At 33.5% G+C, this 144179-nt stretch overlaps 2 protein-coding genes across 6 annotated transcripts; both read left to right on the plus strand.

Annotated features, from left to right (window-relative positions):
• Window positions 1-17501: 17501 nt before the first annotated feature.
• LOC124162289 (zinc finger protein 143-like) lies at window positions 17502-33344 on the plus strand. 4 transcript variants are annotated; one of them, XM_046538774.1, is made up of 11 exons: window positions 17502-17580; window positions 18072-18178; window positions 18251-18556; window positions 18828-18989; window positions 19660-19961; window positions 20856-21060; window positions 24776-24984; window positions 28101-28208; window positions 28526-28771; window positions 30576-30737; window positions 32759-33344. In XM_046538774.1, the coding sequence occupies exons 2-11, from the start codon at window positions 18097-18099 to the stop codon at window positions 32834-32836; spliced, it is 1860 nt and encodes a 619-aa protein (XP_046394730.1). In that variant the 5' UTR covers window positions 17502-17580; window positions 18072-18096; the 3' UTR covers window positions 32837-33344. The 4 variants fall into 4 exon arrangements, with proteins under 4 accessions (XP_046394730.1, XP_046394731.1, XP_046394732.1 ...); XM_046538775.1 differs by having other exon boundaries at window positions 17570-17591; XM_046538776.1 differs by lacking the exon at window positions 17502-17580 and adding an exon at window positions 17585-17603.
• A 2088-nt stretch (window positions 33345-35432) lies between these two features.
• On the plus strand, window positions 35433-86029 carry LOC124162375. 2 transcript variants are annotated; one of them, XM_046538888.1, is made up of 14 exons: window positions 35433-35614; window positions 36344-36489; window positions 40221-40292; window positions 41898-42104; window positions 44230-44502; window positions 44617-44748; window positions 46793-46986; window positions 66910-67660; window positions 67797-67907; window positions 72149-72282; window positions 73823-73997; window positions 85209-85315; window positions 85428-85551; window positions 85655-86029. In XM_046538888.1, exons 2-14 carry the CDS (start codon window positions 36373-36375, stop codon window positions 85718-85720), a joined length of 2463 nt encoding a protein of 820 aa, XP_046394844.1. In that variant the 5' UTR covers window positions 35433-35614; window positions 36344-36372; the 3' UTR covers window positions 85721-86029. The 2 variants fall into 2 exon arrangements, with proteins under 2 accessions (XP_046394844.1, XP_046394845.1); XM_046538889.1 differs by lacking the exon at window positions 44230-44502.
• The last annotated feature ends 58150 nt before the right edge of the window (window positions 86030-144179 follow it).

Here is a 144179-nt window from a genome sequence, read left to right on the forward strand (position 1 = left end):
TTATCGCCCCTCTTTTGTTTCACACAATTCACGAGCTCACCATTTCCCTTGCCCGCCCCCTGAAATCCCATTCATCCTTGTCCATTTATTTCCTCCTTCCCGCAAGAACAGAAAAGAACACCTACGAGTGTATCTTCCGCTTTTTCGAGTTTTTTCTGGTGCTTCGAAATCACTCGATCCGATGTACGGCGTGCGTTCAGATTATAACGGGGATCTTAGTTTTTTTATGTTTATATATGTTCGTCTGCATTAATGTTGTCGCCTTCAGAATAGTCCCCATAAGATATTATGTACTTTTGCCAGGGCTTCTTTTAATCCTCGAAACTCTTCTCAAACTCGATCTTTTGAATAACTTAAGCTCTGTCAGCAATTTCTTTCGATATCATCGATGCTTGTGAAACGACGCGTATTTTCTAAAAATAAGGAGAACCTTTAAAGGGCCCTCGAGACGGCACTTGAACGTTCTCTTTATTTTTAGAAATAGGAGAAATTCACACATAACCATGTCTGGCGAATATAATGAGTAGGCTAGGCAGTAGCGGATACAGAAAGAACTCGAGGGCGAGGGGCGCAAAATATATCTTAAATTACCTTTACTTTTATCCTAATAAAAAATAATGTCACATGCAGAGTTTTAGAAAATGTCAGTTAAAGTTATGGCACACATATACAAGACAATGCCATCTTCTGACACAAAAAAGTTATAATTGTGGTTCTGCAATGTTTGGCAAATACGGGCGGGCCCGCAAAGGGGGGGCGCTACCCCTGCGCCCACCCCCCATCTGTATCCGCCACTGAGGCTAGAGCATCGTTGCAGTGTTGTTTTCGGCCAAAAATTCACGAACAAGCATTGAAGTGTGAGCTCATGAAAACACGTCTAACATTCCATCATTCCTTACCTCTTTATTCCGCAAATTTGCTATGGCTGGGCGTTTGTTTTTTTTCAAAACAATTCTGGGTAATTGCGAAGACTAAGTAAGAGAAAAGGGCTACTTTTCCCTCGGAGTGCGATTCTAGTACCTACATCGAGATCTTCATCAGATAGCCTTAGTCAACGAGCTAGAGTGTGTGCCATTGGTTTTTGGTTTGCCCAGTTATCTCTAGCATATGCCTCGACGAGCCAAGAAACGACTTTTTCACAAAAAATCAAGATATTTTCTGCCTATAGGTACCGGACATGTATAAAAATGTTCCTACTTAGGACCCGAGAGATGATTTATTGCCGTTGGCATAGCTACAAAGTGCGAAGTTTGGACACTCGCGGTCAGGATAGTGGGGTTAATAATAATATTAAATTTTATTGTCCGAGGACCTTTTTCCGTGGAACATAATACATTATACACAATAAGTCTCGGCAGTGAAAAACAAAAGAAAAAGTGATAATACAATTTTGCAAAATTAATAATATCTGATATTACAATAAATTAATTACAATAATATTTTCAAGTAAATAAAGATGCATTTTCATTTTGAATAGATTTTAAGTGTAACAGTCATTAGTATTTCATTCCATATTCTTATCGCAGAGTTTAAGGTTGAAAATTGGTACATCGTAGTTCGCCAATGTGGAATTTTAAATCGCCTTCTTGCTCTTGCCATTATATAAACTTCACTCTGGTGACTTATAATCATTTTATAAAGATAATCAGGTTTTTTCATGACAAGATTTTATATACATACACAGATAGCAGGACTTTAGTTTTCTGTTGGGGTTTCTACCACTGCAACTTAGTGTAGTAAGGAGTGACATGATCCTGGATGTTTATGTCATAAAGTTTTTTATCATGTTTGAATACCCAATATCAACACCTTCAACTTCTATTATCGGTATTCTGCCATATTTGAGCTTCCTAAAGGGTTTGGGGTAATGTGTGGAATAGGGACAGTTGCGGTCAAGGCAGCTTTGGGCACTGTGGGGAAAACGGAACTACTTACATGCTGAGGCAGGTAAAATGTGCGAAGCCCATTGCCCTTTGCATATAAGCAGCAGCGGATCTATGGGAGGATAAGGGGGCTATATCCCCCTCATAACACTCTTTGGTATCCAATTTACACTAGATAGAATGGTGATTTTTTTCCGACCCCCACTAATGCTGGAATTTTGACCCCCACTTAGCCCACCCCTTGTCCCTATCCTGGATCTGCCACTGCATATACGTAGGTGATTTATTGCATTACGGAGACTTGTTATGCGTTATATTTCATATGTAATGGACTTTCAAAAAAAATAAACATGTATATATTTTATAAATTTCCTCGTATATCAATGGCCTCGCCAAAGGAGTTTCAGAGGTTGTGCCGGTGAGCCCAAGACTCACCTCAACCAGCAAGTTAACAAAAGCATTTAAAATTGGCTCATATGTTTGCGTTGTCAGTTTAATGTGATGTTTGCGTGCAAAGTAAACTTAAAAATAATAAATTTTAGCACAATGCTGAAAAAAAATCGAACAACAAGTTCATAAATGCAAAGATATTATTTATGCATTTTCTCTAGTTTCGATTATTTTATTGAAACTTCATTTTTTTAATACATTTGGATTTACTGATGTGAATTTCGAATATATTTTATCCTCTTTTTCCTTTTTCGAGTTTTGTTACACATTTTTATATATTAAATTACTAAATAATTACATTACTAAATAATAACCTTTGATCAAAAGATGGTAAAGGCATACCTGCGAAAGACACATAGAAGAGGAACTGGTTTAGGCAGTGTAAAATTGTTTTCCAAGTGTCTGTAAGAAATGTGTTAATGAATTCCCTTCAGTCTGGACGTTTATTTAGTTTGAAGAATTAGCAGTTAACGTATAGTAAATCATTTCTTCTCTGTGACATTGCGTAAAGGGAAAAGATGGGATGAGATGTCCGAGAATCACGAAATTAGCTCTCGATTCTCATAGGTGGAAGATGAAGGAATCGAAGGAGAAGGTTAATGGTTGTTAAGGTAATAAAGGACACTCTGAGATAGTGATGGCGGAAAACGATGTTGTGAAATATTTAAACAATTTATTGAAATGCAGTTGCGGTTTCGAGAACGCTTTTTTGCATTAATAGGTCGACAAATCCGCTTAACGAAGGATAGAAGACATATTGCATTCAGATATTATTTATATTTGTGTGAAAAAGAAACTTAAAACTAATAATTGTAGCACTATTGAGGAAAAATCGAACAACTTGGTCATTATTGCAAAGATATTATTCTTATAATATCTTCCTATTTTCAATGATTTTTTAACCAATCTGGTTACTTTTTTTTATTTTTAAAAAATACATTTGAATTCGATGATGCGAATTGCTAATATCTCTTGGTCCTTCTTATTCCTCAGGCACGGAAGGAGCCGTGTTTTAAACTTTAAAACATTATTTTCCACCCATCTTCCGGTCCCCATGAAGGGATCTCATCACTGCCATACTATAATGACGTATTCCTTGATAAAAAGTGACGTTCATCATCATAAGTCAACAATTCTCCATTCTCCAGCTCTCCATTCCGCACTCCTTTTAGCGCTAGCACACGCTATAAATTACGCTTATATCCGTTTCATATTATTGTAAGGGCACGGGCCCGCAACGCGGGTCGCACGCTTTAAAGTGTTGTTCTTGCCCTTGGTGTTGGGAAGCGAATAATCACACCCAAGTATTTATTGTGTTTACCTTAATGGAAGATGCAGACTTCGCCCTCGAAACGTCGCGACGCGTCGGTGCTGAAAAACCCTTGGACCCGGATAGAAACCAGATAACTCTTTGTCCAGTCTATTCGTCGGGAAAACCTGAGATCCTTCATTATTTACCAAAAGTTTAGTTCCATCTAAAATCCCAATAAAAAGACACAAAATAATAATGAACTTGTGCATCTAGAATAGCCGAAATTTACGGTATTACCAATGTCTCGGGAAGGAGAGGAGCTGCTGGTGATGGCACGGGTGTATAGCGAGGCACTTCGGGCCATACGGCCCGCGCTTCGACTCCACCTGACGGCTACATTGCTGACTGACCACTTACAAGAGTCCAGTGACGGAGAATGAGTTATTAAGTGCCCATTGCGTCTCAACCGTGCCATTATATAGGGAAGTGGAACCAGGTTGATTTCTTCAAAGAGGAAGGGGAAAAGGCAGGTTAGGCGTTCTCGGAAGTGAAAAGGTACAAATCCCGAGGCATAGTTTGACATAGCTGGCTCATCTGAGACGTCACACAACAACACATTTATGCATATTTTGGAAATGGAGATCTTTCATTTCCGGATCACTACAGTATTTTTCTCTTTTTCATATTCTAGAAAATGTCCTATTTTACTAATTCGGGGCCGTCCCTTTCCCTTCTTCCCTTCCAAGTGTCCTTCTAAAAACAGAAATCTTTTTTTACACAAAATTCCACTTATTCTTGTTTATCTTGTTTGACATTTCACTAATAGTGTATATTGTGTATTTTTTTATTGCAAACGTTTATTTACCGTCGTATTTAAATATGTTTTCATTGACGCTTACGAAGGGTTAGGTGGAAGAGGAGATTTACTTGTTTCAACTTCGCCCGAATAAAGGCATCTATTATTATTACTGTTGTTATTCTACGATTGTCTTCAACCAGTGGCGCCGACTCCATGAGGCCTGAGGGGGCCCGAGCCCCCTCAAAAATTCTTTATGGGTGCGAGGAAAAAATATTTCAGGCTTGTGGATTTTCCTCGGAGTGTCCAGATATCGAGATTCGAGTTATCAGGGTTCTAATGTTGATCATTTGACTCTTGTAAAATTCTTCAAAAACTTAAAACTCACTACTTATAAAATTTCCCGGGGTAGGATCCCCGGTTTGGGCCCCCCAATATTTTTAGTAAGTCGGCATCCCTGTCTTCAACAGTCAATCATGTCTCATAACGTGGTCAACTCAGTTGTCCCGTCTTCTTAATTATGTTTTTAGAAGTCTTCTCTTTTCTCCAGCTCTTCGAAGCACTTCATTTGACGCAGAATTTACGTGGGACACTTAATGGAAGGAAAATTTCATGTAAGTAGACTCCCAGTGAAAGACCAAGGCAAAAGTACATAGGGTAAATTAACCCTTTCACTGCTGTGAACGTACCTACGTAGTACGTTCGCACGGCAGACTGCTGTGGACGTACTTCTTTTTCTTCCACCCTGCCATGCACTTTCGCAAAAGCGCTTCGAAGGGTCCCTAATCCAGGACCCTATCCTCGACGACCTCACCCACGCAGGACCGTCTCATCGACCCTACCAAAAAGTGACTGCAATTTGAAAATCAATCAATGAATCCGATCATCAAAAAATGATTGTTTTATCGCACTCCTGCCAATCAAGCAATCAAGTACGTTTTTGAACTGTGTTTCTGCGATGAAAAATAACGATTTTGTTAACTTTGCTAAAATGGCCATTTTCCGGTGGTCCACAGCCACATTTTTATCAAAGTTAGCGAAATCGTTATTTTTCATCGCAGAAACACGGTTCAAAGACGTACTTGATTGCTTGATTGGCGGGAGTGCGATGAAAATTTACATTTTTTGATGATCGCATTGATTGATTGATTGATTTTCAAATGCAGCCAGAGCGGTCACTTTACGGCATGGAGGCCCCCCGCTGGTAGGGTCCACGAGAAGGTCCTGAGAGGGTGAGCTCCTCGAGGAAAGGGTACAGGATTAGCGACCCTTTGAAGGGTGTACCACGCCCATCCTGGAAGTGCCTGTTTCACGGGACCACGAAACGCATTTTAACCTTTTCGCCGCATGTGAGGAGAAGGTTTTCGGAGATTGAACAGCAGCGAAAGGCACGGCGAGTAACAGCCTCAGGGAGGTAAAAGAACCAGCTTAGGATGGGGAGATATGGAGAAATAGGAAGGAACTGCATTATACCAATCTTAGGATTGCAATACTATGAGGTAGACGCACCACACAGTGAGTGATAATCGAAAAAATCTGGCCCTAAATTCCACAGCCTTATTTAAGGGTAAATGATTGCACTTTTTCACTCAAGATGCATCCTTCATATACCAGGATGCTTATTGAGAGTGATACAGAAAATAGGGTAAAAAAGGCTTGCAATAAAAGCTGATATTAAACAAAAATATGCTTGTCACGTACGTCCCAGGGGAAAGCTAATTTTTTTGCGCCGGAATATTCGTAAAGATACTCGTACAATTTCTCATTTTAATCCAAGCAGAGAAGTTGATAAAAAAGAAAAAAATGACTGAAAAATAGTTCCAAAATTACTATGTGCCCTTGAAAAATTATTTTCTACTCATTTTATCGTCTTCATAAAGAAGTAAATAGTTGCATAAAGATTTGAAATTTTGAGGATTTCATATTGAGTCAAAATCCTTACAGCATGAAGTTTCTATAATCTTTATTTTGGTGCTCTGGTATTTGATAACCAGTTTTTCGCGCCACCCTCTATGAAACCTTGTAAAATATTTATTAATACTTATCTTTTTTAATGTATCTCGTTTATTTCTCAATTAAACAAAATTGTTTTATTCGTTAGCTCCACTGCCGTGCAAAATGCGTGGGTAACAGCGCTTCCTGTCTTGCAACTAATTACCTCCCTGTCTTTCCCCCAAACAGTTTCCTAGCTTCGCCCTCGTCATTCATCAATCATAAGATCTCCCCAAAGTCATTTCCACTCGAAGGTCCGCGATGACGCCAGACCTGGAGGTGCAGTACTTGGAGGTGCAGTCACTTTCAGAAGTTTTAGGACAGAGTTTGTGGTGCCACTTCCGCCTCTCAAGAAAATTTATTTCCCCTTATTCCATTTTCACTCCTTGGTTACTCACCGCAAATATTTCATTTTTGCGTGGACATGAAAGAGATCATGGGGAAAAGATACTTTATGTTACAAATATCACATTATTTTCCGATTCATGTTGGATTTAACGATTACTCAATTTGCATTTACTGCGTACTCGCCCCGGTTTTCACTGTTGATCTGTATTTTTCTTATTTTAAATCAGCCTCTGTAAAGATCTGAGGTGATCTGGCAGGCAGCGCGTGTTGCCTGATAGGTTATGGAATAGAGATGGGATCCCCAACGAAAGATATGTCGATATAAATGTTTTTCTACTCATTCCATCGTTTTTTGTATTTATTTATCGCTTTCTACTCGCCGGAAAATTCGCTGAAATTGATTTATATACTTTTCTGAATCGTAACAAGTCATATAAAAGTTAAGAATTGGGCAAGGGTTGACGTAACGTTTTCATTTACATTACTCATTTGTCCCGGTACTTCCGAGGAAGAATATCGCTTTAGCGATCTGCATGAAATTTTAGGCTGTGACTGCCGGTCCTACTAGAAATGCAATATCATAGGACAACTGATGAGCCTTCGCAAAAATTGGGGAGGTAGGTCACTTTATCATAATAGGTAATTATTGCCCATCAATGAATGTTTTTTACGCAATAAAATGGAAGAAATGGTAAAAAGGAGGTGATAAATCTTTAAAATAATGAAAAATCGAGTTGAGTTTGATTTTACACATATAATTTTTATAAAAATTCAACCGCACGTCTGACTTACATCAAGTAAAATTTTTAACCCGGAATCTCTGACGAAATCTTTCAAATTACGTTATTTTTAAATTCACATTTACTCAAAAAAATCCATCCTTACCTTTTTTAATTAATTATAGGTATCAGAGTATAGATACTGCGAAAACTTCGTATCCGAATCATAGAGGGCCTTCTACTAAATGTCTGGAAGCAAAATAACCAAATACTCAAGAAAATACTGGAAAAATATACTTATCCACATTGCGATAAATGTGGATTTAAAAAAGCGTCGTTAGCCATGCGTAACATGATTTTATTTTTTTTTAACCTCTTCACCTCGGTATTTTTTTAAAAAGGTAGCCTGAGTATTCATGTTTTGGGATTAGTGGAATATTTTGCGTATTCTTGAGCAATGTTAGGGCAGCACTCTTTGAATGGACCGCGGGGGTCTTTCGAGTTGGACGATAGTAGTTTTAGCTTTGTCCGCATCGTTACTTACAGCAGCACGTGCCGGCATTAGCATCTCGCCCAGCTGGAGAGGGATCTTCAAATCTGCCGTCCGCTGCACATACAACATCCGCCATTATTCTCCTTACTGTCTTCACTTAGAAAGGAATGGTAGGAGATAAAAACTCTAAATATGTCTTGCACTTCAATTTTAAAACCAATTAGTGAAGCAAGGAGTACATATGAAAAAGCATTAAAAAATCTAGTTCAAAATCGGTCGCTAAAGAACTGCTACCCTCTTACCCAGGTGAGCAGAAGCGAAATTGTTGGTACCAGACGCCAGGTCACCTCTTCTTGCAAGATCCAAACATGATGAGTGGAATTTTTCCTTATTGAAATAAATACTTGCAATTTTCCACGATTACAAAATTCATTCTGACCTAGGTTTTGATGTTACTACTGTTGGGGTTTCATTCTTGTTTCGGCTATCATCCAGCAAGGTTGGCAGGCGTGAGAAGGCGCCGCTCATTTTGTTTGTGTGTATTAGTCATGCAGTCACCTTGAGTGATGTAACATGTGTCGCTTATAAAAGTTATTCGCTCCAGCTTATTGTGCATTTTTATTGCCCACATCAAATTACACTGCCAATCAGCCCACAAATACATCTTGAAGATGCTGTAGTGACATGAATACTTAAGGTCGGAATAAATTTTGTAATCACTGAAAATTGCATTTATTTCACTGTTATCTGCATAAATATAAGGTTTAAATATATGCTTATAAAGGCATAAATATATGCTTAGGTATAAGTGGTCTTACACCATGGGCATAGGTGCTGAGGGAATTGGGCAGGTAGTCCTGCCACCCCAAATGAGAGAGGACCCCCCCTAAGGGAGACTATTCCAACACAGGTGACAAGGGAAGGGGAATTTTTAGCCAAAAATCCTAATAAACCCAGGCTATGACTGAGGCATTTGTGAAGTACCCAAAAATTAGTCACTGTAGGAGAGAAAGGGTCAATTCAGTGCGTTAGGACTTTTTTGTTTGGGTTCCAGATATTAATGTACAAGTTACTTGTAGTTAAGTATTGCATTCCCAAATGGATGGGCCAAATGATGATAACTGTAGCCTTATACCCTTTGTAAACAACTTTCTTCTTTCCTATTCCTAGTGTTACAAGGACATTTTTGTTAGTCAAAGCTGCACTGAGGGTTCCCACCATCCTTCTTAGTGGCATTTTTCACATTCTTTCAAGAGGGTTAGGGTCCAGCTGAGGAAGTTATCTCTTCACGAAGGGTCAGATGCCCACCCTTTGAGTTTCAGAAAAACATGTATAAGGGCATTTGCCTCTCAAGACTGATGCATGTGCTTGCAAACTCATCAGCTCCTAGGGAAAATGCTCTCTGAGCTGGTGACTGTTGCCGGCCCTGCCCCCCTCAAAAACCATATGTAAGCCCTGGTCAGTGCCAGGGCAAGGGAGTCACTGAGAATCAGGGGTACAGCTAGGAATTAAGGCTGGGGGGGGTTTAGGTGCAACTAATACCGGGGTGTGTGGGGGTATGGAACACCCACCAGGATAAGTGGTAGGTGCTATATTAACAAATTACAGAATTTTAAGATAGATGGTTCAAAATGGTGAGTTTTATGGCTTTCTGTGGGATATTTTATTAATCCTTACACTATTCTATTAGTAATATCAATCCAATTGAGTAAATTGGATTAAAATAAAAAAATTCTCCGAGCTCTCGGGGGAGGGGGGGGGGGGGTTTATCCCCCAAAACCCCACTGCTGAGAATAACTGTTGCAGTGCAGTGGAGTTGTGGCATCTGTGAGAATGTCTAGGCTCGAGGTTCTCTGTAGGTCAAGTGGGGTTCCCTGATAGGCACCCATCTGGACTGTGGTCATGGCTGGTCTTGGCTGGGAAGCAGCACTTTGAGCATCACCTTCACAAACGGTGTGTTGCTGAGTAGATTGGTCGTAATCTGTCTGGTCCTCGCAATCAGACAACTTTGCCCTGATGGGCCGTGAGCATGACAGGTGCGTAGCTGGTAGGCTAAAAATACTTCCATTGTGCAGTCATACCATCCTTGTGACCTCAGCCTGGCTTCAACCGTATGTAACATTAAAGAATGAATTGTAATAAACGTATGGGAAAAGGGACAGTGCTCTAGATCCGAGTGCTCCCCCTATGTTGCAGCTGCGAATGAGAGAGGACCCCCCCTAAGGGAGACCATTCCAACACAGGTGACAAGGGAAGGGGAATTTTTAGCCAAAAATCCTAATAAACCCAGGCTATGACTGAGGCATTTGTGAAGTACCCAAAAATTAGTCACTGTAGGAGAGAAAGGGTCAATTCAGTGCGTTAGGACTTTTTTGTTTGGGTTCCAAGACTGCTTATGTGCCCCCAGAGCACCCTCTTTCTCTCTTACTTCGGCCTCTTACATGAAGAAAATGTCCTAGCAAAAGTACAATTTGAAAAAAATAATAAATGCATATTTCATGCTATTTCCTTGATATTCTATCTGCCATGAAAAATCAACAAACTTGTCACAAGTTTAAGCTTTTTTCCAAATTCTTATCTCGGATATATAGGGTTAAACATTTTATGTTCAATTTTTAGGGTTTCAAGGCTACTCTTGGACCCCTTGGAGACTTCGTGTTTAGGTGTCACGGTACTCTCGGCAAACACTCCTGTGCACAGTAGCACACCATCTTTAGATTGTACTGCTGATAGATTCATATGGCCACCTATCCATATGTAATACCAAGCTCCTTGGTATAAATCTTCATAAGAAAGAATTTGCAAGTACATATAAGGAATCATACCACAGGCCCTTGATTTTCTGGTCAAGGGTCCAAAATTCTGAATCTTGAATTTCTCATGATAATATTGAGGTTTATGGCATCTTGTGTTGTGCCCTTGCTAACTATCAAGGATTTTCTGATATGGAATGATACTGAATGGATGGTAAAACATGAGAGATAGCAGTGCTTAAAACCATGCCAGACCACTGAAGCAGTGCTTGGCAGAACATGCACCTGCACCATGCACCATTGCTCACAATTGCAAACTATCGTATTAAGAAAAATTCACCAAGACCAGGAAACTTAAACCTTAAACCACAACTTTCCACAACTATTAGGTGGTTAACCTCTCAGTTATACTGCATCTGCATATAGAAAAGTGGCTTTTAGATATTTTTTGATTATCTTGAAATATTGTGTGTCAAGCTAATGAAATAAAAACTTTCATCGTTGTGTCACCGTAATGATTATCATCTCTCCTATTTTTCCAGGAATTAAGGGGAAGACAGTCACTCTCCACAATCTACCACTATCTGGTGGTACCTTTTGCATCATTTGGCAGTGAACCGGCTTACACCCAGATATACTCTGTGGTGCAAATTGACCACTTTGACTGAAAATTGAGTTTGACGTAATATGAAGCAAAACATTATGATTTAATAATAATATGCATCCTTGATTGAGAGCAATTGGAAGATTCACAAAACCATTCTTCACAGGAGAGACAGCATCAGTGTCATACCATGGACCAGTTGTTGGTGATAGCCTCACTGTGGCACAAAGGTCTGCATCTAAGTCAGCTCCTAAACCTCAACAAACAATTCATGATTCACTTCATTGTCCAACGTGAGTTTGACGAATTTATTCTCATCGAAATATAGAGTAATTAAAATTCCATGATATCATCGTACTTTTGAAGTAGGGGAGAGTGGGGCAAAACCGACCTGCTAAGCTTTTTCATGATAAATTTGGCTTTCTGGTACAAATATTTACACAAAATTAGCGTAATTGCAATGTTTACTATTTAAAGAAATAAAATACTGATGCATTATTCTTTACTGATACAGGTTAAATTTATATGAATTTTTTTTCCAATACGGACAAAATGATGGTTTTGCCCCTCTTGTGGGGCAAAACCGACACCCATATGTTTTACATTAAAAAAAGTTTATAATGCTATGTTTGGGTATTTATATCACAAAACTCACTGTTTTTACAATGTACAGCAATATTTATTAATTCAAAACAAGAAATTAGCACTGTGTGAGTTTAGATTTATATTTTAGGAACAAAAGTCACACATGAAATTGTCATCTTCTTCTTCACAATTAGCGCACGCCTCATGAGCCCATCCTTTACAGTTCAAACACTGGTTGGTTTTCATTTTCTTCGACTTCACTTTGTATATTTGGGGGGCTGTGGCTTGGAAAGCAAGCTTTCTTTTAGGATTTTTATTTTTATCATTCTTCGCCACTGTTCCTTTGTTTTTAGCTTTCATTCTTTCTTTTTTAATATTCTTTTCCTCCTTTTTTCTCGTCTTCCTCCAGTTCTACTTTATAACGTGACGATATAAGTATGGCTGTCTTTCCAGGTTTTCTTCCTCCTTTCTTTTTAACTCTTTGCTTTTCTTGTGGAGGTGGCATGAGTAGTTTGGGTGAAATGTAATATCGCAGTTTAAAAACTCAATTTAATGCGGGCAAAGCCGCAACGGGTACAGCTAGTACTTAATAAATTGGGTTCTATTATTTTATTAGGTATAGTGAAGCGCAGCTGATAAGTTGAAATATCGTGGGGCAAAACCGACCCCGGTCGGTTCTGCCCCACTTTCTGTTGGCAGTTTTGCCCCTAGGTACACAGTAAAACAAATATGGATATTTGAGGTTATCCAAAATCATTAGCTAAGCTACTCGCACGTTAAAATATAAGTAAACACAGTAAATAAACACATGTACTCACCTTCGGTAAACCAGATTGTGGTTACACTTCTCAAATCAAAATAAATATGCCATTAAAGTTGTAAAAGAAACTGTGGTTAAAACTTCAGAACTCTACATAACCCCAACATTGTCAAGCATGCCAACGAAACCTAGCTCGATCTGCTCGAAATGGCGGCCTCTTCAACTAGTTCATAGTTTTGCCGCTGGAAATAATCACCTACAAGTAAATATTAAAGGGGTCGGTTTGACCCGCCAGGTCGGTTTTGCCCCACTCTCCCCTACTCTCATTCTCACATGACTCCAATACAAAGTAATGAGAGAAAGAAATTCAGAAACAATAATGCTTCTTTAAGGAGGTTTAGGATAGTTCTGTAATTAACCTCACTTCAATAATGTAGACAGAAATAATTTCGACCACATCTATTATGATGGCAAACAATACAGATGTGTACTATCGTCTCTCTTGTACAGAAGCCCTTCTCCGTTGCCTCTCTCTGAGCATCTCCTTCTCACAGTGCCTTCCTGGCGCTAGCCTCTGCAGGGCAACGACCTCAGCCAGGTGACTGTCCTTCATGGTGGCACTCAAAACTAAGAGCTCTGCCACACTCCTAATTTAACATTATGTCCATCCTCTGGAAATTCTCCCAGCTTTAGTTCCCCTGAGCAATTACCTACCAATCCATGCGGCCACTCAAGCCACAAAAGGTTTTTGGCTTTGCCAACAGTTGCTCGCCCATGCGTGTACCCAGCGAGGTGCAGGGGGGGGAAGCTGTCCCCCCCTAGAAGCAAAAATCGCAAAAGTGTTTGAGCAAAATCAGTACTGAATTGAAACGAAAGCATTCAACAAATTTTCTTTAAACCCAGGAAAAATGATATTTATTATAAGACATGTAACTAAAATAAAACTATTTTTTCAGGGAAATAATCTCATAAACTAACGTCACCACTTGGTATGGTGTTGTATTTGGAGGAGGCGACCGACAGCTGAGGTCATGTATGGAAGGAAGGGTGGAGAGAAACCAAGCATCGGAATTAGTCTGCTCTTAACGAAAGGCGCCAAGGGGACCACAGCTTAACGTCCCATCCGATGGATGGAGTGTTGCACTTGAAATGTCCTCCACACAACACTCAAGCAGGGATCGGGCAGTCTCTGAAAATTCTCTGCCACTGCCGGGATATGAACCCGAGCCCACTGGGTGGGAAGCCAACACTCTAGCCACCACACCAAACCAATCCCACATCACCACTTGGTTTGCCCCCCCCCCTAGACCATGGCTTGCCTCCCACTAGCTATGATCCTGGGCATGCCCTTGCCATGCATCTTGGTCCTGCTTTAGCTCCCGTGTTAAGCTGAGCTTCCTCTTACCATTCCTCTCATTTGAAAAACATCCTAGTTTCACCAGTCCTATATAATGGCATGGTGGAGATGCTTAGTCACTCTCAGTCTAGTCACTGGTCATCAGTCATCACTTGACAATGGTCACTTGTCAGTAGTCAGTCACAATCTAGCCATCAGTGGGAGTCAAAGCGCTGGCCGAATGGCCCATGCTACCAAAGCGTCTGCCACCCATTTCATCACCGGCAGCTCTTCTCCTTCCCAGCACAAAGGTAATATCTTAAATTTTGATTATTCTAGATGAACAAGTCCATTATTAGTTGAAATTTATTCATGTTATTCATTATTTGGGAAATTAAAGAAAATAAAATTTACTGAAATCTTCCAATATTTTTGATTGATTATTCCCTTCCCGACACCATGGGCAAAACCTAAACGTGCAACCTGTATCGTAACTATGGTTTGGTACGGGTCGAGGCGTTACACATATGCTTACATTTGGTTTTCTCTTCACTGATTCACAGTCTCACTTTTTCTGCCTGTTTAATTATTAGTCCTGCCATGTATGTATTTCAAACCATGATAATCTTCAGATGTATCTATACAGGGGCGCAGCTAGGAATTAAGGCTGGGGGGGGGGGTTTAGATGCAACTAACACCGGGGTGTGTGTGGTATGGTATACCCACCAGGATAAGTGGAGGTGCGAGATTAATAAATTGCAGAATTTTAAATATAAAAGGTTCAAATGGAGAGTTTTACGGCTTTCCGAGGGATATTTTGTTCATCCTTATGCGATTCTATTAGTAACATCAATCAAATTAAGTAAAATGGGTTAAACTTAAAAATTTCTCTGAGCTCTGGGGGGGTTTTATCCCCCTCACTGCACCACTGTATCTATAAGCTATTTATCATCAGCCAAAGCAAGCTTTCTTGAAGTCACTTGCATTAAGCATGTAACTTTTGTTGATGCCCAGTATTTTGCAAAGGTTTGCTTTAAAATAAATAGCTGGTCTGCTGTCAATCTTAGCTTCCTAAAACCTGCCTGTGGGTCTCCAATAACTTTATTAGAGTATTGTATTATTCTACTGTACAATATTTTTCAAAGTATCTCATAGGTTGTATTTATTAGCGATCCCTCAATAGTTATTACAACCTAGTTTATCTCCTTTTTTGTGAATTAGAATTATCACTGTGGTTTTCCAGTCTTTTGGTATTAATTCTTCACTCTTCCAAATAACTTGTATCCATTTGTGTATTTTGAGAGGAGATCCTGTCCCCCTTCCTTCAAAAACTCTTCTGATAGGCCATCCTCTCCTTGATCTTTGTTGTTTTTTGAAGGGTTTTAATTCTTCTTCACTCAAGGAATGCACTGCCACTTCTGGTCAGGAGCATAGCCAGGATTGTGAAATGGTGGGGGTTTATCGGCGATTTTTTTTGGGGGTGTATGTACACCCCAGGGCAAAGTGGGGAAATTTTGGGATTTTCGATGCTGAAAATGTTAAAGAGTCAAAAACAGAAATTTTGTAATATTATTATCACTCTATTTGCTGAGGCCATCTTACTCGTTTTTAGTACCTCTTTTAAATGCTCAAGGGGGTTGTAACCAGGAAAACACCCCCCCTCCTGTGACTATGCCACTGCCTCTTTGATACAAACTCTCTTGCACAAAGTCTATTGCACAGTGTATAGTGCTGCCTGTTTTCTGGATTGTTAGCCAAGAGAAGTGATTATGCTTGGCTTGACACCTCTTTTGCTCTAGTTTTTGACCATCTTCAGAAAACCATGGTTTTGTTTTTTCAGACATCCTCTTTATTCCCACTACATTTTCAGCTGCATCCTGAACAGAATTTTGGATTTTGTTCCATAAGTTTTTAAGTGTTTCCTCTTCATTCTCATTTTCCTGGCTGTATCGATAGAATTTGAAATATTTTAGTTAAATTTTTAAATTAGAACTTATGTCTTGATTCACTAGATTCTTTATATGTATTTATTGTTGGTGTTAAATGCTGTGGTTTTCTCCTCTCTTCGCACGGTCTTAGGAAATGGTCAGTTTCAGGGGGCGGATCCAGAATTTTTTCTGGGGGGGGGGGGGGGGGACCAAGGGTCTGACAGGTAATCTCATATTTCAGATTAAAAACAAAATACATACAACTATTACAGTAGAAATATTATCTTTATTTTGATATGAAAGTTATTAATATTAAATTAAATGATTGAGGCTCTGTAATACACAAACTAAAACGAAAGTAATGATAACCATACTAAAAATCTTATTCATTTTTTTAAGCGTTTGGGGGGATAATATGGGCCCGTTGCCCCCCCCCTCTTAATCTGCCTATGGTCAGTTCCACATTCTGCCCATCATAATTACAACATCCAAAATGCAGTTCTTGAACGATTAGTTTCCCTTACAGCTTTGGAATCAGTTTCAGGGGTAAAATTTTAACAAGTCATGGTTCTTATTTCCTCAATGGTATTCTATTTTAATATTGAGTAGAACTTAGTTTATCTATTCTGATGGATGCAAAATCCCTATGCTGGATAAAGAAAAAAGATGGATAGTCCATTAATGGATTTTAATTTCTATTTCATGATTCTTTTGCATACATCGCTCCCATTCCATTGACAACATAAGTTGTTTTAAGGCGATCGCCTTCGAAGAAGTAAAAGCACAGGAGAATATAGGATGGATGAAAAGGGGAATGTTTCAGAGGACTGGCTGCCACCAGTAATATTTATCACAGATCACTGAAAGATGTAAAACTTGTGACAGTTTTGTGGGGGTTTAAAAAAATACCTCTGGAATCCTCGTCAGCAGATGGGTATTCATCCACCCATAGCTAAAAACCGAGGGTGAGGTTAAGGCTCTCCCCAGCCTTTTCAAGAGCGTGAAAATTCCATACATATTCCATACATACTGAGTAGAAGCGGGCAATTCCTTTCCTTGGATTACCTAATATTTACTGTTGCACACCATCAAGGGCTCCTAGAGATAAGGCTCTCCTCAGCCTGAGTCGCAGGGGCGTGGGAATCTGTAAACAAGGTGGAGGCAGTTTCTCTCCCAGAGGATTTTTGAAACAGGTGCCCACAGGTTTCACTCAGCGGTTTCCAACCTGAGACCCTTCGGTCAGTAGTCCTCCCTCGACCCATGGCTATAGAATTTAATTTTACAAGTTGCTTCCACGGTCGCCACCCTCTCACCCCTACTCTCGGGACCAACAACGCAAAATTTAAGGTAATAAAGAAGGTTATGTCCCCACGTCCATAAAAATAACACTATATCCGCAATGATTACCTCTTGGTGAACTCGGACTTACAGTTGTTATTCTAAGATATTCGATTATTATACGAAATATTATCCGCTTTTCAACCGCCGAGTAAGTCTATTTACCACAATTTCGGCTTCAAGAGAAATTTATAATGAACACCACAATTCCTTCTTCTGAGCATAGTATTAATTTCCTCCTTCAGATGTCAGTAAATAGTTTTTCCCTGAAACTGCCATCTGAAGGCAAGGGCTGATACGACGTCACATCTCCTTCCGCCATTTTGGACCAGCGCGTTGAATGGTGGGTGAAGTGTGAGTTCATGGGTAATTTCCCAAGATTCTTATGGAGCATATGCTTGTTGATGGGAAGGATAGATCTTCTGCTAACGGCATTGCTGAAAAATTCTTTTAATTTCCTTGCATTTAGATATTTCGTTTATTGTATTGGGAGTTGTGTGAAAACGATAACTTGAATGTCAATGTGCTTCAGTGCCAATTGAGAATATCTGTCGTTTTCTCTCATAGTTTATACAAATACTATTTCAGAATGTTTCAGTCTTTGTATAAGGACAGTTTTCCATTTAAATTCATTTTATCTTTCCCATTAATTTGGATGTGTACATCCTTAGAAACGTACGAATCTATGGCCTTTGTGAAATTCAATATGATTTTTAACTTCGGATGATGGGTATGATGAAGTAGTTTTAATTTGTAGAGGAAGGCCTTTGGAGCTATTCTGGTTTGGTTGTCGAAGTTTAATTTGTGTTTTAATTGGTGATGTTTGACTTTTAGGTTGAAAACTTAGATGCATTGAGTAATGGCCAGTTCTGACGAACACGAAGGCAATGTCGACGGTCAACTTATCTTAACTCCAATGAAGGATGATGGCTCCACGACATGTAAGTGTTTAGACCTTGTTGAGGTCGTGTTCATCGTTAAGGCATTTTGGCTCAATAAGGTCTGAATTGTAGGTATCCGACTTGAAAATGGAAGTCTACTTGAGGCCCAGCTGAGAAATCTTGGTGTCATCTCCATTGATCAAAGTGGTGAGAGTGCTCAAACTTTGGTGAAAGAAGAAGACACTTCTGAGTTAGTGACGAAAGATGGTAGATTGTGTGTGGTAAAAGGAGGTGAAACGTACAAAGTTAATTCCTCTGGAGAACTTATACTTAATGGAGAAGCAGAATCTCTCGACGATGGCACCACCACTTTGACTGCTGTGACGTTACCAGATGGAACTCAAGCTTTCGTTGCTCAAGGCATTGGAGAAGACGATGGTTAGCTCTTTTCCTTTGTCATTGCCTATCAAATAATGTGTAGTTCAAATTTCTTTGTTATTAATCAAGACATTTATTCTGAGTAAAATATACTCTCTCACATCCAATGAATCACATCTTCGATCTCATATGTTGAGATATAAAGGTGTTTTTGATTGAGCCTCGCAAAGTTATTGTGAAAAAAAAACATTTTTTTAAGTGTAAGGAATGGGTATAGTGACTAACTTTCTGATGTGTGAGTGGTGTATTGATTTACTGCTTTTACTTTTAGAAACTTACCAGTTAGAAGATGGGAGCACACTGCTTATCCAAGAAGCTTCCAAGTTTCTTGGAAGTGGTGGTCAAACCTTAGTACAATTGCCAGATGGATCCACTGCTATTGTTACTGACTCAATCGTTAAGGAAGAGCCTGAAAATGAGGACTCAAATTCAGGTATGTAAATTTTTGTTGAGTAATATCACCCAACGCTAGTCTTTATTTTAGATAAATTTTCTGTTTTATTCTCTTTTACCAATATGCCGATATTTTCAGTCTCTAATGAAAACATTTATGAAAATTTTAAGTGTTACTGCAAGCCTTTATATCCCCTTTTACTGTTGTTCCTTGATATCAGAGTCCCTTGTTGTGGCTTACCGTTTGTACATTAAAATTTTCATCTTTAAAGTCTTCTTTCACTCAAGACAAATTGTACCCATTTCATTCTACAATTTGTACACCTCTCTTTTCTTCTGAAATTTACACAGAATTTACAATTCCCTTTTCTATCAAGCCTCATTGACTTTCCTTGTTTCCTGCTATAACCAATGAGGGTGCCCATAAATTGTAGAGGAATATAGTTCGAGAAACAGAATAGTAGTGTGAAAGATAGCATCTTCTTTCTCGTGATTGGTTCAATTTCCTTTCCAGTTTGGATGACTTGCTTATAAATGGGCATTGTGTCAACATTTCATTGGTATCTGGTTTGCATGTGATGTGAAAATGAAACGAAAAAAAAAATGTTTGAAAGTATTTAGCATGCTAAAATCAGGGATATAAATATCAACGCAGAAATTGTGTGCTTGTCGCATATTATATGCATCTCTTTCTCTTGCTTTTATCATAGATGAGACAATGCAAACAGTACACCTTGTTGATGGAAGCACTGCATACCTTACTATGTCCGGCTCCCTTTTGGGTTCATTGGGATTGGATGGAATAGGACGTTCTAACTCGGAGGAAAACGGTGAGGGGCAAGAGACCATTGCAAAGGAAGATGTGGATACGGACATAGACGACGAAGATGATGAAGATGCATTGAAAATGCCCAGTGACTTAACATCTGCCTCCTCATCCAGTAGACCCAAATCGTTTTACTGTCAACACGAAGGATGCCAAAAGCTTTATACCACACCTCATCATCTTAAGGTCATTTTAATGCCAGAAAGCAATTAATTATTAATTGCTTTCCTCCTTTAAATATTTTTATGGTCATTTAATTTTTATGTCTCCTTTAAATATTTGATTGCATGTGAACAGGGGTTGAAAGCCAATTCAAACGGGGGTCATATGTTAGTCATGACAATGTAGGATTCTAATGGGTTGTTTTCTCTCTTAACAATTCAATAATGAAATGAATAATGCATATATTAAGCATTGCAATCTCTCCATAAGAATGTTTACTGTCTTGGGTGCTAAAATAATACTGTGGCTGAGTCCATTGTAGCAAGTTTGGACAATCCTCAGAAAATTGCTCAATATAAAAAACACTTGTTACAGCTAATGTCCGTTAAAAATTGCCTCATTCTTCAAACAGTCATTGTAGAAAGTGGTGTGAGTACCTCTATAACATGAAGTTATAATTCTGAGTTTTCATAAAATAAGGTCTGTATATGTATATGCTTGCTATTCTATGCTTTTTCTGTAAAAGTTATTTTTTTAATACCACTGTATTCTGTGATTTTGTCAAACATTTTTGAGATGGACTGTGAAGAGAGTCACTGAAATTTGCATGCACGAGTCTAGTGTAAACCTTTGTTGCCTTCAAATATTTTACCAAATATATTCAAAGATATTTCATTTTATGAGAAAATTTTGATTTTCGTGACAAACTGGAGTTAATCATGAGGAAATAGTTAAATGAAAGCGACAATTTAATTTGTAAAACTTTGAAGAATTTTTCACTGCTATTATATGCCTTTGGCCATTGACCCCATTTCTCTAAGGGTAGGCTTTGTGATGAAAAATGTGTATCCTTTGCCTTCATTATGCTGGTCATTAGCCATTTTTTCTTAGTGTGTTTGAAATTCGTATTTTTAACAGGTTCATGAAAGGTCTCACACGGGTGATCGTCCTTTTAAGTGCACGGGAATATCTGGTTGTGGCAAGGCCTTTGCCACTGGCTACGGCCTGAAAGCTCACATTCGAACCCACACCGGAGAGAAACCGTATAAATGCCCCGAAGAGGTCTGCGGAAAGAGCTTTAAGACGTCAGGAGACCTTCAGAAGCACGTTAGGACTCATACTGGTAAGTTTGTTAATCAAGTACTGGAGCCTAATGGACTCAAACATTTAATCCTGACCTTATCAAGAAGAGCTACAGGCACGAAATTTTTGTTTTAAGGTTACTCACCAAAAACCATCCTCAAAAAATTCAGGAAATTTTTACCTCTTTCTTACTTATAAAATTCTCTATCGAGGATTTTACAGTTTATTTATTTCTGCATAGACTCACAGTTATTGGTCTCTGGGTCAGAGAGTATAATAGTGTTTGGAAATGTTGTCAATTAAAGCAGACTCCTGATTATCCAGCTGCAAATTATCCGTGCATGTGTTCTTACTCCTTCGATGTTTTCCGCGAACTGTATAAAAAGATAAAATCAGAAGCAAAAGTATAAGGTTATTTGCGGTTTAATGCAACAATGCTACACTAGGCTTATTATTTCTGTTGGATTCCCCTTCGTAAAAAGGAATAGGGTGGTTTCCTATTATTTTTTTATTGCCTAAATCGAAAGATTATTACTCCTGGAGTACGTATTTCACGCTTTTAGATTTTTAAATGACAATATCTATTTTTCGCGATAGAATGAAAAGTGAAAATTTTTAAGCGCGGGAAAACACGACGCGTAAGTATGATTGCCGGGAAATCTCTCCGTGAGACGTATTTCTTGTTCCCGCTGCCGCCCTGTGAGGTGACCTTGAGGCGAGGCTTAGTGCTGATACGACTGAGGCTGCTAGCGGGTAGCTGAGTACCCTGCTGGCTGGTAGCGCTTGGCTTAAATAAGGATTATTAATACCTTATCACACGAGGAAAACTTTCCGACCTTAGCCAGTTTTAATAAGTGATTATTAATACACGTTTCCCTGAGCACTGCGCCTCATGCATGCATTGGTAACCTCAGACGATGTATAACTCCTATCTTTTCCTATAGAAACTAGGTCCCTGTGACGTCACGTGGAGTGGCATCGCATGGGCGCCATTCTGGCCCTTTTCAAATGAGGATAAAAATGGACCATAGCCATTTGTCTAAACCAGTAATTCTAAAATGAAATAATGTATATATTATGAATACACTAATGGTGGGTAACGAATCGCAATCAATGCCTTTCGTTTTCTTTGATGAAGGAAACTACCCTATTATTTTAGTGACTGGCTGACAAGGAATGTTTCAAGTTTAGTAGGACATCTGCTCAAACATTGCAGATAATAATCAGTAGTGGGAAAAAACTCTTCATTAATTTTAGGGGATTCTTCGATGGTTAATCGATCGTAAGAGAAATGTCGTCTACTATCCTTAACTGTATATTTCATATTGCAAATGCACAATTATTGCCTTAGCCTTGTATGCAATTGAATACGGCCCAAGTGAACCGGAGATTTCGTTGCACTCGGGCATTTTAACACCGAGACTAATCGTGGTCAAACTGGAAAAGAATAGATTAGTGGAAGTGAAGTCAGCGAGGGAAGTGAAAGGAGAGGTAGCATGAGTCATAGTCAGGCACTCGTCTACGTAGACAATTGCAGTAAGTCTTGGTTTCCTACAACGTCCTGTTCCGTGATGGCGTGATCAAGTACCCAATGCCTTCACGGGAGTTCCAATTTAGAAATAAGTCACCAAGGGAGAAACTCCCCTGCCTGCCGCTTGTTTTTGACCTAGGGTTTCAGATGACTGACTCATACGGAAAACAAAGGCCATTCAGTTCCCCTTGGACTTGCGACCGGTGAAGGGGTGGGGGGAAGATAAGAAGTTTGTGTAAGAGGCACTCCCTCATATTCGGCTGCAATTTCTGAGAAAAAAAGGTGCGCCTCCTACACGCGCTTATAGTGTAATTGCAAGGCTTACACAATGTTTTCTGTGATAGGATTAGTTTTACTGTGTGAATGAAGTTTTAAAATATCCTGTTGTGTACCCATACACCCATGTCTCGTATAGCGCAATTTCGATTAGCGCAATTTCGATATAGCGCAAATTCGTTCCTCGGGGAAACATTGCAACGCAGTGTAGCCTAATCAAAAATCTTAAACTCTCTCGTGATAAAACGTGAACTTGCGCTAAGTACACACGAAATTTCTATCAATTTACGCATATTAATATTATTTCTTGCCGCAAATCTTCTTTTTTGTTTATATATTAATCGAAATTCATAGCTGCGCAATTGCCAAAAGTATTACTCGTCATTGGGTCTAGATAGCCGGCCTACCGAAGATTTATCTCGTCTCCTTAACAGAATGATAATAAATAATTTAGATCGTTAATTAAGCGTGGGGCTAGTGGAAATGAGTTTTTTTTCAGCAATACGGTTTGAGACGTATTTTTGCCGTCGTAGGTTACCGGGCGATTGACTTCCAGGTAGAGTCTACGCTAAAGCCTTCAAGGTCATCGGTATTCACGGGGGAGAAATGGAGCGGTGACCGAGTTGCGCATGAATAGCATCAACACATTAAAGGGTCCGCTATAGAGTCTTAAACACAATGGCTTCGTTCCCTCCCCGCAGTCATAGCCCTTCTGCGTCTCAGGAATACAGTTCAGCAGAAGAAGGTGATTTAGATAGAGCCATACAGAGTAAAAACCAAGAGAATATGGCAAAAAATAGGAATGCGTGTAGAAAAATCAAGAATTTATCAAGAAAAACCATAACCTAGAAGAGGACTTGAGAGAGGTCATTTGTTTTGAAAATGGAGAGCGTCAAAGCGATATTGCGTGGAAGTTTAAACTCACGATGCCTTATTCTGAATAAAGACGAAGCTAAAATATCAGTGACCTCAGCCGCACCAACTTCAACCAAGCGGTCTACACATACGGAAAGTTCATGGTGAATCAGTACAAAAAGACGAGAGTGGTAATCGCTCCGAGACATTAAGTGAAAGCTCCGGTTGGTTCCAGAATTTAAACGGCAAGCAGGTATTTTCAGTGCGGCGATATCAGGAGAATCTGCAAGTGTTGATAGCGCAGCCACCACAACATTTTCTGATGAACTCCAAGCTGTTATTGAAAGTGGCTCCTTTCCCCCTCAACTAGTTTTTAGTGTTGATGAGACGATATTCTTTTGGAAAAGAATGCATTCTCGTTCATTTATTTTCAGGGAAGGAAAACCTGGGTCAGGTTTCAAGGCATTTAAAGACTGTTTCACGTAGCTGCTAATGACTCGGAGGACTTCAAATTAAAATGATTTATCATTCATAAACTCCGCTAGCTATGAAATGGCATTTAAAGTAGCATTTTCCTGTCATTTCGATGAGCGACAAAAGGGCCTGGGTGACACAATAGTTGTTTTTAGACTAGTTTGAAAAATCATCAACTGCCGGCAACGAATTACGATCCCCTGAGATAGCAGATGTTAGCCCACCCGCACGACAGGATGGAATTTCGAAAGCACGTAAGAATTTTTTTTAACGTGAATAAAAGTCTTTGAATGCGTGAATACTATCTTTAAAGATGTTTTAAACTATAAATATTTATAGAAATAATGTTTTCTAAGGCTTTTTATGGGAATATTGATGTTTTAGAGGGAATTCAATACCCAAGACCTATGCTACCAGGAACGCATCCCTATCTTCCCTATGTTAAAACGCTCTCGTATAACGCAAATTCGTATAGCGCAAAGACCCCAAGGAACGCATCCCTTGCGCTATACGAGACATGGGTGTATTTGTCTCTTGAAGAGAAATTATTAATCCATTTTCACTTTTTGTGCCTAAGATTATACCGCCATCATAACATTACAATGATTTCTTTTATCAGGTGAGCGTCCTTTCAAGTGCCCGATTGTAGGCTGTGGTAGATCCTTCACTACGTCAAATATTCGCAAAGTCCATGTACGAACGCATACCGGTGAGCGGCCTTATGTGTGTCCTGAACAAGGATGTGGCCGTGCGTTTGCATCTGCCACAAATTACAAGAACCACCTTAGAATACATACGGGAGAAAAACCATATGTCTGCACCATACAGGTGAGTGAAACTCATGGTATAGCCAAACCTTCATGTAGCAAAATTCAAGGGACTTAAAAAGTAGCAAATTTTTTTATTGTGAAATACATTAAGACAAAGCTTAGATGTTTTCACCAAATTTTATAGGATGTCGTAGCTTGTTATTTGGATTTGAATCTGACTGAATTCATTATCTTCGAATTGATTCTTCTAATTACCGTATATCTCCGAATATAGTCCCCCCTTTTCTTCCAAAAATGGCCGCGGAAAAGTAAGGGGGCGGACTAAACGAGTGTAATCCAGTTTAGCATACTAAAGGTGACCATAAAGTTATAAATAACGGCATAATGGCTAATGTTCTCGTAGTCTTTCTATTTGAGTATATTTATGAGGATTATAATCGGAAATATTAGTAAATACTGCCACGTTTTACCGGAAATTTAGACAATTTTTACCACAAATGTTGTAAAGATACGATTCTTCCGATTCAAATAGCACATCGAATATGCGTTTTCACGGAATCCATCGGGTAGCCGTTAATTTTTCTTGGAAAAGTATTGTTAGAATAATTCAATCGACACTGATCACTTAATGACGCAAAACAGTAAATAATTAAAATGAAAACTAAACACACACTATCATTACATCAATCGAACACTGGAATTGAATCAATAGTATATGTACCCTTCGCTCATTTAATAATTACACGATTTAAATAATTGCGAAAAATAAACAGATAAAGTGAACCTTTCGTGACGATTTAGCATTTCATTGCGTCCGTAGCTACTATACGTCCGTGCGGTTCGTGTTTACAACCACTGCCTTTACCGCCTTCACAGAACAAGAATGCGTAATAGGTGATGCATTTGTTTCTGAAAAGGTGCAATAATCAACGACTTTAAACCAGAAGCGCCGGCATTACTGCATTTGATCGAAATCCAGCGACTCAGCATCAAAAGTGTGATCAATTTATTGAGGAATATATTCAATTCGCCAGGGTAAGTAGGATCGATAAATTACGTCACATAACGTTTTTTATTTCCGCGATATTTTCTTTATTAAAAATAATTTTACGTTCAACAGTGAGGTGATGGATCAAGTAGAAAGATGAGGATCAATCCTGCGGCAGATTAGAGGCCATCAAAGACGGAGTTTCGATGCCAATTTAAAAATAGCCGTTGCAGAATACGCCGTAAATCATAGTATTCACAGCGCTTGCAAAGCGCTAATACATTGCGGAAGTCATTTCGGGGGTCTCAATGCGGCAGATTCAAAGAATTAGAGGAAAATATCGTCGAATTTGTGCGCAAATGCAGAGCAGAAACTCTTTGTGTAACTTATGCAATGCTTCGCAACGAGGCATTGAAAATTGATAACATATTTTTTCAGTGTTTATGTTTGGTGGAAAAAGTTTATTTCTTAATTTTATTACTTTGATATTTGTAAGTCCTGAAGTTTAATTATTTTGCTTAGCAGGCATTTGATGGCAATATTTTTATAATGTTTATAATTTATTTAACACAATTTTATTTAGATTTCCTAAATTCTTCAGGTCACTTGGATTTGTGATGACTTGATGGGTGTGTTACACTGGATCTAAGGAAGTTTCAGGGCCAAATAATGCAATACTGTTTATGGGATTTAAGTTAAAGCTTATATATTGTCATTGTTTGTAGTCATTTGGAAATCAAAAATATTAATAATTTGTGAATGTTTAAAAAATACAATAGCCTTGGATACTTAAAAAATTTTCTCATTTCTTCATTACATCTGGTTAAGGAACTATAAATTACTGATACATGCAATGGATCACAACATGTTTTAGGTATAGTTATTTTGTTGTGATGGAAAATATGCGAACAGATTTGTTCTTAATCTTCACAGAAAATAATAGTTTTTATCTACTCTAGAATCTTAACTTGCTAACCACAGAAAAATTGCCTTCCTTTGCATTTTAACATTTTTCTCAAAACTGAGGTCTCAAAATTAGGGGGGGGGGACTATATTCGGAGATATACGGTAACACTGATCATTCATAATATTGTCATGTTCTCATTGTCGTCTAGTACCACATAAATTTTGGGACTTCAACAATCTGAAGAGCTGGTTTGCGAAAACCACACATTCGTGGCTATGCGATTTGTGGGGGTGGGTGGGAAAATTTGCAAGGATGTGTCAAACCACTGACCGACATCAAAAACTAGATTATCAGACACCATGCCGCCATTAGTTGGGAGGTAGCTGCTGCATCATTATAGTGCGAGTATGCCCAGTCGCCATACGCCATGTTTGGAAGCCAGTGGCACAGAATGAAAGGAAGACAGCATCTTCTATTTTAATGTAACAATGTATGATGTTGTGCCACATCAAAAACTATGTCGAACTTGATAAATTTATGTGCAATTACTAAGTTTTTTACATTTATTGTGTGAAGTCGATTCCATGAAGTCACGCCAAGTACAACCGTGTTAACGCCGCTAAAAAGATCGCAAACTGGCAAAGAAAGCTCTCATTGAGTCCGGGAAGCACTATAAAATAACAGAATAACTGCATAAATAATAATATATTGTTTGTTTTAGGTAAATTATGAACATTGCAAGACATTTAAGTGAAAGTTTGGATTATCCGTTTTTCCATTATTCGTGCCGTCTCTCCCCATAATTAGCCCAGATAATCGGGAGTGTACTGTATTGGAAAAGTACAATTTTTTTTCTTTTCATTTGCTTAAGTGTCTTCATTGTTGAAAGGTCAAGTAATTAATTGTATAGTAATGCTAAAAAAGGAAAAAGATCACTATTTATTGGCCAGATGGGTTGAAGGACTAAGCCCCTTTTACAAGAATCTAATCCTAATAACATTCAAGTTTGCATCCTTTCATCCATATATTCAGAAGCTTTTGATTTAAACTGCTTCTGACACATTTTTGGTGGTTATTGTTAGTAAAATTGTGATACAACAACATTAGTTCTAGTTTGGTTAGTTCAGTTTTTTCAAGTTATTTGCCTGTTTTCAGATATTTTTAGAAAAATTGCTACTTACCTGTTTAATTGTGAACTGAAATTTGACATGTTCTATTGTGGCAGTGTAAAAATAAAATATGTTAATTTCTAGTTCTAAGTTTTATTTAATTTTTTCAGGGCTGTGGAAAGAGATTTACTGAGTACTCATCATTGTACAAGCATCATGTTGTTCATACACACCAGAAGCCTTATGTTTGTAATCTCTGTTCACGAAATTATCGACAGGTTAGTGGATGAAAGTTTGATTCTTAATACATTAGTCATTGTTGGCTTATGGTAGTTTCCAAGGGGTATTGTCATACTTCAGTGACTCTTACCTTGTTAGGGCATTTATCATACACAATTCAAATGATGTATCATACATATTTTGGAACTTCAGTCTAACTTAGACTGAGATGTTTCCTATTGCATAATAGATGAACATATTTTAGTGGCTTGATATTTTTGACCTTTCACCATTTATGAATCTTTTATTGACTATTTATGTATTTATTTCTGTGGTAGTTCACCACTTTCAACTCTAATTTAGTTTTCTTCTTCAGGCTTCAACACTTACGATGCACAAACGCACTGCCCATGGAGTTATCACTGATGGGACTGATCGGTATGGGTTCATAGACATAGATAATGAAAATGAAGGGGAAGATAATGGAAATATAGTTTTAGTTGACCCCTCCTCCGTCCAATTTTATGCTACGGCTTCTCATACAAATGCCAACGGTGAAACTACCGAAGGTGATCCACAGCGGAAAGTGAAGAAAGTGAAAGTGACTTCACTAATTCCTAATGTAAGTTTTTTGTGTTAATTTATTTTCCTTTTGGAATACTAATGGGCTTGTTCTGCAACTTTTTTATCGTTGAATGTTATAGTTTTGGAAAAATAGAATGTTGGAGACACATATTTTTCCTTTTTTCAATTTGTCGCCTTTTTCTCGAGCTATTCACGGTGAAAAATTAATAGGCTTAACCCTTTCACAGTTAAATTTGTCACTGAGTCATGTCTAGAGGCTCACCTCTTCTCTGCTGCCCCTTGTCTTGCATAAACATCTCATATTGTTCGTTTTTATCGTCACTCTGGCAAGCAATTCTTTCTGTCAAGTAATGGGTCTCTCCGAGCAAGTAATGAGCATGAACTCCAATGGTGTCGTTAACTCATGAAAAGTGGGGAGAAACTTTGCCTATCTTTCCCTTCCAATTTCTCAATTCTTATATTAAACTGTGATTTCGGATCCAAGTGAACGAGCCTCATGATGTTTATTGTACATCGTATGAAAATTTTCAAATAACCATCTTATGATATCAAAGTGCTATGTCATACCCATGGTCCTTATATACTGGTTGCTAATCTCCGGCTCAGGAGTGTTGAGTGAGATTCTGCTTTTATCCCTCAAACACAACTCTGGGCACAGTCGTGCTGCCACTAGGGAAAATATGGAACTAACTGCACTGTTGGCGGTGTTTCGAAAGCATATCGGGACGAGAAAGAGTATGATGTGGACGATTTATAAGAGGAACGATCAGATGAACTGAATAATTTAACCGTGGGAATGTGCTATGGGCTATAAATCACTAATTTTATAATTTTGGAGGGTAAATAAGACATAGTGAAGCCGAAGTAAAAGCGAATTTACTCTCCATTACGGTTTATCCTAACTCGCAGAATATTCTGATTAAATCCTTAGATCTAACACGGCGGAAGTTGGAAAAATATATAGGGACATGAAAAAGCATTCTCCGCTGTTAGTTCCATATTTCCCCTAGTGGCAGCGCGACAGAGTTGTGTTTGAGGGGTAAAAGCAGAATCTCAGGCAACACTCCCGAGCCAGAATATGTAAAAAAGTATGTAATATATTTTAAATTTCATGGAAAATTACTATCCTAACTGTAGATTCTAATTCATTGTGCAGAGATTAGACAGAATAGGTGAGAGAGATCAATATTTTCCTTGTCCATATCCTGATGGGTTTGGCAACTTCTAACTTTCACAGCACTCCACCAGTCACTGAGAAGTTGGCAAAAATAGAGAAATTGCCGGATTCTTAGAAGGGGAAGATCTTTCCTGCCCTTTCAGAGTCATCCCTGGTGATTATCTATCAATAGGGTTATTCAGATCTCATTGGGGACTGGATATAACTATGTAATTGTAAAGGAATTCCTGTGTAGTATGCCTAAACATCTTGACTATGTCATACTTTCTGTATTTGAAATGTTATTATTTATTTGAGGAAAGGTCATAAATATTGATTTTAATTAAATGGTAGCGGTCTCTTATTAATACTGATAAGGCTGACAGAATATCTAACCCACCCAATACCCACATTCACTAACTATGAAGACTCAAGTTGGATTGCTCCAAAAATGCTATTTTCATCGAGTGGCCAGGCACTGTCTAAAATCAAGCAATAGTGGCACCGCTTGATTTTTTGAACGATGGGAATGATAGTACATATATCTGTCACCAATGTAACGGGAAGTGTTATTGAGAACGTTTACTTTTTGTTGTATTTGTTGCGCCCTTTTTTTTGTTAACTGAGAACTAATAAATTATGTCTTGATTTATCTAAGTCTTCTCTGTCATTTAATTTCTTCCAGGTGATGGAGGTTCAAGAAAATGGTACCATAGTTGCCCTCCATCAAGGGCAAGGAGGAAGGCCTACCCAAGGGGGAAGTCAAACGCATAGTCTTGCTGTCACTGGTGATTCAAATGCCCAAATATTTGTTGTCGCTGACTCAGCTCAGTTGGCTGCTCTTCAGGTATGTGCAACTCATGCTTTATATTCCTGAGTTTATGATTACCATATTGATCTGTAAATAACTAAGAAATGTTAGATGCAGTGGAATTTCCATGTTCAAAGGTTTTTAGGAACCTAGAAAAATTTACCTTCTATTTTTATGGAAATAGAGAAAATTAAGCATATTGAAATGAAAGGTGGTTGGACAAGGGTTGATATTGTAGACCAAATAGAAATTGTGCGGAGTGTTACAAATATGCTGATGAATGAACAAGTGTTTATCACCCTCTCTCCTCTCCTTAAGATCTTCTTCCTGAAAACAAATGGTCAAATTCTTTCCTCACCCACTCCTTAACTGACTCCAACATACAGTGTGTTGTTTCATCCCACCCTCCCTCCGCAATGTAGTGACCATTTTCTTCTGCCTGCAACCCCTTCCTGGTCCCCCTGCTAATTCTCACTCCTTTCTCAGCTAACCTTTCGGGGACAACTCTCCCCCACCTTTTCTTTGCTTTGACACAAGGCTTCTCCTTTTCCCAGCCCTTTCTATTCTTCTCAACCCCCCTGGACCTCCCGATTCTGTGGTTCTTCCCCAGTGTCGTTATTCTACAATTTTGTGTAGAAACCCCTGGGTTTCCCATATCTCTATTAGTTATATGTCTTTCCACTGCACACTTGTTTCCAATCCTTCCCTCACTCTTCTCCCCTTCTCTTCCTCAAGGTATAAAAGTGATGTTCTTATGTACTGTCATTTCTTATACCATAGGATGGCTCTGTGAGCCAAAATGCATTGTACATACAAAGTAAACTACTGTGGAAAAATGCGACCACCTTTCATTTCAATTTGTCCAACTTCCAGTATATAATGCCTGATTCACAGTGCTCCCACTCAGTGGTAAATTTCGTCTACCGTGAAAAAAACTGGAAATAGCCGTGAATTTTGTCGTGAAACCTTAAAAATCTCTCCTATTTGATTGTAGAGCTATGATTGACGGATCAAAAGAAAAGTTGATATTTTGATAATGTTTCAAGGCCGAGTCACGTGCAGATGCTGTGCACGCATTTATCTGCACACGTGTGTTCTAAGCGCAAACATTGGTCTGTGAGCTGTGATGACAAAGCTTGTGATTGGAACACCGGTAAAGTGTTAATTAACCCTGGCGAAAAATTAGACACTTCTTCACTTCCCTGCCACCCTGCTCTCTCCGTTTTCTCACTCACAACCTCTAGGCATACCTGAATTTTGCTAACGATAGGTGATGTCACGAGAGATAGCACTTTCATTGCTGCATCTGCATTTATGGCATCTGTCGCAGTTGATAAATTTAGTTAATGTGTGGCTGGTGATTGTTACATGATCAATATTTGTGCCTAAAATGCCTTATCAACAGGCAGTGAATTTGACGACATTTAGACCGTGAAAAACTTGAAAAAACCATGAATTTAATAATTTAGTTGGAGTGGAAACCCTGGATTCAGTTGCACTTAAAATTAAGCATTTATGTTATAGGTTGACTTCAATAGAAGCTGCAAGAGGTGCCTGTTATTAAGTCACCTTCATCAGTGAAAAAATGTGCTTATAACTGCTTGTGTTGCTATAATGTCATTATCCATCATGAATGATTTATTTTTTCTTCTAAATATGGGTTATCTCAGATAACATAAAAAGTAATTGTTAATTTTTCACAGTACCCTAGCTTTGCTCTGACAAGAAAACTAATTTCAACATGTTTTGGTATATTTTGCGAGGTATTGAAAAGTCCTCTTTGGAAGAATTGGTGGAATGATGCACCATTGCGTTAACTCCTAAAAACTAGACTTTAAGTCAATATTCGATGATATTCTTTTCCATAAACTTATAGCAGTTGGTCAGAATTTATTTCAAAATTAAAAATCTTTCCAGCAGCTTGTGTTTCCTTTTATCTCAAAATACCTAATTATAGTGTTCATACTGCATTTATGTGGTGCGTGAGCAGGTTACTTTTTGGAGAGTCTTGTGTTATTGTGTGTATTTGTACTTATTGATAATTTGAACCATTTCAGCAACTTGGACTATCTGTTACTGATGGAGTCATTGGAGATAACAAGGAAGGTGATCCCCTATCTTTGGCTGATCTCTAAATGTCGTTGGACTGCAATGTATTTGTGATGCATTTCTTCCATGTTGTTCTTGTATTTTGCTCAATTTAGTCTTCTAAGCCCGGCATCATTTCAAAGACATGATTTTCCTTCGAGCCAAGTTAGTTTGTGCAATACAGGTGGACATGGCAAGTTGCCACCAATTTAACCAGCTAAACAGTATTTTGTCATTTTTTCTCTTCTGTTATTGTTACATTTTTGTACATAAAAATATTGAATCATTGTAAATTAATTGAATGCACTTAAATTATTTAGTTTTACATGTAAGGCTCTTGATTTTGACATGTGTTCTTAGATAATCTTGAAGGCTTTAAAAGTATTGATTGAAATAATCAAGGCTGGTTATACATTGTGATATGAATCTTTTCATTTCTTTACAGCATGAAAGGTTCATGCAAGTAAAGGATGAATTGTATTGTTACCATTACTGTAGTGGAATGGCTGTTTGTAAGAATAGGTGATTCTGATAAATAAAAAATTCCTTTATGAATTTTTTTTTTCATATCTTTACCTCTTTGAAACTGTAATCCAGTACCCATTTCCAAGATCCTCTCTAATGTTAGTTAGGTAATTAATTAGAAAATTGAAGCCTACTCAGGGTTTGAGTAATTTCATTGTTTTTAGGGGGGTTCATCACTCTGCCGTGCATTGGTGGTACAAATATATATCTCGGGGATAACGTGTCTTGAGGTCTGAATAAAGTAAACATGTGTGACAACATGATTTCCGTATGGAAAAAAAAGTTTGCAGCTCCTGGATGTGTATGTTCGATATTTCTAGTGCAGCTGCCAAATAGTTCCTCCTATGTAAATGAGCAAACTATTGTTGGAATTTTTACATAAACAATAGTAAAATAAAGCATATTTTATCAAATTTTCACATCAGGTTCAGACCAGAAGTGGCACTCATTTACTCATCCACTCAACAGATTTAGGTGAGCTAACCATTGCCCAACTACTTACATTTCTAAAAGTAGAATATTCAAATGTATCTTACTAATTTATCACTTACAGTTCGGATCAGAAGTGACATATATCTATACTCAAACACTGCTGGATTGAAGTGAGCAAATGATCCTACGACTTGTTACTGAGCGCATTTGTGATCACTCGGATGTGCCTGCATACTTATGATATCATGCCTCACGAGATGTCCCAAAGAAGACAATCATCGTGGGATAAGTAAACACTAAGAATTGAAAAGGAAGACCGAGAATAAGATATGTGGAACAAGTGAAGAAGGATGTGAATGAGAAGAAATACAAAGGCATGAAAAGATAGGCTGACGTGAGAATCGAGTGGAGAGATGCATCAAACTTACCTTAGGATCCAAGATGATGATGATGTGTCTCCCAGATATTTGACGCTGTGTCGGCATGAATGAAAAATCTAAATTGGGAATACTTTGGAGTCCATGCATAATATCTTACCAGCACTTGCTGCGACAAAAAGCTGCTAACGTCTTCACAGCTCTGTGTTTTCAAACATTACCTTGGTTCTCGTATGCAATATATATTTACTATTTACCATTACTTGACCTCCATGAAAGTATTAGGTCTTCATTGGCGAGGTTTCCTTCTTCCTCACCAGAACTTATTGCCAAAAATGAACAAACGCAGCATAGACAATAAGTACGTAGGATACTTTAGGGAATGAGGAATATTGCTACACACCCAGAATCCTATTCATCACATCTTCAACGTTCATTAATCTCGGAAATGGTTTTATCTGGGCTCAAAGCTAAGTAAAAGTAAAGGTGTCACGCCTGAATGAAGAGTAACATTTCTTTCTGTGATTTCATGGAAATCCAGTGAAGCTCCCACTGGAAAACATTATGTATTAGCATTATTTTGTCGCTATTTCCTGGGGCGTGGGATGACCTTACATGGGTCAAGATAATGCACGTCTAATATAATGCGTTTAAGGTGTCTATAGTGGTCATATAGGGAATAATAATAGTAAATCATCGCCTCTCCGGAAAAAAGGACGTTATCATGCGAACGTACTACGGAAAGATTCAATTTTTTCTGACATTTACTGAATGAGGTTGTAAATACACCCTCCTCAACCTCCTTGATAAATAATAATCCAGGCACTACACTGAGGAGGTCCAATTCCTCGAATTTAACGCTGATTTCTGTCGCCATTTCGGTCGCATTTTAATTGGTTTTCAAAAATGTCCGCCAAGCGGTGATGAGTGCAATGCGATCGATCCCCTTATGAGTGCAATGCGATATTTAGGAGTAATATGTTTGTAATACTGAAGAATAGCGTTGAACTTTAATAAAGAATTTTACAAATCATCGTGTGCATAAATTTCGGGTAAAACCACTAATTATAACTTATTTTCCCAAAATTTTCGGATCACTATGTTTATTAGCGACGCGAGTGGCAGCTTTTGTAAACCCATTTTAATGCGCGGTGGTTGACAAAGTTTAGAGGATGATTCGAACATCCTGTTTTGTAATCTCCATGGTAATGCAGCTTGCGGCAAGCGAGGGTGTCTTTTTTTAGTTACGAACCAGGCCACCAGGTGAAACAATGGACGCATGTCATTGGTTGAAGCAGTTTCAGTTAGGATTTAAATGTTTCAGTGGGACGAGTGGGACACAGTGGGATGCTGTCATGGTTCACGTCGGGGGTTGTGACAATTATAAAGTGTGTTAGGGCGTTTATCAAAGTGAAGTTACGGTTTTCTCCTTTGTAGGAGGGTAGTGTACATTTTTCGTTGGATATTCCTTCTGGAGTGTCGCATTATCAGGTTCGTGGTATTTTATTTAAAATCTTGTTAACGCGTTTATGAACTCCTTTTGGTTTATTATTGAACAAGTGTCGACTATAAATTAGTGAAAAAAAGGGTCCTGATTTTGGCAGTGTGTTTGTTTGTTATGTTGTGTATTTATGTATGGAAAATGTTTCACTGTAGCCCCATCCAAGGGTAACGATGGAGGCTGATGATAAGTTGCGATTGCAGGAATTAAAACGGTGTGACGTTTTAGTGTATGGTGCTTATTTTTTACTGATACTTATAACAGGCCCTGGGGCGAATGTCTGGGGTGCTAGAATCTATTCCTAATACCTTTTGCGACCGGCCTTTTGTGCTCGGAATGTTTCGAGCGGCGTCGCGGAAAGTGGTGAGACTTAACGACATTAGGGATGTAGGATGGGGAGAGAGAGACGGGCATTACCCTGTTTTCTCCAACTCTGATAATGAATGGAAACGAAAGTGTCTCAAACTCCCTTCTCACCTCCCACCACGTGGTTTATTAAAGGCTGAGAACCCTTGGCCACCTCCTTTAGCGAAGGGATTAACTCCATCGATCTTAGATATAGATGCATATAAGTATATCATCAATAAGATCCATGATTAACCCCTTCCCATCGTTTTCACTTCTCAGACTCCTTATTTTATATTTTGCTAGATATTTGAATTAAATTCTAGCTGGATATTGGTTCAAAATCTGTAACAAGCCTTCATTTCCATGTTTAGGTGGAAACAGTGGCCCATCAGCAAATAGCATGGCTGCAGTTGGTGGGAAGAAGACCGTGTCAGAAGATGATGACGATTTTTATATTGCTCCTTTTATTGAGGAGCCCTATGATCCTAACAAAATACCTATGTACTGCAAACGCCTGGTAATGTATTGTTTTTCTGTATATTCATTGTATTACCTTACATTCATTAAACTTTTAAAGGCTATTTTCACGTAACTCTAGTTTTACAAAATCAAGTTAAAAGATTTTCACGGGTAAACATTTGTGTTATAATCATTCTACCACAGTGCTGTTTCATAAAAGTGGTGATTATATATGCATGTGAAAACCATAAATCGCATGATGGAGCCATCAAACTTGGAACTACTGTTGGTCACAATATTAAATTTTAGATGGTATACAAGTTTAGAAACTATAATTAGTTAAGAAACAATGTAGGAATGATTTGTTAAGGGTGTAGCAGGTTAAGTGCCCTTAGATATTTTGGAAAACAAAAACTATGCCCTCAAGGGGTGTAGAAAATTATGTGCTTCCCCAAAGTTTCAGGCCTCAACGAGTGAAATTTATTCCTAAATAATTGAAACACAGTTTTTCGTTTTTTAACCATATATCCCGTTTTTATTGTTGTAAAAGCGTTGTCTGGAATTTTAAATGTATATGCTATTAAGTTCTACCATCATAATTTTTTGACCGCTGAATATGTTTCAACCCCTACATATTATAACCCTCATGATTTTTTTCATATCTGTTCTAATTAATTGCCCATGACATTGTCACCTGAATTATTTTTGTCAGCGTGTCTATTGTTACCTAAAATTTTTAATTTGAAATTTTCAAATTTACGTAAAATTTTTATTTTCGGTCAAAATTTTAGAAAAATATCAGGATGATAAAACTTAATAGCTTTAACAATTAAAAATCAAGAAAACGTTTTTTACAACTTCAAAATATGTATCCTCACTTTCCACTTCTAGCAACTCAGGTACAAGATATAGTTTTACTATTGTTCCGTTGTACAGCGTCGTCTTTGTCAAACTCTTCAAAGTTATTCACAAACCTTATCAAACATTTCTTCCCAACACCTTGCATGCATTTTTCAGTCACTTCACGCCATGCACTGTCAATATTCTTGATGTGGTGAAGAATGTAGTAGCCTTAGCAAAGTTAGCGAAGAGTCATCATGCTGTCCTCCATTTCCGCTACCACCTTGCCAAAAGTAACGCCCAATTAATGCACCTGAAGCGCTGCTATGACCCCCTGATCCATAGGTTGCAGAATTGAAGTGGTGCATATAGGCACTTTGTTGGAAACGACTTTGACATCGGGATGCCGGTCATTGATATGTTGGGGATGTGCTGGAGCATTGTCAAGGAGAAGTAGAATCTTCAAAGGAACATTCTTTTCAATGTATTCTGCATTACTCTGGCAGCTGGAATAAATCTGGTCACAAACCAGTCTTCATATAAAGTCATCCACGCCTTAGTGTTTGCATGCTAGCGTGTATTTGTACACATTCTTTAAAATGCGTGGGTTGTGGGAGCGATAAATAAAAAAGTGTTTTAATTTATGCCCCTCCAAATTTCTGCCTACTAGCAACTTGACATAATCTTTAGGCCTTGGACTTGAACCTGGGCATGTTTGCGGCTTTTTTTTCCAGAACAGTTTCCGGATATTTTTTTTCCAGAACAACCCTGTCTCGTCAATGTTCGAAATTTGTTCTGGTCCATATTTGCCTTCCTTGATTATATCATCCAGCACATCCAAAAACTCTGCTGCCTCAGTATCCAAATTTGCTGCTCCACCATGAATACTTCTGTTGTGTAGGTTGAATCGACCTTAAAATTGATGGGAGCAACCTTTGCTTGTGCCTTTTCTCGGTTTCAGTCCCCTTTTCTCCCTCATCTGCTTTCTGCGTGGCACAAATGCCAAGTGCCTTGTTTTTCATGATATGGAAACTAATTGACATTTTCTTGCTTATTTGGTCGTCGAACCAAATTGCCAGCAGTTTCATCATTTCATGAATCAGGCACTGCCTGGTAATAACAACCTTATATCCCTCAGTAATTTTGTTGTCTCCTTCTCTTTATCTTTAAGTGTCATTGAAATGGTGGAATGGGAAACCTCCATGCTACTCGCGATTGCAGATAATTTCATTCCACCTTCGCTCTTCTGTACAATTTTCATCTTCTTATGGGACAAGTTATTTTTAAATAAAACCTACTAAGTTCTCGTGCATTCATACGGCATGAGAAAGTGTGATCTTGATGCTGAGATGAACTGTGGTGGAGGCTGCACCGCCAGCTGCCTCAGCTCAGCTTATTGTACTCAACATTCCACTGTACTGCCACTGCTCCAGCACGAAATTCATGGTTATTTGCAAAAATCCATCCTAACTTCGAGTTATCATTAAGCTGGTCGTCGTTAATTGTGTCATTTTACATTTTTCTTGGTTGATATAACTTTTTCAGTTACTAACACAACAAAATAGGGACACCTAATAGAAGTTTGACAAGTATAAAATTACATGCAGTATCCCAATTTAGTAAAATCCCAATTTGTTATTTAAGTTATCAAAATATCTATGAACTGGTTATGACCAATGACATTTCACCATGAATAGTTGGCATGGCCAGAAAGGGGGAAAAAGCTAAGAAGTATGACTTGCCATATAAGTCATGACGTCATCAACTTATCTATAAAAAGATTATCTTCTTACCTACAAATTTGTAGACTTTTTGCTGCATTCAGTTTGAGAAATTGGCGTTTGATCAAAAAATTGTAAAATTTAGGTATGTATCTTTATTTTCAATCTCAGCCACAATTGATGAAATGCAATTGGCAAACAAGCCCGTTGTTGGCTGTCAGGAAAATGTTTCAGAATGTACTGGAGAGAATTTGAACTACATTTGAAACGGGTACTTGGAGGTGGCATACTTACAGTGGTAACAGGCAAGTACATATTTTGGGAGGTTTAACCCTTCCACTCTCACAGAAATTCCATTTTCACACCCAGAAAATTCCAGCCCAACTCAAAAATGCTTCAGGTGCTCCTTTATTGAGCGTTCTATATAAAAAATTCTTTCGTCTTCATAGAAAACCAGATACTGTGGAGGAAATGCCATATCATCAGGAGTGATAAACATTTATATAACCTCCAGTATAAAAGTGGAACTAACTACAAATATTGTGAACAATATTTTTACATTCTATGAAACACGGCACCGATATATTGGCACCTTGAGTGCCCGAGGGTTTATTAACACCTAGACCATCCCTCCTTGCTACAGCCTTGCAGCCAGCCCCTAAGTGCTGTATTTGTCTGAATATAGTCCCCCCCTTTTTTTCCAAAAATGCCCGTAGTAAAAGTTAAGGGAGGACTATAATCAACCCCATTTTTTTCCCGAAACTCAAGCTTCAAAATTAGGGGGGACTATATTCGGAGGAATATGGTATGTATGTAAAGTGGAGGACCCATTCAGTCTCAAAATGATGGGTGCACTCAGTGGCTTAGACATAACTTAATCTTAATTAGTGCTGTTTACCAGCAGCTGTTTAAATCATTGTTCAATTAAAGTTTACTGGCTAGTTTATTTTCTTATTTTATATGTGTAACCAGAATATTGTATTTTTTATAAATTTGAAGTGCACTGGTTGAACCAATAGGGGAAAAATAAACTTCCATAGGATGATTACCATGGTTTTGTAGCACAGCCATCAAGTCACCCTGTGAAAGTTTTTTTTCCTGTTGGTTCAGTATGAATAATAGATTCCTCAAAGTTACACCAAATATCATCTTATTTGCATGATGTAAGCTTATATGCATTTTTATTAAATTTTTCATTTGCCATTTTATATTTTTTGGTGGGGTGAAGGTGTACGATAACGGAGAAGAATATAGTCTTGAGGAAATAAGAGCTCGGCGGTACCTGAGGGCCATTGAAAATGTGAGTAAGCTGCTGTAGTTGTACCCAGTTGCTGTCACATTTATTTCCCAAAAAAATTGCCAATGCCTTTTTTAGTCCTGTATTTCATCAAGTGTATGCGTAGAATATTTCTTAATTGATGTTCTCTGTGGCCCTTTCGTAGTTGTATTCCCATATACTCTTTCATATTAACTTTTGTATGATAAACATGGTAAGATCTTTACTTGTGTTTTAATCTTAATGAAACTTTTTATAATCAGGATGCATAGCAGTATTTGAGAATCCATCATATAGCATTAGCACATACTGTTGTAGGATAACTTACATTTACTGATCTGAAAGAGTGATTTAAGTAGTTCCAACGGGTGATTTTGACTGGTTTTGCTTTGACATAATGAAATTCAGTAGATACAGAAATTGAAAAATTGAACTCACCCCCATTAAGTAGCTGTCCTATTTACCTGAAGTGCCTATCTCATAAATACCTTTTGAGGACTATTGTTATGAAAGTCAAAGCTGAATGAGATTAAAGAAGGGAGACTTTTTAACGTGTTCTATATTCTTCAAATAATTTAAAAAATGTTTAATGGACGATTTACCAATTATTTCCATATCATCTGTTTGCATGTATTTAAGAAACATCTCTGTGTGACATCATGTTTAGTATTAGAAGGTGAATAAGTTCCAAAATATTTATCACTTTAATTGAAAATGCATATTTGAATTATATTGCAGTTCCTAAAAGTGGGAGAAGTCAGGTTCCAAAAGAAAAAAGAAACCTTTTAAAAGATTCTCTTTTCTTTTTAAGACTCAAATAGCATATAATTTTCCAAATCAGTCTTTGTATAGCTCTTTGGTCCCTCTATTAATGTTATCAAATAACAGGGCCAAACTGGGGTTGTGGTATGATGACCCAGATTAAATTCACATTTATGAATCTATTTCCACTCCAAATTTGTGAGTTATGAAATATGGACAACGTATTATCTGCTTGTGATGGTTCTATCTGACTTAGATAATGGAAATAAACTTAATTGTAGTATGTACCAGATATACTACTTTAATGCATGCCACTTGTTGATTTTATCATAATGAGTGTGTTGATGACAAATTCATCCAGGCTTTATTTAATATGAAACCTTGATTTTCAGCATCAGAATATTTTTCATTTGGCTATTTTATTTCATTTCAGTACTGATTCTGTATTGCTTCTGTTCTGATTCTGAATCATAGCTGGAAAATATTTTAAAGGAACTGATCCATCTCCATTTTACATTCACAATTACAATTATTAATAAAAATAAGCCTTGAAATGCTATAGAATTAACAAAAATGAAGTGGAAAATGATAAATTTGTTATCTCGAATCATCCCTCATTCATGCTCATACTTTTTTACATCATTAATATATAGGTACTTTTTAATTCAAGTCTTGAACACGCTAATATGTTAATATCAATCCAACAGGCTATGAAAGCCCACCTTGTTTCCCATCTACTAGGGTGTTCATTTCATCTGTACAGCCTGTGATTTATTTCAATTTGGCAAATTTCACTTTTCCTTTTAACTTTATGATTAAGGGCATTATTGGTCCCCGTTTTGTGACAAAGCTTTGTCTCTTCCCCAGGAGATGAAGCTTAAAGAAATCTGTAGTGATAAACAACCACTCACAGCAAAAGTCAGCAAGCTAGCAACTGATGAAATATCATTGGGAGCATGGCAGAAGGCTCCAGCTATACTGGAAGCTCTCAATGATAAAGAAAATTATCCAAATCGCGAAAAGCAAGCTAATGTGGATTTGAAGATTGTTGCTGCTACTCATTGTCATGTAGATGTAAGTTCTTGTTCTTTTTAAATCTTGATAATCTTGAAGTAAAATATTTTATCGGTATAAGTTATTATCCAATACATATTAGGATGAATTGAGAACTTTTCTCTGAATCAAGATGAGCCAGTCCCATGCACTTTGGATTTTTTTTAAATCTTGTAGGTAATATTCAATACATAGCATAGCATTGCATATTTAATGCATTTGTTTTCTCTTTATTATGAGGTTTGTGATGGCATCTGTTGCATTCCTTTTCTGTTTTTACATTTGACTGGTTGATAACTTTTTCCTCGTTTATTTACTATGCATCAAAAAAGTCCTCCAGCAAATAGAATGGCACTGCAAATACTATTGATGAAATTCCAGCTTCATCTCTAGTTATATGCATTTTATTCCTAGATATTACTGCACATAAATTTTACACGGTTAAGCTATGTTACACTTATGGATGTTATGTGGCAGACAGTGTTATAAATGAAAATCGTCTATCAATATACTCACCAATTCCCCTATTGAATCAAGCAATTTGTTTACCACTGAAATACTCGCTTCAGCTCCATGATGTCCTCTTCACTGTGTGTTTACAATGAGTTTGTTTGAGTGGCCCTTGTAACATGTTAAATCATTCACTTTTCAGTAAACAGATGGGGTAATGAGACCAAACTTGTGACATTACGTCGTAAATCTAGTTGATTTTTCACGTAGGCCCAGACAAGGGAAATACTCCAACCGTCGGTCACAAGCTGGATCAGGGAAAGACTCCACAAACAAGAAAAACAGCTCACAAGAAAAAGGTAGCCAAAAATAATTTACGAGTTATTACCGTTCGATATCTATTCAAAATAGAGTATTCAAAAATCAGAAGTATTACAGAAAACAATGATAGTAATTCATGATCCCAAAGGAAACATTACCAGCTAAATACCAGCAGAATAATTGCACTAAATTTGCCATGTCTCACTAGACATGTGTCCCCGACCAGGCCACGAGCAGAAGAGGGCTTGCCTGTTCAGGACAAGACAGGATTTGAGGGGAGGGATTCTTCCAGGGAGTGGAGGGGTAGCCAGGCGAATTCAACTACTGCGCCACTGATGCGTCACTGCCCCTGCAGAACGGCCGCTCCGCAAAACACCATTCCTTGGTTTTGAGTCAACAGCATACCACCCAGAATTTTCCCCTCAACTTCTGGGTTTGAGACATCAGTCGAATCAGTGGGATAATTCATTGGAACACATGGAGGGGGTGAGGTGTTGGAGGGAGAGAGAGTTGTGATAGGACAATGGTAAAACTTCTCACTCCAAAGTGCAATACTAAGGCCTTAGCACCGATTTCCCCTTGCTTGCCAAGGAGTAAGTATTCCTCCGCAGTAGTCCTATATAAGTCTTGCATTGCAGGTAGGTTGGTTCGGGGTTGTGTCGGGGCTGTTTCAGAGGCTGATTCCAGAGGCTGAGTTTCCAGAGGCAGGATTTTGCGAGACAGGGCATTTTGCTACAGGGCCGTTTTGCGTGAAAAGTCCTTGGCGGGAGAAGCTCTGCGGATAAGTTCGGAGGAAGTTCGAGGAATTTCTGGGGGGGGGGGACACTAAAAAAATGCCACAAACTTTTTGATGTTTTATTCAAATGTTAATTATCTTACTTTTCCTTGAGCAGTGAATATCATTGTTCTCAGTTAAGGACAATGGCAGATCTATTGGGGGGGGGGGGCTAAGGAGGCTATAGCAACATTGGGTATTACACTCACAGATGGAATGGTAATTTTGTTCGGACCCCTACTGGGAAGTTAACCCCAACTTAGCCCCCCCCCCCCCCTTGTCCATATCCAGGATTGGCTGCTGGATAAGGACATATGACATTATGATGTTTTAATTTCCATGTCCACGACTGTGGCCTTGTAGTGACTTGCAGTGGTAGAGCAATGCATAAATCGTTCACATGCATATACGGTGCTGCTCCATTCGTTGGGAAACTTTTTTGACCCATAGTTCATACTTGACCAGTAAATTACAAACAAACATGTTCAATTTTCTTGTGGCAGCCTACACATTGCAGTGGTCATACTATAGGCACCATGAATATGATATTTCTCTTTAACTCTTAATTAATTAAGCTAATCATAGTTAATGTGTGTGTAGATTTCCAGATCTGGAGCTACTCAGAAGAGCAGCAAAATATATGAGAGCCTGTCAATTCAGAAAATCACTGACCCTCAAAATGAAGGAAAAATGGATCGACGAGACGGTCCAAAAGATATTAGTAATGTGTTATTGAATGAGGAAAATAACCTGAAGATTTATATGGAAGGAATTGCAGGAAAGGAGGATATTTCCTCAAATAAATGTCCCGTCAAGATCTCTTCTGTTTTGCAGGATGTCGTCCCAGAACAAGGGAGCTGTAAAAATTCAGTTGTTAGTGATACAAGATTTGTTTTAAATGCTCCTGAAATTGTCTTTGTGTAATTTAAAAAAGTTTGATTCTTGCATATAAATAATTTGTATTAAAATTTTGGGAAACAATTTTAGGTTTGTCCTGCTGAAAAACAGCCCCTGTCTATGGAAAAATTGTTAGGAAAGGAAAATGATCGTCAAGTTAAAAGCTGTGTTTCACCCTTGGATGATTGCATTCCTGCCACCACCGTCCCAGAGCTACCAATGGTAAGTGAGGTTACTTCATGCATAAGTAGCATAGTTGGGATTACCCATGCCTAATTATTTTGGCTGTTTATTTATGACTCAGTTACTCAATGATCGAGTTTAAATTGCTCAACTATTACTATACAAGTACTTCCACTGTTTCCCTTGATTTTGAGCATTTAGAACAGTATTACACTTGAATTAAAAATTAAGGGATTAAAAAAATGGGCCTTCCGCTTTCAACCATTCTCTTTTAAGCTTAAAAAAAAAAAAAAACAAGTTTCTGCCCACTTTCCTTGTAGGTGACGTCATTAGAGTTGAGGCTCATTAACTTGATCGGGAAGAACATATCACGGAGATAAGACATTGCTAGTAAGAGTATAAACAAAAACAGCCCAGGCAGAGTACCTACATGGTAATGGTTGATTCATAGCAAAATGCAAGACATGATTTTGTGACACCAACGACCCTACAAAAGGGTTAAGACCATTGATTGTTCACAGGACGATCGATTGTTTATTGCTTGAGAAGTAGGCATTAAAATGGAAAATATGCAATGTATGTATATATTTCAAGTCTATCACAAATAATAATGTAAGAAAATTGGTCAATGAACCATTTGGACTCAGAAAAGTAGTATGTATTGTTTTCAAATTCTAGTTCTTGTTTGTCCATTTCCATTAGCCCTTGGATAAATGATGCATTACTTTAAAGCATCTCAGTGATTCTCATGAAGGCTTGCTATTAATCTGTAGTCAACTGTATCTCCACAAAAAACTAATTTCAGTTGGGCAGTCATTCATTTTCCATTCATATGCACTCGCAAGGTCATCTAATGGTGATACCTCAGTTCGATAGTAGAAATGGGTGAGAGAAGATAGACCACATGAGTAAAATTTTGTGCAAGGTGTCGCAAACAAAAAGCGCTTGGTAAGCAACATTGTTCAGTCTCCTCTACTCGTTATTGGCCGTCTGGAATCATTGGGGGAAATGTGATATTCTATTGAACACATTATTTACTCTGTCTTTTTTGTGGGGCTCATTCTTTTCCTCCATATTCGATGTATGTTCGCCATATGTAATTGCTTTATCTCATGACATGATCTGTACTCTGGGTCCTTCTCTGGATTTGGTTCTCCACTGCTTTCTTTCTTCTCCTATTCTTTGATACCTCCTCTTATCTCACCTTGGGTGTACATTTTATTGTCAGCACCTGCTGCCAGTATCAGGCCTTGGATGCTTGTCTAGTCAGCTTTTGCAATTTTGTAATCCCTTTAGTGCCTCACAGCCTGCACAGATGTTATCACATAGTTTCCTTGTCTCTTGGAGCAGAATAGCTGCCTTTTTGGTACAATTGTCATATTATCTTGGGCCTAGTGGCACTTACATAGTCTGCTGTGCTTTTTCCAAAGTAGGCTCTCTCCCTAGGTAGATAGATGTTTCCATTTACTCCATGCTCTCTTCTTTGAGGTGGATATAAGTCACTGCTGTCTGATAATAATAATAATATTTAGTGCCTCAAGTACTTTGATTTTCTTCTCATTAATTTTCATGTTGTATTCAAGGAATAATTCTTCAGCTATGTTCTGTGGGTTCTGTATTCTTTTACTGTTTAGCAACTGGAGGGATGGGGCACTAATGAATGCAAACCATGGTGGAGTTGAGACTTGATGAAGGCTTGCCTCTCACAATTAGTCCCTTGTGGAGTGAGGACAAACGGAGGAAATCTGGGGGGGGGGGGGGGGCTTTGTCAGGTGTCCTGGCGTATACAAGCCTCTTGATCTATTGTGCTATCTACTCTTAAGTGGCACAATAGTGTTGCAACAATGGTGTTGAATAGCTGACCATGGAGAAATGTGGGACAGTTTCTCAATTTTTTTATATAGCAAATACCTACATATTTGAGAATATTCGTCGTTTAATTTTTTTGGAAAATCTAAACAATTTAGGTTTTTTGGGAATGGGAGTAATTTTCAAGAGTTATTTTCAGTTTTGCAAGCCAGGTGGCGCATAAAATGAAATTTTGGAAGGTTGAATCTAAAAAATGAAATCCTATCATTTTCAGGAAGCTAGAACTTTTGTTAAAGAGGACAACTACAGTATTAATGATACCCATTTGGAGGATGATGTTTTCACTAAGCCATGGTCTAATGTAGAATTAGATGTCACCAGCTATACGAAAGCATTCAGCATGCCTGCAGCAATTTCTACCCCAGGATTTGGAGGAGCAAAGTCAAGAAGTGTCATGGGTCCGGGAAGGTATGAAAGTAACTTCATGTTTATTATTACTTGTTTCAGGGCTGTTAAAGGTCAGGGTAATCAGAACAGTCGGGGAATATCATCATCATCTTGACATCATTTGTCAAGAAAATTTATGTTTATAATGCTTGAGTCAAACTAGTGAAGTTTTGTGACTAATATTTGACTGCAATTTAGATAATAAGCATATACAGTGGAACCTCGTTAAAGCGAGTACGGGCTATAGCGACACTCCCGCTATAACGAGACATAGTCGATGCACCGTCAATTGACCCTATAATAAGCGTGTTAAAAAATTCGTTTTTACGAGACCTTTTTGGTGCTGGCTCTCGCCATAGCGAGGGTTTCATGGCCGGAAGACTTTCATCAAGACTCCTTAACCTCTGTAATTGCTAGCGATCTGTTAGAAATGAAGTTAATGGAGAGCTCAGTCTCAAATTTATGTGGTAAAATGTCGTTCGATAAATAAGTAGTTAATTTTGGTGAAAATATTGTGGCATAAGCATTCGCGAATGCTTCATCTTCTTTTGTTCCTCGGGCGGCAGAAAGCAGTCGGCAGCATACCCGCACGTCCGTGAGTTGCGTGAATAGAAAGCATTTGATGGCATTCACCATGACCAAAGAAACACCAAACACGTCTAAGCGGAAAAATAAAAATATAGGAGTAATATGAGAGTGTCGAAATTAATTTAGAATGTAGAAGCAAATGTAATGCGTTATTTCACTTCACTGCCGCTTAACATACAGAAACAATAAACATACACCAATGGAAACATTTGAGGCATTAAATAACCGCGATACTGTTTTATCAGTTAATTTTTTAATTTTCAGTGGAAAATACCAAAATACTAGAATGATCATGTAAATGAACTAATTAAGTGCATAGAAAAATGGCTTCTTCGGTTGTGCATTGGCATAATGATTGACAAAACAATGCATTCCATGATTTTTATTCAGTGCGGCGCTTATAAATTGTTTGAATAGTTAGTCGTTGTTTGAGTAAGGAAATTTAGTGATGCAAAAAAAACATCGCCTTTCGTCTGGATTTATGCTTACGTGTATCGGATAGATGTTTATCTGTCGCCGTACCACTCCTGTTCCTGTATATCAGTTCGCAACAGGTGTATTGGCTATTATTTGCTCCACCTCCGGTAAAGCGACAATTCGCTATAGCGAGTGTTTATTAGTGCACCGTGGGGTGTCATTATATCGAGGTTGCACTGTACAGTCTGTCCTAAGGGTCGTGTGTCATATTTGACCTGTAATTTTACTAACTTTGCGTCGAGCTATATTCTAGAAAATTGGCATACTTATGGGGAAAGGCCCAAAGTTTTGTTGAGTGTAAGCAAAATTTTATAATTTTGACCTTTTGACCTCACAATGTGGATCCAAACAAAAAATTTGAATTTGTCGTTTGGGGTTTCAATGTTAAAAATATCGAGATAGAGAAAAGTCTGAATTTCATTGACCAAGATGTCAATTCTTATGTTTTCGGACACGAGAATCCCGAAAATAACCCTTTTATTTACGAAAATTCAACTGTTGACCCTGTAAGGTCACAGTCAAGGTCAAAAGGGTGGCAAAAAGAATAGCATACCAACGTGTCGTTCCATGGGTTTTATAGGGTTCCCAAGTCATTGGTATTGTCCAAATACCCATATTATTCAGTAATTGACCTCCAAGGGGGTCAAAGGTCATAGAGTTAAATGTCGGGCCATCATGACAACCAAAGTGTCAAACCATAGGTTTTGAAGGGTGTGAAAATCGGTTAGGCAGTTCATAAATCCGTATCGTTGTTTTTTTTATCTCCAAGGGTCAGAATAGAATAGAATTTTATTGTTCGAGGACTAGTGTCCTATGGAACAGGATTACAATTTAACCTTTTTTTGTTTTGGTGCTGCAAATGGACAATATACCAATTATTTGAATTTCATACCTGCGCATTACATGCCAATAGAAACATTCGTAGATATTCATAAAGGAGTATACATATGCTAACATCGACAAAATTCCATTTACATGACAGTGAAAACATGCTTAGCTATTCATACAAGATTATACACAGGGGAAAAAAATACAAAGTATAAATTATGCATCTCTTCTGAAGCTCACATGTGTGAAATATATATACATACATATACACTTATATATGAACACTTTCTTATTATTGTTCTTTGGACAAGAAACCAAATTATTTTTCATTCGGTGTGCACAAAAGGTAACACACATACAAGAGTATACCCATGTAAACATTAACAAAAAATAAATTATACACATCTTCAGAAAATGAATAGTTACAAATATACCAACATAATATATACACTTATCATTATGCATTGGACAATGAACCATATCGTTTTTCATTTAGGTTTGCACGGAAAGTTTGATATAAGTGAGCTGTCATAAGCCTTTTAAACTGGTAAATGTTATTAACCTTAACAATGTAATCAGGGATATCATTCCATATTCTCATCGATGTATTTAGAGGGGATTGCAGGAACGAGTTTGTTCTGCATTTTGGTATTTTAAAACGTCTCCGCGCCCTAACAACCCTGTCACAATTGCTAATGTTGACCATTATTCTTTCATATAAATAATCAGGAGTTTTGTTTGACAATAAATTAAACATAAAAATAGAATACTGTAACTTTTTTCGTTCTTCAAGTTTTAGCCACTCGATCTTTAAGTAATAAGGAGTTATGTGTTCATGTAATGCCACATTAAATATAAATCTTACACCAGCATTTAACAATATTTGCATTTTGTTGGACAATTCATTAGTTAGATCAGACATTACCAGCGAGCAATACTGAATATGAGGAAGGTACAACGATTGAATCAACTTTTTGCGCAATTCAAGAGGTATTAAATGCTTAAAATGCTTAAGCTGTGCCAACGTGTTATAACACTTATTTGAAATATGTGCTACTTGTTCCTCCCAAGTGAGTACATTGTTAAGAGTAACTCCTAAGTTTTTAACAGACTGAGAGTATTGAATTTCAAAGCCGTCAACGCAAATTTTAGGTAATGCGTCAAAATTAAGTTTATTAATAAATTGTGGGGTGCCAATTATAATCCCTTTCGTTTTTAGAAGATAAATTTTCAACAAATTTTCACGGAACCAATTAAAATACGGCTGATATCGTCATTTACTCTTTCAATGCCGTTAAGCAGGTGTATTGGATGGCAGCGGAGATATATTTGTAAATCATCCGCATATAATTGATACATAGAATGAATTAAGGAACAAGGCAAATCCTTAATAAAAATCGTGAAAAGTAGGGGGCCAAGGATTGACCCCTGCGGCACACCACAAGATACATTAGAAAAACTAGAGAGTTGGCCATCACTACCTTTAACTGCTTGTTTTCTCTCTGACAAATAAGATTTAAACCATTTTAAAACGGGTATAGAGAATCCAAGTTTTTTCATTTTGAGTAGGAGGAGGTCATGATTGACACAGTCGAAGGCCTTGCTAAAGTCAAAGAGTACCAAAATAGTAACCTCCTTATTATCTTTGCCGACACGGATATCTTCTGTTACTCTTATGAGAGCAGTTTGAGTACTGTGGGTGCTGCGAAAACCAGATTGATATTTATCGATAAGATTCCTTTCTGCTAAAAATTCAATTGTTGAGTTGTACACAAACCTTTCTAGTGGCTTACAGGGTTCCCACTCAACCGTGAAAACCTTAAAACTGTGAATTAGCCGTGAATTTCGTCTACCATGAAAAAACCTGGAAAAAGCCTTGAATTTCGTCCTTAAACCTTAAAAATCTCTCAATCTTGATAATAATACCTTCCCAGAAATTTTCAACTTCGTTCGTAGCCAGCGCACTTCTATTCAATGTGGCGAGCATCGTCGCATGGGTCAGAAAAGCGTGGGAACGAATGTTGCCTGAAGAAAAAAAAATCTTTTCCCAGGGCAGGCCTTTTCTCTCCCCCCCCTCCTGAAATATGACACCACTTCTCATCAGCTTGTTTACTTTCCTCGACTGGCTTGGTTTCCCCTCCCTCGGTCACTGGTTAGTCCCCCTTCCATCCAATTAGGCTTCCCACTGGCTGCAGCGACCGCTTTCGAAACTAAATCTAGATGGCATTTGTGTCGAAAAATTTGAACGTTTATTCAACACCCTCAATCCTCTGATTGGAAGACCGCTAACCTTGACAACCTGCTATGCGCTGTGGACATTAGTGATGGGCAAAGTCGATCATTTTGGTGATTCAATCATTTTGACTCGAGTCACATAAATGATTCAATCATTATGATGGAAAAGACTCAAAAGGAATGAAGATCGAAAAGACTCAATCAATGGATGTAATAAATCACTTTGAATAAACGAATAAATACTGCCTCATCTGCGAAGATCATTGGTAACGCTGATTGCTATCCATATTATCATTTCATATACTACAGTGAAACCTCGATATAACGACACCCCACGGTGCACTAATAAACACTCGCTATAGCGAATTGTCGCTTTACCGGAGGTGGAGCAAATAATAGCCAATATGCCTGTTGCGAACAGATATACTGGAACAGGAGTGGTGCGGCGACAGATAAACATCTATCCGATGAACGTAAGCATAAATCCAGACGAAAGGCGATGTTTTTTTGCATCACTAAATTTCCTTACTCAAATAACGACTAACTATTCAAACAATTTATAAGCGCCGCACTGAATAAAAATCATGCAAAGCATTGTTTCGTCATCATTATATTTATTGAACGACAGTTTACCACATAAATTTGAGACTGAGCACTCCATTAACTTCATTTCTAACAGATCGCTAGCAATTATTAAGGAGTCTTCATGAAAGTCTTCCGGCGGTGAAACCCTCGCTATGGCGAGAGCCAACACCGAAAGGGTCTCGTTAAAACGAATTTTTAACACGCTTATTATAGGGTCAATTGACGGTGCATCGGCTATCTCTCGTAATATCGGGGGTGTCGCTATAGCCCGTACTCGCTTTAACGAGGTTCCACTGTATTTTGATTGTGATTTACTAGATCAGTAAATTAGATTGCAAAAATGAAGGAAGTAGTGTCATGAAAATATTTGGGAAGGCAAAACTGACACAGTTTCTTAACACTAATAGAAGATTTTCTAACTATATATCTCAAAATATAGCGCAAAGTACACCACACCCATGAATCTGATCTGCAGGATAATTTTATTAACGCCACAATAAAATGTTAACAGCTTTAACTTCTACTTCTTAACGTTCTCCTACAATTTAAGAGTCATCTTAATGTTTTCCTTTTACGTGTATTGGTGTTATTAATACTTATAACTGTTGGAAAACATATAAGAAAAAGATTACCCAAGTATTCAGTTCTTTATAACATAGTATTTAATTTTCTCACAACTATTTCTGCCCTGTCGAAAAGAGATCAAGCACCGATCGTTCCAAATTTTGAAATAAACCGGAAACCGGGATGATTGATATGATACCGGAAGTCGGAGTGATTGATGATTGATGATCGACTTGTTTAACGAAATGAATCATGAGTCATTTGATTCACCTAGTGATTCAATCTTTTTGATCGAATCGTTCATGATCGACCCATCACTAGTGGACATAACGCTCCCTGAGTTTGAACCGGGCGACAGCGAGCTTTCGGAGCGACGTAACTAATTCTCGTGCGTTGCGGCCTGAAAACGAGAGAAGATTTCCGCTTATGGCAACACAGCATTACACGATTTTCGCATGCGTCGACCTGGGACTTGCCAGTTTTACGTCGCAACCGGAAAGTTTGTGTGGAAATATTTGACGAGTAATAAAGTAAAGTGAAAGTGAAAATAACATGTTTCAGCAGGTATTTAGGTATATAGGTCTTTATATATTTCAAACCAAGTGAATTATAATTTACCTATTTGCACCTATCTAAGACAAGGTTTTTTTTCCTCCTAACTCCTGCAGAAAAGAGGGTTCGTCTTACAATCGAATGCAAAATTCTCGACGTCAATCGGGTTGCATAATTTTCGTTAGAAAAAATTATGGATACCAGAGTTTGTGACCTAATATATATAGCTATACAACGAAAAATCAACGTCAAAAATACCTGAACAGTAATTTAGCTTATTTAATTTTGTGTTTAAGTAAAAAACTATTGCCATTTTAGGCAGCAGGTAAAGCGTGCGTGCCAATCAATCGCCGGGTGCACTTCTGCCATGTCTGCGAGATCGCCTGCTTTACCCTGGGTTCGGCTCCATTCAAGTTAGAGCTTGATCAACTTACAAAATGTTTGTGTGATTGATTACAATTTACCTAAATTTTAACCAGAGGCGGATCCAGGATTTCTTTCTGGGGAGTGGGGGAGCACAAGCAAAGCCGTATCCAGGATTTTGTTCTGGGGGGGGAGGGGGCACAAGGATACCTCATGATACAAAACGAGCGCAATGATAATGTGACCGTATTCAGAATAATGCATATTTTTTAAGTGTGTGGGGGGTATGTGCCCCCATGCCCCTCCCTAGATCCGCCTAGGATTGTAACGTTAAGCCTCAATGCCGTCGCGATATAAACTGCTACAAAAGTCGTTCCATTTTTTCCAGAGCAAAAGTATGAAGGGAACATGATTTGCCTCTGATTAGAGAAATCGATTCAGTTTTGGTTTCAGAGTATTATGATAGCAGAGAAAAGTCATTACACTGCCGCTTTCAAAAGAAAAGTTATACGGTGGAACCTCGATCTATCGTTCCCGCATTGATCGTTCGCAGTATCTGGTCCCAAATAAAGTTCCTTATAGACAATGTAATTTTTTCCCGCATCTATCGTTCCCCGAAGTATCGTTTCTCGCATTGATCGTTTGAAGATTGCGGTTCCGACGCATAATTTTCCCGCATCCATCGTTTGACGAAAATGAGACGAAATAAATACAATGTGTCATTTATGGCTAATAACGACAAGCACATAGTTGGAATCTTCCCAGGGGATGGAACTACCATTGGGAGAAGCTCAGTGCCGTGGGAAACTAACACAACACTACCTGAATTATATTAAAAATATATTCAATAGACAGGAACAATTCAAGTGATAGACTATTTTTGGCCTTCGTCATCCATCTCACAACCAGTCACTGCGCCGGCGAATGCGGTTGTTTTAGGCACAACATGCACATTGCTTTCGTGAATACATGTACTGGAAATGGTGTTTGATGGATATGAATTTTTATATCAGACTGAAATCCATAATAGCAGTGTAAATGCCGAGTGGAGAGCAAACTTTTTTTTAGTGAGGTGGCGTTTTCCTTCAGAATTTTGAAAGAGATATGGGTCGAATCAACAATATGGCCTTTGTGTCTTGATAAAGTACTACTATTCCTGTTATTATCTAAAATATTGTTTGAAACCTTTAATGAATATCTTAATTACTAGGGACATGCAAAAGTCGCAAATGCGATAACGCGAATTCCGGGATTTTCCCGTGAAATACGCGATTTCCGGGGTTTTCCCGCGAATACGCGAATTTCGTGTTAATTGCGATTTTCTCCAATTCATGGGCGATTTTCACTAACTCAGACGCGATTTTCACCATTTTTTTCTTCTGCTCATGCTCCTCCCACGAAATTATTTTTCGAGACGTACATTTAAGCCGTAATTTTTTCACAGCATTGGCCGCTTTCCGACACGACGAATTTCCATGGGCCGCCGTTCACGGCACAGTGCCGTGAGATGTCTCGTTTGAAAGTGGCCTGAATTTCACGGAACCGTGCCGTGAACGGCGGCCGGCGAAAAGTCGTCGCGTTTGAAAGTAGCCTCAAGGTAGCACCATGTGTATTTCACGGCATAAACGGCGCACCGCCGGGCCGGATTGAGCCTTGCCTTGCTGACCGTCAACAACGCCGTGCCGTCAACTGCGCGATTCGACTCGCTTGAAGACATGCATTGAGACCAATGGTTATTTGAAAGCACAGTGCCGTGCCGTTGACGACGGCCGGAGCAAAGCAAAAGTCTGAAAGCGGCAAAAAGTGGCTGTGCGCCGTCTATTCCGTGAAATACACACGGAGCTACATTGTGGCAGCTTTGTGCCAAAACGACTTATCGCCGGCCGCCGTTCCCTGCACAGCGCCGTAAAATTCAGGCCACTTTCCGACAAGACGACTCTCTGGATTTCACGGCGCTGTGGCGGGAACGGCGGCCCGCGGAAATTAGTCGCGTCTGTGAGCGGCCAATGCCGTGAAAAAATTACGGCTTAAATTTACGCATCGAAAAACAATTTCATGCAGAGCAGAAGGAAAAAACGATGAAATTCGCGTCTGAGTTGGTGAAAATCGCCCATGAATTGGAGAAAATTCATGGTTTCCACAAAGAAACACCCTCGAGGAAATAAGGCGACTTGTTTGTCCGGAGGATGTCTAAACCGAATTCACGATGTCTACAAAGTAGCAAAAATGCCATGGGAATCTGATGGTTGACTTAATAAAATTACTGGAGGGTTCAAACTATCCAAATACTCACATTCTATAAAGAGTTAACCCTTTCGCTACTATTGACGAAAATATGCGGCAGGACGTTTCTTGACCCGAGAGACGAATGGCGAAAATTTTCGTCTGAGATTTTCCTACGCAGGCGTAATGCCGAAAATACGTTTCCTTGCTCTCCTCCTTTTATGACATTCGTGGGTTCGCAAAGTCTTAGTTTCGGGACCCAACACAGGCCAACACCATGGACTGGCAAAATCTGTAACTTCCGAAATCCGGAAGCATGAACCTAGACCCTCGTCTCTTATTACCCCTCTTTGTGGCAAGGGACCGCAGTCATACAATTGTTCATTCAGTTAGTTTGCGAAATAAATATATGGTTCTTTCTCAAAAAATATAAACGAAGAATTGAATTCTTTGTCTTTTGGCAGCGTTTACAAATTTTTAAACGAAATTCTACCATAAATATTAACTTATATCTCGATTTCAGTATAAAATCAACATGGAAATTGTTAAGGCATTAAATTCGTTAATGCTGACGGTAGAGCTTCATTCAAAATTTTAAAATTCTCAGAATAAATCGAGGAATTCAATTGAAAGTCTGCAATTTACGTGCAAGCAACAATCATTCATATAGCTATCCACATAAACAAAGCATGAGTTGACAGCGAACCAATGCTGCTGGTAGGGTTGTAAACCACGAAAGGAGGGAGACCAACTACCCTCAGAGTCCAAGATAATGCAAAATGCCCACTAGGAAGGATCAGAAAAGTTTGGTGATGAGAGTGTTTGATTATCTGCAAGACCTTTCTTAACAGATGTCCAACATAAATGCTCCATACAGAGGGGACCGAAGAGTCTCATGGAGCGCAGTCCCGCATTCATGTTAAGGATAGTACTCCACCATTTAGAAAGAGTTTAGGAAGTTAAAGATGAGCCTCGAGAAAATTCATAAAGAGTACTTTTTTTTAGATAAAACCACTTATTACATCTGCAAAACATGAAAACCTATAAAGCAGCTGCTGTAAAGTCAATACCTATGCAGATGGCTGAAAAAGCGTCAACCAAACTTAGTTCTCTTATGGTAGAAGACCTAATCAGAAAAATAGGTATTTGAAAATATCTCAGTTTTTGATCCCCAAGAAGTTCCGTCTACAGACATGAACCCTGACTTAAAAACAAAAAATTCATGGCCTGGAATCAATGGAGACAGAGAAGTTGATGTTGGGGTTGGGAGAATTACAGAAACTACTACAAAAGCAAAATTCCCGCCGTTCAGTGGATGTAATTAAAGCAATCCAGGAGCTCAAATGTCTGAGACATCGTTTGCATCTAAGTGCCTTTAAGCAATTTGGATCCCTTCTGCAAACATGGACTGAGAAAGATTTCTTTCCTGCTATAGCACTGTGTTAACAGATAAGAGAACAAATGTAAAAGATGACAACTTGATCACAATAGCAATATTTCATTTGAAATTACAGACATTCAAAAGTAATTTCTCTCTATGTAAGCTAGGTACATGTATACGCGAAGGATAAATATGTAAAATAGGTTAATTCAGTCAATACTCCATGTACATTATTGCTTTAATTATTCCCGATCAGTAATATCCTAAATTTAGGGCAATGGGTGGGCCACTGGAAGGATGGCTCTCAATCAACATAAATTACTTTGCCGTTAAAATAACACCGATTTCAGGGCAAAATAACATCGCTTTTGTAGAAAAATAACACCACTTTTGGCTATAAAATAACCCCACCTTTTGCATGTCCCTATTAATTACTCGCCAAAATCCTGTGTTTCCTGGGACATAGGCAACCTAGCAAAAAAATAAAGCATTGATCGTTTTTCCGCATTCATTTTATTATCGTTTCGTTATTAGGGAAAAACAAATTCCCCTAGTGGAGTTCCAAAAAAGGAGGGTAGTCTTAGAGTCGTGTTCGTCTTAGATTTGAGCTAATACGGTGTATGAAATTGTTTTTCGATTTATTATGTTCTATAAACAATTTTCATAAAATATTTTCCGTTAAATAAGAAAGAATCAATTTATTATATTCTATAAACAATTTAAATAAAATATTTTCCGGTAAATAAGAAAGATTGGGGTGGGGGAAATTCGGCTACTGTGCAGTAATAACAACGTGCGCAAAAAAAAATCTCTCGGTGAGGAATTAAAAAAGGACCTCAGGTGTCCGGACGGAAGAAGGTCCGAAGGGTATTCGGCGTCCAGGCAAGAGCGCGGTTGGGCTGGTCCTTTTGACGGCCCTGAATTTTGCAAACGATAGATCACGTCATAACAGATATCACTTTTCATTGCGGCGTTAACATTCACGGCGTTTGTCGCGTACGTTAATTTTCTGTTCATATACGGCCAGTGATTTTCTTATTGTTGGCTTATTAACGGACTGTGAATTTAGCGAAATTGAGACCGTGAAAACCTGAAAAAAAACCGTGAAAAATCTGAAAAATAACCGTGAAAACCTGGAAAAAGCCGTGAATTTCATTATTCAAGTAGAGTGGGAACCCTGGGCTTAGATGAAGTACACAACAAAGATATTGGGCGAAAGTGAGAGAGTTCAGTGGGATTGTGGTTTTTTTTGATAGGTTTGATTACAGCCGTTTTCCAGCTGATGGGAAAGGATGAATAGTTTAGGGAACAATTGTAAATACAGGCGGTCCTCGACTTTCGTACACTCGACTTTCGTACAATTCGCACTTTCGTACATTCAAAATTGACACCTTTTACTCGACTTTCGTACGCTAAATTCGGACTTTCGGACGCTGGTCTGTAATTTTTTTAAAATTCCCGCTATGTTTATTGCGCATCCCAACATTCAATTGTTTCAAATTGCAGTATTGGCAGTACATGCGAACAATATGAACGTATATAATGAAGGGAATTGTTGGTAATTGACTCTGATCTAGGTGATTTATTTGGGAGAGAGACTGCCTGCTATAGGCTCCTTTATCAAGAGAGGAGGAAAGCCTTCATTGAAGATATTTTTCAAAAGAAGTTGACTAGACATCATCGAATAGCTTTCAATAAAACTAGTAAGACCTTCTTTCTAATTGTGTTTTTTCGTTTGAGTGCTGTTTAATTCATGTAAACCTTCAGCAACGATATTGCACGACATATCACCCGAATTCCGTTTGTCTTTTGTCTTTTTTGAATAACATGCGGAATATACGCGATCACGAATGTCACCTGCCAAACATCGAATTTTGGTGTAAAAATTAAAAGGTATCCAGAGTGCGGGTTCAACGAATACATTTTTTTATGCTACTTGATATGTCCTTTTATTTATAGTGGACGTAATAAGTGGAATGTCAACTTAAACGCCAAGAGGAAGTTTCACTCGATAGCCAACGGAGTTCTTGTTTTTTAAACTTATATTTGCATTTTCTGCGTATTTTCGAAATAAATTATATGATTTGAGGAGTTTTATTAATATATTATTAAAATTAAGTCAATTGAAATGAATTCCGTGAAAAAAAAGGTTTTAGTACGTAAATTCCGCTCTTTATGAACGTAACCCCTAATTAGTATGGAAGTCAATGGTTCGACTTTCGTACAATTCGACTTTCGTACAAGTTTTCGGGAACGCATTGTGTACGAAAGTCGGGGACCGCCTGTATCTAATATCACTGGGGAAACTACTGGCAGAATATTTTTTAGCGTTTTGTTGTCTAAACCATCTATTCTGGCTGAATTTGATTTGATGCAACAAAAATAATTCAACATGAGTTCAGGAGTAAAATAAGGAAAATAGAAGAGGTTATCACCGAACTCCTGATTATCTCTTGGGTTAGTATAGTTGGAAAGAAGGGGGCGTGGACCTGCCCTAACAGGCTGGAGGAGCTGGTGTTAAGTGAGTCAAGAAAATATGCGTTTAACTCTACTTAGCTGCTTCACAAAATAAAATATATTTGCGACCGGTTTCGATACAGCGTATCATCATCTGGCCAGATATTTTATTTTAAATATAATTTAAATAAATATATTTTATTTTGTGAAACAGCTAAGTCTTTTCATAACCTTTGTGCATCATGAAGGAGTTTCACCATGTTACGCCAACCACCATCGCATTTATTTGCGTTTAACTCCTCAGTAGAAAAATTCCGTTTTTCATTTTCTTTTCGAGTCTTAACTAGCCCTAGCCGTCGAATCTCATTCCAGATTGACCTTGAATCCCATTTTCTGGAAAAGCATTGATTATAATACTCGCTCTTCATTTTTTTCGTAAGACCTAGGGTCGCATTCCTCAGGCTTTTATACTGATGGTAAAGTTCTTCTGTTTTATTTCTTTTAAATTTACGCCTCGCTTTGTCCCTTCTTTTCATCAAGTCCTTGATATCAGGAGTCACCCACGGAATAAGATTTCTCTTTGGCAGTGTCTTTCTTAAAGGGGCAAGCTTTTCTAGTAGTTTATGCACATTGGATATGAATATGCTCAATTTGCAATCAACTGTGTGGACAGACAGAAAATTGGCCCTAGAAAGACCATCAAAATCCTCTTGAAACTTCGTCAAATCGAAATTTCTGAAATCACGTGAGAATATAGCATTGGTTTTACTTTTAGGAATATTAAATCTAAATTTAACATATATCAAGTCATGATTTGAAAGAAATGGAATAGAGTATTGACCATAATCAATAACTTTAAATAGGTCATCGACAATAAATAAATCTAATAAAGTGCTTGTGGAGGGGAGGTGATGGGTAGGTTGCAGCGGTACAATCGACATATTGCAACGGTAACAAATGTCATTAATACATTTGCTATCGTGCGTGACTTTAAGCAAGTCAGAGTTGAAGTCACCGCACACAATTACATTTTTATAATGAGGTAGTACACTATACAACGTTGACTCAAAGTCGTCATTAAGATAACCAACTTTAGGAGGTCTATAGACAACTGCCACTACAGCTTTTCCAAATTTATAAGATAATTCTACAAACAGGAATTCAGGTTAAAAATTTTCACTGCAGCTAGATAGCACCTTACAACTAAAGTGATTTCTTACAAATAAACATACACCACCACCGGTTCTGGGGCCGTATTCTGTATTTCGTCGGTACCGCACCGGTCGGTTTCCCTTCCCAGCCCACCGACGGCACATCATTCCGTACCGACGACGGCTAATTCAGCGATTCAGTATGGTCGTCGGTATCAAACCAGTCGGTACGGTTCCCCCTCCTTCTCAAACAGGGAAAATCCGAATACATATATCCGAAGTTAGAAGTCATCTAACGTGTCTCCACCAATGAAAGAAGGGTAAAAACAAGTGAAGACTCATTGGCACAGTTTGTTGTCGTCATTCTCAATCTTTTTATTTGCGGAAATTAAGACTTATTGCTAGATTAAGATAATCGATATTGGATAAGTTGTTAACAATGCTTATATAATGTATGGTAGTAATGCTGTACCTACAGAATCGAAGGAAACAATATTACAACATCACAATATAGTTTGTATGTGATGGAGATTGTTGTTGCTGGAATGAATTATTGAAACTATCCTTGAGATCGTAGTTTCTTTTAAATATTGGTTCCGTATATTGATATTTATTCATGATTTGGTAATATAGTTGTCATAAAGTAAGTTCCGTCTAAATGTTATCAACGGAAGGTGATGCCATTGGCACCGTAGCAGACGAAAATAACATACCATGGAACGTGAATGTAGGATTCAAAAGCAAATGTAAATGTCATATTAGAGGAACAAGTTAGGAAATTGTTATAAAAATATGGAGCTGGGTGTAATTAACAGAAGTGTAATGACGAGGAAGTAAAGAAATTGTGATTGGGTGAAATACATATGTTTAAGTTGCGCATTCCAAGTGAGAGAAAATGATAATATTGCGGCAAACCTCATACTTATTAACAAATATCTTCTTTTGTCGTCAAGGGAATCAATTGCTGACGATAAAATGAATGGCTGTTACAAATGAAAGAAACTGATAGCGTTGTGGCAAACTTCATACTTAAAAGATCTTATTTCTATGCCGAGAGAAACGCCAAATGATGATTGAGTGAAATAATAGTCGCCTATTCAGAGTGAGATAAAGTGATAACATTGCGGCAAAACTCATTTTTAATCAAAAATGTCTTTTTTATGTCAAAGGAGCAAATAAATGATGATAGAGAGAAATAAAGCCTATTACAAGCGAGTGAAAGTGGTAACATAAATGAGAGAAGTCATTATATGTTAGCAAACCTCATGTTTATTAACCAATATCTTATATTTCTGTCAAGGTAATCAATATAGATGATGGCACAGTGAATTATAGAGGCGTATTCGAAGGGGCAGAAAAAGATAACATTGCAGAAAACCTCATTATTTACTCGGTGATGAGGTAAAAACAATATAAAACGTACAATACGCACCGGGGAGTTCATGAAACCCACTAGTCGGTGGCCGTACCGACACCTTTTTGCTGTCGGTACGTCTACCGACGATCTTCCGTCCTCACGTCGGTGCCGCACCGATCGGGTGCGTACAGAATCGCACCTCAGCTTGCTGGGAGTCGGTGTGACGTCGCACCCGACGAATCGGTGCCGCACCGATCGGTTTGGAGTTATAGAATACGGCCCCTGACTGAACGATCATTTCGTATCAATGATAAATGGTCCAAGTTCACCTATTCATTCGGGATTGACGGTTTTAGCCAGGTTTCAAATACTGCAATAACATGATAATTGCTGCATGAAAAATAACTTCGGAATTCGTCAATATGAGCTGATAAAGATTGAGCGTTGGCATGGCAAATATTCAAGGTCGAGCTTAAAAGACCTTCACGTGAGAAGCCTCTTGGACCCATAGATTTTTGTCATTGGAAGACCGTGAGATCATGCTCAGTGCGCAAAAGGTGTCTATCACTCCCATCGTATTGCCAAGCGAATATTTTTCCACCTCTTACCCATAAATATTTTAGCTTACGATCCCTTTTTAACTCTCTTGCCCTCGCATACAGCTTGCGATCTACTAGGCTAAGACATTCATTCACGTAAATGATATTGGTATGTGAATCACTCCAGCCAATGTCTTTTGTAGAGAAATTACATTTTTCTTGGCGAGCCTCTAGCAATTCACGCACTAGATTGCACTTCAAGAAGCAAACTCTGATAGGAGGGGGTCTATTGTTAGTGTTAGAGCGGGCTTTAAGTCGATAAATATAGTCAATATCACAGGCTTCGAGTTTGACCCCAAGGCCCAATCCAACTTGGCAGACTAGAGCTCCCAACACTTTACCAGGCTTGGTCGGAATGCCGTGGATTTCCACAACATTCCTAAGAGAATCCTGCTCCAGGAAGTTGAGCTGCGCTTCAAGGTCGTTTACTCTTTTTGACAGGTTATGGTTTTCAGCTACAAGACTATCAATTTTAGAACAGTTGCTCGTTAGGGATTCGTTTGAGAGGGCTTTGTGTGATCGGTGATCAGACACTCCCAAGCCCCTATAGCTTTTTGCATTTCACTTATTTCACTTTTTATAGCTTTTGAAAACTCACATTGGTCGTTCTGAATCGCCTTTACACGTTCCAGCAACTCCTTAAGAATGGAACTGGAACTCTCGGGTTGATCTCCACTGAGATGTCCAATGCTTAAGGTTTTGATCGGTGTCCTCGGGTGGAGAAGATCATCGCCATGCAGGTTGCGCAGTTCCACGTAAGATTTGTGTCCTCAAGAATCTGCAAATCAGCCTCACTGAGCGCAACGCAGGCAATATGAAACACTCCCTCACACATGCCACAGTTCACACTTTTTTGGGTTCTTTTGGTGGCTAAACCACATTGAGAACAAGTGGGCATTATGATACCACTTCAGTCCCGCTCCCTTATTCAGTAGACAGCTCAAGGCAGAGAGGCAAGGCCAAGCAAGCGCAACACGTCCAATCACCACAAGAGCACACACAATGGGGGTCAAAGGTCATAGAGTTAAACGTCGGGCCATCATGACAGCCAACGTGTTGAAACATAGGGGTTTTAAAGGGTGCCGAAGTCGGTTAGGCAGATCATATCAAAGTTTAATGGTGCAGAAGCTTCAAGAAGAGAGCATGTAAATCGAAACAATTTCTGCAATTGGCCTAACTTGAAGAATGGATTTTCGTGTTCTATTTTAGCACAAATACGTAAAAAATGTGTAAGGGTATACATTATACAGGGGTACAAATAGAACCTCAGTTCGATCATCCACAACGGTCCGCCATTGCTATTTTTCTTGTTTTCTCCCAGGGAGAAAATTAGTCGGCGGGTCCTGGGCGGATGACTCCGAAGCACCAGTCCAGGGTGCGTCAAGTTTCTCCAATCGTGTTACAGACTTGAGTTGGGAGAAACATTTTCTCCAGGAGAAACCCGTTCTCCGTTACTGGGGGAATGTTTTCTTCACTACCGGGGGAAACGAGTTACAGACTTAGGGCTGGATGAAACGGTTGCTTCACAAGTCTATTTTCTCCCAACTCGGGAGAAAACTAAGTTACAGATGTAGGCCCCTGGGGAATGAGCCCTGAGTTCATAATTACCGAACATTTCATGTTTTCTAAACCAAGTATTTTCAAATACATAGCGCCATGTATTTACCATAGGCTTTTTGTCAGGACCACAATTTCCCTAAGTATTATTAAAAATTTCATTATATCCTGCTTTGTATAATCAGGAGCTGACTTTATGTATTAGCTATAGAATTTTATGTTTCCTCGATGCTCTTTTTTAAAAAATTTTGTTTGGACATCTCTTGACAGCTTTTGAGGTCTGAGGAAATGAATTTTTTTTTTTTGGAATTTGAATTTGGGAAAATTGTTACCACCCTGTAATATATGATTTTACACTTTCCCGGTGAACAACTTTAAAAAAATCTTCTCGGGATACCGCACGAGTTAGATTATTTAAGAGCGCCGACGTTTCGGGTACCGACTCGCTACCCATTCTCACGGCTACTGATAGAAAATTCGAAAAGACCGTTGAAGCCCAGCATTAGGAGGAGCCCGGATTGGTCGAGATCCGATTGTTGTCGCGGAAGACCGTGGACCAACGTAGACTTAGCTCTGGCAAGCATAACTCTTTTAAGGGTTCTATTCCAAGAGCTGCTGATCGAAAATCCGGTGTCTCTGTTTAGTTTCTTATTTTCAAGTTTTATTTCAATCGCCTCTTTGGTTAAACGATCCCAGAAATGATCCGATCGCCATAAAACTCTGGTGTCATCCCACCGTATTTTGTGGTCCTCATCCAAGCTATGCTCGACTATGGCTGATTTTTCCGGTTGACCAAGTCGGAAATGCCTTTGATGTTCTCTGAGACGAGTAGATATTGTTCGCCCAGTCTCACCCACGTAGACATTACCACACTCACAGGGGATTTTATAAACTCCAGGAGTCATAAGGCCAATTGGATCTTTTACACAGACGAGGCGATCTCTTAAACTCGTCATAGGGCGATGGGTGGTTTCGATATTATACCTCCTCAAAACCCTAGACATTTTGCCCGATATCGTGGAAATATAGGGTAAAAAGGCCCTGGCTGTTGGTTTAGGTTGGTCTTCCTTCATAACCGAGCTCTTTGCAGTTGCGGAGGATTTTCTGAAGGCCAAAGTGATCTGCCGCTCTCCGTACCCATTCTGGCGGAAGGTATTCTTGAGATAGTCCAATTCCGAAGGAAGACTCTCCGCGTCGGAAATTGTTCTCGCACGATGTATTAGGGTGGAAAGAACTGCTTCACATTGGGAAGGATGATGGTGACTATGGCCATTGAGGTACAGATCCGTAAGCGTGGGTTTTCGAAAGACACTATGACTCAGTTTGCCATTATCTTTCCTATGGACGAGGACATCAAGAAAGGCAATCTTATTATTCCGCTCTAACTCCATAGTGAACTTGATGTTCGGGTGTTGGTCGTTCATATGGTCCAAAAAATTGTGAAGAGCGTCCACTCCATGAGGCCATATGATGAAGGTGTCATCAACATATCTGAGGAAGCATTTAGGGCTCAACGGAGCAGATGAAAGGGCTCTCTCTTCAAAATCTTGCATATAAAAATTGGCAATGGCTGGTGACAAAGGGGATCCCATTGCAACTCCATCTGCCATTTCGTAGAAACTACCGTTGTATTTAAAAAAGGTATGTAAGCGTATGATGGAATAACGTTACCATCCCACTGTCAAATTTCTCCTCCAGAAGTTTGAACGTATCAGCTAAGGGTACCCGGGTAAACAAGGAAATCACATCCAAGCTGACCATGATGTCCATCTTCTCCAAAGTAAGGTTTTCCAAGATCCCCACAAATTGCGAAGAGTTTTTAATGTGGTGTTCACAAACACCTACAAACGGAGACAAAATACCGGTAAGATATTTAGCCAAATTATACGTGGGAGATCCAATAGCACTCACAATAGGTCTTAAAGGAACACCTTCCTTGTGTATTTTCGGTAGTCCATACAATCTGGGAGGTGCCGGAGCATGAGGATAAATACTTTTGGTCACTTCTTCAGAAATGCCAGACTTTTTAATTAAAGTTATGGTCTTCCTCGTAATTGAGTCCGTGGGATCACCATTCAACTTTCGGTACGCCCGATCTTTAAGGATATCTCCAATTTTTTGCTGATATTCCGAAGTTTTCATAAGAACAGTGGCGTTCCCTTTATCCACAGGTAAAACCGTAATCAATTTGTTTTCACGCAAAGTACGAAGCGCGAAAAGCTCTTCTCTCGAGATGTTTGGCTTAGGAACGACAGCCTTCTTCAAAATAGTAGAAACTTCGTCTCTCACCTCCTCCGCCAATTCCTTGGGAAGCTTCCGCACAGCTTGTTCCACTCCACCAATAAATTCCACAAAAGGAATGGATCTAGGAGGAATCTCGCCAACTCCCTTCCGTATTTCGTCAATTAACTGTGTTTCACCACATTTTGTCATCATCAACTAATCATGCATTCTAAAATAAAGAAAAAAATTGACGCTATTAAATACTGTAAACTGTAAGATGCTATAAAATTGCAAGTGCAATTTACACCTATTTTACCTCTATCCATGATAAATAAGTACCTTCTAAATTATATATAATCATCAGAGTCGCTTGGAGAAGCATGTTTGATACACTGGGGAAAACAATGATTTAGAAACAATGATAAATAAACTCAACTACACTTTCCAATGTGTGCTCAAAATGTGAAGTAATACCGCCTCAGGAAATTTTTGGTGTGTTAGCTGGTTTTAATTGAATTGTTATTATTATAGACTATGTAAAATATTTTATTGTTTTATTTTAATGAAAATACATAGATGCACATTATGACGTAGCTTTCAAGTGATTTGAAGCAAGAATAAATATGTATAATTAACACCAACATACATTGCATTCATCAATCCTGGGCTTATGCACATCTGCCTATGGTCTTGGTAAGGATGTTTGGGTGATTGAACTCATGTGTCTCTGATTGAACTTTTTATTCATTGGTCTAATGAAATTAAATCTCATGAATCTTAATCTCGATATGTAATTATTTTCAGTGAGGTGAATGGTGCTAAGACTGCTAAGAAATGCATAGCCGAAGGACTTCAATATGCAGGAAAGCAAGTGGTTGAACTTAGTGCCATTGAAGAAAATTCTCAAGAGAGTGCCTCTGGTAGTAGTGGTGCAAACAGTGCTGCAACCTTACCTTCCCTAGCAAGTGATTTGCAAAATCCTGGTGGCTACTCTTCTCGAACAATGGCTGGTGCAGGGGCGGTGATGGCTGAAGCTTCAAGGCCTCAGGTGTCACGTATTCCTTGTTTTGTTAATCACCGGACCAAATCGAGGAATGATTGTGATCCATCTCTTGACGATACAAGTGCAGTTGTCAATGGCACCGCTCAGAATGAAACTTTCCGAACTGACTCTAGTTCTCAGGCCGTGGACGACATTTGCGCGAAAATGAAAGGAATGAATATCGCCCTTGATCCCTTTGAGGCGAGCCAAATTCAGCAATTCCTTGATCAATTGCCTGTACCTGTGTCAAGCAGAATTGGCTTTTATTGTGTTCCTCAAAAGCTTCCTGTAATTAAGACAAACTCCGATTTTAACCTAAGAAAGGAAGCACGAGATGGAGGACATTTATTGAAAACCCTGAAAGTCATAGGTCAGGGATCTTACGCTAAGATATACAAAGGATATAGTGCCAAGTGGAAAAAGATGGTTGCTCTCAAGGTTCAAAAGCCAGCTTGTCCATGGGAATTTTACATAAGTAATGAAATAAACAGTCGAGTAACAGATCACTTGATGGTTAGTTTTGGGTAGTATTTTAATGCTAAATCTAACCAAATCTCCATTGACAGAGAGTGGAAGCTTTTATTCATGCTTATAGGCAATTTCATATTCTTAGAATCTATGTATTTTATCGCATCCTTTTTTTTTTCAGAAAAATTCCTTCATGAATGTTAAGGAAGCATCTATCTTTAATGATGGGAGTGTTTTGATTTCTGATTACATGGAGCATGGAACGTTGCTGGATATCATCAACTTATTCAAGGTATTTCAATTCATTTGGTATTTCAATTTCATAATTAAAATCGGGTTTACTTGCTTCTGAATGACGATTTTTATCATCGCTTGTGGAATAGCACAAAATAATCACTCCCGCCTAAGTTTACATGGTTTTATTTATGTCGTGATCCGAATGGTTCATCAGGTTTTGTCTCAGTATTTTAGCTGTCAAGATTTTTCCTCTACTGACTAGGTTCTAATATAATTAAGAAATGAAGGAATGGGGTATGAAGTACCAGTTTACTAACCCTTTAGTAACTGTGCAGGTTCTAGATGGACCCTGAAATCAAGAAATCCTGTATAAAATATCTTTTTGGCTACACATTTTTTTAACGCTAATGCACCAATACAAATATTATGTACTGGTGCATTACCATTTCTTTTATGTAATGGTATTGAAAGGACTTGGTTTCATTTACTTTTTTTGTAAAATAAGTTAAGGCATTCTTAAGGCCGTTTTACAAGGGGCACGAAATTGCGCAGGTTAGAGCTGCATTTATTTCTAAAATGGCGTGGAATTGCGCGAATGCATGAACGAAATTAGAGCAAGGGTTATTTTGCCGTCTCGCATCCACGCATTCTCGCATGTGTTCTAGCAATTCACCGCTTTACAGGACGCAATTTTGATTGCGCCTTCGCACGTACGTCAGGTTGTGCAATTCCGTGTACCGTGTAAAACGGCCTTTAGTAAATCTAGGTACATATGTATCTTAGACTAGAAGGTTGGTCATCCAGTGGATTTCGTGCAGAAGTTACCAAGTGTAGCCTCCGAGGAAATCAGTTTTGAGTAAATGTTCATTTTGACCTAAACCTAGGAGCGGTTATTGCTGGAAAATTGGGGTGATGTTCTCAAAAAGTGTGTTCCTGAAAAAGAAATTATATCAAATGTTATTGGCTCTTCCTATGAAAATCACTGACCTAATACTCATACGCTCAGAGATGAGCCAACTCACTCTCACCATAAGAAATATAGCGTAACGTTTTCATAGCTACTTTGCGTGGCATAGAAAACAAGCTCACCGAAATTGAGCATAAATTTCAATAGGCTGCAGATGATGTCATAGGGACATAGCTGGCTTGATGAGGATATAAGCGACTAGGTTTTTCTGCCAGGACATAAAATCTACCACTGCACTCATTGCATTAGGACAGGTAGTTGAGTTTTTATAAGAGTTAAATCACATTTATACTGAGCTCCTCTTGAAACAAGGAATAGAAAGTGCGTTTTATTTTTATATGATTCAAAAATTGAAAAACTTACAGCAATTTTTCCAATTTACTGTGGCCCAATAACAAAACAACCGTAAAACAAATGTACATCAATGTCTATATGTATATCAATAATTATTTAATAGTCGATTCCACTTTTTTTCGATACCCATTCCGATTCCTTCAAATCGATTCCCAATTCTCGATTCCGATTCCATCGATTCTTATTCCTTCTAACAGGTGGGATTTTGATTTATCTGTAGCATTGCTGTCATTAAAATTTAAAAATTGAATGGAATAAAATAACTAGGGATGGACTAGTCCAGGATTCTTGGAGCCAGATCTTTCTAATCAGATATTTTCGAATCCAAATGCATTTTCAAATTCCTGCCATTAAACTAAGTCATTATTCAAGTTTATTGTGGGTACATACAATCAATGGAATGCTTTATAGATTTTCATTCACATTTTAATATTTTTATAAATTAAAAATTATTTTATGGGCTTTCAAGTTGTTTTTTTAAGAACATCTTAACATACTCAGGGCCTAAACTGTTACGCTTGGGTTTGGAAATGAAAGTAGGAAAAATCTTAGGATGAACCACTAACCAGTAGCATAGCGAGAGGGCCCCCCAAAATATAAAAACACAATTACTTTCCTTTATAAAAGGAAACAAAATATTTAAAATCATGAATTTACGAAAATGAAAGAAATGAATCTTTGAAAAATGAAGTTTTTTCTATTATGAAGGGTGTTAAAATTAGTTTGAAACCCTCTCCTTTGTACCCTGTTGTTTAAAAATTTTCCCCCCTGGTTTTGGACCCCCCCTTAACAAAATTCCTGGCTACCCCCCCTGCCATCAACTGAATTCAAATTTCCCTCACGCACGTTTCCCCCGAATTTTACTTTCTCATCGCATACGGACTTGTGTTTCATCCGAAAATGCTTCAGTATGGTGAGGTGGATTTAGCACATCCTCATGATAATTTACGCCTCAGTGCACGCACACGACATTCATTGGTTCTCCTTATCTCAATTGAAATGTTTATACACAATGAAAGTCATTTTATCGGTGTATCATTAAATTGAATTGCAACTGCACAATTAGCAACACAATTAACAGTATTTAAAACGGCATTATTGTCACGTGCGACGAGGTGCTCAACCGCTCAGCATGAGGAAGGAGTGGGCAGTAGAAGCTCGTAAAGGAGAGGTGGAGGGGAAGTAGCAGTGGCGTAGCCAGGAATTTCGTTCGGGGGTCCAAAACCAGGTGGGAAAATTTTTGAAAAAACCGAGCACTAAATAATGGGTTTTAAACTAATTTTAACAATTTTTATAATCGAAAAACTTAATTTGTTAAAGAAAAATTTTGTAATCTCCTGATTTTTCAATATTTTGTTTTCTTTTGTGAAGGACAATAGTGTTTTTATATTTCAGGGGAGGGGGGGTCCGGACCCTCCCCCTGGCTATGCCACTGGGAAGGAGCGCGCTCCCTCCGTATTTCAAACAAGGCTACAAACGAAGGAGTCAAGGACGAAGAAGTGACGTCGTTGCCTTCAAAGCGAAGCCGGGCGCACAACATGATGTAGTTGGCATTTCCAATCCGTCTCTAATTGCTTGAGGGGTTAATGCTGCGCTAGTTTCTTTAAAAATTGTGCTGTTTGGACAATTTGCATATAAAGTCTAATTATAGAATTGTAGATAGAAAACTGAGTGGCAATCAATTAGAGCTGAAAAATAAACAGAAATATCGTCAGGAATTCGTCTCGTTCGGTCTAATTCTTTTTTAAATCTCGTGCATGTCATCCAATTGTCGAAGCTATCAAGATATCTTTGGGCCCAGAAAGTCACTTACCTAGCATTTGTCGTCTAGAAATGCAGAATTGAAGCAGGTAGGCCAAAAAAGGTCAGTTGGTGAGACGAGGTAGGGATGAAACACGCTTCAATTGTTTTCGTGTGATTTGATATTTTCCTTAGAAGACAATGATTTATGGTCCGTGTGATTTCGGATACGAAAAAAAACAACAGAGGCACGGGCTGAGGGTGGTTTTCTGAAATCTGCGACGTAGTTACTTTAGACGTGGTTATTATCCTACGACGCTGAGATTCCCCCGATGATTGCTCAATCTCTTGGGAAGAGTCACACTATGTGCCAGTCGTATTTTGCCTTTTTTGTTTTCTGGCTGAAAATCCTGGCCACGGCTGAAATTCTTCTCGTAACCTCTGCGAGAGCTTTCAAACAAAACGGTTCATGAGTAGGACAAGAATCGCATGCGACGACGCATTCGAAGAGAGAATCGGAACTCTTTTCACCCTGATGGGGCGTTGTATTCACTGAAGCTATTATTTAAAATTTCGGATCTAGATCCGATGTCTTCCGCGACTTTGGATCCGATGTATCCGATGAAGGGCAATATTCGTGGATATTTGGGTCCGAGGTATCCGATCCGACCATCCCTAAAAATAACATTAGCTGCGGTGGCTACATTCTCGTTCGGCCGCGGTGGCTAAACAATAATGTAGCGTTCATTGTGTCCATGCATATGAGAGCAGCCTGGCTGGTGCGCGATGGCGGTCGAACGCAACCTGTCGAGTCCACACTGAGGCTTATGCCAAGCAAGTATCAACTTTCTCAAGGGTTGCATTGATGAAACTGGGCTGTACTAACGGGAATGTGTCTAATTTTTTTATTATTGATGCAGACGCTTGTTAGTCTAAAAAAGTTACATGTATAAAAAAAACCCGCTCTCAGCGCGTATTTATAAGAAACTTGTTTCACAGGAAAACTCACTCCTTGCACGTTTTAATTATCATCAGACTTCAAATATCATTCGAAAAGAAAAAAATGTTTCGATGTATTATACTTTAAAATTGGTGGTCCAGATGAATTCTCCGATGATGATTCATAATCGCATTAATTTGATTTGCCGTGACCAGCTCTATCTTGCACAGTCCAGACCCTCATCTAGGCCAGTCATTACAAATTAGATAATAATGTATGAATTTGTAAATTTCAGATCAGAAGAATTAGATTTCCTGAGTCTCTCTCTGTATACTTCACGATAGAGGTGCTGAGGATCATCAATTTGCTACACTCCTGCAAAATAATCCATGCAGATATAAAACCTGATAACTTTCTTCTGAGAAGGCTGTAAGTACCTGCAATGAACTCTTGTGGTGTCATCCTTGAATCCTTTTCATTGCCATTAATTTCTCTCTATTTTTTGTGCTTTTTTATGATGCTATTAGTCTTCCTCTCCCTGGGTAAAATAGGTTTTTGCCTAGGTTCCAAAACGTTCATCATCAAAGCATCTTGAGGTCTAAGCAGTATCTAAATTAGTGGTTTTCAGAAGTATCTACTGAAGATGTCAAATCAGTCATCTGTCCCTAGAAATCTGGCCTTTCCTTTTGTCTGTTCCTGTCGGTTGTTCATATTTAAACATTACCAATGATTAAGGACTTGCAAAATTCGCTAATGTGATAAAACGAATGTTAACGCAAACTCAGTGGTTTCCAGCGAGTTAGCAAATTTCCTTCTTCTCATGAATTTGAACAGTTTATAAATGATTTTCATCATCTTTCACCACATATTTAGATCATGTTATTAATACGAAAATTATATCCAAGCATGTAAAGGCCGTTTTACATGGTACACGGAATTGCGCAATCTGATGTACATGCGAAGGCACAATCAAAATTGCGCCGTGTAAAGCAGTGAATTGCTAGAACACATGCGAGAATGAGTGGATGCGAGACGGCAAAATAGCCCCTGTTCTAATTTCGTTCATGCATTCGCGCAATTCCATGCCATTTTAGAAATTAATGCAGTTCTAACCTGTGCAATTCCGTGTACCGTGTAAAACGGCCTTAAGACATATTTTTCGTAAAACAGAGGACATAGATAACTATTATTTTTTTATTTATTTTTTTATTTATTTATTTTTTTTATTTTTCATAAAAAGTGTTGGCTGCAAGTAGTTGCTTACCCTTTGCTCATATTCCTTTGTCAAAAAATGAAAAAATATGCATTAAATCAATAGTTCAGGGTTTTTTCTGAAATTTACTTCTTGCAAAATTCATTGCTAATTTTGCTCAGGTTCCTAAACTTAAAGCTGAGGTCTAAACAGTGTCGAAATACCGTATAGGTTGAATATAAGTCCCCCCTTTTTTCCAAAAATGCTTGTGGTAAAAGTAAAGGGGGGGACAGTATTCAAACACATTTTCTTTTACTTTTTCCGAAACTGAAGCGTCAAAATTAGGGGGGGACTATATTTGGAGAAATACAGTATGTAAGTGGTTCCCAGAAGTATTTACTGGAGAAAATTCTTTCTGCCTAATCAGTCATCCGTCCCTACGAAATCTAGCCTTTCCTTCCTTCTGGGTACACTGCAAGTATGGCATTCAATTAGTACCCATCATGTAGATGCCAAAATAAGGCTGATTTCAGAGTTAAACAATACCACTTTTGCCTAAATTAACACTAATTTTGGCCATAAAATAATGCCACCTTTTGCATGTCTCTACCATTGCATTGCATTTTCACATTATCATCTTTCTGTCTGTTGAGCATCTATAAATTTTCATTCTGTGTACTTGCTGCCTGCTACCAGGCGAAGTAGATAAAATTGGTTTGATAGTATCCTTAGTATCAAGAAAGGTCATTATCTAACTATATTATATCTGATTTCCAGGCCACAAGTTAATGAAGATTTTGCATCATTTGGACAAACTGTTTTGCAACTAATTGATCTTGGGCGTTGCATTGATATGTCCTTGTACCCAGAGAATACCTGCTTCAATACTGTCTTTCGGAAATCATATTTCCAGTGTATAGAAATGAGATCGAGAAAGGAATGGTCCTATCAGGTACCTTACAGGTTTTTTTTGTTTTTCCTTTATGTTTTTACAATTCATTTGCAATTTACTTGAAATCGGAGTTGAGTTAAAGGGCACCACTACTTGAATAGGTAATTAGTAGACAACATATGAGGGCGTTTTTTTTTTTTCAACCTCCGAACGCTCGGACATATGTACTAGCGACAGGAGGGTACTGAGTGGATAGGGCATTGCCAGTTCTCTAACACGCACGTCATTTCTGATCGAAAGTTGTTAGTTTAAGGTTATTATGAATACTTTAATGGTGGGTAACGAATCACTACAGCCAGAAAACTCATCGAATGGCTTCAGCATTGACATGTCTTCACCTTAATGCCGATAAAAGAGAATTTTTCAATGCACTGTAGCTAGAGGGTTAAATTGTGAAAAATTCTGTCCATTCCCATTCAAAACAAAAGAAGAGACATGCTTGAGACAGACTCGTGGAAGTGTTCTGATCCATGGCAATGCCCGTCATATCAGCGCTGATGCAGCCAAACTGCTCCTTGAGCAATTTCAATGGGACATTTTCAATCACCCACCGTGCAATGCCAACCTAGTGCTGTGTGACATCCATCTTTACGCTGAGATGTAGATGTGGCTTTGAGGGTAGCGTTTTCAAATGGGCGGAAGTCATTGGAAATCAATGGCAGCAACATCCTGCAAAGAAGTTGTGGTTAAGGTGCGTTTGGTGGGGACATGGAGCAGGTAGTCCGAAGATGGGCGTGGTACACCTTCCGTAGGGTCCTTAATCCTCAACCCTTTCCTCGACGCGTTCGGCCTCGCTGGCCCGTGTCTTGGACCCTCCCAGGGGGGGGGCTTCCCTCCCGAAAAGTGACCCTATGACTGCAATTTGGAAATCAATCAATCAATCCAATAATCAAAAAATGACTGTTTGCATAGTACTCCTGTCAATCATGCGATCAAGTACGTCTTTGAAGCGTGATTCTGCGATGAAAAATAACGATTTTGTTAACTTTGCTAAACACGTGGCTGTGGACCACCGGAAAATGGCAACAGCGCTTTGGAATGGGCAAAGTAGTGGGCTGTTTGAATGAGTTACGAGCATGATTTTGCCATCTGGTACCGCTCATTTGCACGCCAAGGCTTCAGTTAATTTGCCTTCAGTTCCACATAGGCTCCGATTAGATAACCTGCGTCGAGATAAAGGGTCAATTATTCCCTAAGTCGGATATTGAAGGGTTAAAGCAGTCGAACTACTTCAAAAAGTCAAAAAACACCCGAAAGGTGGATAGGTTGCGTGATTTTTAGACGGTGACTGCGAGTCCCTTTACGTATTTTCTCCAGAGAAATGAAATAAAATTGCGGCAAAGTTCTTTGTATACAAGGAATCTTAACTGCTGACAAAAATGCACCCCATTAATGATCATTCATTCAAAGAGGCGCTGCCAGGTACGGTAAAATTCTTTACTTCTTGTTAATCTTGTAAGTGTTAATACCTCATCGATAAACTCGAATGGAAATCTCTATAAGACCGCAGACTGAAAAATAAACTTAGCCTAATTGATAAATTCAAGAGACATGTATTTTCTGGCGAAGGTAGTCATATCTTACCAACGCCAGCATACCACGTAGATCGAATCATAAAAAAAATATATGAGAGATAGACTGTGGAACAGACAGATTCAGAATTTTTTCCACAATTTATAAGAGACTGTACAGACAGCATTAGAACTCACAAATAGATTACATGAGTTATATTGTAGCTTACAACTTACTTAAACATTAATGCATGTTTCTAAATTTTCACGACGGCTCATAATGCTTGAAAAAATGCTTGACAAATTTGTATTGATAAAAGAAGACTATAATGAACAATGTAAAACAATTGACCCAGTTACATTTGATTTTATTACCTTTTCTAAATACTTACTGAATGGCCGTCGTATCTCACTTTGTCGTCGCCCTTTCCTAGTATTTTTTTACAAAACCCAATTTACTTAATACCTGTTATTTCCCGAATATATTTTATTCCACGATAGATGATTTTTGAGGTTTCAAATGATCTGCGCTTCCTGAATCCATGTTGACCTCTCATTAAAGTTTTGCGCGTCTAGGTGTTTAATTAATAAGCTGAATACGGTGTGTTCATCTACATCTACATAATACCCTGCGAGCCCCCTCTAGGGTGTTTGGCAGGGGGTGATAAATCACCAGCATGCAGCACGCATTAAGTTTTACAAAGGTTAGTAGGTTACACTAAAAGTCATTTAATCTACTTATGCGTCTATCGCTACCGTTATAATTTCTTATTGACCGTGGAAAAAATCGATCGTTTTACCTTCAACTTCCCGGACATAAGACCATGATGCTCTTGAGTTATTCCGTAACTGCTCTACTAGTGTTTTTCTTTTAAAATTCGTGAATGCATTCCTGAACGCTTCCTTCGTGGCGGCTTGGGACAACTATATTGTTCATTTATTAACTCAACGATTCAAGATTCAACCCTGGTCTCTGTTACGGTTACCGCTTGGCTGACGATTGAATTCTTTACAGCTATAAATACTCCACCTCCAGCTCGATTCCTCCAGCTAGATTTTTATTCGATCGAAATCTTACCAAGATCCGGGAAACATTGGTTAGTATCAATGTACAGTATTGATACTATTGTACTGTTCCGATTAATGCTCAGAATTTCGGCAAAGACGGATTAAGTTCATTGTATGAATTGCTGTCTCATATGCCCATGGAAAAATATGTTTGTTTTGGAGTTATCCTTTAGACTAGCTAATTTTTTGCTACCTGCTCGAAACCCAAGCTAGTCTTGACCGACTTTCATTAGGCTGAGAGTCCAGATCGGAATTTCCGACATCGCCTTCATTCCTGCAACCCTTCCTGTATAATACAAATTGCACGACATTTTGGATGGTCATTAATGGGGTGCATTTTTTTAGCGCTTTAGAGTCCATATCTACAAAAAAAACTTTGCTGCAATGGCTGAAAGAGGACTGAGTAGTGAGTAGTATATGTGAGCATTTATGTGTGATAAATTCAAAGAATACCTGTCAGTGCGATAGTTAAAGTATTCTTAAAAAATTTTCTTTCCTTTCTCTGGGGAGAATATATAAAGGGCCTCGCAATCACCGTCTAAAACTCACGCGGCCTAACCACCTCTAGGGTGTTTGGCATGTGACAATTATTTGCTATAGCGTTATTATTACAGCGCTATTTACCTGCACCTCTCTTACGAATAATCAAAAAGCCTTAGGGCTAAAATAATGGCCATATTTGCCCATTATTTTTCGTTTGAATTCATTCGATGCCCCCAGAAGAGCTTCCTTTGTATCATTTTTCGATTTTAATAATTGTCCCGCATTTATTTTATTTTCACACAAAAAAGATCTACACGTGTGTTTTTCATTTTTGCGAGAGAAATTAGCTACTTCTCCCTCATTAGACTCCATGTAGAATACGCTGTCAGTGTTTGGGATCCTCGTGAAATAGGCTTAAAAAAGAGTTAGAACGCGTGCAAAGAGGAGCTACCAGCAAACAATTATCTCAAAAATAGCAACCTTTCGGGAGAGCAAAAGAAACTATTCATATTTTTAATTGCACACCTAAATTCAAAATCACAAATACATTTATTAAATAATAAATTCAACAACGATTTCAGAAGGGAACTTAGGAAGCAGAGCAATTTATACAACGTGTACAGAAAGTACATTACGTCATGTAATAAATTGAAGGAACTTGAAGCTAAAGAAAATTACGCTCCACAACGCTCAATAACTAAGGAGTTAGCTCCACAGATCACTCCTTACTAAGAGATAATATCTAGAAGTCACTATCAGAAGGAAAGTTATCGCTAGACTGGAACATTGCAAGCGTTACACCCATATTTAAAAAGGGAAACAAACATGACCCAGGCAACTACCGTCCAATTTCAATAACATCGATCATAGGCAAGATACTTGAGCATATCGTCGTCAGCAATATCATGACTTTCTTGGACAGACGTAACTTCCTCCATGACTGTCAGCACGGATTCAGAAAAGGTAGATCATGCTATTTACGAGTTCTATTGCTGCCGTTATAATCTCTTATTGATCGTGGAAAAAATGACATTCGGAATCTGTCTGTTCTGCAATCTATCGCTCTTATTTTATTTATATGATCTGATCTTCCGTAGTACGTTGGCGTCCGCAAGATATGGTTAACTTCGTCAGAAAAGACACTGCTCTTGAATTTATCTAAAAGGTTTAGTCTGTTTTTCAATCTACGGTCCGACAGAGATTCCCATCCGAGTTTATCTAAGAGGTCAGTTACACTAACAAGACTATCGTAACGACCTTTCACATACCTGGCAGCTCTTCTTTGCACGCGATGCCTTGTAAATAGATTGACGAGAACTCGTAAATAGATTGCATGACTTGTAGTGTAGCCTACTAACCTATGTAAAACTTAATGCATGTTTCTGAATTTCTATTCTATATTCTATTTCTAACAGCATATAGTAGTATAGTTTGTTATTATACAGGACGTTTTTTGGACGGTGTGGTGTGCATGTGGGAGTCCAAATGCCTGCTGCATGCTGGTGATTGATCACCCCCTGCCAAACACCCTAGAGGTGGCTCGCAGGGTATTATGTAGATGTAGATGTGGATGTAGATGTAGATGAATCTTAAACCGATCTAAATCAGCTCTTTTAAAAATGAAAACTACGTGATTATTGAAACGCGGGTAAAGCATTTTACATATGAATCGATGACATGAAATTTACCGATCTAAATCAGCTCTTTTAAAAATGAAAACTACGTTCTTCTTTAAAATTTTCAAAAAATTGCTGTCTCATATGCCCATGGAAAAATTATGAAAGCTTTTGAGTTATCGTTTGCACCAGCTAATTTTTTGTTACCTGTTCGAAACCCAAGCTAGTCCTGACCGACCGTCATTAGGCTGAGAGTCCAGATCGGAATTTCCGTCCTCGACTTCATTCCCACGACCCTCCCTGTACAATGCAAATTGCACGACTAATCTGGATGGTCTTTCATGGGGTGCATTTTTGTTAGCGTTCTAGAGTCCTTATCTACAAAGAACTTCGCCGCAATGGCTGAAATAGGACTGAGTGGTAGATAAATGCATTTATATGTCACTGACGTCTGGCGAAATTCAAAGAATACTTGTCATTACGACAATTGACGAATTCTTAAGAAAATATTCTTGCGAAAATACGTTAAGGTGCTCGCATTCACTTTCCAACACTCGCATGGCTCCTTATAAAAAGAGGGTTTTACGTGCAAAGTTTTACTCTCTACTGAACTGCCAAACCAGTGACATGGAGTTCTGTAAGAGCATATCTGCGTTTAAGGCCCATATTAGGGTGGTGGGTATAGTGCAATTCTTGGTGCTTTGGGGCTTGGTGCGTCTGTGGGAGCATGAGAACTACCCTCTCGAAGGGGAAGGGGAGGCTGCCTGTATTTAGATGCCCGTTGGCTACATGCCGGAGATGTTCCTCCATCACAGTGGGAACCATTTTTCAATGGTTTGCCACTAGACCGGAGGACGTCCTTGCCGTAGTCATAGGCTGGATTAATCGCTATCCAGTCTGTGTAATTTCTAAGGAGATAGGCATCCAGCGGAGGACGGTTTCCAGCATCATCGGGGTCTTCCAAGAGATGGTCTTCACCTGGCTCCAGGAAACGAGTGTAGAAATCGGCGGTCCGGGGCACGTGGTCGAGATCGACGAGAGCGCATTCGGGCGTCGAAAATATAACCGCGGTCGTCTCTGCCAAACGAAGTGGGTCCTTGGTGGTGTTGACCGGGAGACCAGGGAGACCTTTCTCTGCGTCGTGGAGAAAAGGGATGCCGCCACTCTCAACGAGGCAATAACAAAATACGTAAGAATGGGAACGACGATTAAAACAGATATGTGGCGAGGGTACGCCGGTCTGGAGAGTTTGGGGTACATCCATGATACCGTCAACCACTCTCAGAATTTTGTTCGTCCCGGAGATAGAAGCACCCACACGCAAAACATCGAAAGCGTGTGGTCAGTAATGAAACGGGACTTGAGGAGGAGGACCGGCAGATTACGTGTGGGAAATCTGGAATCGTTCCTCACAGAATTTGTTTGGCGATCCAGGCTCTCAACGACGGAGGACCTATTTCGTGATTTGGTGAAAGCGCACAAGTGCTTTTACGCAAATGTTTAGAAGTAGTATGTAAAGGAACTGACAACGCTTATGGCTGCATCTATTCATCATAACAAAGCTCTTTTCAGGGCTGCTACCTATATTTTTTTGCTTTGCTTTGCATTTTTTGGCAAATCAATTTCATAGTGGTAGCAGACTTGTTAATAATCATCAGTGTCACCCAGCTAGATGCCAACCAAACGCGATGGAGATGGTGGGTAGAGAAAATTATAGATATCAACAATATTTTGCTGTCTCCTCTACATTCTAGAATGAATCATTCGTTCTATAACTTAACAACTTGGCTATGAAATGATGAAATAAAGTGGCACATGCAGCATCATTTTACCTGTGTCTATCCCCAAGTACGTACTATACAATACCGTGGGAGCCACATCTTGGGTGTTTGGCAGGGGGTGGCCTCCGTTGACTTCATCCAGAAGAGTACCAAGTCCTTTCCCTCCGATGTGTAATCAGGGATGCCGACTTAAAAAAATATTGGGGGGGGGATCTTGCACTGGGAAATTTTATAATTAGTGAGTTTTAAGCTTATAAGCATTTTAGAAGAGTCATATGATCAACATTAGAAACGTGATAACTCGAATGTCGATATGTAGACAATCCGGGGAAAATCGACAAGCCTGACATTTTTTCCTCACACCCATAATGAATTTTTGAGGGGAGTCGGGCCCCCTCAAGCCCCAGCGAGTCGGCGCCACTGTTTGTAATTACACTACAAACAAATAATTTGGGGAAAGTAGAAGCCAAATTCTTGTTTGATTCATTGAATTCGGTAATCGGCCCCATGTTGTTCATTGTATACATTAATGATCTCTGCTCCCGCATACCAGTAAAATTCGTTTATTTGGTCACAACGCTGTCATCTATCGCGAAATTATGGACCACTCTGACTATGAAATTCTATCATCGGCGTTAAACAACGTTCATTTGTGGAGCCAAGAGTGGGGACTCGATCTTATCTGAGCAAATGCATGTCGGTACATTTCTTGCGAAATTCGTCCAATTATAGCCATATTTAATCTGTGGATGGTATTAACATAAAGGCAACATACTAAGTGAACTACCTGGGAGTTACGATAACCTCGAACCTCTACTTAGATTGCCAAAATCTTTCAGTAAAAGAACAGCACGGATTTAGAAAAGGGATAGGAAAAAAAAGATATTTTCTCAGACGACGAGAATCATATCCTTCGTTTACCATCGTACTATAGTAGACGTGATCATGAGAATAAAATAAAATAAATAAACTGCAGAACAGAGAGATTTAAAATGTCATTCTTCCCTCGTTCTATTAAGGATAGCAACGTCGTCTCAATTGATAGGATTAATAGCGTCGCTCGCTAGGATCACTCATTGCATGTTTTTTTCATAGTTCTAACCTTGTATGTATTTGCTCTACGAATAAATAACCATTAGCAAGTTTTTTTATGGACAAGCATGTATATTTTACTAGTATGCGTAATATTTATATGACCGTGCGGTGTGCATGTGGCGGTCCTCTTGCATGCTGCATGTTGGTGATTTGTCACCCCCTGCCAAACACCCTAGAGGTTGCTCGCGGGGTATTGTTAAAATGTACATGTAGAACACCTAGACGCGCAAAACTTGTTAATGAGAGCACAATATGTATTCAGGAAAAGTAGATCATGCGAAACCTCAATAATGATCTATCGTGGAAATGCTGTCGGTACAGTCTCATAAATCGTGGGAAAAAAGACAATGAATCTGTCTGTTCTACAGTCTATCTCTCTGATATTATTTATATGATTTGATCTACCGTGGTATAATGGCGTTGGTTGGTAACATATGTCTACCTTCGTCTGAAAATACACTCCTCTTGAATTTATCTAATTGGTTCAGTTTATTTTTCAGCCTGCGGTCTGATAGAGATTTCCATTCGAGTTCATCAATGAGGTATTAGCACTAACAAGACTAACGTAAAGAATTTAGAATGGATATCTTTAAGGGGGTGTCCTAACGCCCCCTGCCACACGCCTTTTAGGCGGCTTGCGGGATTTTATGTAGACGTAGACGAACCGTGAGGTATGTACGCACTCCGAAATATTCGCAGTCACTGTCTAAAACTCACACAGCTTAGGCACCTCTAGGGTAGTCATCATAGCGAGTAACGTAATGATCTACTTATTGAGATACCGTTGCTATCATTTGCAGTACGATGGAAGATTGACATTTTGAAAGCCTGCGAACTTAGTATCAGTAGCTGGTGAGTAAGAAAATACTCTGGTAAATTAACTGAAGCCTTGGCGTGCTACTGAACGGTACCACATGGCCAAACTCACGCTCGTAACTCATTCAAACAGCCCGCTACCTTGCCCATTTCAAACCGCTGTTGCCATTTTCCGGTGGTCCGAAACCACGTTTTCAGCAAAGTTAACAAAATCGTTATTTTTCATCGCAGAAACACGGTTCAAAGACGTACTTGATCACACGCTTGACAGGAGTACGATGAAAACATTTATTTTTTGATTATTGGATCGATTGATTGATTTTCAAATTGCAGTGGGAACGGTCACTTTTAGGGAGGGAGGCCCCCCGCTGGTAGGGTGGAAGGCGTGGGCCAGCGAAGGTGAGTTCGTCGAGGAAAGGGTCGAGGATTAGCGACCCTTCCGAGGGTGGCCACGCCCAACCTGGGACTACCTGCTTCATGTCCCCACCAAACGCACTTTAACCGAAGTTGTAGTTAAGCTTGTACACAGGCAAGACCAATTCCTCAATAGCTGAGGCAATTATGTAGATACAACACCAAGAGTATGCTCAATATTTAGCGATAAAATAATTTTTGCTCAATCAATTCGTCTTCTGTTCACGACCCATCTGTGGTTGAAAAAAAACAGCTCTCGTACTTTCAAAATAACACCAGTTCTGTTGAAGATCAAACCTTTTCACTTTGCAGAGTTTAGCTAATCGTTACTCAAGCTCCAACCATGTTTAATTACTGGCGAGAAACAAGGTGAGTCACAGTCAAGGTGATCAGTGCACCCCATAAGCAACTTCTCCTGGCTCCATTCGAAATAACTGATAACTCCCTCCATTTTTGTGGAATTCTGGTAGATTCCAATTCCAAATTTGTAGTTAACTCACGCATCACCTGCATTTTTTTCTCTGGCAGGTCTACTTTGACATTTCGGTGTAAAGACGACGGTGGATCCCGAAATCATTAAACATGAAGTGAAGAGAGTTTTTTGGTGAAGAGAAGTTTGGTTATTGCACTCCTGTATTCATTTGTAATTCAGATTTGTACTTCCGTGTGAGTCTAGCGTTCCACGCCAGCGTTCTTATCTTCATATCATCAGATCGAAAACAGATTTTCCGTATTTGCTTAGCATTGAGGGCTCAAATATTATTTTCATGTGAGTGAAGGGTGTATGTACATAAAATGTGCATTGATGCACAACAGTTGGTAAGATTATTATTAGAGATTTTAGAGCAAAAGGTGTTTTTGGTTACAATGAAAGAAATGTCATTTTTTTTAATTGGTTACAATGTCAGAAACCAATTTAGATACTAATTAGAATAATTCCAGGGTTCCCACTCAACCTTGAAAACCTTAAAACCGTGAATTTTATATACCGTGAAATAACATGGAAAAAGCTGTGAATTTCGCTATGTAACCTTTTAAATCTGTCAAAATTGATTGTGGAACTACGATGGATAGAGCGAAAGAAAAATTGATATTTGGATCGTATTTCAAGGTCAGTCACGTGCAGACATGGCCACGGATTTATCTGCACACGTATATTCGAAGCGCAAGTATTGGTCCGTGTGCCATGACGACACATTACTGTGCCTGTACCAAAGCCGGAAGACGTAACGAAAGTGTTCATTATCACTTGCAAAAATTCAGACTCTTCCTAACTTCCCTGGCATCCTGGTCCCTCCTTTTCCCATTCACAACCTTTCGCTGGAGCTGATATGTGACATCAGAAGAGATAGCAATTTGATTGCTACGTATGCATTCACTGTGTCTGTCACGTTTGTTAAATTTGTAGTTAACCCTTTAATCCCCAGCGTTGCGTTAACGCAACATTATTGAATCCTATTTCTCAGAGCAAGTTTCTACTTCAGAATATTTTTTTTTCGATTTACTGACTTTTTTAAGTATCCCTCGTTCTAATTTTGTCATTCTCACCAACATTTCCATTTATATAATTGTATTTTTATTACTAATGGCGTTTGGCATAAAAATCGGTGCGCTCATAAGACACCCTAGGAAAAATGGCATACCCCAGCATGTCCGTCAAGGCAGATTACGGTATTTCATTCAAAGGAATACTGATAACTCCCGGCGAAGATGTCGAGTGTGCAAATCAAGATGAAAATAAAATATGTAACCTAAGTTTTAAAAATTACTTTTTTTATATTTATTTACCGGAGTTTTCCCAGCGTTGCGTATACGCAGCAGTATGGAAATCATATAATATGATGAATGTAATTTTTTTCCAAAAATTCATTTTAATTAGGCCTAATTATATCGGAAAATGTGAAACACCCGACGTTAAAAGCCCTACGTACAGTCTGGGGAATAATGGGTTAATGTGCAGCCGACGATTGTTACATGATCAATATTTCTGCCTAAAATGGTTTATCATCACAATGTGAATTTCAAGACATTCAGACCATGAAAACCTGGAAAAAAACCGTGAATTTTATAACATAGATTTTGTGGGAACCCTGAATTCTCTCTTGAAAATAAAAGATAGCTCTGTAGCTTGAGCTTTGCTTAATTGCTTGAACTTACTTCAACTTTTTTGGCTGTTATATTTTAATGTTTTTACCATGTACTTTTTGTACTTTGATGTGATGGAAATGATTGATTCTCTGTAAAGTTTCTGCGACTTCTGGGAGAATTGATAAACATCAGCCTCTTAATTGAAAAAATAATCGAAGTTAAAAGTACAATATAATTTAAAATGTGGTGTTATATGAAAAACTTTGAAAATGTCTTTTGCCTCCAATTTTTTTAAGGCAAGCTAACTGGCATGATTCTCTTATACACTATCTTTTCCAGGTTGATATGTTTCACATTGCTTCACTGGTGCACGTTATGATATTTGGTGATTTCATGGATGTAGTCTGTAAGGATGGTGTTTGGAACCCCACGAAGAAAGTTCCGAGGTAATGGAATAAAATTGAAGTTTGAAGTTATGATGATACTATGAAATGACAGAATGATGCAGATGATGCGTATGATGCAGAATGCGTGACAATGTGCCCTTGTCTATTCCAGGAATCTCAATCAAGACCTTTGGAATTGGTTCTTCAACACCATGCTGAACATTGAATCGTGTTTGGAGTTACCCAGTCTGCCGGAAGTAATAAAGAAGTTTGAAAAAATTTACTTGGATTCAATGGTACATCATGTTATTAGTGCATTGAAATGTCACTAGTTCAAAATGATGATACTTCTACATCATAATGGAATTACGTATGATTTTTTTCATTTGGCTGTTTCAGGTTCAAGATATGGGGACTTCGGTGTCTTTGCTGAGGAAGTATTTTAATGAAGATAAAGCCAAGTGAATTATCATGCCTTAATCATGATTTATTCTTAAAATTAAATTCTCAGAATAAATCATGATTGAGGCATGAATTTTTTATACATGTATTTAAATTATTATTATTATATACATAATGTATATTGCATTAATATTATATGCTATTCTTGATTATATTCTGTTATTTGATATTGTTGGAAGCTTATATCAGAGTCAGTGTAAATATTCTTTTTATATTTTTTTACCTTAAAAGTAATACAAGTGATATTTTATTAAAATAATTGTTACTGATTGTACATATTTAACCTCTGATTAAAGTATCATGTTCTGGCTAGAAGACATCATCATTATTCATCATCATTAGTCAACAATCCTAAGATTGGTTTGACGCAGCTCTCCATTTCTCTCTCCTATCCGCTAATCTCTTCATAGCTACATATTTATTCTCTTTTACATCCTTTATAACCTGTCCGATATAACTCATTCGGGGCCGTCCCTTGCCCTTTTTCCCTTCCACTTGTCCTTCAACGATTGTCTTCATCAGACATGCGTGCCTCAAAATGTGGCCAACTAAGTTGTCCCTTCTTCTGCTTAATGTTTTTAGGAGGCTTCTCTTTTCTCCTACTCTCCTTAGCACTTCCTGGTTACTCACACGGTCAATCCATTTTATCTTCATCATTCTTCGGTAGCACCACATTTCGAATGCTTCCACTCTTGACTTCTCTGCTGCTGTCAACGTCCAAGCCTCGCTTCCATAGAGTAACATACTCCATATGTAGCATCTGATGAATTGTTTCCTTACTTCTATGCTGGTATTTTCAGCTGTAAGAAGATTCTTCTTTTTGTAGAAAGCCTTCTTCGCCTGCGCTATTCTACTGTGTATTTCTTTCTTGCTCCATCCATCGCTGGTAATTCGGCTTCCCAGGTAAGAGAACTCGTTCACTTCTTCAAGCTTATGCTTTCCTAGGTTGATGTTTGTTTTAGCCTCCTCTCTTTTACTGCAAACTAATATCTTAGTCTTCTTTTTGTTGATTTTCAGCTGATATCTGGCCATTGTCCTTTCCATGTTTGTCAACGTCTTCTTCAAATCCTTCTCTGTCTCGGCTATGACTGCTATGTCGTCAGCAAATCGCAGCATACTAATTTTTTCTCCGTGGATATTGACACCCGAAGTTTTCTGCTTGATTTCATTGATGTCTTTCTCTATGTAAACATTAAAAATTAAGGGGGAAAGCACACAACCTTGTCTCACCCCTTTTCTTATTCTCGCTTCTGCACCGTTTGGTCCACATTTGATCACAGCTACTTGGTTTTTATACAAACTATGAATAATTCTACGATCGTTGTAGAGTACGCCGATTTCTTTCAAAATTCTAAGCATTGAATTCCATTCCACGTTATCAAAGGCCTTCTCTAAATCGACAAATGCTATGAAGGTTGGTTTGTTTTTCTCCATTCTCTTCTCTATGATCATCCTAAGAGCCAAAATTGCTTCCCTTGTGCCCCTGCTTTTCCTAAATCCGAATTGGTCCTCATCCAGGAATTCTTCTGCTCTTCGTTCAATTCTCCTGTAAATGATTCTTGTCAGAATCTTCGACGCATGTGTCGTCAGGCTTATGGTCCTAAATTCTTCGCACTTCTCAGCTCTCTTCTTTTTGGGTATGGGAATGATGATGTTCTTCTCGAAGTCACTAGGTAAATCTCCTGTTGAGTACATATCACAGATAGTTTTATACAGTTGAGTTAAGACCTTTTCTCCTGCATTTTTTATTAACTCTGCTGGAATGTCATCTATTCCTGGGGCCTTATTCTTTCGCAGGTCTCTTACTGCAGCGTCAAATTCCGATGTTAAGATGCTTGCTCCAATGTCATCCTTTTCAACTTCACTTTCCTCTTCGAGAACTTTTGAGCTAAGTTTGCTCCCGTTGTATAATTTCTCCAGGTATTCCTTCCATCTCTCGGCTTTGTCTTCGTTTTCAATTAGAATGTTTCCATTCCTGTCCCTTATGCTATTACATTTTGTGTTTCGTTCCTTGAAATGGTTCCTCACTATTCTATAGGCCGCCTCCACTTTCCCTTTTACGAGGTTATTTTGTACGTCCTCACACGTGTTCCTCATCCACGCTTCTCTGGCTTTCCTCGCTTGGCGGCAAATCTCGTTCCTTATTCTCTTGTAGCAAGCCTGTCCTTCCTCAGTATTCGTATTCTTATACTTTCTCCTTTCTTCAATGAGGTCTATGATTTCATCCGTGATCCATGGCTTCTTGCATTTTAATATTGGATACTGATGGGCACATATATTGCAAAATATACGTGACCACTGATTGATCCATCCTTTTGAAAATCTAAGGTGGATAAAAACATGTCATGGTATATAAAATTATTACTCCTTGGTAAGATATCCATTGCTTTACAAGGTTTGTCTCCCTAACCTTTATTGGTAAGAATGCAAATACCAAACTATTTTCGTGAGGAACCTTTGGACCCTGTGGATGTAAACACCATATTCTCAACTTGAGTCAGGGGTGGTGCAGTGCATATATACAGTCGGATCCGGATTTAACGTCTTCGCATTTAAGGTTTTTCCGCATTTAGCGTTAATTTTTTTGGGTCCCGATTCATTCCCTATTAGGACAATGTAAAAATTTTCCGCATTTTGCGTTTTTCCCATTTATGGTCGTAAAAATTTGTCCCGCTCAAGATTTTTTTGCCCGATTCAACGTTTTTTCATGACGGTTCGTCCAAATCTTCGAATTTATGCTCATCAACAAGAACAGTCAGTGGCGGTTTGCCCATAAGGGCTCTCGGACGCCGCCCCTCCCAAATACTTGAAAAAGTAAAAAAAATAAATATCCATTAATTTATAATTATACATCTGATTAATCAAAGCGTTTTTTCAGTCCCATACGTCGAATGTGTTGGAAAAGCACGAAAAGAAATAGCGCGAGAAGTTCGTATTTGTAGCCGTGGGGCGCTGGCTAGAACGTCCCAATCCATCCTCATGCAGTTATACGGAGAGTGGTAGTGGTGGGGGCCGCTGGTGCTATGACGCGCCTAACGTTGTGTCTTATGGAAGTCTTGGGACGTCGTCCGAAAATGCGCAGAGCGACGAGTGAGTTGACATCGCTGCGCAGGCCGGCGGGCGTATAATCTGGCGTCTACTTGGTGCTGCCACAGAAAAGGGACCTACGGAATCAGAATGGTCACTGTACTGGTTGTAGTTATACTATTTTAATTTTTAATTACTGGTAGGTATTGCTACAGTAAATAAATTATCCCATTATGCTTGCGTTTTTTGGTGTTTCAATTCCGGAACACATAAAATCCAACCAGTTAAAGGCCGTATTGACGAAGGAAAACTATTCTCGAGTATTTGACACAGTTCTGTTATGATTACGAATTTCAAGAACCTTGGGGAAACTAATATTATAATATTTAGCCCTTAACTATGTATTCATATCTTCCCGATGATTAGAAATGCGGTATCTATTTTTCAGATAAATTTATCCAAAGACCTGCAGTATTAGGAAAAATCAGTTAACATTCCCCACTGATTTATAATTTAAGAAATAGTTGCGTGCGTGATAGGGTGAAGGATTAAATATGATTTAAATCGTTAAGCGCGACTTTAAATAGAGTCATTCAATTAATGTCATGAAGTGCCGCGTACAATGCACCTTTTGTGTGTAGGTTCATCATTTTTCTAGCCGTCCTTGTTGTATTAGTTCATGTTCACCTACTTCCTCAGCGGCAGAGCGGTAGCTGTCTGACGGAAAATGCCCACTTGGGTCTGATTTAAGTGGCCTCGAAGAGTTCATATCAGTGCGGAAATCCTTACAGCTCCCATCTGTGGCTCAGTGGAGTCGTCTTTTTTTACGATCTAGAACTTATTTTCTATTATATCATGGCAATGATTTCGAAGACACGGTTATTCCAAATGCGACCCGTTGGTGTCTCGTGTGTTTACCACATATGAATCTTAGACTCAAGGAGATGGTCCGTGACGTCCTTTGTTTGCTTGAATGCCTTTGCTGACCTTAAATTCGTCCCTCAGCTGAATCAGCATTAGTGGACCACGACTTCTATCTCCCTTGAGTCGTCCTTATAGTAACGGCAAGACTCTCGGAAAGAACGGAGTGAAATGAGTTCAGACATCATTTTCGAGGAGTTAATTGTTCGTAATTGCCGATTAAGAAGTTTCTTAGTGCTGTGTGTACATTCAAGAAGACAATTTTGAATTAATCAACAGTGCTCGTTTTTTTAAGGGAAATACAGGGAAAAATTGTCCCAATTCTGTGTCCAGGAACCTTGTTCTTTTTGGTCGTATTTTTCGTCGGCCTATTTTGTGTCGTCCCTTGTTTATTTATAGACTAGTGCCCTTGCCATGTGTTCAATCAGAAAGAAATTTTTGTCCAGCGCTGATTTCAACGAACGTGTAATTGATCATTTTGCTGGACAAAATGAAAGAAGGATGGACTTTTGCAATATAACTAAAGGCCTGTGAGTATTTCATATTTTGTTAAAAATGTGTGAGAAATGTTTAATTGCTGATTTTAAATCATACTGTATTCAAGAAGCAACGCGAACACCGCCATCAAAGTTTACATCTGCAATAGCAAAGCGCGCGCATTCTAGTAGTGTTTGTTGCCTAGTGGAAGTCAGTGACACTTTCCTCCCTCCTCAGGTGTTACAAGTGTCATTGCTACCTAAATCATTGCAAATGTTGTATAGATTTGACAAATAACGCATTATGATTGCAAAACGAACAACAGAAGTGTATTGCGGGCATATCCGCACGAAGAATGTAGACGCTAAAACCTAAAGTTACGTATTTTCGTTTGTATTTGCAAAATATCGCAGCAAATATATTTTTATTCTTCAAGATCATTGATCAGTATCATCGAGAGTCCGGACTAAGCCGATCCGTATGACCGAGAGTCTACTGCATTTAGTATTTATTAATCAAGCTTTATTAGGAAAACTAGGTATTTTTGTTGAAAAAAACGGAACGTATGGCATCACAGAATTCAATTCCTAGATTGCCGTAAAAACTTAATAAAATACACAAAATATTAAAAAATTATGACCCCCCGGTGGAGTGCGCCCCCCCTAGCATTTGACTCACGAGCCGCCACTGAGAACAGTCTCATGAAAGTTTACCAATGAGTCGAGAATCTACCGGGGAACGCTTCTCCAACTGCTTTCTTCCGCGAGCGCAGCGCTGCGACCTTCAACTCGCAAGCTGGGTGATTTGTCTTCTCGTAATGTTTCGCTCCCCTTCTGATCCAAACACCAGGCACTTTTTGTATCAGATTCGATCTAATGGAGCTAAGTCATCCCTTAATAACCTCGAACTACCTTATCCTTCACTTCTTGAACTTGACTTCGATGATATATACGTGACGACTGATGACACGAGTTATCCTCCGAGGGCCGCTACAATAATGGTTTTCTCGTTATGTTTTCAATTGATGGCTTATGCCCCTTTCAACTCTACTACCTACGGGCAGTCGATTATTAGCCCAATATTTTTTCAGTCGGCTACTTTCTCTTTATCAATTGCGCAGTTCACTAGAAGATTCTTTCTATAATCCATTCCAAGGTCAGTTTCCACGGAGGAACAGCGAAAGAACAGGAAGTGTTTCCCCTGTCATGACCGTGAGTGAGAGCATTCTTTCCCTACGGAACAACATTATTTTACATCGTAATTTAGATATCCCGGAGCCAATTTATCGAAATGCGGCTGGTTGATATCGCTGTCGATTCAAAAATATTTATCTGGTGCTAATTAATGTCAAAAGAGAATGACAATCGGAGTTTTGACGAACTATAACGGTCCATGACTCTAAATAAATCGCTCATGCTGGAAAAAAAATCACCGCATACTCACGATAGAATAGATGAGCGCGGAGAAATACGAAAATCCGGCAGGTATCTCTTGGTGGTAGACTTCGACATAATAACCCTGACGAAATTGCCAAACTCCAGAGGCACTGACAATTTTTCGGATGAAATCCAGTTCTGTTGAAGATTAAACCTTTTCACTGAGCAGAGTTTAGCTAATCGTTATTCAAGGTCCAACCAAATTTTATTAAAAGCTGCCGAGAAACAAGGCGAGTCGGAGACAAGGTGATCAGCGCGCCGCGTAAGCAACTTCTCCCGGCTCCATTCGACCTGCATAAGGCCGCGGATATATGACAACGAATCTGGTGTTATCATCGAGTTGAATCACCATCGACTTGTGCGCATACTAGAAATAAGATTCTACTTTTTTGGATGACCTCGAAATCCAGAATGTGCGCATAGGAGGCTTTTTAAAGGCTCATAAATCCCTTGTTTCGCCGAGGCAACAGAAAATGTTAAGTTGGCAAAATTCCAGAAAACCTCCCTTTTACTAGATATTCCGTAGTTAAGAATTCGGGATTAGCGATCTTCTGCTGTCCCTTTATTTCACTCATTCCTCATGATTTTTCGAGTACCTACTTACACCTTTTCTTATTATATTAGAAGTGCTATAGTCACCTACATGTTACTTTTACAAAAAAAAATTCTAAATTTCATCAAGACCACTGAAATATGCATAAAAATGGAATCACTAATGTCCATAATAATAATCCGTGTGGGAATGCTTTTAAGTTGATGTTTATTAGAATTTTCTTAAAATATTTCATTAAAACAATTGTCATCCTCTTGTGGCGCCCTTGGCCGGGCGACTCGACGTATTGGCGCTAGTTGACGCGGAATGCATTTCATAGAACATTCGAGACGCCGCAAGGTCGGCGCGAACATGTATATATACCCCAAAATTGTGAGAATAAAGTTCAGTGTGTTTCCTCAACCGAGCTACGCGTGTCATTCCTCGAGAAATCTTACCTTACCTCCGCAAAGTGGTGACCCGGGTGACCCCGACGAAGCGCACGATGGCTGACGAGGAAGATATCCGCACGAAAAATCTACTCCTGCAGCAACAGTGCGAAGCCCTCCAACAGCAGTTGCAACTTCATATACAGCAGCAACAACCGTTTCCAGAAAAAAGCTTCGGTCATGTAGATCGCGTGGTCGTTCGCCTTCCGCCCTTTTGGTCGGATAATCCAAGTCTTTGGATCGCGCAAGTGGAAAGTCAATTCGCACTTCACCGCATCACGTCAGACGTTAGCAAATTTAATATTATTATTTCTCAACTTGAACCTCGGTACGCGGCTGAAATATCCGACATAATTACAAATCCTGCGGCTGAAGGCAAGTTCGAGAAACTTAAAACGGAGTTAGTTTCTCGCATATCTGCATCACGGGAGGAGCGAATACGCCAGCTACTCACGCAAGCGGAAATAGGTGATCGCAAACCATCGCAGTTCCTGCGCTACATGCGTGGTTTGGTTGGAACGGAGACCATACCGGACACCCTTCTAAGGACCTTATGGAGCGGACGCCTGCCCAGCACCATCCAGACGATAATTGCTACGCAGCAAAATCTTCCCCTGGATGTCATCGCCGACCTGGCAGATAAGGTTTTCGAAGTGATCCCTGCACCACAAGTAGCTACTGTGAGTACCTGTACCACTGATATAAATAAGCGCCTTGATGAACTGTCTCAACAAGTGAATGCCCTAACTGCCAAAATTGAAAAGCTAGGCCACGAGCGATCAAGATTTAGGAGTCGAAGTCGTCCTCCCAAAGAAAATGTCTTTCGGCATAGATCCCCTTCACAACAACCAAGGCCAACCACCGAAGGCATTTGCTGGTATCATAGACGTTACGGTACCAAGGCAAGGAAGTGCACCACCCCGTGTGAGTTTTCCCCAAACGCCCCTGGCAGCCATCCGTAGCGGCGTCGTTGGACTGCCTAAACAAGTCGCCGCAACGCTTGTTTGTTAAAGATCGGAACACGCAGCGCCGTTATTTAATAGACACTGGCTCCGATCTCTCTATTTACCCCCGAAGACTCCTTCGAGAAAATCGCTCTAAAACTAGTTAAAATTTGTCAGGAGCTAATGACAGTATTATTGCCACTGATGGTTTTCTCACTGCCAATCTTAATTTTGGACTTCGGCGGAATTTTCTTTGGCGTTTTGTCATCGCTGACGTGGCAGATCCTATCCTCGGAGCCGACTTCCTAGGACATTACCATCTATTGCCTGACATAACAAACTCTCAGCTCATTGATGGTGTTACTCGCCTCTCCTGCCCTGGCATCCGCGCTCCCTCTCTACAACAAAGTGTGAAAATTATTACCGGATCGTCTCCATTTCATTTGATCTTAGAGGAATTTCCTGATATTCTACGCCCTCAGGGAACGCCACGTGAGATCCGCCACAGGACTGTTCACTTCATTAAGACGACCCCGGGACCACCTATCTCCAGCAGGCCACGACGACTCGCTCCCGAACGTCTTCGCGCAGCCCAGGCCGAGTTCGAGCTCATGATCCAAGAGGGTACCGCTCGACGATCTAAAAGTCAATGGACATCGCCACTTCACATGGTACCAAAGAAGGACAATGGATGGCGACCGTGCGGAGACTATCGCCTACTTAATGCCAGAACCATCCCCGATCGTTACCCTGTACGCCATATCCACGACTTCAGCGTGCGACTCCGAGGCTGCACCATTTTCTCAGTCATAGATTTGGTAAAAGCCTACACACAGATACCAGTGGACCCATCGGATATTCCCAAGACGGCAGTAACCACGCCATTTGGACTATTTGAATTTCCATTCATGCCGTTTGGTCTCCGAAACGCAGGTCAAACTTTTCAACGATTCATTGATGAAGTTGTCCAAGGTTTTGACTTTTGCTTCCCATATATCGACGATATTTTGGTCTTCTCACACGACTCGGCCGAGCATGAAGTTCACCTTCGCGCCCTCTTCCAACGCCTGGCCGACAATGGAATAATCATCAATGCCACGAAGAGTGTGTTTGGCTCTCGTGAAGTCACATTCCTGGGCTACCAAATCTCAGCCGAGGGCACTCGACCATTACCAGATCGTGTTATCGCATTGCTAGAGTATCCCCGCCCACCCACCGCCCGCGGCTTGCGCCGATTTTTAGGAATGCTAAATTTTTACCGACGTTTTATGCCCTCCGCAGCAAGTCACCAAGCTCCATTGCACGCCGCCATCGCCGGACTCCGTGGCAGCCAGACCGTGAATTGGACTCCGGCATTGGACCAAGCTTTCGCTGCATGCAAAGAGAACCTTGCCCAAGCCACCCTACTAGCACACCCGGAGAACGACGCCCCGCTTGGCCTATTCACCGACGCTTCGAGCTCCTCCGTCGGTGCTGCATTACAACAACTCGTGAAAAATTCTTGGCAGCCGTTGGCATTTTTCTCCATGAAGCTTACTCCACGCCAGACGCAGTGGCCGGCTTACTACAGAGAACTTCATGCCATCTACTCAGCCATTCAACACTTTCGACAGATCCTTGAAGCTCAGCACTGCACAATATTTACCGACCACAAACCGTTAACCTACGCATTCCTCCAACGACGGGAAAAGCTACCACCTGTGCAGCTCAACCAATTGAGTTTCATTTCTCAATATACATCGGACATTCGACACGTGAGCGGTTCGACCAACATCGTTGCAGACGCCCTAAGTCGTGTGGAATCAATCCGCTCTCCTATTAATTTTAATGATTTGTCTCTCTCCCAAGCAGACGATGAGGAGCTCAAATCATATTTATCCCCCAGCTCTTCCTTGTCTTTAAAAAAAGTTAAAATTCCTGGGTGTGATAGTGAAGTGTTCTGTGATACGTCCACCTCTGCAGTGAGACCCTACTTGACACTACCCTTCAGGAAGCCGGCCTTCGACACCCTCCATTCCCTGTCACACCCTGGTATCCGCGCGTCCACCAAGTTGGTCGCGGAGCGCTTTGTGTGGCCTTCCCTCCGCAAGGACTGCCGCAACTGGTCCCGCAGCTGCCTTCAATGCCAGCAGTCCAAGGTCCAGCGACACACCGCATCACCCATAGGATGTTTCCCGCTGCCATCCGGCAGATTCCAGCACATCCACTTGGACATCATTGGACCGCTGCCCCATTCCAACGGCTTCCGCTACTGCATCACCGTAGTGGACCGTTTTACGCGGTGGCCTGAGGTTTTTCCTGTTGCTGAGATCACTGCAGAGATTGTCGCCAAGACACTGGTGTCCGGATGGTTTGCTCGCTTCGGCATACCGGCGAAAATCACCACTGACCGAGGCCCGCAGTTTACCTCTCATTTGTTTCAGGAACTCACACGAACTGCCGGCGCCGACCATCTCCGCACCACGGCGTATCACCCAGCTGCAAACGGGCTCGTGGAACGTTTTCACCGCCATTTAAAGGCGGCGATAATGTGTCACAATCATCAAAGATGGTCCGACATCCTGCCTTGGGTTCTCCTGGGGATCCGATCCGCCTGGAAGGAAGACCTAAAAGCGACGCCAGCCATGATGGTATACGGCGAAACCCTTCGCCTCCCAGGAGATTTCTTTTCTCTTCCCACAGGTACTAAGGTTGGGCAGAGCGCTTTTGCTGTGCTGCTGAGGACCTTTATGGAGAGCCTGCGCCCCCAACCCACCTCACGGCATGGAAGCAAGGCTATTTTCCAGCATCCGGATTTGGCCCTGTCCTCCCATGTGTTTCTCCGCAATGATGCAGTCCGGAAGCCTCTTCAGCCTCCATACGAGGGACCATACGAAGTTCTCCACCGCTCACCCAAGCACTACACGATACGCATCCGTGGGAAGGAAACTAAAGTGTCCATTGACAGGTTGAAACCGGCCTACTATATGGACGAAAGCATCCCACCACCGAGAGATAATACTGCCTCAGCTGTGCCTGTCGTGATCGAGAAGCCACACCTACCAGCCCAGAACTTGGAACGGACAACCCGCAGTGGCCGCCGTGTCCATTTCCCTCGCCACTTACTTGATTATAACCATTCATTCTTTTGAAATCATTGATATCATGCAGTACATTTTTTTTGTGCGCCCTTATTTTGATTTTCTTCTTCGCATTAATTATTTTTTTTTCCTCTAATTCATCATCCTCCTCCCAGGCCGCATTACTGTGAAGGGGGGTGGTGTGGAGTCGGTGCAGACGACGCGCAAAATACGATCGTCAGCTGTTTGGTAGTTCCGCACGCCACCGCCAGTGGAGCGGAGCTGGCCGGTCGGTCGGAGCAACGAGACAGAGAGTTCTACGCCTACCGCCTAGCAGTAAACGTGGTCAAGGCTACTATCTGGTGTAAAGACGTGATCGATTGTAGTTGTCTTCCGCAATAAAAGAAACGCTCACCACGAGCGGTTTCGTTACCTTGTAAAAGTCTTTTCCTTTGAAATTGAACCATCGACGAGGGCAGCCACGCCACAACAGCACAGTATCAGTAGAAGTCAAAAGATCAAATACTTGATTTAAAACAGATGAAAAAGCTAAAAAAGTATCCCTGCGGACAACCAAAAGTACAGTCATGTAAATACTCTTGTGAGGTACTCCTAGAATATAAAAGTATGCTTTTTATTCAGCAATTATCCATAATTCAAATACATACATGTGCTATGTTTTAATTCTCCCTCACCACTCTGAATCAAAAATTTATCTCATTTTTTGCCACAAATTAATCAGTTGACATAAAACTTGTAACACCTAATTTTCATCTAAAAACTTCCGTTTACAGAGTAAAGTATTTCACTTATTTAGTCGTTTGATCAATAAAATTAATAACGAATATTAGCAAAAAACATCCTCTATTGTAAAAGCTACAGCTTTTGTCACAACATTCAGGAGCATTCACTACCCTCATAGGCCTTTTTCAATGCCTATATAATATGTATTGCTTATGAGTACACCAAGTATGACATTTTACACACAGATACCAGTGGACCCATCGGATATTCCCAAGACGGCAGTAACCACGCCATTTGGACTATTTGAATTTCCATTCATACCGTTTGGTCTCCGAAACGCAGGTCAAACTTTTCAACGATTCATTGATGAAGTTGTCCAAGGTTTTGACTTTTGCTTCCCATATATCGACGATATTTTGGTCTTCTCACACGACTCGGCCGAGCATGAAGTTCACCTTCGCGCCCTCTTCCAACGCCTGGCCGACAATGGAATAATCATCAATGCCACGAAGAGTGTGTTTGGCTCTCGTGAAGTCACATTCCTGGGCTACCAAATCTCAGCCGAGGGCACTCGACCATTACCAGATCGTGTTATCGCATTGCTAGAGTATCCCCGCCCACCCACCGCCCGCGGCTTGCGCCGATTTTTAGGAATGCTAAATTTTTACCGACGTTTTATGCCCTCCGCAGCAAGTCACCAAGCTCCGTTGCACGCCGCCATCGCCGGACTCCGTGGCAGCCAGACCGTGAATTGGACTCCGGCATTGGACCAAGCTTTCGCTGCATGCAAAGAGAACCTTGCGCAAGCCACCCTACTAGCACACCCGGAGAACGACGCACAGTGGGCGGAAATCGGAAAAAGCCGGACAAAATTACAAAATGGCTTTTTTTGAGTTATAAACTTGAAACTTCGCAGGTATACTCAAAAATGATTGAAATTTATTGATATGTACTTCATTTGACATAGATTTTACCCGTTACTGAGATACAGAGGCTCAAACGTGAGCAAATTTCCATAAAAACGCCCGTCTTCAATTTTCTCTGAAAATCTTCCAAAGTAAGTGAATGGTGAAGTTAATGGTGGATTCTTGCCGAATAAAAAACCACGTAATCTGTTAGCATGGTGTTTTTTCTTTAATTTTCCGTAATCTTAAAGAATACAGCCCATAAATTCTTACCGTGCAGTAACAAAATGGCGGATACTGTTTTTCGACGAATTTTTACATTTAGGTAGAGTTTCAAATAGGTTTTCGGCAAGGTCGCGCAGAGTAACTTATATGAAAGCATTGTTTGAAGATTTCTTGAGGTCTTTATGCAGTTTTCTTTGAAATAAGTTTGCGTCGCCGGAAATTACATTGATTTTTCGATCGCGCGGCAGGGTTCTTCTCCGCGCGTCGGGAGTTGGATTGGCCGCGCCGCGGTAAGGTTATTGAAGCTGTATGGGTTTTAACGCTCAACATTCACCGTTTTTATGTTTTGCTTCAAGACACCGATTCTCAAATGGTCTACGGTGAAGACAATGGAGGATTTTCATGCGATGTACTTGCACGTTTCATCGAAGTTCATTTCGTTATCTTTGGATACGATCGAAGACCATGCTTCTATTAAAAGCGTTCAAACCTCGACAAAGTGAGAGACAAAGTTAACAAAAAAGGCTAACAAAAAAGGTTAACAAAAAAAATTATTAAAAAAGGTTAACAAAAAAATTAACAAAAAAGGTTGACAAAAAGTGTAAACAAAAAAGGATAAAGAAAATGTTACCAAAGCAGGTTAATAGAAAAATTTAACAAAAAAGGTTAACGAAAAAAAATTATCAAAAAAGATTAACAAAAAAGGTTAACAAAGAACATTAACAAAAAACGTTAACGAAAAAAAAATAACAAAAAAGGTTAACAAAAAAATTTACAAAAGAAGTTAAAAGAAAAATAAACCAAAAAAGTTAACAAAAAAGTAAATTAAAAAATTAACAAATAAGTTAACAAAAAAGTTAACAAGAAAAAATACCAAAAATAGTTAAAAAAGATTAACAAGAAAGGTAAATAAAAAGGATAAACAAAAATGGTTTACAAAAAGCGTTAACTAAATTGTAAAAAAAATGGTTAACAAAAAAGGTTAAAAAAAAAGTTAACAAAAAAGTTGGCAAAAAAGGTTACCAAAGAATTTAAATAAAAGGTCAACAAAAAAGTCAACGAAAAAGGTTAACAAAAAAGATTAAAAGTTCAAAGTTCAAAAATCTAAGTTCAAAAGTTAAAAGTTCAAATGTCAAATGTTCAAAGTTCAATGGTCAAAGTATTAAACGTTTTAAGTATCAAAAGATAAAAGTTCAAAGTTACAAAGTTCAAACTTCTAAAGATCAAAGTTAAAAAGTTAATTCAAAACAAAAGTTCAAGGATCAAAAGTTCATAGTTCAAAAGTTCAAAGTTCAAAAGTTAAAAATTCAAATGTTCAAATGTCATAAGTTCAAAGTTACAAGTTCAAATGTTCAAAATTCAAAATTTCAAAGTTCAAAAGTTCAAAGTATCAAAAATTTAAAGTATCAAAAGTTCAAAGAATCAAAAGTTCAAAGTATCAAAAGTTTAAAGTATCAAAAGTTCAGTATTAAAAGTTCAAATTATCAAAAGTGCAAAGTATCAAAAGTTCTAAGTATCAAAAACTTAAAGTATCAAAAGTTCAAAGTATCAAAAGTTCAGTGTATCGAAAGTTCAAAGTATCAAAAGTTCAAAGTTTAAAAGTTCAAGGTTCAGATGTTCAAAAGTTAAAAGATCAAAAGTAAAAAATTCAAGGTACAAAAATTCAAGAGTTCAAAGTTAAAAGATCAAAAGTTCACAGTTCAAAAATTCAAAGTTCAAAAATCAAAGTTCAAAAGTTAAAAGTTCAAATGTTCAAATGTCAGAAGTTCAAAGTATCAAAGTTCAAAAGTTCATAGTTCAAAAATTCAAAGTTCAAAGGTAGAAAGGTCAGAAGTTCAATGTTCAAAAGTTCGAAAGATCAAAATTCAAAAGTTCTAAAGTTCAGAGTTCAAAAGTACTAATTTCAAAAATTAAAAGTATAAAAAGTTAGAGGTATCAAAAGTTCAAAGTATCAAAAGTTCAAAGTATCAAAAGTTCAAAGTATCAAAAGTTCAAAGTTCCAAAGTTCAAAGTTCTTAAGATCAAAGTTCAAAAGTTTAAATCTCAAAGATCAAAAGTTCAATTTTAAAAAAATCAATGTTCAAAAGTTCAAGGTACAAAAGTACAAATTTCAAATTTCTAAAGTTCAAAAGTTCAAAGTTCAAATGTTCAAAGTTCAAAAGTTCAAAGTATCAAAAGTTCAAAATATTAAAAGTTCAAAGTATCAAAAGTTCAAAATATCAAAAGTGCAAAGTATGAAAATTTCAAAAGTTCAAAGTATCAAAAGTTCAAAGGTAAAAAGTTCAAAGGAAAAAAGTTCAAAGTTGCAATATTCAAAGTAAAAAAGTTCAAAGTTAACTTTAACAAGCTGTTAACAAACAATGATAACAAAAAAGGTAAACAAAAAACGTAAACCAACAAGGTTAAAAAAAGGTTAACGAAAAACGTTACAAAAAAAGTTTAAAACAATAAACAAAAAAAGTTAAGAAAAGAAGTAAACAAAAGTAATCAACATTAAAGTTAACAAAAAGGTAAAATAAGTAGAAAACTAAAGAAATGAACAAAAAAAGTTAATTAAAAAAAGTAAACAAAAAAGTTAACAATATTTAACAGAAAAAGTAAACAATAAAAGTTAACAAAAAAGGTTAACAAAGAAAGTAAACAAAAGAGGTTGACAGAAAAGGGTAACAAACAAAGTTAACAAAAAAGGTTGACAATAAAGTTAACAAAAAAGGTTTACTGTAAAGGATACCAAAACAGGTTAAAAAAAAGTTAAAAAAAAGGTTGACAAAAAATTTAACAGAAAAGGCTTACAAAAAAGTAAACAAAAAAAATTAAAAAAAAAAGGTTAACAAAAAATTAACAAAAAAGGTTAACAAAAACGGTAAACAAAAAATGTTAACTGAAAAGGTTAACAAAAAAGATAAACAAAAAACGTTAACAAAAAAAATTAACAAAAGAAGTTAACAAAAAAATTTAACATAAAAGTTAACAAAAAATTCAACAAAGAAGTTAACAAAATAAGTCAACATAAAAGGAAAACAAAAATTTAACAAAAAAGTTAATAAAAAAGGTTAAAAAAAAGTAAACAAAAGAGGTTCACAAAAAAGGTAAAAAAAATTAACAAAAAAGGTTAGAAAAAAAGGTTTACAAAATAGTTAACGAAAAAAGTTATTAAAGAAAGTGAACCAAAAATGTTAACGAAAAAGGTCAACAAAAAAGGTTAAAAAATTGACAAAAAAAGTAAAGAAAAAAGTTAACAAAAATGTTAAGAAAAAAAAATAATCAAAAAATGTTAACAAAACTTAACAAAAACGGTAAACAATAAAAGTTACCAAAAAAGGTTAACAAAAAAAGGAAACAAAAGAGGTTGACAAAAAAGGTTGAAACAAAGTTAACAAAAAAGGCTAACAAAAAAGGTAAACAAAAAAATTAACAAAAAAGGTTACCAAAAAATAAACAAAAAAGGTTAAAAAAAATAAACAAAAAAGTTAACAAAAAAAGTAAAGAAAAGAAGAAAACAAAAGAAATTTAACAAAAAAAATTAACAAAAAAGGTAAACAATAAGAGTTAACAAAAAATGTTAAGAAAAAAGTTAACAAAAAAAGATAAACAAAAAACGTTAACAAAAGAGGTTGACAAAAACGTTAAACTGAAAAGGAAAAAGAAAGGTTACCAAAACAGGTTAACAAATAAAGTTAACAAAAAAAGTTAACGTAAAAAATTAACAAAAAAGATTAAAAAAACGTTAACAAGAAATATTAACAAAAAATGTTAACGAAAAAAATTAACAAAAAAGGTTAACAAAAAAAGGTTGACAAAAAAATTGACAAAGAAGATAACAAAAAAAGGTAACAAAAAAGTCAACAAAGAAGTTAACAAAATAAGTTAACAAAAAAGGAAAACAAAAATTTAACAAAAAAAGTTAACAAAAAAGGTTTACAAAAAGTAAACAAAAGAGGTTGACCAAAAAAAGTAAATAAAAAAATTTAACAAAAAAGGTTAGAAAAAAGGTTTACAAAAAAGTTAACGAAAAAAGTTAACAAAGAAGGTTAACGGTTAAACAATGATAACTTAAAAGGTGAACAAAAAACGTGAACCAAAAAGGTTAAAAAAAGGTTAACGAAAAAGGTTAAAAAAAATTGACAAAAAAAGTAAACAAAAAAGTTTAAAAAAATAAATTTACAAAAAAAAGTTAATAAAAAGTAAACGAAAAAGTTATCAAAAAGGTTAACAAAAAAGTAAAAAAAAATGAACAAAAATGATATCAAAATTTAACAAAAAAGGTAAACAATAAAAGTTAACAAAAAAGGTTATCAAAAAAAGTAAAAAAAGAAGTCGACAGAAAAGTTTTACAAAAAAGGTTGACTAAAAAGTTAACAAAAAAGGCTAAAAAAAATTTAAACAAAAAGTGTAAACAAAAAAGCTTAACTGAAAAGGATAAAGAAAATGTTACCAAAACAGGTTAACAAAAAAAGTTAACAAAAAAGGTTAACGTAAAAAATTAACAAATAAGGTTAACAAAAAACGTTAACAAAAAACATAAACAAAAAACATAAACAAAAAACGTTAGCAAAAAAAATTAACAAAAAAGGTAAACAAAAAAGTAAAAAAAAAATAAACAAAAAAAGTTAACAAAAAAAGTAAACAAAAGAAGAAAACATAAGAAATTAAGAAAAAAAGTTAACAAAAAAAGTAAACAAAAAAGTTAGCAAAAAAGTTAACAAAAATAGTTTCAAAAATTAACGTAAAATGTTAACAAAATTTAACAAAAAAGGTAAACAATAAAGTAAACTAAAGTTCAAAAGTTCAAAGTCCAAAAGTTCAAAGTTTCAAAGTTATAACTTCTAAAGATCAAGGTTAAAAAGTTAATTCAAAACAAAATTTCAAGGATCAAAAGTTCATTGTTCAAATTTCAAAAATCAAAATTCAAAGTTCAAAACTGAAAAGTTCAAATGTTCAAATGTCAGAAGTTCAAAGTTAAAAGTTTAAATGTTCCAAATTCTAAGGTCAAAGTATCAAACGATCAAAGTATTATAGTTCAAAGTATCAAAGTAACAAAAGTTCAAAGGTAAAAAGTTCAAAGTTTCAATATCTAAGGTTCAAAAGTTCAAAGTTAACCTTAACAAACTGTTAACAAACAATGATAACAAAAAGGGTAAACAAAAAACTTGAACCAACAAGGTTAAAAAAAAGGTTAACGAAAAAGGTAAACAAAAAAGGCTAAAAAAATAAAAAAAAATTAACAATAAAAGTAAACTAAAGAAGAAAACATAAGAAATTAACAAAAAAAGTAAACAAAAGAAGAAAACTAAAGAAATTAACAAATAAAGTTAACAAAAAAGTATACAAAAAAGTTAACAAAAAAGTTACCAAAAAAAGTTTCAAAAATTAACGTAAAATGTTAACAAAATTTAACAAAAAAGGTAAACAATAAAGTAAACTAAAGTTCAAAAGTTCAAAGTCCAAAAGTTCAAAGTTTCAATGTTATAACTTCTAAAGATCAAGGTCAAAAAGTTTATTCAAACAAAATTTCAAGGATCAAAAGTTCATAGTTCAAAAGTTCAAAAATCAAAATTCAAAGTTCAAAACTTAAAAGTTCAAATGTTCAAATTTCAGAAGTTCAAAGTTAAAAGTTCAAATGTTCCAAATTAAAGGTCAAAGTATCAAACGTTCAAAGTATTATAGTTCAACGTATCAAAGTATCAAAAGTTCAAAGGTAAAAAGTTCAAAGTTGCAATATCTAAGGTTCAAAAGTTCAAAGTTAACCTTAACAAACTGTTAACAAACAATGATAACAAAAAGGGTAAACATAAAACTTGAACCAACAAGGTTAAAAAAAAGGTTAACGAAAAAGGTTAACAAAAAAGGTTAAAAAAATAAACAAAAAAATTAACAATAAAAGTAAACAAAAGAAGAAAATAAAAGAAATTAACATAAAAAGGTTTACAAAAAAAGTAAACAAAAGAAGAAAATTAAAAAAAAATAACAAAAAAAGTTAAAAAAAAAATAAACAAAAAAGTTAACAAAAAAGTTTACAAAAAAGTTTAAAAAACAACAAAAAATGTTAACAAAATTTCACAAAAAAGGTAAACAAAAGTTAACAAAAAAGGTTAACAAAAAAAGTAAACAAAAGATTTGACAGAAAAGGGTAACAAACAAAGTTAACAAAAAAGGTTGACAAAAAAGTAAACAAAAAATGCTAAAAAAAAAGTATAAAAAAAATTAGCAAAAAAGGTTAACAAAAAATTAACAATAAAGGTTAAGAAAACGGTAATCACAAAAAGGTTAAAAATTTAACAAAAAATATTATCTGTAAAGGATAAGGAAAAAGTAACCAAAACAAGTTGACAAAAAAGTTAACAAAAAAGGTTGAAAAAAAAGTTAACAGAGAAAGCTAACAATAAAGGTTAACAAAAAAATTAACAAAAAAGGTTAACAAAAACGGTAAACAAAAAAGGTTAACTGAAAAATTAAACAATAAAGATGAATAATGTTAACAAAAAAATTAACAAAAGTAGTTAACAAAAAAAGTCAACGAAAAAAGAAAAACAAAAATTTAACAAAAAAAATTAATAAAAAAGGTTTACAAAAAAGTAAACAAAAGAGGTTCACAAAAAAGGTTAATAAAAAAATTTAACAAAAAAGTTAGAAAAAAACGTTTACAAAATAGATAATGAAAAAAGTTAGCAAAAAAAGTTAATTAAAAATGACAACAAAAAAGGTTAACAAAAAACACGAACCACAAATGTTAAAAAAAGGTTAACGAAAAAGGTCAAAATAGAAGGTTAAAAAAATTGACGAAAAAGTAAACAAAAAAGTTAACAAAAATGTTAAGAAAAAAAAATAAAAAAATTAACACAAAATGTTAACAAAATTTAACAAAAAAGGTTAACAATAAAAGTTTATTAAAAAGTTAACAAAAAAAGCTAACAAAAAAAGGTTTACAAAAAAATTAACAAAAAGGTTGACAAAAAAAACAAAAAAGGCTAACAAAAAGTGTAAACAAAAAAGGGTAACTGGAAATGATAAAGAAAATGTAACCAAAACAGATTTACAAAAAAAATTTACAGAAAAGGTTGACAAAAAAGTTAACAAAAAAGGCTAACAAAAAGGTTAACAAAAAAAATTAACAAAAAGATTTAAAAAAACGTGAACCAACAAGGTTAAAAAAATGGTTAAAGATTAAGGGAAAAGTTTCCAAAACAGGTTAACAACAAAAGTTAACAATAACAGTTGACAAAAAAATTAACAGGAAAAAGCTAACAACTTCAATTTCAAAAATTTCAAGGATCGAAAGTTCATAGTTCAAAAGTTCAAAGTTCAAAAATCAAAGTTCAAAACTTAAAAGTTCAAATGTTCAAATTTCAGAAGTTCAAAGTTAAAAGTTCAAATGTTCCAAAGGTCAAAGTATCAAACGTTCAAAGTATTATAGTTCAGAGTATCAAAAGTTCAAAGTTCAAAAGTTCAAAATTTAAAGTTCAAAAGATCAAATTATCAAAAGTTCAAAGTATCAAAAGTTCAAAATATCAAAAGTTCAAAATATCAAAAGTGCAAAGTATGAAAATTTCAAAAGTTATAAGTATCAAAGTATCAAAAGTTCAAAGGTAAAAAGTTCAAAGGAAAAAAGTTCAAAGTTCAATATTCAAAGTTCAAAAGTTCAAAGTTAACTTTAACAAGCTGTTAACAAACAATGATAACAAAAAAGGTAAACAAAAAACGTAAACCAACAAGGTTAAAAAAAGGTTAACGAAAAACGTTACAAAAAAAGTTTAAAACAATAAACAAAAAAAGTTAAGAAAAGAAGTAAACAAAAGAAGTAAACAAAAGTAATCAACATTAAAGTTAACAAAAAGGTAAAATAAGTAGAAAACTAAAGAAATGAACAAAAAAATTAATTACAAAAAGTAAACAAAAAAGTTAACAATATTTAACAGAAAAAGTAAACAATAAAAGTTAACAAAAAAGGTTAACAAAGAAAGTAAACAAAAGAGGTTGACAGAAAAGGGTAACAAACAAAGATAACAAAAAAGGTTGACAATAAAGTTAACAAAAAAGGTTTACTGTAAAGGATACCAAAACAGGTTAAAAAAAGTTAAAAAAAAAGGTTGAAAAAAAGTTAACAGAAAAGGCTAACAAAAAAGTAAACAAAAAAAATTAAAAAAAAAAAGGTTAACAAAAAATTAACAAAAAAGGTTAACAAAAAACGGTAAACAAAAAATGTTAACTGAAAAGGTTAACAAAAAAGATAAACAAAAAACGTTAACAAAAAAATTAACAAAAGAAGTTAACAAAAAAATTTAACATAAAAGTTAACAAAAAATTCAACAAAGAAGTTAACAAAATAAGTCAACATAAAAGGAAAACAAACATTTAACAAAAAAGTTAATAAAAAAGGTTAAAAAAAAGTAAACAAAAGAGGTTCACAAAAAAGGTAAAAAAAATTAACAAAAAAGGTTAGAAAAAAAGGTTTACAAAATAGTTAACGAAAAAAGTTATTAAAGAAAGTGAACCAAAAATGTTAAAAAAAATGTTAACGAAAAAGGTCAACAAAAAAGGTTAAAAAATTGACAAAAAAAGTAAAGAAAAAAGTTAACAAAAATGTTAAGAAAAAAAAATAATCAAAAAATGTTAACAAAACTTAACAAAAACGGTAAACAATAAAAGTTACCAAAAAAGGTTAACAAAAAAAGTAAACAAAAGAGGTTGACAAAAAAGGTTGAAACAAAGTTAACAAAAAAGGCTAACAAAAAAGGTAAACAAAAAAATTAACAAAAAAGGTTATCAAAAAATAAACAAAAAAGGTTAAAAAAATAAACAAAAAAGTTAACAAAAAAAGTAAAGAAAAGAAGAAAACAAAAGAAATTTAACAAAAAAAATTAACAAAAAAGGTAAACAATAAGAGTTAACAAAAAATGCTAAGAAAAAAGTTAACAAAAAAAGATAAACAAAAAACGTTAACAAAAAAGGTTGACAAAAACGTTAAACTGAAAAGGAAAAAGAAAGGTTACCAAAACAGGTTAACGAATAAAGTTAACAAAAAAAGTAAACGTAAAAAATTAACAAAAAAGATTAAAAAAACGTTAACAAGAAATATTAACAAAAAACGTTAACGAAAAAAATTAACAAAAAAGGTTAACAAAAAAAGGTTGACAAAAAAATTGACAAAGAAGATAACAAAAAAAGGTAACAAAAAAGTCAACAAAGAAGTTAACAAAATAAGTTAACAAAAAAGGAAAACAAAAATTTAACAAAAAAAGTTAACAAAAAAGGTTTACAAAATAGTAAACAAAAGAGGTTGACCAAAAAAAGTAAATAAAAAATTTAACAAAAAAGGTTAGAAAAAAGGTTTACAAAAAAGTTAACGAAAAAAGTTAACAAAGAAGGTTAACGGTTAAACAATGATAACTTAAAAGGTGAACAAAAAACGTGAACCAAAAAGGTTAAAAAAAGGTTAACGAAAAAGGTTAAAAAAAATTGACAAAAAAAGTAAACAAAAAAGTTTAAAAAAATAAATTTACAAAAAAAAGTTAATAAAAAGTAAACGAAAAAGTTATCAAAAAGGTTAACAAAAAAGTAAAAAAAAATGAACAAAAATGATATCAAAATTTAACAAAAAAGGTAAACAATAAAAGTTAACAAAAAAGGTTATCAAAAAAAGTAAAAAAAGAAGTCGACAGAAAAGTTTTACAAAAAAGGTTGACTAAAAAGTTAACAAAAAAGGCTAAAAAAAATTTAAACAAAAAGTGTAAACAAAAAAGCTTAACTGAAAAGGATAAAGAAAATGTTACCAAAACAGGTTAACAAAAAAAGTTAACAAAAAAGGTTAACGTAAAAAATTAACAAATAAGGTTAACAAAAAACGTTAACAAAAAACATAAACAAAAAACATAAACAAAAAACGTTAGCAAAAAAAATTAACAAAAAAGGTAAACAAAAAAGTAAAAAAAAAATAAACAAAAAAAGTTAACAAAAAAAGTAAACAAAAGAAGAAAACATAAGAAATTAAGAAAAAAAGTTAACAAAAAAAGTAAACAAAAAAGTTAGCAAAAAAGTTAACAAAAATAGTTTCAAAAATTAACGTAAAATGTTAACAAAATTTAACAAAAAAGGTAAACAATAAAGTAAACTAAAGTTCAAAAGTTCAAAGTCCAAAAGTTCAAAGTTTCAAAGTTATAACTTCTAAAGATCAAGGTTAAAAAGTTAATTCAAAACAAAATTTCAAGGATCAAAAGTTCATTGTTCAAATTTCAAAAATCAAAATTCAAAGTTCAAAACTGAAAAGTTCAAATGTTCAAATGTCAGAAGTTCAAAGTTAAAAGTTTAAATGTTCCAAATTCTAAGGTCAAAGTATCAAACGATCAAAGTATTATAGTTCAAAGTATCAAAGTAACAAAAGTTCAAAGGTAAAAAGTTCAAAGTTTCAATATCTAAGGTTCAAAAGTTCAAAGTTAACCTTAACAAACTGTTAACAAACAATGATAACAAAAAGGGTAAACAAAAAACTTGAACCAACAAGGTTAAAAAAAAGGTTAACGAAAAAGGTAAACAAAAAAGGCTAAAAAAATAAAAAAAAATTAACAATAAAAGTAAACTAAAGAAGAAAACATAAGAAATTAACAAAAAAAGTAAACAAAAGAAGAAAACTAAAGAAATTAACAAATAAAGTTAACAAAAAAGTATACAAAAAAGTTAACAAAAAAGTTACCAAAAAAAGTTTCAAAAATTAACGTAAAATGTTAACAAAATTTAACAAAAAAGGTAAACAATAAAGTAAACTAAAGTTCAAAAGTTCAAAGTCCAAAAGTTCAAAGTTTCAATGTTATAACTTCTAAAGATCAAGGTCAAAAAGTTTATTCAAACAAAATTTCAAGGATCAAAAGTTCATAGTTCAAAAGTTCAAAAATCAAAATTCAAAGTTCAAAACTTAAAAGTTCAAATGTTCAAATTTCAGAAGTTCAAAGTTAAAAGTTCAAATGTTCCAAATTAAAGGTCAAAGTATCAAACGTTCAAAGTATTATAGTTCAACGTATCAAAGTATCAAAAGTTCAAAGGTAAAAAGTTCAAAGTTGCAATATCTAAGGTTCAAAAGTTCAAAGTTAACCTTAACAAACTGTTAACAAACAATGATAACAAAAAGGGTAAACATAAAACTTGAACCAACAAGGTTAAAAAAAAGGTTAACGAAAAAGGTTAACAAAAAAGGTTAAAAAAATAAACAAAAAAATTAACAATAAAAGTAAACAAAAGAAGAAAATAAAAGAAATTAACATAAAAAGGTTTACAAAAAAAGTAAACAAAAGAAGAAAATTAAAAAAAAATAACAAAAAAAGTTAAAAAAAAAATAAACAAAAAAGTTAACAAAAAAGTTTACAAAAAAGTTTAAAAAACAACAAAAAATGTTAACAAAATTTCACAAAAAAGGTAAACAAAAGTTAACAAAAAAGGTTAACAAAAAAAGTAAACAAAAGATTTGACAGAAAAGGGTAACAAACAAAGTTAACAAAAAAGGTTGACAAAAAAGTAAACAAAAAAGGCTAAAAAAAAAGTATAAAAAAAATTAGCAAAAAAGGTTAACAAAAAATTAACAATAAAGGTTAAGAAAACGGTAATCACAAAAAGGTTAAAAATTTAACAAAAAATATTATCTGTAAAGGATAAGGAAAAAGTAACCAAAACAAGTTGACAAAAAAGTTAACAAAAAAGGTTGAAAAAAAAGTTAACAGAGAAAGCTAACAATAAAGGTTAACAAAAAAATTAACAAAAAAGGTTAACAAAAACGGTAAACAAAAAAGGTTAACTGAAAAATTAAACAATAAAGATGAATAATGTTAACAAAAAAATTAACAAAAGTAGTTAACAAAAAAAGTCAACGAAAAAAGAAAAACAAAAATTTAACAAAAAAAATTAATAAAAAAGGTTTACAAAAAAGTAAACAAAAGAGGTTCACAAAAAAGGTTAATAAAAAAATTTAACAAAAAAGTTAGAAAAAAACGTTTACAAAATAGATAATGAAAAAAGTTAGCAAAAAAAGTTAATTAAAAATGACAACAAAAAAGGTTAACAAAAAACACGAACCACAAATGTTAAAAAAAGGTTAACGAAAAAGGTCAAAATAGAAGGTTAAAAAAATTGACGAAAAAGTAAACAAAAAAGTTAACAAAAATGTTAAGAAAAAATAATAAAAAAATTAACACAAAATGTTAACAAAATTTAACAAAAAAGGTTAACAATAAAAGTTTATTAAAAAGTTAACAAAAAAAGCTAACAAAAAAAGGTTTACAAAAAAATTAACAAAAAGGTTGACAAAAAAAACAAAAAAGGCTAACAAAAAGTGTAAACAAAAAAGGGTAACTGGAAATGATAAAGAAAATGTAACCAAAACAGATTTACAAAAAAAATTTACAGAAAAGGTTGACAAAAAAGTTAACAAAAAAGGCTAACAAAAAGGTTAACAAAAAAAATTAACAAAAAGATTTAAAAAAACGTGAACCAACAAGGTTAAAAAAATGGTTAAAGATTAAGGGAAAAGTTTCCAAAACAGGTTAACAACAAAAGTTAACAATAACAGTTGACAAAAAAATTAACAGGAAAAAGCTAACAACTTCAATTTCAAAAATTTCAAGGATCGAAAGTTCATAGTTCAAAAGTTCAAAGTTCAAAAATCAAAGTTCAAAACTTAAAAGTTCAAATGTTCAAATTTCAGAAGTTCAAAGTTAAAAGTTCAAATGTTCCAAAGGTCAAAGTATCAAACGTTCAAAGTATTATAGTTCAGAGTATCAAAAGTTCAAAGTTCAAAAGTTCAAAATTTAAAGTTCAAAAGATCAAATTATCAAAAGTTCAAAGTATCAAAAGTTCAAAATATCAAAAGTTCAAAATATCAAAAGTGCAAAGTATGAAAATTTCAAAAGTTATAAGTATCAAAGTATCAAAAGTTCAAAGGTAAAAAGTTCAAAGGAAAAAAGTTCAAAGTTCAATATTCAAAGTTCAAAAGTTCAAAGTTAACTTTAACAAGCTGTTAACAAACAATGATAACAAAAAAGGTAAACAAAAAACGTAAACCAACAAGGATAAAAAAAGGTTAACGAAAAACGTTACAAAAAAAGTTTAAAACAATAAACAAAAAAAGTTAAGAAAAGAAGTAAACAAAAGAAGTAAACAAAAGTAATCAACATTAAAGTTAACAAAAAGGTAAAATAAGTAGAAAACTAAAGAAATGAACAAAAAAATTAATTACAAAAAGTAAACAAAAAAGTTAACAATATTTAACAGAAAAAGTAAACAATAAAAGTTAACAAAAAAGGTTAACAAAGAAAGTAAACAAAAGAGGTTGACAGAAAAGGGTAACAAACAAAGATAACAAAAAAGGTTGACAATAAAGTTAACAAAAAAGGTTTACTGTAAAGGATACCAAAACAGGTTAAAAAAAGTTAAAAAAAAAGGTTGAAAAAAAGTTAACAGAAAAGGCTAACAAAAAAGTAAACAAAAAAAATTAAAAAAAAAAGGTTAACAAAAAATTAACAAAAAAGGTTAACAAAAAACGGTAAACAAAAAATGTTAACTGAAAAGGTTAACAAAAAAATTGACAAAAGAAGTTAACAAAAAAATTTAACATAAAAGTTAACAAAAAATTCAACAAAGAAGTTTACAAAATAAGTCAACATAAAAGGAAAACAAACATTTAACAAAAAAGTTAATAAAAAAGGTTAAAAAAAAGTAAACAAAAGAGGTTCACAAAAAAGGTAAAAAAAATTAACAAAAAAGGTTAGAAAAAAAGGTTTACAAAATAGTTAACGAAAAAAGTTATTAAAGAAAGTGAACCAAAAATGTTAAAAAAAATGTTAACGAAAAAGGTCAACAAAAAAGGTTAAAAAATTGACAAAAAAAGTAAAGAAAAAAGTTAACAAAAATGTTAAGAAAAAAAAATAATCAAAAAATGTTAACAAAACTTAACAAAAACGGTAAACAATAAAAGTTACCAAAAAAGGTTAACAAAAAAAGTAAACAAAAGAGGTTGACAAAAAAGGTTGAAACAAAGTTAACAAAAAAGGCTAACAAAAAAGGTAAACAAAAAAATTAACAAAAAAGGTTACCAAAAAATAAACAAAAAAGGTTAAAAAAATAAACAAAAAAGTTAACAAAAAAAGTAAAGAAAAGAAGAAAACAAAAGAAATTTAACAAAAAAAATTAACAAAAAAGGTAAACAATAAGAGTTAACAAAAAATGCTAAGAAAAAAGTTAACAAAAAAAGATAAACAAAAAACGTTAACAAAAAAGGTTGACAAAAACGTTAAACTGAAAAGGAAAAAGAAAGGTTACCAAAACAGGTTAACGAATAAAGTTAACAAAAAAAGTAAACGTAAAAAATTAACAAAAAAGATTAAAAAAACGTTAACAAGAAATATTAACAAAAAACGTTAACGAAAAAAATTAACAAAAAAGGTTAACAAAAAAAGGTTGACAAAAAAATTGACAAAGAAGATAACAAAAAAAGGTAACAAAAAAGTCAACAAAGAAGTTAACAAAATAAGTTAACAAAAAAGGAAAACAAAAATTTAACAAAAAAAGTTAACAAAAAAGGTTTACAAAATAGTAAACAAAAGAGGTTGACCAAAAAAAGTAAATAAAAAATTTAACAAAAAAGGTTAGAAAAAAGGTTTACAAAAAAGTTAACGAAAAAAGTTAACAAAGAAGGTTAACGGTTAAACAATGATAACTTAAAAGGTGAACAAAAAACGTGAACAAAAAAGGTTAAAAAAAGGTTAACGAAAAAGGTCAACAAAAAAGGTTAAAAAAATTGACAAAAAAAGTAAACAAAAAAGTTTAAAAAAATAAATTAACAAAAAAAAGTTAATAAAAAGTATACAAAAAAGTTAACAAAAAGGTTAACAAAAAGTAAAAAAAAATGAACAAAAAACAAATATCAAAATTTAACAAAAAAGGTAAACAATAAAAGTTAACAAAAAAGGTTATCAAAAAAAGTAAAAAAAGAAGTCGACAAAAGTTTTACAAAAAAGGTTGACTAAAAAGTTAACAAAAAAGGCTAAAAAAAATGTAAACAAAAAGTGTAAACAAAAAAGCTTAACTGAAAAGGATAAAGAAAATGTTACCAAAACAGGTTAACAAAAAAAGTTAACAAAAAAGGTTAACGTAAAAAATTAACAAATAAGGTTAACAAAAAACGTTAACAAAAAACATAAACAAAAAACGTTAGCAAAAAAAATTAACAAAAAAGGTAAACAAAAAAGTAAAAAAAAAATAAACAAAAAAAGTTAACAAAAAAAGTAAACAAAAGAAGAAAACTAAAGAAATTAACAAATAAAGTTAACAAAAAAGTATACAAAAAAGTTAGCAAAAAAGTTACCAAAAAAAGTTTCAAAAATTAACGTAAAATTTTAACAAAATTTTACAAAAAAGGTTAACAATAAAGTAAACTAAAGTTCAAAAGTTCAAAGTCCAAAAGTTCAAAGTTTCAATGTTATAACTTCTAAAGATCAAGGTCAAAAAGTTTATTCAAAACAAAATTTTAAGGATCAAAAGTTCATAGTTCAAAAGTTCAAAAATCAAAATTCAAAGTTCAAAACTTAAAAGTTCAAATGTTCAAATTTCAGAGGTTCAAAGTTAAAAGTTCAAATGTTCCAAATTAAAGGTCAAAGTATCAAACGTTCAAAGTATTATAGTTCAACGTATCAAAGTATCAAAAGTTCAAAGGTAAAAAGTTCAAAGTTGCAATATCTAAGGTTCAAAAGTTCAAAGTTAACCTTAACAAACTGTTAACAAACAATGATAACAAAAAGGGTAAACAAAAAACTTGAACCAACAAGGTTAAAAAAAGGTTAACGAAAAAGGTTAACAAAAAAGGTTAAAAAAATAAAAAAAAAATTATTAATAAAAGTAAACAAAAGAAGAAAATAAAAGAAATTAACATAAAAAGGTTTACAAAAAAAGTAAACAAAAGAAGAAAATTAAAAAAAAATTAACAAAAAAAGTTAAAAAAAATAAACAAAAAAGTTAACAAAAAAGTTTACAAAAAAGTTTAAAAATCAACAAAAAATGTTAACAAAATTTCACAAAAAAGGTAAACAAAAGTTAACAAAAAAGGTTAACAAAAAAGTAAACAAAAGATTTGACAGAAAAGGGTAACAAACAAAGTTAACAAAAAAGGTTGACAAAAAATTAAACAAAAAAGGCTAAAAAAAAGTATAAAAAAAATTAGCAAAAAAGGTTAACAAAAAATTAACAATAAAGGTTAAGAAAACGGTAATCACAAAAAGGTTAAAAATTTAACAAAAAAGTTTAACTGTAAAGGATAAGGAAAAAGTAACCAAAACAAGTTGACAAAAAAAGTTAACAAAAAAGGTTGACAAAAACGTTAACAGAGAAAGCTAACAATAAAGGTTAACAAAAAATTAACAAAAAAGGTTAACAAAAACGGTAAACAAAAAAGGTTAACTGAAAAATTAAACAATAAAGGTGAATAATGTTAACAAAAAAATTAACAAAAGTAGTTAACAAAAAAAGTCAACGAAAAAAGAAAAACAAAAATTTAACAAAAAAATTAATAAAAAAGGTTTACAAAAAAAGTAAACAAAAGAGGTTCACAAAAAAAGGTAAATAAAAAATTTAACAAAAAAGTTAGAAAAAAACGTTTACAAAATAGATAACGAAAAAAGTTAGCAAAAAAAGTTAATTAAAAATGACAACAAAAAAGGTTAACAAAAAACACGAACCACAAATGTTAAAAAAAAGGTTAACGGAAAAGGTCAAAATAAAAGGTTAAAAAAATTGACGAAAAAGTAAACAAAAAAGTTAAAAAAATGTTAAGAAAAAAATAAAAAAAATTAACACAAAATGTTAAAAAAATTTAACAAAAAAGGTTAACAATAAAAGTTTATTAAAAAGTTAACAAAAAAAGCTAACAAAAAAAGGATTACAAAAAAATTAACAAAAAGGTTGACAAAAAAAACCAAAAAGGTTAACAAAAAGTGTAAACAAAAAAGAGTAACTGGAAATGATAAAGAAAATGTAACCAAAACAGATTTACAAAAAAAATTACAGAAAAGGTTGACAAAAAAGTTAACAAAAAAGGCTAACAAAAACGTTAACAGAAAAAATTAACAAAAAGATTTTAAAAAACGTGAAACAACAAGGTTAAAAAAATGGTTAAAGATTAAGGGAAAAGTTTCCAAAACAGGTTAACAAAAAAAGTTAACAAAAAAGGTTAACAAAAAAAGTAAACAATAGAGGTTAACAAAAAGGTTGAAAACAAAGTTGACAAAAAAGATAACAGAAAAAGCTAACAAAGGTTAACAAAAAAATTAACAAAAGAGGTTTACAAAATTTTAACAAAGATGGTTAACAAAAACGGTTAACAAAAAAGTTAACTTAAGTTAACTCAAAAGTTTATTAATAAAGATAAACAAATAACGTTAAGAAAAAAAATAAGAAAAGAAAAAAACAAAAAAAGTTTACAAAAAAGTAAACAAAGAATTCAACAAAGAAGTTAACAAAATAAGTCAACAAAAAAGGAAAACAAAAATGAAACAAAAAAGTGAATAAAAAAGGTTTACAAAAAAAGTAAACCACAGAGGTTCACAAAAAAGGTAAATAAAAGAAAATTAACAAAAAAGGTTAGAAAAAAAGGTTTAAAAAATGGTTAACGAAAAAAGTTTACAAAAAAGTTACAACAAAAATGACAACAAAAATGGTTAACACAACAAAATGGTTAACACAAAATAAGTTACCAAAAAAGTCAACGAAAAAGGAAAACAAAAATTTAACAAAAAAGTAAATAAAAAAGGTTTAAAAGAAAAGTAAACAAAAAAGGTTCACAAAAAAGGATAATAAAAAAATTTAACAAAAAAGGTTAGAAAAAAAGGTTTACAAAATAGTTAACGAAAAAAGTTCACAAAAAAGGTGAATTTAAAATGATAACAAAAAAAAGGTTAACGAAAAAGGTTTACAAAAAAGGTTAAAAAATAACCAAAAAGGTTTAACAAAAGAAGAAAACAAAAGACATTAACAAAAAAGTTAACAAAAAAGTTATAAAAAAATTGCAAAAATAAACAAAAAATGTTAACAAAATTTAATAAAAAAGGTTAACAATAAAAAATAACAAAAAAGATTAACAAACAAAGTAAACAAAAGAGGTTGACAGAAAAGGGTAGCAAACAAAAAAAAAGGGTTGACAAAAAAGTTAACAAAAAAGGCTAACAAAAAAGGTTTAAAAAAAATTAACAAAAGAAGTTTCCAAAAAATGTCAACGAAAATAGAAAACAAAAAAAATTGTTAACAAAAAAAATTAACAAAAAAGGTATACAAAAAATTAACAAAAAAGTTAACAAAAACGGTATTAAAAAAAGGTTAACCTCAAAGAATGAAGAAAAAGTTACCAAAACAGGTTTACAAAAAAAGTTATCAAAAAAGGTTGACAAAAAAGTTAACAGAAAAGGCTAACACTAAAGGTTAACAAAAAAATTAACAAAAAACGGTTAACAAAAAATTAACAAAAAAGGTAAACCAAAAAGGTTAACTGAAAAGTTCAACAATAAAGATAAATAACGTTAACAAAAAAATTAACAAAAGAAGTTACCAAAAGAAGTCAACGAAATAAAAAAACAAAAATTTAACAAAAAAAATTAATAAAAAAGGTTTACAAAAATAGTAAACAAAAGAGGTTCACAAAAAATGTAAATAAAATAATTTAACAAAAAAGGTTAGAAAAAAAAAGGTTTACAAAATAAATAACGAAACAAAATCACAAAAAAGGTTAATTAACAATGATAACAAAAAAAGGTTAACAAAAATGGTAAACTATAAAATGTTAAAAAAAGGTTAATAAAAAAGGTCAACAAAAAAGGTTAAAATATTGACAAAAAAGTAAACAAAAAAGTTAACAAAAGAAATTAACAAAAAAAGTTAACAAAAAAAGTAAACAAAAAAGTTAACAAAAAAGAATTAAAAAAAAAAAACAAAAATGTTATTAATCTTATCATAATTTAACAGAAAAGGTCAACAATAAAAGTTTATAAAAAAGCTAACAAAAAAGGTTTAGAAAAAAAATTAACAAAAAGGTTGATAAAAAATAACAAAAAAGGTTAACAAAAAGTGGAAACAAAAAAGAATAACTGAAAATGATAAAGAAAATGTTACTTAAACAGGTTTATAAAAGATTAACATAAAAGGTTGACAAAAAACGTGAACAAGGTTAAAAAAAAGGTTAAGGAAAAAGGTTTACAATAAAGGTTAAAAAATAACCAAAAAATGTTAACAAAAGAAGAAAACAAAAGAAATTAACAAAAAAGTTATCAAAAAAGTTAACAAAAAAGTTTGCAAAAATAAACAAAAAATGTTAACAAAATTTAATAAAAAAGGTTAACAATAAAAGTTAACAAAAAAGGTTAACAAATAAAGTAAACAAAAGAGGTTGACAGAAAAGGGTAGCAAACAAAAAAAGGGTTGACAAAAAAATTAACAAAAAAGGCTTACAAAAAAGGTTTACAAAAAAATTAACAAAAGAAGTTTACAAAAAAAGTGAACGAAATAGAAAACAAAAATTTAACAAAAAAATTAATAAAAAAGGTTTACAAAAAAAGTAAACAAAAGAGGTTCTCAAAAAAGGAAAATAAAAAATATTTAACAAAAAAAGTTAGAAAAAAAGGTTTACAAAATAGTTAACGAAAAAAGTTAACAAAAAAAGTTTATTAACAATGACAACAAAAAAGGTTAACAAAAAAATTAACAAAAAAGGTAAACAAAAAAGTTAACAAAAACGGTAATAAAAAAAGGTTTACCTCAAAGAATAAAGAAAAGGTTACCAAAACAGGTTAACAAAAAAAGTTAACAAAAAAGGTTGACAAAAAAGTTAACAGAAAAGGCTAACACTAAAGGTTAACAAAAAAAATTAACAAAAAAAGGTTAACAAAAAATTAACAAAAATTTAACAAAAACGGTAAACAAAAAAGAATAACTGAAAAGTTCAACAATAAAGATAAATAACGTTAACAAAAAAATTAACAAAAGAAGTTACCAAAAGAAGTCAACGAAATAAAAAAAAAAATTTAACAAAAAAAATTAATAAAAAAGGTTTACAAAAAAAGTAAACAAAAGAGGTTCACAAAAAATGTAAATAAAAAAATTTAACAAAAAAGGTAAGAAAAAAAGGTTTACAAAATAAATAACGAAAAAAGTTCACAAAAAAGGTTAATTAACAATGATAACAAAAAAAGGTTAACAAAAATGGTGAACTATAAAATGTTAAAATAAGGTTAATAAAAAAGGTCTACAAAAAAGGTTAAACAATTGACAAAAAAGTAAACAAAAAAGTTTACAAAAGAAATCTACAAAAAAGTTAACAAAAAAAGTAAACAAAAAAGTTAACAAAAAAGAATAACTGAAAATGATAAAGAAAATGTTACTTAAACAGGTTTATAAAAAATTAACATAAAAGGTTGACAAAAAACGTGAACAAACAAGGTTAAAAATAAGGTTAACGAATAAGGTTAATAAAAAAGGTCAACAAAAAAGGTTAAACAATTGACAAAAAAGTAAACAAAAAAGTTTACAAAAGAAATCTACAAAAAAGTTAACAAAAAAAGTAAACAAAAAAGTTAACAAAAAAGTTAACTCAAAAAGTTAAAAAAAATTCACAAAAAATTTAACAAAAAAGGTTAACAATGAAAGTAAACAAAAAAGGTTATCAAAAGAAGTAAAAAAATAACAAAAAAGTAAAAAAAAAATAATAAAAAATAACAAAAATGTTAACAAAATTAAACAAAAAAGGAAAAAATAAAACTTATCAAAAATGGTTAACGAAAAAAGTAAACAATAGAGGTTGATATAAAGGTTGACAAACAAAATTGACAAAAAAGGCTAACAAAAAAAGATTAACAAAAAAATTAACAAAAAAGGTAAACAAAAAAGTTTAAAAAATAAACAAAAAATTTAACAAAAAAGTAAACAAAAGAAATTAACGAAAAAAGTAAACAAAAAAAGTAAAACAAAAATGTTACCAAAAATGTTTTAAAAAATTTTAATAAAAAAGTAAACAAAAGAGGTTGCCCAAAAAACTAAATAAAAAACATTAACAAAAAAGGTTAACAAACAATGATAACATAAAAGGTTAACAAAAAACGTGAATCAAGAAGGTAAAAAAAAGGAAAACGAAAAAGTAAACAAAAGAAATTAACAAAAAAAGTTAACAAAAAAAGTAAACAAAAAAGTTAACAAAAAAGAATTTAAAAAAATAAACAAAAATGTTATCTTAATTTAACAGAAAAGGTCAACAATAAAAGTTTATAAAAAGGTTTAGAAAAAATATTAACAAACAGGTTGACAAAAAATAACAAAAAATGTTAACAAAAAGTGTAAACAAAAAGGTTGACAACAAATAACAAAAAAGGTTAACAAAAAGTTGAAACAAAAAAGAATAACTGAAAATTTTACTTAAACAGGTTTACAAAACATTTACATAAAAGGTTGAAAAAAAACGTGAACAAACAAGGTTTAAAAAAAAGGTTAACGAAAAAGGTTTACAAAAAAGGTTAAAAAATAACCAAAAAGAGATAACAAAAGAAGAAAACAAAAGAAATTAACAAAAAAGTTAACAAAAAAGTTTTAAAAAAAGTTTGCAAAAATAAACAAAAAATGTTAACAAAATTTAATAAAAAAGGTTAACAATAAAAGTTCACAAAAAAGGTTAACAAATAAAGTAAACAAAAAGGGGGACATAAAAGGGTAGCAAAAAAAAGGGTTGACAAAAAAGGTTAACAAAAAAATTTACAAAAGAAGTTTACAAAAAAAGTCAACGAAAATAGAAAACAAAAATTTAACAAAAAAATTAATAAAAAAGGTTAACAAAAAAAGTAAACATAAGAGGTTCTCAAAAAAGGAAAATAAAAAAAATTTAACAAAAAAAGTTAGAAAAAAAGGTTTACAAAATATTTAACGAAAAAAGTTAACAAAAAAAGTTTATTAACAACGACAACAAAAAATTTTAACAAAAAAAATTAACAAAAAAGGTTTACAAAAAAAGTAAACAAAAGAGGTTCACAAAAAATGTAAATAAAAAAATTTAACAAAAAAGGTAAGAAAAAAAAGGTTTACAAAATAAATAACGAAAAAAGACTCACAAAAAAGGTTAATTAACAATGATAACAAAAAAAGGTTAACAAAAATGGTGAACTATAAAATGTTAAAATAAGGTTAATAAAAAAGGTCAACAAAAAAGGTTAAACAATTGACAAAAAAGTAAACAAAAAAGTTTACAAAAGAAATCTACAAAAAAGTTAACAAAAAAATTAACAAACAAGGTTGACAAAAAATTAACAAAAAAGGTTAACAAAAATGTTTTAAAAAAGGTTAACTGAAAAGTTTAACAATAAAGATAAATAACTTTAACAAAAAAATTAACAAAATAAGTTACCAAAAAAGTCAACGAAAAAGGAAAACAAAAATTTAACAAAAAAGCAAATAGAAAAGGTTTAAAAGAAAAGTAAACAAAAAAGGTTCACAAAAAAGGATAATAAAAAAATTTTACTAAAAAGGTTAGAAAAAAAGGTTTACAAAATAGTTAACGAAAAAAGTTCACAAAAAAGATGAATTTAAAATGATAACAAAAAAGGTTAACAAAAAACATGAACCAAAAATGTTAAAAAAAGGTTAACGAAAAAGGACGACAAAAAAGGTTAAAAAAATTGACAAAAAATGTAAACAAAAAAGTTTAAAGAAATTTACAAAAAATGTTAACAAAAAAAGTAAAAAAAAAGTTAACAAAAAAGTCAACAAAAAAGTTAAAAAAAATTAACAAAAAATGTTAACAAAATTTAACAGAGAAGGTAAACAATAAAAGTTAACAAATAAGGTGAACAAAAAAGTAAACAAAAAAGTTAACAAAAAAGTAACAAAAAAAAATTAAAAATTAACAAAAAATGTTAACAAAATTTAACAAAAAAGTTAACAAAAACGGTAAACAAAAAATAAACAAAAAAGTTAAAAAAAATGTTAACAAAAAAGTAAACTAAAGAGGTTGCCCAAAAAACTAAATTAAAAAAAATTAACAAAAAAGGTTAACAAACAATGATAACATAAATGGTTTAAAAAAAACGTGAATCAAAAAGGTAAAAAAAAGGATAACGAAAAAGTTAAGAAAAGACATTAACAAAAAAAGTTAACAAAAAAAGTAAACAAAAAAGTTAACAAAAAAGAATTTAAAAAAAAAACAAAAATGTTATTAATCTTATCTTAATTTAACAGAAAAGGTCAACAATAAAAGTTTATAAAAAAGCTAACAAAAAAGGTTTAGAAAAAAAATTAACAAAAAGGTTGATAAAAAATAACAAAAAAGGTTAACAAAAAGTGGAAACAAAAAAGAATAACTGAAAATGATAAAGAAAATGTTACTTAAACAGGTTTATAAAAAATTTACATAAAATGTTGACAAAAAACGTGAACAAACAAGGTTAAAAAAAAGGTTAACGAAAAAGGTTTACAAAAAGGTTAAAAAATAACCAAAAAATGTTAACAAAAGAAGAAAACAAAAGAAATTAACAAAAAAGTTACCAAAAAAGTTAACAAAAAAGTTTGCAAAAATAAACAAAAAATGTTAACAAAATTTAATAAAAAAGGTTAACAATAAAAGTTAACACAAAAACGTTAACAAATAAAGTAAACAAAAGAGGTTGACAGAAAAGGGTAGCAAACAAAAAAAAGGGTTGACAAAAAAATTAACAAAAAAGGCTAACAAAATAGGTTTACAAAAAAATTAACAAAAGAAGTTTACAAAAAAGGTGAACGAAATAGAAAACAAAAATTTAACAAAAAAATTAATAAAAAAGGTTTACAAAAAAAGTAAACAAAAGAGGTTCTCAAAAAATGAAAATAAAAAATATTTAACAAAAAAAGTTAGAAAAAAAGGTTTACAAAATAGTTTACGAAAAAAGTTAACAAAAAAAGTTTATTAACAATGACAACAAAAAAGGTTAACAAAAAAATTAACAAAAAAGGTAAACAAAAAATTAACAAAAAAGTTAACAAAAACGGTAATAAAAAAAGGTTTACCTCAAAGAATAAAGAAAAAGTTACCAAAACAGGTTAACAAAAAAAGTTAATAAAAAAGGTTGACAAAAAAGTTCACAGAAAAGGCTAACACTAAAGGTTAACAAAAAAATTAACAAAAAAAGGTTAACAAAAAATTAACAAAAATTTAACAAAAACGGTAAACAAAAAAGAATAACTGAAAAGTTCAACAATAAAGATAAATAACGTTAACAAAAAAATTAACAAAAGAAGTTACCAAAAGAAGTCAACGAAATAAAAAAACAAAAATTTAACAAAAAAAATTAATAAAAAAGGTTTACAAAAAAAGTAAACAAAAGAGGTTCAAAAAAATGTAAATAAAAAAATTTAACAAAAAAGGTAAGAAAAAAAAGGTTTACAAAATAAATAACGAAAAAAGTTCACAAAAAAGGTTAATTAACAATGATAACAAAAAAAAGGTTAACAAAAATGGTGAACTATAAAATGTTAAAATAAGGTTAATAAAAAAAGGTCAACAAAAAAGGTTAAACAATTGACAAAAGAGTAAACAAAAAAGTTAACAAAAAAAGTAAACAAAAAAGTTAACAAAAAAGTTAACTCAAAAAGTTAAAAAAAATTCCAAAAAAATTTAACAAAAAAGGTTAACAATGAAAGTAAACAAAAAAGGTTATCAAAAGAAGTAAAAAAAATAACAAAAAAGTAAAAAAAAAGATAATAAAAAATAACAAAAAATGTTAACAAAATTAAACAAAAAAGGAAAAAATAAAACTTATCAAAAATGGTTAACGAAAAAAGTAAACAATAGAGGTTGATATAAAGGTTGACAAACAAAATTGACAAAAAAGGCTAACAAAAAAGGTTAACAAAAAAGTTTAAAAAATAAACAAAAAAGTTAACAAAAAAGTAAACAAAGTAAACATAAGAGGTTCTCAAAAAAGGAAAAAAAAAAAAAAAAAGTTAGAAAAAAAGGTTTACAAAATATTTAACGAAAAAAGTTAACAAAAAAAGTTTATTAACAACGACAACAAAAAATTTTAACAAAAAAAATTAACAAAAAAGGTAAACAAAAATTAACAAAAAAGTTAACAAAAACGGTTTACAAAAAAGGTTAACTGAAAAGTTCAACAATAAAGATAAATAACGTTAACAAAAAAATTAACAAAAGAAGTTACCAAAAGAATTCAACGAAATAAAAAAACAAAAATTTATCAAAAAAAAATAAAAAAATGGTTTATAAAAAAATTAAACTAAAAAGGTTCACAAAAAATGTAAATAAAATAATTTAACAAAAAAGGTTAGAAAAAAAAGGTTTACAAAATAAATAACGAAAAAAGTTCACAAAAAAGGTTAATTAAAAATGATAATAAAAAAAGGTTAACAAAAATGGTGTACTATAAAATGTTAAAAAAAGGTTAATAAAAAAGGTCAACAAAAAAGGTTAAAGAATTGACAAAAAAAGTAAACAAAAAAGTTTACAAAAGATATTAACAAAAAAAGTTAAAAAAAAAAGTAAACAAAAAAGATAACAAACAAGTTAACAAAAAAAGTTAAAAAACATTCACAAAAAAATTAACAAAATTTAACAGAAAAGGTTAACAATAAAAGTAAACAAAAAAGGTTATCAAAAAAAGTTAACAAAAAATAACAAAAAAGTAAAAAAAAATAAAAAAAATTAACGAAAAATGTTAACAAAATTTAACAAAAAAGGAAAAAATAAAACTTATCAAAAATGGTTAACGAAAAAAGTAAAAAATGGAGGTTGACAAAAAGGTTGACAAACAAAATTGACAATAAAGGCTAACAAAAAAAGGTTAACAAAAAAAATTAACAAAAAAGGTTAACAAAAAAGTTTAAAAAATAAACAAAAAAGTTAACAAAAAAGTAAACAAAAGAAATTAACGAAAAAAGTAAACAAAAAAAGTAAACAAAAAAGTTAACAAAAAAGTTAACAAAAAATTCAACAAAGTTAACAAAATAAGTCAACAAAAAAGGAAAACTAAAATTTAACAAAAAAGTGAATAAAAAAGGTTAACAAAAAAATAAACAACAGAGGTTCGCTAAAAAGGTAAATAAAAACATTTAAAAAAAATTTTAGAAATAAAGGTTTACAAAAAAATTAACAATAAAGGTTAACAAAAAAGTTAAAACAAATTAGCAAAAAAGTAAACAAAAAAGTAAACAAAAGAAATTAACAAAAAAAGTAAACAAAAAAAGTTAACAAAAAAGTTAACAAAAAAGTTGAAAAATATGTTAACAAAAAAAGTAAACAAAAGAGGTATCCCAAAAAAGTAAATAAAATAAATTAACAAAAAAGGTTAGAAAAAAGGTTTACAAAATAGTTAACGAAAACATTTAACAAAAAAGGTTAACAAACAATGATAGCATAAAAGGTTAACAAAAAACGTGAACCAAAAAGGTTAAAAAAAAGGATAACGAAAAAGGTTTACGAAAAAGTAAACAAAAGAAATTAACAAAAAAAGTTAACAAAAAAAGTAAAGAAAAATGTTAACAAAAACGAATTTAAAACAATAAACAAAAATGTTATCAAAATTTAACAAAAAAGGCAAACAATAAAAGTTTATAAAAAAGTTAACAAAAAAAGCTAACAAAAAAGGTTTACAAAAACAATTAACAAAAAAGTTGACAAAAAATAACAAAAAAGGTTAACAAAAAGTGTAAACAAAAAAGGATAACTGAAAATCATAAAGAAAATGTTACTAAAACAGGTTTACAAAAAATTAACAAAAAAGGTTGACAAAAAACGTGAATAAACAAGGTTAAAAAAAAGGTTAACGAAAAAGGTTTACAAAAAAGGTTAAAAAATAACCAAAAAGATTTAACAAAAGAAGAAAACAAAAGACATTAACAAAAAAGTTAACAAAAAAGTTATAAAAAAATTGCAAAAATAAACAAAAAATGTTAACAAAATTTAATAAAAAAGGTTAACAATAAAAAATAACAAAAAAGATTAACAAACAAAGTAAACAAAAGAGGTTGACAGAAAAGGGTAGCAAACAAAAAAAAAGGGTTGACAAAAAAGTTAACAAAAAAGGCTAACAAAAAAGGTTTAAAAAAAATTAACAAAAGAAGTTTACAAAAAAAGTCAACGAAAATAGAAAACAAAAAAAATTGTTAACAAAAAAAATTAACAAAAAAGGTATACAAAAAATTAACAAAAAAGTTAACAAAAACGGTATTAAAAAAAGGTTAACCTCAAAGAATGAAGAAAAAGTTACCAAAACAGGTTTACAAAAAAAGTTATCAAAAAAGGTTGACAAAAAAGTTAACAGAAAAGGCTAACACTAAAGGTTAACAAAAAAATTAACAAAAAACGGTTAACAAAAAATTAACAAAAAAGGTAAACCAAAAAGGTTAACTGAAAAGTTCAACAATAAAGATAAATAACGTTAACAAAAAAATTAACAAAAGAAGTTACCAAAAGAAGTCAACGAAATAAAAAAACAAAAATTTAACAAAAAAAATTAATAAAAAAGGTTTACAAAAATAGTAAACAAAAGAGGTTCACAAAAAATGTAAATAAAATAATTTAACAAAAAAGGTTAGAAAAAAAAAGGTTTACAAAATAAATAACGAAACAAAATCACAAAAAAGGTTAATTAACAATGAAAACAAAAAAAGGTTAACAAAAATGGTAAACTATAAAATGTTAAAAAAAGGTTAATAAAAAAGGTCAACAAAAAAGGTTAAAATATTGACAAAAAAGTAAACAAAAAAGTTAACAAAAGAAATTAACAAAAAAAGTTAACAAAAAAAGTAAACAAAAAAGTTAACAAAAAAGAATTTAAAAAAAAACAAAAATGTTATTAATCTTATCATAATTTAACAGAAAAGGTCAACAATAAAAGTTTATAAAAAAGCTAACAAAAAAGGTTTAGAAAAAAAATTAACAAAAAGGTTGATAAAAAATAACAAAAAAGGTTAACAAAAAGTGGAAACAAAAAAGAATAACTAAAAATGATAAAGAAAATGTTACTTAAACAGGTTTATAAAAAATTAACATAAAAGGTTGACAAAAAACGTGAACAAGGTTAAAAAAAAGGTTAAGGAAAAAGGTTTACAATAAAGGTTAAAAAATAACCAAAAAATGTTAACAAAAGAAGAAAACAAAAGAAATTAACAAAAAAGTTATCAAAAAAGTTAACAAAAAAGTTTGCAAAAATAAACAAAAAATGTTAACAAAATTTAATAAAAAAGGTTAACAATAAAAGTTTACAAAAAAGGTTAACAAATAAAGTAAACAAAAGAGGTTGACAGAAAAGGGTAGCAAACAAAAAAAGGGTTGACAAAAAAAATTAACAAAAAAGGCTAACAAAAAAGGTTTACAAAAAAATTAACAAAAGAAGTTTACAAAAAAAGTGAACGAAATAGAAAACAAAAATTTAACAAAAAAATTAATAAAAAAGGTTTACAAAAAAAGTAAACAAAAGAGGTTCTCAAAAAAGGAAAATAAAAAATATTTAACAAAAAAAGTTAGAAAAAAAGGTTTACAAAATAGTTAACGAAAAAAGTTAACAAAAAAAGTTTATTAACAATGACAACAAAAAAGGTTAACAAAAAAATTAACAAAAAAGGTAAACAAAAAAGTTAACAAAAATGGTAATAAAAAAAGTAAACAAAGAATTCAACAAAGAAGTTAACAAAATAAGTCAACAAAAAAGGAAAACAAAAATGAAACAAAAAAGTGAATAAAAAAGGTTTACAAAAAAAGTAAACCACAGAGGTTCACAAAAAAGGTAAATAAAAGAAAATTAACAAAAAAGGTTAGAAAAAAAGGTTTAAAAAATGGTTAACGAAAAAAGTTTACAAAAAAGTTACAACAAAAATGACAACAAAAATGGTTAACACAACAAAATGGTTAACACAAAATAAGTTACCAAAAAAGTCAACGAAAAAGGAAAACAAAAATTTAACAAAAAAGTAAATAAAAAAGGTTTAAAAGAAAAGTAAACAAAAAAGGTTCACAAAAAAGGATAATAAAAAAATTTAACAAAAAAGGTTAGAAAAAAAGGTTTACAAAATAGTTAACGAAAAAAGTTCACAAAAAAGGTGAATTTAAAATGATAACAAAAAAATTAACAAAAAAGGTTGACAAAAAATTAACAAAAAAGGTTAACAAAAATGGTAAACAAAAAAGGTTAACTGAAAAGTTTAACAATAAAGATAAATAACTTTAACAAAAAAATTAACAAAATAAGTTACCAAAAAAGTCAACCAAGTTAATAAAAAAGGTTAACAATAAAAAATAACAAAAAAGATTAACAAACAAAGTAAACAAAAGAGGTTGACAGAAAAGGGTAGCAAACAAAAAAAAAAGGGTTGACAAAAAAGTTAACAAAAAAGGCTAACAAAAAAGGTTTAAAAATAATTAACAAAAGAAGTTTACAAAAAAAGTCAACGAAAATAGAAAACAAAAAAAATGGTTAACAAAAAAAATTAACAAAAAAGGTATACAAAAATTAACAAAAAAGTTAACAAAAACGGTATTAAAAAAAGGTTAACCTCAAAGAATGAAGAAAAAGTTACCAAAACAGGTTTACAAAAAAAGTTATCAAAAAAGGTTACAAAAAAGTTAACAGAAAAGGCTAACACTAAAGGTTAACAAAAAAATTAACAAAAAACGGTTAACAAAAAATTTACAAAAAATTAACAAAAAAGGTAAACCAAAAAGGTTAACTGAAAAGTTCAACAATAAAGATAAATAACGTTAACAAAAAAATTAACAAAAGAAGTTACCAAAAGAAGTCAACGAAATAAAAAAACAAAAATTTAACAAAAAAAATTAATAAAAAAGGTTTACAAAAATAGTAAACAAAAGAGGTTCACAAAAAATGTAAATAAAATAATTTAACAAAAAAGGTTAGAAAAAAAAAGGTTTACAAAATAAATAACGAAACAAAATCACAAAAAAGGTTAATTAACAATGATAACAAAAAAAGGTTAACAAAAATGGTAAACTATAAAATGTTAAAAAAAGGTTAATAAAAAAGGTCAACAAAAAAGGTTAAAATATTGACAAAAAAGTAAACAAAAAAGTTAACAAAAGAAATTAACAAAAAAAGTTAACAAAAAAAGTAAACAAAAAAGTTAACAAAAAAGAATTAAAAAAAAAAACAAAAATGTTATTAATCTTATCATAATTTAACAGAAAAGGTCAACAATAAAAGTTTATAAAAAAGCTAACAAAAAAGGTTTAGAAAAAAAATTAACAAAAAGGTTGATAAAAAATAACAAAAAAGGTTAACAAAAAGTGGAAACAAAAAAGAATAACTGAAAATGATAAAGAAAATGTTACTTAAACAGGTTTATAAAAAATTAACATAAAAGGTTGACAAAAAACGTGAACAAGGTTAAAAAAAAGGTTAAGGAAAAAGGTTTACAATAAAGGTTAAAAAATAACCAAAAAATGTTAACAAAAGAAGAAAACAAAAGAAATTAACAAAAAAGTTATCAAAAAAGTTAACAAAAAAGTTTGCAAAAATAAACAAAAAATGTTAACAAAATTTAATAAAAAAGGTTAACAATAAAAGTTAACAAAAAAGGTTAACAAATAAAGTAAACAAAAGAGGTTGACAGAAAAGGGTAGCAAACAAAAAAAGGGTTGACAAAAAAATTAACAAAAAAGGCTTACAAAAAAGGTTTACAAAAAAATTAACAAAAGAAGTTTACAAAAAAAGTGAACGAAATAGAAAACAAAAATTTAACAAAAAAATTAATAAAAAAGGTTTACAAAAAAAGTAAACAAAAGAGGTTCTCAAAAAAGGAAAATAAAAAATATTTAACAAAAAAAGTTAGAAAAAAAGGTTTACAAAATAGTTAACGAAAAAAGTTAACAAAAAAAGTTTATTAACAATGACAACAAAAAAGGTTAACAATAAATTAACAAAAAAGGTAAACAAAAAAGTTAACAAAAACGGTAATAAAAAAAGGTTTACCTCAAAGAATAAAGAAAAGGTTACCAAAACAGGTTAACAAAAAAAGTTAACAAAAAAGGTTGACAAAAAAGTTAACAGAAAAGGCTAACACTAAAGGTTAACAAAAAAAATTAACAAAAAAAGGTTAACAAAAAATTAACAAAAATTTAACAAAAACGGTAAACAAAAAAGAATAACTGAAAAGTTCAACAATAAAGATAAATAACGTTAACAAAAAAATTAACAAAAGAAGTTATGTTTACAAGTAAAGGTAAGAAAAAAAGGTTTACAAAATAAATAACGAAAAAAGTTCACAAAAAAGGTTAATTAACAATGATAACAAAAAAAGGTTAACAAAAATGGTGAACTATAAAATGTTAAAATAAGGTTAATAAAAAAGGTCTACAAAAAAGGTTAAACAATTGACAAAAAAGTAAACAAAAAAGTTTACAAAAGAAATCTACAAAAAAGTTAACAAAAAAAGTAAACAAAAAAGTTAACAAAAAAGAATAACTGAAAATGATAAAGAAAATGTTACTTAAACAGGTTTATAAAAAATTAACATAAAAGGTTGACAAAAAACGTGAACAAACAAGGTTAAAAATAAGGTTAACGAATAAGGTTAATAAAAAAGGTCAACAAAAAAGGTTAAACAATTGACAAAAAAGTAAACAAAAAAGTTTACAAAAGAAATCTACAAAAAAGTTAACAAAAAAAGTAAACAAAAAAGTTAACAAAAAAGTTAACTCAAAAAGTTAAAAAAAATTCACAAAAAATTTAACAAAAAAGGTTAACAATGAAAGTAAACAAAAAAGGTTATCAAAAGAAGTAAAAAAAATAACAAAAAAGTAAAAAAAAAATAATAAAAAATAACAAAAATGTTAACAAAATTAAACAAAAAAGGAAAAAATAAAACTTATCAAAAATGGTTAACGAAAAAAGTAAACAATAGAGGTTGATATAAAGGTTGACAAACAAAATTGACAAAAAAGGCTAACAAAAAAAGGTTAACAAAAAAATTAACAAAAAAGGTAAACAAAAAAGTTTAAAAAATAAACAAAAAATTTAACAAAAAAGTAAACAAAAGAAATTAACGAAAAAAGTAAACAAAAAAAGTAAAACAAAAATGTTACCAAAAATGTTTTAAAAAATTTTAATAAAAAAGTAAACAAAAGAGGTTGCCCAAAAAACTAAATAAAAAACATTAACAAAAAAGGTTAACAAACAATGATAACATAAAAGGTTAACAAAAAACGTGAATCAAGAAGGTAAAAAAAAGGAAAACGAAAAAGTAAACAAAAGAAATTAACAAAAAAAGTTAACAAAAAAAGTAAACAAAAAAGTTAACAAAAAAGAATTTAAAAAAATAAACAAAAATGTTATCTTAATTTAACAGAAAAGGTCAACAATAAAAGTTTATAAAAAGGTTTAGAAAAAATATTAACAAAAAGGTTGACAAAAAATAACAAAAAATGTTAACAAAAAGTGTAAACAAAAAGGTTGACAACAAATAACAAAAAAGGTTAACAAAAAGTTGAAACAAAAAAGAATAACTGAAAATTTTACTTAAACAGGTTTACAAAAAATTTACATAAAAGGTTGAAAAAAAACGTGAACAAACAAGGTTTAAAAAAAAGGTTAACGAAAAAGGTTTACAAAAAAGGTTAAAAAATAACCAAAAAGAGATAACAAAAGAAGAAAACAAAAGAAATTAACAAAAAAGTTAACAAAAAAGTTTTAAAAAAAGTTTGCAAAAATAAACAAAAAATGTTAACAAAATTTAATAAAAAAGGTTAACAATAAAAGTTCACAAAAAAGGTTAACAAATAAAGTAAACAAAAAGGGGGACATAAAAGGGTAGCAAAAAAAAAGGGTTGACAAAAAAGGTTAACAAAAAAATTTACAAAAGAAGTTTACAAAAAAAGTCAACGAAAATAGAAAACAAAAATTTAACAAAAAAATTAATAAAAAAGGTTAACAAAAAAAGTAAACATAAGAGGTTCTCAAAAAAGGAAAATAAAAAAAATTTAACAAAAAAAGTTAGAAAAAAAGGTTTACAAAATATTTAACGAAAAAAGTTAACAAAAAAAGTTTATTAACAACGACAACAAAAAATTTTAACAAAAAAAATTAACAAAAAAGGTTTACAAAAAAAGTAAACAAAAGAGGTTCACAAAAAATGTAAATAAAAAAATTTAACAAAAAAGGTAAGAAAAAAAAAGGTTTACAAAATAAATAACGAAAAAAGACTCACAAAAAAGGTTAATTAACAATGATAACAAAAAAAGGTTAACAAAAATGGTGAACTATAAAATGTTAAAATAAGGTTAATAAAAAAGGTCAACAAAAAAGGTTAAACAATTGACAAAAAAGTAAACAAAAAAGTTTACAAAAGAAATCTACAAAAAAGTTAACAAAAAAATTAACAAAAAAGGTTGACAAAAAATTAACAAAAAAGGTTAACAAAAATGTTTTAAAAAAGGTTAACTGAAAAGTTTAACAATAAAGATAAATAACTTTAACAAAAAAATTAACAATATAAGTTACCAAAAAAGTCAACGAAAAAGGAAAACAAAAATTTAACAAAAAAGTAAATAGAAAAGGTTTAAAAGAAAAGTAAACAAAAAAGGTTCACAAAAAAGGATAATAAAAAAATTTAACTAAAAAGGTTAGAAAAAAAGGTTTACAAAATAGTTAACGAAAAAAGTTCACAAAAAAGATGAATTTAAAATGATAACAAAAAAGGTTAACAAAAAACTTGAACCAAAAATGTTAAAAAAAGGTTAACGAAAAAGGACGACAAAAAAGGTTAAAAAAATTGACAAAAAATGTAAACAAAAAAGTTTAAAGAAATTTACAAAAAATGTTAACAAAAAAAGTAAAAAAAAAGTTAACAAAAAAGTCAACAAAAAAGTTAAAAAAAATTAACAAAAAATGTTAACAAAATTTAACAGAGAAGGTAAACAATAAAAGTTAACAAATAAGGTGAACAAAAAAGTAAACAATAAAGTTAACAAAAAAGTAACAAAAAAAAATTAAAAATTAACAAAAAATGTTAACAAAATTTAACAAAAAAGTTAACAAAAACGGTAAACAAAAAATAAACAAAAAAGTTAAAAAAAATGTTAACAAAAAAGTAAACTAAAGAGGTTGCCCAAAAAACTAAATTAAAAAAAATTAACAAAAAAGGTTAACAAACAATGATAACATAAAAGGTTAAAAAAAAACGTGAATCAAAAAGGTAAAAAAAAGGATAACGAAAAAGTTAAGAAAAGACATTAACAAAAAAAGTTAACAAAAAAAGTAAACAAAAAAGTTAACAAAAAAGAATTAAAAAAAAAAACAAAAATGTTATTAATCTTATCTTAATTTAACAGAAAAGGTCAACAATAAAAGTTTATAAAAAAGCTAACAAAAAAGGTTTAGAAAAAAAATTAACAAAAAGGTTGATAAAAAATAACAAAAAGGGTTAACAAAAAGTGGAAACAAAAAAGAATAACTGAAAATGATAAAGAAAATGTTACTTAAACAGGTTTATAAAAAATTTACATAAAATGTTGACAAAAAACGTGAACAAACAAGGTTAAAAAAAAGGTTAACGAAAAAGGTTTACAAAAAGGTTAAAAAATAACCAAAAAATGTTAACAAAAGAAGAAAACAAAAGAAATTAACAAAAAAGTTACCAAAAAAGTTAACAAAAAAGTTTGCAAAAATAAACAAAAAATGTTAACAAAATTTAATAAAAAAGGTTAACAATAAAAGTTAACACAAAAACGTTAACAAATAAAGTAAACAAAAGAGGTTGACAGAAAAGGGTAGCAAACAAAAAAAAGGGTTGACAAAAAAATTAACAAAAAAGGCTAACAAAATAGGTTTACAAAAAAATTAACAAAAGAAGTTTACAAAAAAGGTGAACGAAATAGAAAACAAAAATTTAACAAAAAAATTAATAAAAAAGGTTTACAAAAAAAGTAAACAAAAGAGGTTCTCAAAAAATGAAAATAAAAAATATTTAACAAAAAAAGTTAGAAAAAAAGGTTTACAAAATAGTTTACGAAAAAAGTTAACAAAAAAAGTTTATTAACAATGACAACAAAAAAGGTTAACAAAAAAATTAACAAAAAAGGTAAACAAAAAATTAACAAAAAAGTTAACAAAAACGGTAATAAAAAAAGGTTTACCTCAAAGAATAAAGAAAAAGTTACCAAAACAGGTTAACAAAAAAAGTTAATAAAAAAGGTTGACAAAAAAGTTCACAGAAAAGGCTAACACTAAAGGTTAACAAAAAAAATTAACAAAAAAAGGTTAACAAAAAATTAACAAAAATTTAACAAAAACGGTAAACAAAAAAGAATAACTGAAAAGTTCAACAATAAAGATAAATAACGTTAACAAAAAAATTAACAAAAGAAGTTACCAAAAGAAGTCAACGAAATAAAAAAACAAAAATTTAACAAAAAAAATTAATAAAAAAGGTTTACAAAAAAAGTAAACAAAAGAGGTTCAAAAAAATGTAAATAAAAAAATTTAACAAAAAAGGTAAGAAAAAAAAGGTTTACAAAATAAATAACGAAAAAAGTTCACAAAAAAGGTTAATTAACAATGATAACAAAAAAAAGGTTAACAAAAATGGTGAACTATAAAATGTTAAAATAAGGTTAATAAAAAAGGTCAACAAAAAAGGTTAAACAATTGACAAAAGAGTAAACAAAAAAGTTAACAAAAAAAGTAAACAAAAAAGTTAACAAAAGAAGTAAAAAAAATAACAAAAAAGTAAAAAAAAAGATAATAAAAAATAACAAAAAATGTTAACAAAATTAAACAAAAAAGGAAAAAATAAAACTTATCAAAAATGGTTAACGAAAAAAGTAAACAATAGAGGTTGATATAAAGGTTGACAAACAAAATTGACAAAAAAGGCTAACAAAAAAGGTTAACAAAAAAGTTTAAAAAATAAACAAAAAAGTTAACAAAAAAGTAAACAAAGTAAACATAAGAGGTTCTCAAAAAAGGAAAAAAAAAAAAAAAAAGTTAGAAAAAAAGGTTTACAAAATATTTAACGAAAAAAGTTAACAAAAAAAGTTTATTAACAACGACAACAAAAAATTTTAACAAAAAAAATTAACAAAAAAGGTAAACAAAAATTAACAAAAAAGTTAACAAAAACGGTTTACAAAAAAGGTTAACTGAAAAGTTCAACAATAAAGATAAATAACGTTAACAAAAAAATTAACAAAAGAAGTTACCAAAAGAATTCAACGAAATAAAAAAACAAAAATTTATCAAAAAATAAATAAAAAAATGGTTTATAAAAAAATTAAACTAAAAAGGTTCACAAAAAATGTAAATAAAATAATTTAACAAAAAAGGTTAGAAAAAAAAGGTTTACAAAGTAAATAACGAAAAAAGTTCACAAAAAAGGTTAATTAAAAATGATAATAAAAAAAGGTTAACAAAAATGGTGTACTATAAAATGTTAAAAAAAGGTTAATAAAAAAGGTCAACAAAAAAGGTTTAAGAATTGACAAAAAAAGTAAACAAAAAAGTTTACAAAAGATATTAACAAAAAAAGTTAAAAAAAAAAGTAAACAAAAAAGTTAACAAACAAGTTAACAAAAAAAGTTAAAAAAACATTCACAAAAAAATTAACAAAATTTAACAGAAAAGGTTAACAATAAAAGTAAACAAAAAAGGTTATCAAAAAAAGTAAACAAAAAATAACAAAAAAGTAAAAAAAAATAAAAAAAATTAACGAAAAATGTTAACAAAATTTAACAAAAAAGGAAAAAATAAAACTTATCAAAAATGGTTAACGAAAAAAGTAAAAAATGGAGGTTGACAAAAAGGTTGACAAACAAAATTGACAATAAAGGCTAACAAAAAAAGGTTAACAAAAAAAATTAACAAAAAAGGTTAACAAAAAAGTTTAAAAAATAAACAAAAAAGTTAACAAAAAAGTAAACAAAAGAAATTAACGAAAAAAGTAAACAAAAAAAGTAAACAAAAAAGTTAACAAAAAAGTTAACAAAAAATTCAACAAAGTTAACAAAATAAGTCAACAAAAAAGGAAAACTAAAATTTAACAAAAAAGTGAATAAAAAAGGTTAACAAAAAAATAAACAACAGAGGTTCGCAAAAAAGGTAAATAAAAACATTTAAAAAAAATTTTAGAAATAAAGGTTTACAAAAAAATTAACAATAAAGGTTAACAAAAAAGTTAAAACAAATTAGCAAAAAAGTAAACAAAAAAGTAAACAAAAGAAATTAACAAAAAAAGTAAACAAAAAAAGTTAACAAAAAAGTTAACAAAAAAGTTGAAAAATATGTTAACAAAAAAAGTAAACAAAAGAGGTATCCCAAAAAAGTAAATAAAATAAATTAACAAAAAAGGTTAGAAAAAAGGTTTACAAAATAGTTAACGAAAACATTTAACAAAAAAGGTTAACAAACAATGATAGCATAAAAGGTTAACAAAAAACGTGAACCAAAAAGGTTTAAAAAAAGGATAACGAAAAAGGTTTACGAAAAAGTAAACAAAAGAAATTAACAAAAAAAGTTAACAAAAAAAGTAAAGAAAAATGTTAACAAAAACGAATTTAAAACAATAAACAAAAATGTTATCAAAATTTAACAAAAAAGGCAAACAATAAAAGTTTATAAAAAAGTTAACAAAAAAAGCTAACAAAAAAGGTTTACAAAAACAATTAACAAAAAAGTTGACAAAAAATAACAAAAAAGGTTAACAAAAAGTGTAAACAAAAAAGGATAACTGAAAATCATAAAGAAAATGTTACTAAAACAGGTTTACAAAAAATTAACAAAAAAGGTTGACAAAAAACGTGAATAAACAAGGTTAAAAAAAAGGTTAACGAAAAAGGTTTACAAAAAAGGTTAAAAAATAACCAAAAAGAGTTAACAAAAGAAGAAAACAAAAGACATTAACAAAAAAGTTAACAAAAAAGTTATAAAAAAATTGCAAAAATAAACAAAAAATGTTAACAAAATTTAATAAAAAAGGTTAACAATAAAAAATAACAAAAAAGATTAACAAACAAAGTAAACAAAAGAGGTTGACAGAAAAGGGTAGCAAACAAAAAAAAAAGGGTTGACAAAAAAGTTAACAAAAAAGGCTAACAAAAAAGGTTTAAAAAAAATTAACAAAAGAAGTTTACAAAAAAAGTCAACGAAAATAGAAAACAAAAAAAATGGTTAACAAAAAAAATTAACAAAAAAGGTATACAAAAAATTAACAAAAAAGTTAACAAAAACGGTATTAAAAAAAGGTTAACCTCAAAGAATGAAGAAAAAGTTACCAAAACAGGTTTACAAAAAAAGTTATCAAAAAAGGTTGACAAAAAAGTTAACAGAAAAGGCTAACACTAAAGATTAACAAAAAAATTAACAAAAAAAGGTTAACAAAAAATTAACAAAAAATTAACAAAAAAGGTAAACCAAAAAGGTTAACTGAAAAGTTCAACAATAAAGATAAATAACGTTAACAAAAAAATTAACAAAAGAAGTTACCAAAAGAAGTCAACGAAATAAAAAAACAAAAATTTAACAAAAAAAATTAATAAAAAAGGTTTACAAAAATAGTAAACAAAAGAGGTTCACAAAAAATGTAAATAAAATAATTTAACAAAAAAGGTTAGAAAAAAAAAGGTTTACAAAATAAATAACGAAACAAAATCACAAAAAAGGTTAATTAACAATGATAACAAAAAAAGGTTAACAAAAATGGTAAACTATAAAATGTTAAAAAAAGGTTAATAAAAAAGGTCAACAAATAAGGTTAAAATATTGACAAAAAAGTAAACAAAAAAGTTAACAAAAGAAATTAACAAAAAAAGTTAACAAAAAAAGTAAACAAAAAAGTTAACAAAAAAGAATTAAAAAAAAAACAAAAATGTTATTAATCTTATCATAATTTAACAGAAAAGGTCAACAATAAAAGTTTATAAAAAAGCTAACAAAAAAGGTTTAGAAAAAAAATTAACAAAAAGGTTGATAAAAAATAACAAAAAAGGTTAACAAAAAGTGGAAACAAAAAAGAATAACTGAAAATGATAAAGAAAATGTTACTTAAACAGGTTTATAAAAAATTAACATAAAAGGTTGACAAAAAACGTGAACAAGGTTAAAAAAAAGGTTAAGGAAAAAGGTTTACAATAAAGGTTAAAAAATAACCAAAAAATGTTAACAAAAGAAGAAAACAAAAGAAATTAACAAAAAAGTTATCAAAAAAGTTAACAAAAAAGTTTGCAAAAATAAACAAAAAATGTTAACAAAATTTAATAAAAAAGGTTAACAATAAAAGTTAACAAAAAAGGTTAACAAATAAAGTAAACAAAAGAGGTTGACAGAAAAGGGTAGCAAACAAAAAAAGGGTTGACAAAAAAATTAACAAAAAAGGCTAACAAAAAAGGTTTACAAAAAAATTAACAAAAGAAGTTTACAAAAAAAGTGAACGAAATAGAAAACAAAAATTTAACAAAAAAATTAATAAAAAAGGTTTACAAAAAAAGTAAACAAAAGAGGTTCTCAAAAAAGGAAAATAAAAAATATTTAACAAAAAAAGTTAGAAAAAAAGGTTTACAAAATAGTTAACGAAAAAAGTTAACAAAAAAAGTTTATTAACAATGACAACAAAAAAAGTTATCAAAAAAATTAACAAAAAAGGTAAACAAAAAATTAACAAAAAAGTTAACAAAAACGGTAATATAAAAAGGTTTACCTCAAAGAATAAAGAAAAGGTTACCAAAACAGGTTAACAAAAAAAGTTAACAAAAAAGGTTGACAAAAAAGTTAACAGAAAAGGCTAACACTAAAGGTTAACAAAAAAAATTAACAAAAAAAGGTTAACAAAAAATTAACAAAAATTTAACAAAAACGGTAAACAAAAAAGAATAACTGAAAAGTTCAACAATAAAGATAAATAACGTTAACAAAAAAATTAACAAAAGAAGTTACCAAAAGAAGTCAACGAAATAAAAAAACAAAAATTTAACAAAAAAAATTAATAAAAAAGGTTTACAAAAAAAGTAAACAAAAGAGGTTCACAAAAAATGTAAATAAAAAAATTAAAAAAAAAGGTAAGAAAAAAAAGGTTTACAAAATAAATAAGAAAAAAGTTCACAAAAAAGGTTAATTAACAATGATAACAAAAAAAGGTTAACAAAAATGGTGAACTATAAAATGTTAAAATAAGGTTAATAAAAAAGGTCAACAAAAAAGGTTAAACAATTGACAAAAGAGTAAACAAAAAAGTTTACAAAAGAAATCTACAAAAAAGTTAACAAAAAAAGTAAACAAAAAAGTAAACAAAAAAGAACAACTGAAAATGATAAAGAAAATGTTACTTAAACAGGTTTATAAAAAATTAACATAAAAGGTTGACAAAAAACGTGAACAAACAAGGTTAAAAATAAGGTTAACGAATAAGAATAATAAAAAAGGTCGACAAAAAAGGTTAAACAATTGACAAAAAAGTAAACAAAAAGGTTTACAAAAGAAATCTACAAAAAAGTTAACAAAAAAAGTAAACAAAAAAGTTAACAAAAAAGTTAACTCAAAAAGTTAAAAAAAATTCCAAAAAAATTTAACAAAAAAGGTTAACAATGAAAGTAAACAAAAAAGGTTATCAAAAGAAGTAAAAAAAATAACAAAAAAGTAAAAAAAAAGATAATAAAAAATAACAAAAAATGTTAACAAAATTAAACAAAAAAGGAAAAAATAAAACTTATCAAAAATGGTTAACGAAAAAAGTAAACAATAGAGGTTGATATAAAGGTTGACAAACAAAATTGACAAAAAAGGCTAACAAAAAAAGGTTAACAAAAAAATTAACAAAAAAGGTTAACAAAAGAGTTTAAAAAATAAACAAAAAAGTTAACAAAAAAGTAAACAAAAGAAATTAACGAAAAAAGTAAACAAAAAAAGTAAAACAAAAATGTTAACAAAAATGTTTTAAAAAATTTTAATAAAAAAGTAAACAACAGGGGTTGCCCAAAAAACTAAATAAAAAACATTAACAAAAAAGGTTAACAAACAATGATAACATAAAAGGTTAACAAAAAACGTGAATCAAGAAGGTAAAAAAAAGGAAAACGAAAAAGTAAACAAAAGAAATTAACAAAAAAAGTTAACAAAAAAAGTAAACAAAAAAGTTAACAAAAAAGAATTTAAAAAAATAAACAAAAATGTTATCTTAATTTAACAGAAAAGGTCAACAATAAAAGTTTATAAAAAGGTTTAGAAAAAATATTAACAAAAAGGTTGACAAAAAATAACAAAAAATGTTAACAAAAAGTGTAAACAAAAAGGTTGACAACAAATAACAAAAAAGGTTAACAAAAAGTGGAAACAAAAAAGAATAACTGAAAATAATAATGAAAATTTTACTTAAACAGGTTTACAAAAAATTTACATAAAAGGTTGAAAAAAAACGTGAACAAACAAGGTTAAAAAAAAGGTTAACGAAAAAGATTTACAAAAAAGGTTAAAAAATAACCAAAAAGAGTTAACAAAAGAAGAAAACAAAAGAAATTAACAAAAAAGTTAACAAAAAAGTAAACAAAAAAGTTAACAAAAAAGTTTTAAAAAAAGTTTGCAAAAATAAACAAAAAATGTTAACAAAATTTAATAAAAAAGGTTAACAATAAAAGTTCACAAAAAAGGTTAACAAATAAAGTAAACAAAAAGGGGGACATAAAAGGGTAGCAAAAAAAAAAAGGGTTGACAAAAAAGGTTAACAAAAAAATTTACAAAAGAAGTTGACAAAAAAAGTCAACGAAAATAGAAAACAAAAATTTAACAAAATAATTAATAAAAAAGGTTTACAAAAAAAGTAAACATAAGAGGTTCTCAAAAAAGGAAAATAAAAAAAATTTAACAAAAAAAGTTAGAAAAAAAGGTTTACAAAATATTTAACGAAAAAAGTTAACAAAAAAAGTTTATTAACAACGACAACAAAAAACTTTAACAAAAAAAATTAACAAAAAAGGTTTACAAAAAAAGTAAACAAAAGAGGTTCACAAAAAATGTAAATAAAAAAATTTAACAAAAAAGGTAAGAAAAAAAAACTTTACAAAATAAATAACGAAAAAAGTTCACAAAAAAGGTTAATTAACAATTATAACAAAAAAAGGTTAACAAAAATGGTGAACTATAAAATGTTAAAATAAGGTTAATAAAAAAGGTCAACAAAAAAGGTTAAACAATTGACAAAAAAGTAAACAAAAAAGTTTACAAAAGAAATCTACAAAAAAGTTAACAAAAAAATTAACAAAAAAGGTTGACAAAAAACTAACAAAAAAGGTTAACAAAAATGGTAAACAAAAAAGGTTAACTGAAAAGTTTAACAATAAAGATAAATAACTTTAACAAAAAAATTAACAAAATAAGTTACCAAAAAAGTCAAGGAAAAGGAAAACAAAAAGTTAACAAAAAAGTAAATAGAAAAGGTTTAAAAGAAAAGTAAACAAAAAAGGTTCACAAAAAAGGATAATAAAAAAATTTAACTAAAAAGGTTAGAAAAAAAGGTTTACAAAATAGTTAACGAAAAAAGTTCACAAAAAAGATGAATTTAAAATGATAACAAAAAAGGTTAACAAAAAACTTGAACCAAAAATGTTAAAAAAAGGTTAACGAAAAAGGACGACAAAAAAGGTTAAAAAAATTGACAAAAAAAGTAAACAAAAAAGTTTAAAGAAATTTACAAAAAATGTTAACAAAAAAAGTAAAAAAAAAAGTTAACAAAAAAGTTAACAAAAAAGTTAAAAAAAATTAACAAAAAATGTTAACAAAATTTAACAGAGAAGGTAAACAATAAAAGTTAACAAATAAGGTGAACAAAAAAGTAAACAAAAAAGTTAACAAAAAAGTAACAAAAAAAAATTAAAAATTAACAAAAAATGTTAACAAAATTTAACAAAAAAGTTAACAAAAACGGTAAACAAAAAAGTTAACAAAAAAGTTTAAAAAAATGTTAACAAAAAAGTAAACTAAAGAGGTTGCCCAAAAAACTAAATTAAAAAAAATTAACAAAAAAGGTTAACAAACAATGATAACATAAAAGGTTAACAAAAAACGTGAATCAAAAAGGTAAAAAAAAGGATAACGAAAAAGTTAACAAAAGAAATTAACAAAAAAAGTTAACAAAAAAAGTAAACAAAAAAGTTAACAAAAAAGAATTAAAAAAAAAAAAACAAAAATGTTATTAATCTTATCTTAATTTAACAGAAAAGGTCAACAATAAAAGTTTATAAAAAAGCTAACAAAAAAGGTTTAGAAAAAAAATTAACAAAAAGGTTGATAAAAAATAACAAAAAAGGTTAACAAAAAGTGGAAACAAAAAAGAATAACTGAAAATGATAAAGAAAATGTTACTTAAACAGGTTTATAAAAAATTAACATAAAAGTTTAACAAAAAACGTGAACAAACAAGGTTAAAAAAAAGGTTAACGAAAAAGGTTTTCAAAAAAGGTTAAAAAATAACCAAAAAATGTTAACAAAAGAAAAAAACAAAAGAAATTAACAAAAAAGTTAACAAAAAAGTTAACAAAAAAGTTTGCAAAAATAAACAAAAAATGTTAACAAAATTTAATAAAAAAGGTTAACAATAAAAGTTAACAAAAAAGGTTAACAAATAAAGTAAACAAAAGAGGTTGACAGAAAAGGGTAGCAAACAAAAAAAAGGGTTGACAAAAAAATTAACAAAAAAGGCTAACAAAAAAGGTTTACAAAAAAATTAACAAAAGAAGTTTACAAAAAAAGTGAACGAAATAGAAAACAAAAATTTAACATAAAAATTAATAAAAAAGGTTTACAAAAAAAGTAAACAAAAGAGGTTCTCAAAAAAGGAAAATAAAAAATATTTAACAAAAAAAGTTAGAAAAAAAGGTTTACAAAATAGTTAACGAAAAAAGTTAACAAAAAAAGTTTATTAACAATGACAACAAAAAAGGTTAACAAAAAAATTAACAAAAAAGGTAAACAAAAAATTAACAAAAAAGTTAACAAAAACGGTAATAAAAAAAGGTTTACCTCAAAGAATAAAGAAAAAGTTACCAAAACAGGTTAACAAAAAAAGTTAACAAAAAAGGTTGACAAAAAAGTTAACAGAAAAGGCTAACACTAAAGGTTAACAAAAAAAATTAACAAAAAAAGGTTAACAAAAAATTAACAAAAACGGTAAACAAAAAAGAATAACTGAAAAGTTCAACAATAAAGATAAATAACGTTAACAAAAAAATTAACAAAAGAAGTTACCAAAAGAAGTCAACGAAATAAAAAAACAAAAATTTAACAAAAAAAATTAATAAAAAAGGTTTACAAAAAAAGTAAACAAAAGAGGTTCACAAAAAATGTAAATAAAAAAATTAAAAAAAAAGGTAAGAAAAAAAAGGTTTACAAAATAAATAACGAAAAAAGTTCACAAAAAAGGTTAATTAACAATGATAACAAAAAAAGGTTAACAAAAATGGTGAACTATAAAATGTTAAAATAAGGTTAATAAAAAAGGTCAACAAAAAAGGTTAAACAATTGACAAAAGAGTAAACAAAAAAGTTTACAAAAGAAATCTACAAAAAAGTTAACAAAAAAAGTAAACAAAAAAGTTAACAAAAAAGTTAACTCAAAAAATTAAAAAAGTTGCTGTTGATGAAAATGTTGCTGTTGATAAAAATGTTGCTGTTGTTGAAAATGTTGCTGTTCTTGAAAATGGTGCTGTTGATGAAAATGTTGCTAATGGTGAAAATGTTGCAGTTGTTGAAAATGTTGCTGTTGTGGAAAATGTGGCTGTTGTTGAAAATGTTGCTGTGTTTGAAAATGTTGCTGTTGTTGAAAATGCTATTGTAGTTGAATATTTTCCTGTGTTTGAAAATGTTGCTGTTGTTGAAAATGCTATTGTAGTTGAATATTTTCCTGTTGTTGAAAATGGTGCTGTTGTTGTAAATGTTGCTGTTGTTGAAAATGCTGCTGTTGTTCAAAATGTTGCTGTTGATCAAAATGTTGCTGTTGATGAAAATGTTGCTGTTGATGAAAATGTTGCTTTTGTTGAAAATGTTGGTGTTGTTGAAAATGTTTCTGTTGTTGAAAATGTTGATTTTGTTGAAAATAATGCTGTTTTTGAAAATGTTGCTGTTCTTGAAAATGTTGCTGTTGATAAAAATGTTGCTAATGGTGAAAATGTTTCTGTTGATGAAAACGCCGCTTTTGATGACAATGTTGCTGTTGATGAAAATGTTGCTGTTGACGAAAATGTTGCTGTTGATGAAAATATTGCTTTTGTTGAAAATGTTGCTGTGTTTGAAAATGTTGCTGTTGATGAAAATGTTGCTGTTGTAGAAAATGTTGCTGTTGTTGAAATAGATGCAATTGATGAAAGTGTTGCTGTTGATGAAAATGTTGCTGTCGATGAAAATTTACCTGTTGATGAAAATGTTGCTGTTGTTGAAAAAATTGCTGTTGTTGAAAATGTTGCTGTTAATGAAAATGTTGCTAATGATGAATATTTTTCTGTAATGAAAATGTTGCTTTTGATGAAAATGTTGGTGTTGATGAAAATGATGCTGTTGATGAAAATGTTGCTGTTGTTGAAAATGTTGCTGTTGTTAAAAATGTTGCAGTTGTTGAAAATGTTGCTGTTATTGAGATTATTGCTTTTGATGACAATGTCCGTTTTGATGAAAATGTTGCTCTTGTTGAAATGTTGCTGTTGTTGAAAATGTTGCAGTAGTTAAAAATTTTGCTTTTGTTGAAAATGTTGCTGTTGTTGAAAATGTTGCTGTTGATGA

Source organism: Ischnura elegans, chromosome 7 (genome assembly GCF_921293095.1).
Source record: "Ischnura elegans chromosome 7, ioIscEleg1.1, whole genome shotgun sequence".
NCBI classification, from domain to species: Eukaryota; Metazoa; Arthropoda; class Insecta; order Odonata; family Coenagrionidae; genus Ischnura; species Ischnura elegans.

Excerpts from the sequence above, each read along its gene's own strand:
- LOC124162289 (XM_046538774.1), top strand. The coding sequence starts at position 18,097 with ATGGCCAGTTCTGACGAACACGAAGGCAATGTCGACGGTCAACTTATC. Across the intron at positions 18,990-19,659 it reads AAATGAGGACTCAAATTCAG|ATGAGACAATGCAAACAGTA; the intron begins GTATGTAAATTT and ends CTTTTATCATAG. Across the intron at positions 28,209-28,525 it reads GTTCACGAAATTATCGACAG|GCTTCAACACTTACGATGCA; the intron begins GTTAGTGGATGA and ends TTTCTTCTTCAG.
- LOC124162375 (XM_046538888.1), top strand. The coding sequence starts at position 36,373 with ATGGCTGCAGTTGGTGGGAAGAAGACCGTGTCAGAAGATGATGACGAT. Across the intron at positions 72,283-73,822 it reads AACTTTCTTCTGAGAAGGCT|GCCACAAGTTAATGAAGATT; the intron begins GTAAGTACCTGC and ends TCTGATTTCCAG. Across the intron at positions 85,552-85,654 it reads AAATTTACTTGGATTCAATG|GTTCAAGATATGGGGACTTC; the intron begins GTACATCATGTT and ends TGGCTGTTTCAG.